The 144179-nt window shown below is 47.6% G+C and overlaps 1 protein-coding gene across 1 annotated transcript; it reads right to left on the minus strand.

The window, feature by feature from the left end:
• Positions 1-19705: 19705 nt before the first annotated feature.
• Positions 19706-119947, minus strand: LMX1B (LIM homeobox transcription factor 1 beta). The gene is made up of 8 exons (XM_068914765.1): positions 119726-119947; positions 119145-119331; positions 28037-28269; positions 24387-24565; positions 23336-23413; positions 22802-22868; positions 21782-21943; positions 19706-20013 (listed from the first exon to the last, which is right to left on the minus strand). The coding sequence occupies exons 1-8, from the start codon at positions 119862-119864 to the stop codon at positions 19856-19858; spliced, it is 1203 nt and encodes a 400-aa protein (XP_068770866.1). The 5' UTR covers positions 119865-119947; the 3' UTR covers positions 19706-19855.
• Positions 119948-144179: the final 24232 nt, after the last annotated feature.

Here is a 144179-nt window from a genome sequence, read left to right on the forward strand (position 1 = left end):
TGTTAACTACAGGAGAAACTGTAAACAAGCTAGACTTTGGAGCAGAGCAGAAGGAGCGGTGGGAAAGATCCAGAACCCCCCAAAAATCTATATATTCTGTCAGTGAGAATAGTCAACAAGTAGCACATGATGGACAGTGCTCGCAGGGATTTCTTGGAAGTCTATGCCCATTGGGAGCAAGATTGACTGTGGGCTTAGGCCGGGTTCTTCTATGGCTCTAGGTTCCTTAAAAAAGGATGTGATCTCTAATGAAAATTTACTTCCAGAGTATAGATGTACTGAGGGGGTATCTAAATACAAACCCTTTGGTACTCTGATGCTGAGAATTGTACTGAGAATGGTACTCTGAGGCAAGAATTACTATCTGAAATTACCTACAGGAAGCATTTGCCTGCATTTGTTTTTTCCAGGGCCAGTAAACGTGACAGAGCTGTTAGGCCAAGAAGCAGCTGATCTACAGGCTGCAAGCAAGGAGGAGAGCTGCTCAGTGATACCCCCTTGTCCCAGGAGATGTATCAAAGGTAAGCTTAACAACAGTGTGAGAAGAAAAGAGAAAGAGCCACTGAAGAGAGGCAAAGCGTCCTCAAGCTGGAAAGAGAGATACCAGAAGTCATCATAACAAGGTGAGCAAGTTCAGCCCAGCAGTGATTTCTCTAGTACCAGCTTGCCTCGCCAAATTTAGTTTGCTGTGTTGAACAAAACAATCCCTACAAATTCATCCATTGTTGTTCCTCCTGGGGCTACTTCAGTGAGTGAGTCTGGAGAGGATGGAGTGTGCCTGCTAGAGATGCAGCCTGCCTGCCGACACAGATATTCTTTCTTCTTCCTGCAGCAGGAAAGAAAGCACTTCCCCTGAATTCTTCCAAGCTTGGTGTCTGGAGAATGGGCTTCACACAAAAGTCAAGCCATGCAAGAACAGGACTTGCTGTCCAAAGCGCTGGAGGGAAGGCTGCACTGTGGAAGATGATCCTGCACTCCAGCAGCACCCTTAGAAATGGACCAAAGGGTCACTGGAAACATTACATATAACTTGAGAGCAGGATTTTCCTTTTACTGGCCACAGTGTTTGTACAAGAAAGACTTGCATGTCTGCCTGGGAAGAAAAGAATATTTGTGCCTCGTATATTGGAGAAATTGTTCAAGAACAGTTAATCCTTGTGAAAATCTTACCCTGAAACGCAGCCAAGAGCAGTGACTGTGGTTATCTGCCATGTCAATGCCAGTCTGCAAGCAATAGCATCTTGCCGTATAGCATGTGACTTGGGCATCTGACAAAAACAGTACGGGTTTTTCTTCCAAAGGGACACAGTGGATTTTAATACAGCCCTGTTCACCGGGTACTCTGGCCTTCCTGCCACCACAGGCATTTTCTTGTGTATGCTGCACAGCTGTGGAAGTGCTGCTTTCAGGATGTCCTACAGGTGGAGCACACACGGCAGTTTTTTTGAAGTATGCCGTATCTGGGAAACTGTTCTGCATTATATGCCTATATGCATATGCTGTGCATCTATTTTATCTCAAGTCAGGCAGCTTGCCCATCTCTTCATTGATCGCAGCGCATATCCTATATTTGTAAGCAACTGTATTCTGCATCATTCAAAGCCAGTTCTTCTCAGCATGCTGCTATCAGACAGGATGTGCTAGTAAACCGTGTACAGCTCAGTAATGATACTCATCACTTAACATAACCTCGCACTTCCCTTCATGTGTTATTGTTCATACTCATAGCAGCAATGAGAAGTCTGAAAGGTGAATAACATGGAGACCCAAGTCTACAGGGAAAGATTACTTGATTCTCGTGCAAAATTGGACAAGAAATACCATAAGTGTCTTCTGATTTCCACATATAAGACATTGTTCATGTCACAGTCATGCCAAGCTCAGGAAGATAAAATATGCAGTTTTATTTTTAACGTGGTGCTTGCATTTTCTCTCCCAAGCCGCCCATACAGTCCTTAAATATAAACTTATTTTCAACAAAAGAATCTTTTAAATCATTAAATATTTCCCTGCCCTTTCTATCTGATTGGAATAACCAGCTATGCTCTTTGGCAGCTTCTCTGAAAATAAATGCTATTCCCTGAACCGTAGTGCCTATAAATGCCTTCTCTGATGAGAGCCCTCCATGTGGTGGGAAGAGACTACTTCTTTGAAAGTTACTGCAGGACTTAGCCCCTTAAAAATTCTTAAGGTGACTATACTGAGATTATTTTTATCTAATTATTTTTACATTTAGCATACAATGACACTGTAAAGATTTGCATGTTACTGTGAGTTTGCTGTGCAGTATACTGAATGAATTGCTCATGGTTCCTGTTTCCAGGGCTGCTCCGTGCTGCCAGGCTCGTGTGGGGCTCTATGACTCGGCTTGGCTCCTGCTCTGGCTCTGAGGCTCCTGAGCTGCTTTTGGCTCCAGGACTGGAAAACCCTGTGCCGGCACAGGGGGCTCCCCCTCGCGCTCAGCTCCCACGGGCAATGTGGGTGCAATGCTCTGAAGCCACCTGGGACCGCACCCTGGAGCCCAAACATAAGCACAGGTACAAATGCCATGCAGGCGTCACGTTAGAGACCATCATTTCTGTATTAGTATGTCACTGGCAGGACCTTAATATCCAAATAAGTAGGGAGAAGTTGCCTCTCATTATCCAGTGGTAAGCTATATATATATCAAGCCTCCATTCTGCCCCAGATAAGGATCTAGATCAAACTTGGATTTGGCAAAATAAAAGATGGATATCTTTTATTTAGGAGGAAATAAAATGTAAGAAATACCTAGGCTGTCAGAGCGAGGCAAGGCAACTGCCTTTTATGTGGCTGTGAGACAGTAGAGAGGCTTAGCGATTTCAGAACAGATTTCTGGACGATACTCTAGTTCTGCAAGAATTTTGGGGAAAATTGTCCTTATTCAGACCTTCTTGATTTTTATTTCAGAAATAAAGTAATGATTACACAGAAATGTCTTCTCATATAAACTTTTATTTATTTTTTAATTATATTAGAATATTAATGTTAGTGTTGTACTCTCATTAGTAAAAGCTTTCATAACTTATTTATGTGCTTGGTTCAAAACTAATCATTTTTAGAATTTTTTTCCTATGCTTTGGAAACTTGGCTTTTCTTTCCAGTTTTCAGATTTTTCACTGGAATAAATATTCCATTTGCCTCCAGTGTTACAAGGTATAGTTTGGCAAAGCAAAAAAAAGATGATTTACTTTGATTAAGTCTGATCATTTTTACCTACTTAACTCAATCTGAGGAGGTTTGTTTTTCTTCCTGTGGTGTAATTGCTGCTTTTGGTATTGAAACACAAATATTCCAGACTTGTGGATACCACCTCCAGCTTTTGGAAGCTCCTGTCTGAGCTTGGAAGTTGAGACAACTGTTTCATTAGTAGTACTAGTAGAAGCAGCACAGTTTTCCTTACCCATGTGGAATAATTTCTTTTTGGCTGGGTAGTTTCACTGATGTAAACAGAGTAATGTAAGGAAAAGCAGTATCCAGTAAAAGTAAGGACTGAAGAATCTGGATGGGTTTGTCTTAGGGCATAACAATTTTAAACTGTTCTTCAGCCCTGGGCATCTGAAGGGGGGTTTTGAAGGCCTAGCTCTTCAGTGTGCCATTTTAAACATGTCAATGCTATTCTGTGTTTTGAGCAGATCAGAAAAAAAGTACAACATTTTAAATGGAAGCTGAAAATTACTGAAAGTGATAATAGGTTTGGTGTGCACATTTAAATAATAGTTTGAACATGTCAGTTAAGGTCCAGAAATTTACTTTGATGCCCTCAGGGGTGCGTCTTTGCAGTAGCACTGCATAGAGATAAGCGAGGTACCATGAGAATGAGCTTGTGCTGCTGTACCTACAGTAATTTGGGCTAATTAGGGCAGGTTATGCACCACCCTGATGCCAAAGAGAAAGCTGCACAGAAATTCAAAGGAACTAAACTGTCAGCCTCAGTAAATTCCTCATCCAAAAGACCTCACTTACCATCATCTATGGAAAAAAGCTACTTGCACAGGCAGGCCGTCCTGAAAGCATCCAGATCCCTGAAAAAATATTTAAGTACTGAAGAAAAGGAGATTTTTAGAACCTCTTGCCAAAACCCCCTCGTGATGCAGGCAGGGTAGGAAGGCTGCTGACAAGCCGGACTGTAGGAGAAATACTTCTCAGCGGACACACTGAGGGCCTTGCAAACCCTGGTGATAGCTGTCTTATCTGAAAGAGTTTCTCTCACAGAGCAGTCAGGTACTTGTTGTCTCTTCTGCCCATTACCCAAACCCAGCACTACCTGGACGATTAAAAGCTAAGATCTGCCCTTGGTTACGACACTTTCCACCAGCCCAGCCCAGCATACGCATAACTCTAATGTCCCCTGGGGCTGCCTGAATCATCACTGCAGTACCAGTATCTGACACTTTGCTTTGCAAAGCATTTGCTATTTAATGCTTGTCTCTGCTCCATTTCCCAGTTTGTCGAAATGACGAAACCCTGCACGATATCAGCCTGACATGGCTCCTTTCTCCGGTAGAGGATTCATTTGTTGCATTGACAAAGTTGCCAGGTATGTGGAAGGGGAAGGGCTCGGGCTGTGTTCACATGCTCCAGAGGCAGTTGAGAAACCTGAAAACACGGCACAGTCTGATGTAAACAAACAAGTTCTGCGTATTCTCCTTTCCCAAATATTCAGAAGTCTTAAAAGAGTTGGGTGTGTAATTGAAAGTAGCCAAAGGCAGCTTTATCCTGTGCTACCAGCACTTACGCAGCCGATCATCCAAAGTTTCACTTGGCAGGTTGACAGGGGTTATGCATTTTCACATGGGTGAACAGTTCTTTAACAAAGCATTGCAGACTGAATACACACAAAACCGTGTCGTCTTGTTGCACTGATTTTTATTTCAACAGGCTGGAAGAGACATTTTGTTTCTGTCTTTGCCCCAGCCCTATTGTCAAGCCCCTTGTCTGATACCAAGCTCTCCAGCACCATAAACCTGTTTTCTTTTACTGTTTGAATCTCATCTATGTTTTCTTTGAGAGGCAACAGAAACAATCTTTCCTGCATAAAATTCCTTGGAGTCTTTTCCACATTCTCTCTAAGCAATTCTGAAGCCATCATACTTGATGTCATAGGACCCCACCATCAGGAGGAGATCCTGAAGCAGCATTTTGAAGCCTGGAAGTCACTTTATCAGAAAATTTGGCACTTGAAGGGGATGTAATGGTTCTGAGAAATTGAGAACATTCCCCTGTACACCCAACCACGCTCAGAGCTAGTGCTCCAGGGAATAGTGCTGGTGCTGATGCCAGAATACCATGTCGGTTTCCTTGCATGCTAAGACCTGTACTTTTCTCTTATGGGCCAGAGAAGAAAATCATTCCATGAGAGAGAAGCTCAGTAGGCAACACATTACTGAACACACCACTGAAGAAGGCGGTAAGATGAAGCTTTTATAGTTCTACATTTGAGGGAACAGGGAAACTTGTCCTTTGCACCATGGAAATTCAATAGCTCTCTTCAAAAATTGTGAATTTCTCATCTTTGGAGAAAAGTTGTCACCTCTAACGGCTTTGTTCCAGACTAAAAATCAACTTTTTTTAAATTGAAGCATGACAAGATAAACAGAAAAACCCACAATACCAGGAGAAACTACATCTAGTTCACAATACAAAGATCTTTTACTTTTTCTACCACCATCGACATTTTGACTCGTGTATCTGCTATTTCCTTCCTACTCTGCATAATTTAGAAATATGTGAAAGTAGCAGAGTAGGTGAAGCTCCTGAGAGCTCCATCCTGGAGAAACCGTGTGAGGTGCTGAGCTCAGAGAGAAAGAGTAATTATCCTGGCTAGCTTCATAATGAGCTCTCATTTACCTCAAAAAAAAAAAGAGGGGGGAGGAAAGAAAGACAAGAAAAAGGCTCTTCACACAGTTGGTTTGTGTTACGCAGAAAAAAAGTACTTTTCTCAATCGTCACTCTCGTGAGAGACAGAAAAATCCACCTACAATACAAACCATATCACTTACCAAACCCACAGATGAATACATTTCTGGTTCCTTCTGTGGCAAGCTTTGACGTCGAGTGGCATTCCCAGCAAAGAGACAAATTTATTTATTCATTAATTTAATATATTCAATAAACCAACCAGCACACAGACTTATTCTTTACAAGTAATTAGAATGTATTACAAGCATACAAATGTGCCTAAGATTGAGAACTTGGGTTATAATCTAATGAAAATATTGTCGCTGAATTAATTTCCTATGTGGTGCCAGAGCCATGGAATAAAAAGCATATTGAAAGTCTTCAGAGACCTACTGTCAACAGCCTAGCACTACCTCTATTTGCAGTTGGAGAAGATTAGATTTCAAAAGCCTGTTCTTTTTCATGCATGTTCTAGTTGTCTTACAGGAATCTTCCAAGCTTGAAAGGCCTCTCAAAAGTTTGAGAGATTAAGAAGGTGAAGAAACAGGCAATTTCTGCTACAAATGTCATTAAAATGCATTAGGCTCACAGAAATGCAATTCAAATGCAGATTTTTCAGGAAGCTGAAGCGTTTGGTCCTCTCTGTGCCAAGCTGCATTCTATTAATTGTTGCAGATTGCATCATCGTGGCGATTGAAAAAATTATACTATCTCGCTACTAGTGGCTGTCTATGCATTCTCTTTTTTATCGGAACTGCAGCAGTACAATGTACCAGCTGCATAGGAAAGGTCATTGCTCTCTCAATCCTTCTAAAAATGACCACGTTTCATACTTGCCTAGCATTTTCATCTTCTTAGCATTTTGCAAGCTAATTAACTGATGATATATCAGTGAGAACAGGAATATTTTTAAGAATGGGACATGTAATTGCAATACTTAAAACATATAAAAATTTTTGGAGTGAACTGGGACACTAACAAGACTATGTTTGCCAGTGCTTTCAGAAGAATAATTGCAAACTGGAGGAAGAAGCACTCATGAGTTGCAGCAGTTGAGGCTCATCCTTTCTCTTGCCATTGGAAGTTGGACAGACAGACAGATGAACTACAGCTGGGATACTGGTTCTATCTTTCTGGTTCAATCCACTGATACCAAGGGTCAAGAGAGCCAAGTGGAAATAGCCCTGTTTGGGTACATGGATTTCAGATACAGGCTGTATCACAGGATGAAGCAATGTTTCTGATGTATCCCTGGATTTGCCAGCTTATTAGCTACCTGCCTTCAAACCTGCTTTTGTGTCTTTCTACCTAGTGTAGAGGTCTTGGCACTTCTCCCTCTTTAATAGTAAGGAACAAAGGAAATTGGATTATCCAGGTCTTTGTGATTCATTTTTTTAGATCACACGTACTTTGCCTGCCTCAGTAAGCAGTGGCTTTCCATTGCTGTGTCCTGCATGAGAGACTATTGCCACTGGGAGTATAATTATCTGGTTCCCGTACTCAGTCCTGAAGGAAAAGGTTTTAGCGTAGCACTAAGGCGTTAAGGCGAGATCAAGGGAAGGCGTGCAGGTCCCTGGGAGCGCTTCTGTGCAGCGCTTATCAGCAGCGCCTTATCGACGGCAATCTGACAACACAGGTGTGGGGAATGCGGCAGCTGGTGCGGATCGCTGCTAATCTGATCGGTAGTAACTCACGGTGCTGTGCTGGACACCAGCTACTTGTTACAGGTCGAACAAAGGCACAAATTAACAGTGCGGGTGACAAGGAAGGTGTGGAGGGGAGCCCAGGAGGGCCCTGCCTTCGCTCTCTGTAGGTGTGAGGCTAAGGGTGGTTGCTCAACACCCACAGACACCCTCCCCGTGGCGGGAGAGGGCACCGTGATTACAGCATGGGTGTTTGAAAGGAAAAGGCATTTCATAAGCCATGTTCCTCATTTTAATAATATAGACTGCTGCGTTGCAAAACAGCTTCCTTAGGAAAGCATTAAGTGCTCTGACCCACGGCCTTGTCTCCGGCAGCGCGCTCGCCGGCTGAGCCAGGATGGCGCCGCACGCCCTCGCGAGCGTGCCCCGGGATGTGCCCCGTCCCACCCGTGAGCAGGGCTGTCCCCAGGGCTGCGTGAGGGCAGCGCGTGTCTGCGAGGGTCAGCCTCAGCCTGGAGCCGGAGGAGCAGAGCAGAGGGGTCCTGCCCGGCACAGGGGCTGCGGTCCCGTGCAGGCCATGCCCCTCCGTGCCCAGTCTCAGCCAGCCCCCCTCTGCATGTCCTGAATCCTGCGGGGTCCCGCACGGCCCCTGGGCCGCATGGCGGGGGGACAGCGCGCGGGACGTGGGGAGCTGTGCTCATCCCTCAGGACGCTCTCCTGGCGCCTCGGCCGTCCCCCTCGTCCCTCAGGACGCTCTCCTGGCACCTCGGCCGTCCCCCTCGTCCCTCAGGACGCTCTCCTGGTGCCTCGGCCGTCCCCCCCGTCCCTCAGGACGCTCTCCTGGTGCCTCGGCCGTCCCCCCCCGTCCCTCAGGACGCTCTCCTGGCACCTCGGCCGTCCCCCTCATCCCTCAGGACGCTCTCCTGGCGCCTCGGCCGTCCCCCTCGTCCCTCAGGACGCTCTCCTGGTGCCTCGGCCGTCCCCCCCGTCCCTCAGGACGCTCTCCTGGCACCTCGGCCGTCCCCCTCGTCCCCCAGGACGCTCTCCTGGTGCCTCGGCCATCCCCTCGTCCCTCAGGACGCTCTCCTGGAGCCCCGGCCGTCCCCCTCGTCCCTCAGGACGCTCTCCTGGAGCCCCGGCCGTCCCCCTCGTCCCCCAGGACGCTCTCCTGGAGCCCCGGCCGTTCCCCTCGTCCCTCAGGACACTCTCCTGGTGCCTCGGCCGTCCCCCTCGTCCCTCAGGACACTCTCCTGGTGCCTCAGCCGTCCCCCCCGTCCCCCAGGACGCTCTCCTGGCACCTCGGCCGTCCTCCCCGTCCCCCAGGACGCTCTCCTGGAGCCCCGGCCGTCCCCCTCGTCCCCAAGGACGCTCTCCTGGAGCCCCGGCCGTTCCCCTCGTCCCTCAGGACACTCTCCTGGTGCCTCAGCCGTCCCCCTCGTCCCCCAGGACGCTCTTCTGGAGCCCCCGCCGTCCCTCTCGTCCCTCAGGACGCTCTCCTGGCGCCCCGGCCGTCCCCCTTGTCCCCCAGGACGCTCTCCTGGCACCCCGGCCGTCCTCCCCGTCCCCCAGGACGCTCTCCTGGTGCCTCGGCTGTCCCCCTCGTCCCCCAGGATGCTCTCCTGGCGCCCCAGCCGTCCCTCTCGTCCCTCACCGTCATGGCAGCATGTTTTCTTTTTTCTGTATCCTTGGTGGTTTCTCTCTGAACAAGCGTCTGTGTCACGGCCCACGCGCTGGGGCTGGGCACGCTGCTATGACAAGCCCACAGCCAGGGCTGAATCCGACCCGGTACAACCAGTGGGAAGGCCCAGGCCCAGGTAAGGAGTCATGCAAAGGAGATGGGTACAAGCAGAGCGTTTGTCAACTTAAGGTCTTCCGGGTAAACCAAGGACTTGCTTTCACTTCAGCCAATGAATTCTTATTTACTTCTCAAAATCTGAGAAAAAAACAATCCAAGAATGCAATAGTGGCTGTTGCATTTGTGACTACTACAAGCCAAAATCATTAGTGGGATTTCAAAGAGAATTGTTTTGTTTTCCCATCCTGTGTAAACAAAGAAATAGCATTCTTTAGGCTCTCTCTCATATCAGAAGTACCTGCTGGTTCAAGTGATAATTACTGTGTTCCTTCTTTGATGGAAAATAGCCCCAAAGCATCTTAACTGCAAAATTTGGTAGTAAGGTAGGAATGGTTTTCTGACAACATAAAAATATGTTTCATTCTCACTGAGTAAGTGTTTTGTACTTTAATATGAATGAATGAGAAGCAGGTATGCTATTTATTTAATAGCATTTAATGTGGGATCATTTTGTACAATGGGGGCCATATTCATAATGTTTCTCTTATGTTATTAAAAATAGTGATAAAGCACTAGACATTCATTAGTTACACCGTTTCCAAGTGCACGGAAAAATGAACAAATGTGTTTTCATTATAAGAGGTAATAATAATTAAGAGTGACAGCACCTTATCCTTAGGATCTGCCTCCCAGCAGCAGTTTGGCTGATAAAAAAACAGAAGTTAAGATAAGGCAGCAATTATTAAGACAAATCTTTTGAAGGGCTGTTTGAACTCCTGTGTCCAGCAGATAATCTGATTTTACAAGGTGCTCCGAGGGGGGTAGACTGCACGGGAAGCAGTACCCAGGTGCAGGCCTTTAGCCCTTTGCACCGGCATTTTTACCTCTAGCCATTTCCCTGGTCTCTTCTTCTTTTGTTTGCTACAGCTGTGGCGTATAAATCAGTCTTCATTCTGTCTCACTGACACCAAAGAGAAACACAACACAAACAATGCAGAACACCAAGCCCCAAATGTATTAATCATCATTTTTTTTTCTTTTTTGTTGATCCCTTTCACCTATCTTTTGGGGGAGATTCAGAAACTGCTATGGGCAACTCAGCAGTAATTCTTCCTTCATAAATATTAGATGCATGCAGAGCATGAATATTTGAGTAGCTAACTCTGACTTAGGTGAAACCAATTGCTAATGGCAATTCATTTTTCCTCAGTGACATTCCACCAATAATAAGCATGGAGGTATAGGATGATGCAAGTTGGAGCTGGATAGCAAATCAGAAAGAAGGCACCTGACTGGGAATAAAGAAGCTTTCTTGACCAGGCCTTTAGGTAGAACACTGAGATATATCTTCCCTTACTTTGGAGAGAGTTTGAACAGATAGATCAGTGCTCAGCATTTACATGGGTATCCTTAGGGATTAAATTAGCAAATATTAAAAAAAAAAAGTTAAATATGTAAGACTGTGATTTTTATTTTGTCATTGAGCTACCACCTCTTGCCATATTTTGCCCTGCATGACATTGCACACATTACGTGCAAATGGCAATGGGAACGACTGGGTAGTTTTCAAATGTCCTCCACCTGAGCCATACCACATCTCCGCTGGTAAGGCTGTGGCTTGCCATGGGCAGAGACAGGCTGGTTTGCCTCAGTGCAGTCCCAGTTCCCCTGCGCATTCCTCTTCCTTCAGTGACTTACAGCTTAAGTCAGATTGACCAGCTGCTCAGGGGAAAATGCTTTCATTTTGGTCCTCCATGAACTGTTTTTTTCAGGCTAGATGAACTCATCCTGCTGCATTACTGCTGCAAAAGAAATGCTGATACTATGACTGGTGGAGTATGGGGTGGGGGGTGGGGGGAATGAGGCTGCCCATTTTGGTGATACCAGGTTAGATGTGAAACTGCACCTTTTCATTTTTAGTAGAAATTGTAACTTTATGCCTGAGGCATAGGAAAGACATGTAATATCTCCAGCCCCAGGGAACAGCAACTAGTAATCAGATGTGACCAAATCAAACCTCAGCTGAAGTTTATGTTTACATTCCCCAGGAGACACCAGCATTTATCTACCATTTTACATTGGTCTCAAATTTGCTATTACTAGGTGAATACCTTACAATCCATGGGTAATATGTATATATGTTTGTCTGTTTTAGAATATGGCTCTCTTTGCACACATTTTGCCCCAAGAGAAGATCCCATTATATCTCTCTGGGATCATTACAACCTCCTCACTCTGTTTTCCTATATATAGTCTTAGGGGTTCTGTCATGTACATCCATATCTAGGCGTTGCTGATAGGGATTTTGAGTTCAATAGATTGTCCTGGCTTGCTATCCAGACTGAGAACAGTTGGTACCTTACAGGTAAACGCCCTGAAAGCACCTGAGTTGGCCTGTCTGTCCACCGCATGTGTGTGTCACTCGCAAGCCTTGCTTGGCAAAACAAGCAGGCGAACTAGTTCAACTTTGGTACAGGGCCTCGCTTCTCGTTCCAGATAGATCTGCTTTTATTCATTCATTGAAAAGACCATTGAGAATACTGAGAGCAGCTTTAGCAGGAGCCTGTAAAGCAGCATGTGAAGAGAGGATCATTTCTGAGGAATGCAAATACAAAAACGTACCTCTTTGGACACTCGTGTTGAAATTCTCTGGGACTGCTGGCTCTGCTCCTGCCATTCTTCCTGGCAAACCTCACTGACCGCACAGACTTTCTGATAGTACAACTTGGAGCTACCTGGGATGCCCAGGGGACCCACAGGTATGCAGTCCTTGGACGGGGCTGTAATGCTTGGTTGGTGCCTGTGCACTGCCTGTACGTACCAGAAACAACCAGCAGCAGAGAGGACTTTCTGAGTCCAAACATCAAGGATATTAGTACTCTGTTTTCCAGTGTGAACACTCCATGGCAGGAACCAGCCAGAGCAACACGTTTTTGTCTGCCAAGAAAGGTTAGGCGAGTGCTATTTGCGTTGGCTCTCTTTCCCCAGGCACAGCAAGCTTGAGGAGCGAAACCTGCTCAGGAGACGGGCCAAGAGTCCTGGGCAATATCGAGCTGGACTGTTGGGTTTTCCTCATTCCCCTGCAGCTCTGTGCCTCTCTTGTGTGCCTCCAAGTCAGCAATGCTGCTTGTTTTTCACTAAGGATACATGGCATTGGTTAGGATAACAAAAAAAAAATAACTACATGGCCACTTCTGTGTCACTTAAGTAGAGAAAAAGAGGTTAAAAACCTTGGTCCAGATTATCCAGCTGCCTAGTTTTTGAGCTGATTCACTTTCCATGCCTGCATTTGCTCTGCATTCCCTCCCTTTAAAGAATCTCACTCTCAGAAAATGTTCTTTTCTCAAAATTTCTGTTGATAAACTAGCAGATTTGGTCAGAAATTTCCATATGAGACATTTTAGCACTATCAAAAATCAGAACTTTCTGTGGAAAAACTCTGTATATGCTTTCTGTGGGTAAAAAACAGCTTTTAGCTGGACATCGTAAGTCCCAGTTTAAAAATAGTTTCAATGAAAAATTTTCAAGGGAGCCTATTAACAGCATCTGACTTGCCTTACAACAAAAGTGGCCAGATAAGATCATATCATGTCTCACAAGGCAAGTAGCCCATTGCTGCCTGTTGCCAGCAGTGAATGCTCAGGGAAAAGAGCACAGGTGCAGCGGTTACACCAAGCAATCCCACGACAGACCGCCAAACAGCAGGACAGGCGGAGGCTGCAGCTAGAGCGCAGTTGTTAACAGCAACAAATAGACCTTACCTCCACAAGCTTATCTGACTCTTGGACATCTCCACAGCAGACAACGGCAACGAATGCTGACGTCTTCTCCCGCAGCAGTTCATGCGGCCACAGAACTGCTGTTAATCCTCCAGACCTCTGCTAACCAACAGATGAAGCAGAGGGCCAGCGAGCTGCTTTGTTCATGGTGTGAGCTGTGTTACTGTCATGAGCAGACAGTTCCCCTTTTTCTTCTGGAGCTGCACCTGTGGCTGGGGCAGGGAGGGGTGCACCTAGGCTTGCCATGATCCCAGTACACTACCAGCCCTATTGCAGTGACTGTTCACATTCATGTTCTTGAGAATAAGCACTGGAAAGCTAGAAGCGGGCTAGCTGGGACGGGAGAGCTGTTGGTGAATGAGCAAGAGCTTGTTTCTGCTCCTTCTGGCACTGCCAGGAGCAAGCAGTGCCTCCCACACACACGTGCCTTGGTCCTGGCAGAGCTACAGCCGTACATGTAGTTTGGTGGTACCACCTTTAATTCTTACAGACCTCACCTATGCTGAGACAGGCTATTCCAAAGCGGCTGAGGGTCACCATGAGCTGTAAAAGACCGTCCCCACCCTACAGAGGAGGGCTCAATCTGTGGGGGCCAAGAAACAGTCTGAAAGGAGAGCTTGTCATCGCCTTTGCTGTATCTCCCCTTGGAAGAAAGGTGGGCAGCCACTGATAGCCTTGGCTACCTCTTCTGGTCGCTAAAAAAAATGAATGCTCGGCTCAGTTGTCAAGAGCCCCTGGATTTCCTGCCTGAGAAAACAGTGGTGCCATCCCCCAGCATGCAAGAGCATGCACTTTGTCTGTAAAAGCAGAGAAAGAACTGCACACTGAAAGAAGTTCCTGCTTTGTTTACAGGTTGCTTTTATTTACAAATATACTGAAGTGTAATCTCTCTCTCTTTTTTTTTTTCTTTTTCTATTTTTGGTGTCTGTGTGGGTGTGCGGGTGTGTGCGTGCGTGCATGTGTGTGTGCGTGTGTGTGCGTGTGTGTGCGTGTGCATGTGTGCGCGCGCGCGCGCGCGTGTGTGTGTGTGTGTGTGTGTGTGTGTGTGTGTGTGTTTCACGTACACTTGGGAAGAAGCATAATGTATGAGAATCTCATGTATCTTAGCTGCCAGGCAATGGTGGCAGGAAAAAAAAATGCAGTGAAATGAAATTTAAAAACACTAATAAATAATTTAACAATGACAAGTAATTAAATAAAAAAAAAAAATCCAATCTACATACATTATGGTGCTTTGTTACCAACACAGAGGGAAAGGGGCAGGAAAGCTACTGTGAGAGGCAGATGGTTAAGTATGAGAGAGCATATTCATGTTTTTACAAGTTAAACAAATTGTAACAGACAGCTACAAAATACTACATTTTGATAACATAAATACAGAATATATAAATATACATGTAATACAGCCATACACAGCTAAAAAATAGGGTGCTCACTTAAAAACAGAGTTCCCAATGCAAAATATCTGGCAGTCCCTTCACAGTTACTGCTAAAACAGAACAGTGTGCAGAACCACGAGGACCGGGGCCACTCCTTTAGGAAGGCAATAGTTGTCAGTTTATTCCGACAGGCCTCAAATGAGCAAGCGTGTGCAAATCCCACTGAAGTCAACAGAGTTTAGGTACTTGCTAAAAGTTAAGCAAGTGCTTGAGTACCCCTAAGAGGACCAAATACAAACCTGAAGCCCTAGTTAAATGGCGGTGGGTGTGCTGGCTGCCCGGTGCCACAGGGGCCGGGGGGAGGCTGTGCTAGAGGCAGACGTGCACAGCGCCTGCTGCTCATGCATGCAGGAGGGGTTTGGGCACGGGCTTGTGTACAGCTCGACCCTGAGCACGTGGGACTTTGAGTGGCTCCAGCTTCCACGGCTTTGATGTGCTTTAGTATGCTCCCCTCCCTTTCACTGCTGAGACAGAACTCTGGGTTTGAAAGGATCCTTCCCTTCCTCCTTAATTCTGTTGTCAATTTTCAGAGAGGTATTGGGCCAAACAGAATTATCGTGACATGGTGTAAAGGAGATGCTCTCGCAAACACCAGCTTGCCTGGCTAGCAGGAGGGCAGGGTTCCCTGGGGCACTGGGGAGCTGGCTTGGGATTTCCTCTGATCATTAGGAACCTGGAAGGGAGTCCTGAGCACAGTCGGCAGAGGTAAGTGGGTTCACATCTTCCCTGGAAGGTTTGCCAGCGCGGAGGACCTTCCCCATGCAATGACTGCACAGCGAGGTGGCCGAGTCGCTGCTGACAGAGCAGCAATGACCTCCTTAAAAGACTTGGAAACATTCATCAGACGTGCAGGGTGAGTCTGAAAATCCACTCAGCAGCCATCACGAGACTAACGCGGGCCATGTCTTGGGCATGGTTAGCAGCAACTGAGTCATGTGGTCTGCACGGCTTTGATGATAGTGGTTAAAGAAGAAAATTAGATCAAAAGTCCCAGGATGGTGTTTCAATCTTAGGGATGGCAACCAGCGTATTTTACTTACAGCAACATAATTATGGTCCACACTCTGTCTGTAAAACACTTTTACACCCACCACTGCCTGCTTAGAATATAGGCCTTAATCCATAGTGCTATGGTAAACATGGGGCTGAGAAGGGCAGTACATGGTGGGAGTCCTTCTCTTATCAGCCAGCCCTGCGATGGAAACATGCTACTGCCCAGCTGAGAGTAGCCAGCCTGTTCAGTGACCACTCCCCTCAGCAACTATTTCCAAATCCACAAAAATCTCTATGTGCATCCATTGCTTTTGCAAACAGATCTGCTAATTGCACAATAAAGACCTCTGAGGAAGCTGTTACTTAGCATATTCATTCTCAGCTCACAATCATCTTTTTTGAACATTATTGAGGAAACACTGAAACCCAATCAATCATCTTTTACTTAATTGCATCTTGTCACCACTTTAGCTTAACATGTATTCCTTGCTTAGACAAAACAAGATGATTGAAACACTGTGAAGAGCTCACTTGATGCATTTATATTAGAACGGGGTTAATTTCCTAGGGAAAATGATCACTGTAAGGTGCATGTAATAAACGGCTGTCACGACCTCTAGCCTCCGAGCTCCCATATGTGCAATCATTGTTTGTGGTTTCCGTGGAAGTGCCAGATGCTAAGAAATTTTGGCAAGAGTATATCAATTTGACTCAGTATAAGATATTACTGTGATATGGCCCATTAAACATTTTACTTTCACCTGATCGGTGACATTTCCCTTGACAATAGAAGAGTAAAGCAGAAATCAAAAAGGTCAGAGGTTGCTACATAATCTTTTACTGCAGGTCCCAGGTTAAAACCACAATGATCACACTCCAGTGGGATAATTCATTCCACAAAAAAAGTGACATTTATTTTACTTTAATGAACTTTGGCCTTTGCCAGATATAACGGGTCCGCTGGAAGTCATTGGCTATGCATTCCTTCCCTTGATCAGCAGCAACCCACAGTGGCATGGGAAATGTTGTTAAGCATGCCAGAGGGCTTGACTGTGTAGTGCACGTGGCACCAAAGTCAGTAGAATATGGGGGAACAAACAGCTAAGGCATCATCATACAACACACCAAGGGAAGAGGTGATGGTATGTACAAGTATGTTGTGATAGTTAAAAAAAAAAAAGAGGTGGCAAACAGCCAGCCAAAGGACAGCAAAAAATTATGGATACTTCAGCTACAAAATGGGGTATCTGATTCTTTCCTTAGAAATAGATTGCTTTTTCCATATCCAGCCTAGAAACAGAGGTAGAGTTGGGACAAGGCAGTTCTCCAAACTGTGGGTCACATAGTGCTCATAAAAGTCCCTGTATGCACTAAATATGTCATTTTGATCCTGTCAGCGATGAGGAAGGAGTCAGGGCTGTGACTGTAAACCTGGTATGTTTGAGATGGTGAAGATACTTTTCTATCACTCTAAAGTAGCACAAGAAAAGAAAGGAGGGGGACTAGATGAATCCCTTGAGATCGGTGGTTAGAAATGTTTATAATGTGCCATATGAAATGTGCGTGCCTTCTGCCCCGCATGCAGTACAGCTCACCTGAGTTCTTTATAGAGATTTGCTATCATGCAGAGGGAAAGGAAATTAATATTTATTTTGGAACATAAGAAAAGGGAAAAATAACTGGGGGGAATGGACAAGAAAAGAAAATTATTCCGATCGCAGAACATATCCAGGGGCTCACAGTCTTCAACTGGAAAAGCCACACCTCCGTCAAAAAGAAGGAGAATGGTCACTAACAAAAGCAGATGGGTGTAATGGACCCATATCCCCGAGTCATGGCTGCAGGGGCACGACAGCCTGCAATTCGGGCCACGTCCTCTAAGAGTTGGCAACCTGCTGGGAGGGGAGCATTATCTTGGCGTCTGCACAGGGACATCGGTTCCTTCATGCACGAAGGGCTCTGCATGAAGGAGAGAGCCCTTCTGTCACTGTGCAGCAGCAGGCAGGTTTTACCTTGAGGTCTGCATCTCTCTGGCCTGCACTGTACAGTCCTCTCTCCCTACTGCTTCCTCACCTTCACACACTCAAAACGCTCAGGCTTATCTTGCAGATGAAGTTTGCTTTTTTAAGAAATCTCTAAAAAGCTAGGTCCATATTTCCACACTGGAGAGGAACATGGTCTCATTTTTTTCCTTGGACTTATGATCTGATCCTGGCTGCCCACCCCTCCGGGACACAAACGAGGGCCTTTCTGCACCAGCCAAGGGGCATGCAACGGCTCTGGGAGCGCCACAGCAGGACCCAGCTCTCCTCAGGGAGCTCCAGCATTGCTGTGAGGCGCTCGCTGGAGCTGGGGAGAGGCTGAGCCCGCCCAGGCCCCGCTGCGGCGCTTGCCCCTCGGACATGTCCCGGAGCCTAGGAGCTGCTCGCTGCTGCAGAAGACTCTGAGCCCACTGTGTGGCTGCCGTAACGATGTCGGAGCTGGCTTCAGCCTGAAGGAGTCAGACTAACCAACGGTTTGAACTTGGTTTTGGCTATTATGGTCAATATATTAAAGGCATTTATTTAAGAAAGGGCCTATCCTGCCAATCTTTCCCCATGAGCTCTATTTTGAACACACCCTATAATTACTGATATTACCCTGGCAAATTTTCTCCGTGAAGTTTTCTCTACTAAGAGCCATGACCGTACTTGTCTGCCGCTCCACATTATAATTATCACCAGGCAATATTTATAACTACATTATTATTTTTATGATATTTTATGCCCTATGAAAACCTATATGACATGTTCTCAAACTTCAGCATCTGAGATGTTCAGCCTTCAGCTGGGACGGTCCCTTCAATTTATGGACTAACAATTTTTTTCTTCTTTCATTTGCACTACTAATAGGTTAGTTGGAGTATTTATCATAAATATAGGCATCCCATCAGTGTGAAACCTGCAGAACTTAAATTAGACTCCAGCTCAACAAATCTAAACCTCCCACTGTGATTTCTCGCTTACTTTTTTTTCTCAGTTGGTGCACATTTCAGGACTTCTGATGGCTGAGGCTAGAGCTGTATACCACAGATTCTTGCTGAGGCAAGATAATTAACTAAAGGAGTGCTTAATTATTCCAGACGGACAATGGAGCATAACACATTTATGCTTCATGCAAAACATAAATAAACAGAACAGAATGAACAACACATGTTTGCCAATCATAGTCTAGGCTTGAAATTTGGCACTGAAATACTTACAAACAAAAGTAAATATTTTATTCTCACACTTCAAAAATCAAATAAAACTTTGTCTTGTAAGCACCTTTAGTTTTAATTATTTGAGATCAATACTAACCTAAATGCCTCTGCCCCTAACATGCATCACCCCTCCAGGGTCATAGACCTTTCCTATTATGAAATCACTGGCTTTCTCCACAAATGTTACTGCTAACCAGTTTCCTCAGTATCATATGTGTAAGGGCTATAAACTAATGAGCAGATCTAGGTTATGTGGAAAAAGTGTAGAAAAGAAACAAACGCTGAACGTCACATTTACATTAAATTCTTACAGTTCAAATGGCAATTTGTCCACAACATAGTATGAATCATGCAGTAAGAACAGGGAGGAATCTCCAGTTTTTTTGATTTATTTGTCATATGGTCAACTGATGTCAGTATCAGTGGCTTTTAAAAAAAAACTTTAAACATCCAAAAGAAAGGACTAGAGAAAGGAGGAAAAGGTCTAGCTTTCTGTAAAATCCATTTTCTTTACAACGATGAGCTCAAACCAAACCAAAACAAGGCTGCTGAAGAGCAGGGTCTTCTATTCCTTCCATGCTTGTCTCTTGGTCTGGTGCAAGCTGGGTAATCAAGGGTAAGGGATTGGAGGATGCTTTTTTTGTTTTATATATACATATATATATATATATGTGTGTGTGGGTGGGTGTGTGTGGGTGGGTGGGTGGGTGTGGGCGCGTGTGTGTATACACACACACATACATATCTATGTAGTTATATATAATGTGCATACGTATACACACACACACACACACACACATGCATACACACACACACATACCTATATATATATATATATATGTATATATATATATATATACACACACACACATATATATATACACACACACACACACACACATAGTCTTCCTAAAAATGCTCTTTGCAGTCCAGAGGCAGCAGGAGTCACTGTGAAGGAAGAGCTGGGCAACATATGGCTGTAGAGTCTGCACTGGAAAAAGTCACTGGCTAAATATACGCCGACTGTTTGTTTTCTTTTATTTTCATGAGGCGAAATATGAGCTCTGCATAGAGTACAGCCTGTCAATGGGGTTTCCTACTCTAGCCTGCATGGAGTTAACTTCGGAAGAGGCAAGAAAACAGTCGCTCAAGCTAGTTAAAGAGGTATCACTGTCGATATCATGAAAAATGGAGTCGTTTCCTGCAAATGAAATGTATATGTTAAGCTGGATTCTGTGCAGCGAGAAGGACACAGTACACAGGGATGCTCATATGGTGCACACTGCAGCAAAAGGGAACAGTTTTGGTTTTGTTTTTACACTCTAACATAATTTCACACTAAGGGCCTGCTCTTTAAACAGACAGACCAGCAATCGATTCACAGAGACCCACTGGCAGCAATGCCACTTGCAAGTGTGGAAATCTGCCAGTATTTAATTTATACTCTAGTCACCAGCACAAAAAAAGAGTCTTGGCTGGCTGACACGAGCGAACAGCGGCAGGAGAAGGAACGGGTCCCTTGTGCTTTATGTGCCGGGATCCGGCGTTTCGGGGGGAACCGCGTGCCATCGAGGAATGCGAGAGCAGACTCCGAGCACCCGGAATGGGGAAAAGTGGTCTGAGAACCATAACAAATAATGGTCTTCATTTACACAAAAGGCAGTAAAAGACGGATCTAAATCCGATGGAGCCCAGGAGGAGGGCCAGCTTTCCCGGGCTCAAATGATTTATAGCTGTAAACATGTTTTTATTTCAGAAAATTCCACTCTTTTTGGGTCAGTTTGGAACAGCACCTTTTATTCCCCCTAGCAACTAAAATTTCAACTTATTTCAACTCTTAAGTTACCAGAAAGAGCTCTAGTTCAAGTACTATGAGCACTAAGAAACTGTCCTGCTGGTTCTTTTTTTATACATTCATTTCAAATGGCTTTGTGTCATATCCTGCATTGCTTTTGAAACACAGAACATGTCTCCAAAGGAGTTTTGCTTAGAAAGCCAAGCAAATTGTTAGCAACAAAATCACAAGCCATCTAATGCTCATTTGTGCTTCAGATTTACTCATGAAATATGCTTGAAGCTTCAGCTCCTCATAGGGTTTACCAAAATGCCTGGTGTGCATAGACCCAAGCCAGATTTCCTGTTGGCCTGCGCATGCCACACTCATGAAAGAGATGTATGCACGTAACTCTGCAGTGAAGCGCTGCTTGGTCCACAGAAAAGTCGGATGTAACAGGCCCTTGTGGACTACAGCAAGGCCAGTAATCACAGTCTGAGAAATCCTCTTAATTTAATTTAAATGCTACACTGCAATTGTCCAGAATGAATTATTAGGCATTTAATGTTTGTGATGCACTTAGGTGTACCTGTCCACTTCATGTTGTGTGATTGGGAAACTGTAAAAGTAAACTATCATCTTGATTTTGGGCAGAGTATAAAATCATGCAGGAGAAAGGTTCTGTGGTGACACATCTCCCAGTAGCTCAAGAACAGCTCTTTAACAAATCCATACATCCAATCTGAGGAATCTTAGAGGGATGGGTATTTATTTTGGAACCAACAGATTAGTCCTCTCTATTAGACCACTTTTCAAGGTACTTTTTCCCCAAAGCTTTTAGGAAAAAGGAAAAACTTGTGAGGGAGATGATAGAGAGAAATTGGTAGTGTTTATTTTTAGAAGTCTTGGACAGTAGTTTAAAAAGTGTAGCTGGAGCACTGATGTTGCTTGTTTTATCATTTATAAGAATTCAACTGTGAAATAGTTCTGGAGGGTGTCCAGAGCCTGGCATGAGCTCTCTTCTACCCACTTAGGTGTGTATGAAAACAGACACATGAAACTGACTGACTCAACATATTCCCTGGTACAAATCCCAGAAAAAAAAATTGTAAAAGTCACTCTACTGAGCCTTTGGTGTGTGAACCAGCATACGAATCTTGCTATTTCTGATGTGGCAGAATGATGCATGCCTTACCATAAGGGTTCATGTGGTCGCCTGGCATTTGTGGAGGGGTAAGACCCTGCTGAAATGGGTCTGTGCCATAACTGCTTTGATCCATTGCTACAATCTGCTGCTGTGGAGGTGCAAGCGGTGTGTAAGATGTCATCATCCCTTCCATTCGGTTGGACATTACTTCTGCAAAGCAAACAGCAGGGAACAGTCACTGCTTAGCAATGAAGAGGCTGCAGACAGCAGCATCAGCTGCACTTACTGACCCTGAGAGCAGAGTGAGTGCAACTAGGTGTGTCCTGTCATTCAGGGGAGCCCTCCAAACCCTTGTCTAAGAGCACAACCCGGAAGAGTAAGTTGAAATATTTGTGATTTCTGACTATACCATTTCTGGAGCTCACAGGGGCTGGACCATATCTTCCCAAAGTCTGTTTTCTGCCTGACATAAGCTCTTATACTCTCCAGCACCTGTCGGTGCCAGCCTAATACCGGCAATGCAGCAACAGTAGAGTAATTCCCTAAGTTGGTGTGCACGTTATTTCCAGCAAGCGACACATGCTTCCTCAACGGCAGCTCTGCAGGACACAGAGCAGCCCCATGTCCCACTCTCAGACCATGATCCCGAGGGCTAGGCCTGCTCTTGTGCTCTGGGTGAAGAGGATGATTTGAGGCTGCAAGGAGAACCTCAAAGGCACCCCCGCGGAGCAGAAGCACAAGCCCTGGCACCCTGGGCAGTTCCTCAGTACAGCTCCTCTGGACTATGTGTTTTCTCCAGGAAGGAGATAACAGCTTTTGTGTAAGGATCTTCAGGGACTGGCCACAGTTGTTGCATGCATGCAACAGGCAGAGGTGTGGGATAACCCCAGGTGGGACTTGGACACAGAACCTCCGTGTGTTTCCACTGATTACAGCACACGTTATCCACAGACTTGTGGATAGCATATGTGGCTGTACGTAGACACTGTGCACCCATATGGGAATGGCACTTCCAGAAACCTTGCAGATTCCTTTCCCCTTGCTTTGCCTCCATCGCAAGTGCCCTACCTTGCCCTAGTCGCTGAGAGTTTTGTTGCTCCTGCTGCTGCTGATGCCTTCGTGCTAGCTTTTTCATCTGAATAAAAGAGGAAGAACAGAAAAATCTCAAGGGTCTGAATGGAACAACTCCATTTCCTTACAAAACTCTCTGCAAACATCAAACCAGTTAATACAGACCATGTATATTCATGCACACACCACTGTGAGTTCAGTTTCATTCCTAAACTTAAACATTTGGGTTTCCAGTTCATATTTGCATGCAAAATCTACTCCCAACCTCATGCTGCTTTGAACACACTAACTTAATGTCTGTGTTTGAAAACAGCCCTCCTCATATGGATGTAGACAGCAGTGTGTGCAAAATATGCACAGGAGTGGAGCAAAAATGCATCAGATTTTCTGAAGGTTAGTCCCTGGGGTCTTGGAAGGTTAGTCCCTTGGGTCCCTTGGTAAGGGGTCTTCCCTTACGTCTAAAGGGAAAGAAAATTTCTGCAGTGGAGAACGGTTTGTGTTTTACCTTTCGGAACTTGACAAACAACCTACCTTTGCTCTTTGGTTTTGAAACCAGACCTGGACAACTCGCACACTGAGTCCTGTTTCAGCTGCTAGTGTTTCTCTGACCTACAGGAGGAAATGTTTAATGATGTAATTTCTTTTAAAAACCATCTAATAAGTTATGTTAAGAGGAAGATGTCTGTACTTACAATAAAATGTGCATGGGCAGAATTAATTTTAAAAATCCCTCAGATATTTTCAGAGATTGTGCAAGTTCCGCCTTTCATGTCACTATCAGTTTCCTAAGTACTGAATAAATAGTCTAAGCTGTGTAATGTAGATGTGTTAAATCATTTCATGATATTTATTTTATCCATAAAAACAGGTCTGTGTAAAATAAATGTGAATTTGCTAGGAACAATTTCTATATTTTTCTAATACAAATTCATACATTAAAAATGCAAAAAGGAACATTGCATTGTCCCAAGAACTATACTTTCTATATAGGCAGGTGAATTTCACTTTTTACAACAATGACAGCTTTCAGGATGCAACTCCATCTCTGTCCACTCAAACTTAGGAAACGGGCATCCAGTTTGCTTTACACAAAGATCTGATTTTCACCAGTGAAGCAACACATTACCCCCTTGCTTAGCTGCTTTAAGTGAGATTAACACCATGGTCAAGTTTCACAAAAAAAAAAAAGAGACTCATAAAAAATAAGACTTGTCCTTACTACTTCTGTTGTGGGAAGGACAAGAGCAGGAAATCGCCTGTTCACCTAGGCTGTAAAGGTCAATGGCTGCTTTATGTTTTATAAGAACCAACCAAACGTTCCTGTTTAGCAGGAACTGGCCATGGAGCTGGTACTATACACTGTGGGTGAACATCCCTGAACATAACATTCAGCAGCTCCCAAGCTACAAATTGCTCACGGCTGAGAGAGCGCCCAGGTAGGCATCGCCAAACACTGGCTGGGTTCTGGGGTTCCTCCCGGGCACCGGTGCTGGCCCAGACACGGGGCAGGGTCCTGCCTGGATCGGTGCCCTAACCAGGGCGGGTGTCAGAGCTGACTGCGGGTCCCCGCTGAAGCACCTACCTTCCTACAGGGCTTGGAAGACACTTCAAAGGAAGCTTTGAATGCTCGCCTCTGCTGCGTCGTGAGTATTGTCCTTGGTCGTTTAGGTCTCCTTGGGTCCTTCCCATCATCACTTCCTTTTCCTTGGGTTACTTGTCCTTTGGTGGGTTTAACATCACCATCCTCATCATCACTTTTAACTAGTGAAAAATAAATAGGATATTAAATGATACTTGTTCCACCAAGATAACAGGGTGTTTGAGGACGGCTCCATAGCTGCCAAACTAGTTGACAGATTCAACTACGATCCTACACCTGTTTGATTAAATTCACCCTCAGCAAGAGGAGATAGACTTGTGTATGCTGCCTAAATCGAATTCCAGGAAAGTACAAAAATGTGATTAATTTTTAATTGAGGGCATTGGGACAATGTGTCTATATGTGCACGCACAGATTTATCTTTCTTGGTAAATACATACAAATATGTATGTGCATGGGTAGAGTAAATAGATCATTTGTAGTTTCTACAGTTAGTTTTCTACAGTTAAGCTCTGAATAATCTTATAATTCAGTGATATTATTATATCTATATATATATATATTGATTATTATATTATTATTTCCTTGTACTTGGAAATCTCAGTCTCAGTGCCAAAGATTGACAAGTGAGTGCATATTTCATTCTGAAGAATAACTCTGCATCTCATTGCTCTTTATTTCACCAGACTACTGATTTTTCTTTCAGAAAACATTAATATACTATTCTGGAGAACTTTAATATTAAGAAATACACTGCAATCTTGATATACTCAAAGGTTACATTTGGGGAATTAACAAATTAGACTTTTAATTCATTTTAGGGTCTGATTATTATTCACCTAGCAATCTAATCACCTTTTACTTTAATAAGCATCTTTTGCATAATGCTTAAAGAGAAGTTCAGTCATTTTAATAACCACGACATTATTAACTTTCCAGCATGCCATTTCTAAGGAAAGGTTTGTGAGGATTAATATTGCTCATGTGAGAGTTACTTTTGTGTCCAGTGGATAAATATTTGATTGGAGAAGGAAGGACATATACTCAGCCAGAGCTATGTGAAATCATTTGTGCTCACATAGGCATTTGGGAGATCTGTGTTTTCACTCTATTAGACAACGGGGGACAAAGCATCCCATTTAATTTGTCAACTTGTTTTTCAGGTTTGGGTTTGGCTAAGATAGAGAATAATGAGAGGAAAAAAAAAAAGGATCTCCAGGACTAAGAAACTACTCCTTATGCCAACGGGAAATGAAACTGAAACCAAGGTTATTTTGTGCTGCTTTGGTAGCTTTATGCCCAGCTGATTACAAAACACAGGCAAAATCTGGTAGCGAAGGAGAGCATATTTGTGCCAAAAGCAGATCTCAATATTGGCAGTGGCCAATAGCAACTGCGAGTCCCTGCCATGGTGAGATCGCTCACTACGGGCAAAGGAAAGCAGGGTGGAGGACTTCCGTGTGCGTTGCTGCTGGGTGGCCACGTGCGAGGATGGGAACAGCCCAGCACGTGGGGCTCTTCAAGGGGGTTTGTCTGGCTGCAGACTGACTAAGGGCTGCTGGAGGCAGTGGTGGGTCCAGACTGACCAGGGGCTGCTGGAGGTGGTGATGGGCGCAGTCACCAGAGGCTGCTGAAGGTGGCAGTGAGGGGGAGAGTGCAACATGCTGAAGGGCAGACGGAAACGTTCATGCCCCAGACAAACTCACAAAGAGCCCAAACACTGTGAGATGAGGTTTGCAGAGCAAAGAGGTCTTGCAAATACAGTATGGCAATAAATAATATGCTGCTCCAAGAAAGGCGCGGGAGCTGCACGTCTTGCTGAGTCAGCAGTGACCTATGTCTTGCCGCGTTCTTGACATGAAAATGTAAATTTGAGCAAGGCGATGGACATAGCTCTCAGATTAGGGATTAAGGATAATTACCACACCTAGTTAAGCTGGGAATACTGTATTTTCCCATAAACCAGAGGTGAACATTCATGTCATTTGTACACTTAACGGAATGATAATTGTTGATTTTCTTAGACATTTTCTAGGGAAATACATGAGTGATTATGATGACTGGCAGCAATTTTTGTATACACTGTCTCCAGTCTTCGAGTCAGTTGGGCAGTACAAGGTCTCCAGACTCCACGGGTGCATATGGCAAAGGAACGAGGAATCCTGTGTCTTCTGAAACTGCAAGAGGTCGTGAGCCTGAAAAGCAGTCTTCTCTGTCCCCACAGCTACAAACTCTGGATTTGAGGCTGGAAAACCCAAACCCAGCATGTGAAATAACATTTGCCCTGTGTATAGCATGTGTTCCCTCCCAGCCCTGAACAGACAGCATGCAGTTTGCAAACCCTCTTTTAAAATTTCCCCCAGAAGTGGGCGGAAGGAAGGGGGTATTCTCCACGTCACCACACAGAATTCGAGGGACACACCAAGCAGCTGCTATCGCTTGTGAGGCTCCATCATCTTCTTCACGAGAGGACAAAAGCTCTGCTTATACAGGGTAGTGACTTTGTGCCTGAATTCCCAGACCACGTGGTGCATGCTCTTGCAATCATACTATTCAAGTCCTAGGTCCTGCTGAAGAGAGGTTGCATTCACACCGCCGATTAGCAGTAGCACATTTTAGTAAGATATCTAGTCCGTTATCCCCTGAGCTTGCACAGTACAAACTCCTTTAGTTTTCTCATCAGGAACAGTGCAGGACCTTCTGGGATACCCTTGGAGACCTGCAACAGGCCAGGGGACCAACCTTGCTTGCTTCATGCCTGTACTCTATGTAGCTCTCCTTGGGTCCATACCTAGGAGATCTCACAGGTGTATGCCAGGCTGGGCCTCAGATGCAAACCAACAGGCATGCAAGGGGCACGATCAGAAACCGGAGCCTTAGCAGCAAGGAGAAAGTCCGGGTGAAGTCAGGAGAGTTAAGCTTTGTACCTGGCTTGAAAGCATTAGAGAGAGTCTCCCCTAAACATCTCGTTCAAGATACTACTTTTAATTTTTCTTTTTGAGTGAGCCCCCTTGCCTGCCTGAACAGGAGTGGATGTGTGGACAGCCTTGCCCAGTGTCCCTGGTGGCTGCTGTGGCTTCCTCTGCACTGCACATGCCATTGCTGGAATGCAAAACCCATTTCGCCGTTTCTGCCAAATTCACACTTGCAGCTTTTCTTAAAGTTACATTTGTGATTGGCAGAGAGATATACATTTCAGTGTACTCTGGAAAATCATACTACTGCTTTGCCCATTTTCCTAGATCCCAGCTGAAAGCATAGCACCCCCGTTCTCAAAGGAAAAAAATACTTAAGTGGACGGAAGAATGCCTGTGGGAAACAACACACTTTGATCAGGCCCCAGGTAACCGAAATCACTCAGATTCACTTGCTATAATTTTATAGAAAAGCATAATCCTGACAGCTTGCAAAAGTTTTTGTTCTTTACTAAGACAGCAGCAAACTGAGGAAGGGAGTGAAGTTAGGAAAGAGACTGAAAGCAGGGATTTCAGCTGTGCCTGCTAAGAGCTGCAATTTGCACTGGTGGTGTGTGTATACAGATAGATGGATCTGCAAATAGATACACTTTCTATAAGAAAGCTCTGCAAAGCCTTACGGCTTTTCTAGTTGGAAGAGGTGTGGGAAAAGCTCACCTGAGTCCGAGTCGTCTGGGCTGACCGAGCTCAACAAATCTTTTTCTTTTTCATAGTCACTTTTGCAGAGCAACTGTCCTTCCTTAAGAACAAATTCGTCCCCTTTCCTCAGCTGTCGTTCGCAAACGCAGCAGCAGAAGCAGCTTAAGTGGTAAACACACTCCAGGGCTCTCATCACAAATTCTGTCGGGGCGATCTTCTCCATGCATCCACTGCACTTAGCAGCAAACAGCCTGCAAGAGAGAGAGTCAAAGCGAATGTCAGATCATCCACTGCACGTATTTAAATACAACAAACTGTTTAATTTAACTACCGATCAGCTTGCCACGCACGTTTGCGCACAGGGAGACTTGCACTCTGAGTCTTGGAAACATCCAGGGCATGCAATTCATTCAGATTTCCACCCCTTTTGGTCTAGGAGTCCCAAACCACCTCTGCCTTGACTGGATGAGAAATACTAAGATTTGTCTCTATCTTACTGCTTTGTTCCTCTTCAAAAGGAGAAAGAAAAAGGAGCTCTCAGAGTTTGGATAACGTTTTTCCAAAACAAATTCATTTTAATTGACATTTAAGAGGAAAGGCTGAGTCACAATTTTTTTTATGCACATGCTCTGATATTATCACTTAAAATCTGTTCTGAAGAGATTTCATGACTTTCCCTTCTCAGTACTGTCTGTCTCCAAGGAGGCACAGAAACAAGCAAGGAAACTCAGCGCTGTTGCTGAAGAGAAGATGACACACACATGCAATTGATAAAGAGAGGAGTAGAATAACATGGCTTTTCTTTGGATGTTGAGTTATTCCAGAACAACCTGTCTCTGAAGAGAGTACGGTGTATTTTAAATGGTGTGAAACATCCTTTGGCAGAGATAGGCAGTGATACAATCAGCTAAATTACCACTATAATCACAGGCTCTAGCATATACACTATATTCCAGACTAGTTCTTATTAAACGTTCATAAACCCCCTCTTTCATCCATCACTAATTTTCTAACATAAAGTTTGAATGATTTAGATTAATTTTATTTTGCTTTTCTAATGGCAACTGGGAATCTCCCTAAGTGAGATTTTAAGAGGAGTGCTGTTTCAAATAAAGATGAATAGCTACGTTATGTCCCTGCATCACATGGTGGGCTTGGTGATTTGAAATTCAGTGGCTTTTATGGCAATACATCAAAGCGCAAGGTGCATTAACATTTACATTTTTGCAACGAAATGAACCCAACTGCACTGCTGAGTTCACAGGGAAAAGGAGGCTGTGCCTTTTAGGATGGGGTGCTCTGACTTTTTCATCCTCAAAATTATCACCTTTTAGATAGAAGGCAAACATCATCTATTTGAGAAAGCACAGCCTGTGGCAGCCTGAGTCCTCCAAAGACTCCATTTTGTCTGAGCTGTGAAAATACAGCAAAATGGCAGTCACCTGCGCTTCTGCAAAACGATGGAGTCATGAAATGGGTAGGAGGAAAAGAAAACATTTAGGTTTGCATACTAAATTCAAAGAAAGGCTGAATGCCCAAGAACTTGTTTTTTTCTGTCTATATCTTTTGATCTAAAAAAGAGATTTACTCTATTAACCTTGCTGGCTTGGTGCATGTCTTTGCACCATCCCGGCTACAACATGACAGCCATGCATTGTACAAGCCTCCCAGAGCAGACTGAGCAGCTCTTTTTTGGGTACATAATGAATTAAGTCTATTAAACGGAAACTGAGGCCCTTGGGGACCTATGGCCACCACTGGTAAATAGGCCATTTTATTTCCAACTGTCTATTGGGTTTGTCTACAACTTTTTCTTGATGTTTTGCAAATTTTAACAGAAAGAAAAATATGATGTTTATACTTTGACTAGTAAAGCTCACAAAAAATATTACAATGCTTTAGCTAGCAAATTCCGATGCAGCAGATATTTTTTATGCATACATAATAACATATCTAACAGCAGTAAAACACAAAGGGGAAAAAAAGAGCAAACATTTTAACCGCTTTGAAATGTTGTTTCTATTTAACTGCTTAAACCTATTTGAATGAGTTTAATTAAGCTTGTATCTTTTGTCTAAAGAGTGTTGTTATGATGGAGCACACTTAAAGAAGCTGAAGATTAGCAAATCTGGTGTGAAGGCATCCGTCTCCCCTAACTGGCATCAGTTCATTTATACTACTGTGACAGTTAACCTGTGTACGCTTCAGTAAAACTCAATTGATGGCTATCAGGAGGGACAGGACGAGCCCTCCATGCGGCAGCAGCTCTGATGGGCTGCAGATGTAGCAGCCAGGCTGGGAAACACCGCTGCTGTTTCTGTTCCTGCAGCCTCCAGGTTCCTGGCTTCATCTGCATTTCAAATCAGTGCTGCTCTTCTGAAAAGCCCTAAAAAGAAACTTCGGAAAGTGACCGTGATCCTGCAGCTACTGGCACTGAGTTGTTTCTAAAAAATCTTCATGATGCTGCTGCGGTAATAATGATCAAAACGCTGTGGTTGTGCTGTTAATAAAAATAAGGCTGTGAATGATCAGTGTACTTCATACTGGGTTTTTCCACAGAAAGAGTTAAAGCAGGAGGCCTGTTCCACCAAACCTCTCCGCAGACAGAGCACAGAACCAAGCTCCCAGGCACCGAGAGCACAGGGCCCCTTTTCTCTTTGAAAAGGGGATCCAGCAGAGATGCTGGCTCCGAGAGGTTGTGCGTTAAGCCTGTCTGAACCAAACCCGCCCACATCGCACATCAGCTGAAGCAGCACCCAGCTTCACGTGAGGAGCAGCTGTGGGATCCCGGGGCAAAAGTGGTAGACGGGCAGGTCCCTCCAGCCTCACGGGAAGAGGAAGAGTTTTCCCTGGAAACAGTGCCGGAGCCAGGCTGGCAAGGGCTCGCTACAGATGTTTGCAAAGGGGGTGGCACACAGGCACTTCTGGGCCTCTGAAAAAAATGGGACTGATACTGCATTAACGGTGCATTGCATTAGGTAAGACCATAACTGTCTCCAGTTTTCTCCTAAGCAAAACCATCTAGAAGCAAACCACAAAATCTGCCATCAGCCAGAGGAAGTAAAAACACAAATGTAACGTGGATAAAGTAGGAAAGCATGTACCTCCCCTGCTTTCACATTTCTTCTAATTGGGACTAAGAACAATCTACTTACTTTCTCCTTATTCTTGTGCTATGGAGTGTATTGTTTACCTGAGTAGTACCTTCTATGCCATATTGCTTTATCAAGCTTTTTTTTTTCTCTTTTTCTTCAAAATAAAAGATGTCTAACATAAATAGAAAATATTACAAATTATTTATTGGCAACTGAATACAGCCAGAAGGATGGTGCTTTATAGTAACATTACCAAAGGCGGTCTTTAAGTTATAATGAATTATGTTGCCATCAAGGTAGTATTAACTCATTCAGATTAGCAGTTATATTTCTGTCTGACAATACTGCATCAACTTCATATTTTTAATTTGTCCTTTGTCAACATAATGAAATTCCATAATCTGCACTCAGATACTTCTCAGCATTATAACGTGCACTTACACCAACACACACACACAGATTGCACTGTGTAGGATTTAATTCTGAGGTTTTGAAATCTTCATTAAATTTATCTTACAAAGTGTTTATAGTTTCTTTTTCAGCTTCCAGAGAGTAACCCAGGGTTATGCACTTTTTTGCACAAGGCAATCTCACAACAGGAAACTAATCTTGACAAATGACCAGACTTTGATATCTGTGATCTAAAACACTGCTCATTAGACTGCTCATTTTATAAACGAATGGTAATAAACCTGTTGAGAAGTGTAGGATAGCAGGAATACTTTACAGATCACCCCTTTACAGGTTTCAGTCAAAGCAATAAATTTGAAGAGGAGCATGCAGATATTCTGTGCTGAGACAGAGACTCTGTCCCACACCAACCACATTTAAAAAAAATTTCTTTTGCTTTCTATACATTTTACAAATAATTTGCATAACTCTGCCTTTTTACCCCCATGGCTGATTATCTCCAGCTCTCTTAAGTTAATGTCAAACCTCAAAATCCTTGGACTTGTTAAAGTATGCAGAGAGTGGAAATCAAATGCCTTTATTAGAAGCCCCGGGAAATCTCTGACTCCTCAGCACAACGAAAACATTCCAAAGAAAACTGTTCAAAGAGGACAAAGGAGAAAAGCAGAACAAGAAAACCTTGTTTTGAATCAATGATTGCAAGAGTTTTATAAATAAATTCTGTTGCCTGGACAATTCTGAAAGACAACTCAATAGGTTTAGGGGTTTTTAAGTGTGTTTGCCTCTATGCCTGAAACACTTAGGGGATTCAGCTGAGCTAAAGCTTGGAACAATGGGCTGCTTTGTTCATTTGAGTATTTGCAATAATCACTGTGAAACAACTTTACAGTACTAGATGGTAAAAAATATTCACCACTTAAAAATGGGTGAACTTACCAAAGTATTTTGCATATATTTTAGGAGCAATGAAATCACTAAGACATGTGGTCCTGTCTTTAAACAGTAGATGAAAATGTTCACTAGCGGAAGAGGCCATAAAGATTTTATTTGTTAGGATATCCCTGTGAAGTCAGGCTGAATCAGTAATCCTTACAAACACAACCACAGTTACATGATCCATTGTGCCTTCCTGCATGGGCACAACCATCTGGTGTTTAATACGTACTACTGATTTATTATCGCTAGCGTAGTTATCTTGCTGTAAGTTTGACCCTGCTCTGCTCCTGAGAATCACTGTTCTGCTGTTTACTCTTATAATGTCCTGACAACCTGCCCTTTACCTTTCTGCTGCTCACCCAGGTCCTTCATTTCCTCCTGTTTGTAGGCAAATAGATTTTAATTGTTTTATTATAACTAATTTAATCTGTGCTGAGAGATCTTGATGTGCAGTGTGAAATTTGCTGTTCATATTAAGTGTGGTTCAAGAGGTTTGTTATACAGGACAGAGATATAAAAATAGACTAATTCAGGCTATTTGTTTATTTACTAGACTTCTGCAGTGAAACAGTAAATAGGAAGTTATTAAGCCATGTTTGATATACGCTAGAGGACAGATGCTGCTGTCTAACTATCGGAGATGTTAAATCATGTTCTTTTCTGTCCGGTTCTGACGTTCTGTGTTGCAAGAAACCATAGCAGATACCTGGCTTTTCTTTCTGTACTAAATACGCAAAGATGGTGGTCACAAGCTTTAGTAAATATTGTTGGTAGACTTTAGGTCTGGTACTTTTCTTTCTGGTACTAGCCTGTATGTGATATCCTTATCGTGCCTATATATCTATGGGGAGTTCGCTTGGCACTCACACTGTACGAAGTATGTTACAACTGAAGTAAAATATATTATGCTTTTCACACAACTGAGTTTTATTAAGAAAAGAAATCAAATTACTAACGAATGACATCTGTTACTTGTTCTTCAGGAGAAATTTTGATACTTCCCTGTTCTTTAGATGACATGGAATGGGGAAAACACTATGCAAGTTTTTTTTTTCCCAGTATAGGACTTTTACATTTTTGTAGTGTTTTACAGCTCATGGGTGCATGTAAAAAAGAAAAACTGTTGCTTGGTTATACTAAATTCTGAACATTCAAAACATCTCAAATGCAGCAAAGCGAAACAGAAATATTATAATTTTATGATTTGAAAAAAAGAAACCCTAAAATAAGAAACAATCCATTTTAAATATTTTCCCTGCAGAAAAAATAATTACATACTTTATTAAAGCCAATTTTATAGCTGAAACTTCAGCAAAAGACAGCTAATTCCCTTTCACAGAGTGGTAATAAAACATGCACAAAAATTAAAAGTTTCTAGAAAAAATGGAATATTTGGAGAGAAACTAAAACAAAGGAACCTCTTTCTACAATGAGAACTAAGGAAAATATTTATTAAGCCCTTCCCACAGGTACTGTAATAAGAATACCAGCTGCTGGCAAACACTTGCCCCAGGAGGCATGCTTCACGCTATGGAAGTGGACTCCTAGGTTAAGATGCAGCACAGCTTGACATCAAGACCCTTCTTTTTCCGCATGAACAATTTACCTGTAATTTCACGAGAAGCACTGCAGGGCCATGCAACGACAACCTCTTGGGCAGGGACAGTATGCTGCCACACGCGAAGGGAGCGCTTGCTGGTAGCTGGTGGGAAAGTCACCCTCGGCGTTAGGAGCGAGATGAGCATCACGTACCCACCTGGCTCAGCGAGCGAGGGCCGAGGCGGCGCAGCGGGACCACTGGCGACGGCCTCACCCGGCGGGCACGCGTGGCACAGCCACGGCCACAAAATACTGTCCAACATTTACGTGACTTCCTTCCCACCGGAATAAGAGAAAGAAGTCCCATTAGCCTCAAGAAGAGGAGGACTCGCACCCGCGGGGCGCAGGGAGGAGCTCGGTGCTCCCGCCGTCTCGGCACTGCAGAAACGTCAGGCCCAGCAAGTGTCCTGCCCTGTGGTATGTTTCTCTGTATGTATGGTTTCAACAAAGGAAAAAAAACTCCCTGTGAGCAGTGAGCGGATGTCTTCCCGGGCAGAGCTCAGGGTTGCATCCTGCTTCCCTGCCAGCCGCCCGTGCCGTCAGCGCTCACCCATCCCCTCGGTCCCAGACCGATGAAGGTCTTGCTAACGGATTCAGGATATGCATAAAGACACATATAACCCAAAGCTGCCATGCTAAGGTAACTTGCTGAAGTGGGGATGGAATGACCTAAAAAGTTATATCTTCCCTAACTATCAAGTAAAACATAAAATCTAAAGTGCAGAGGAGTTTCTTGCTTCGAGCAGAATGTGACAGAATGGATTCTTTTCTATGCTTAATTTTCAGCCCCTAATTGACCACTTTGTTCAACCGTCTTTCATCACTGCCGTGCAGTTCTATTTTATAGCATTTTTCCTTACAACACTTTGATGGAAAAATTTATGAAGAATCGAATTATTGCTGTTAGAAGGGAATTAAAACAATTTTTCATTTACAAAGTCACTGATATTGCTCTACTGTGCTCCACCTTTGGGAATCCAATTGCTCTTCCCAGCTACTCCCATTCCTCTTTATAGCACGGCAATTGCACTATACAGATTATGGCTGCAATTTTCTCCTAATCTGTTCTGGAGCATAGAAACTGTTATAGAACTTAAGGGCTCCAATTGAACTGATAAAGTTAGGACTGCAATTAGGAAGTTTAATGAATTAACAAAACATTATGATTTTGTTAAAATTATATTTTTAGGTACTGTAAACATTTGGGAAATAATGTTATTTTATCCATAAATTAAAATAAAAGGGAGGGAGAGGAACAAACTTCTACCATTGTGACTTTTGTATTGCATTAAATTATATCCATGTGCCATCAAAACATAACACATGATGGGCAGTTTGCACTTCTGCTCCTGGATCTCTGCTGAGCAAGTTTATTCCATTTCTGAAAACCAAATTTTTGCATTTTTCTTTCTTTGCATTTATAGCCAGTTATTTAAACATATTCAACTAAATCTATCTTTATTTTCTACCTCTACAACCTCTCTGATTGCAGGTGGATTAAGCGGCTAATACCCTGTGTAGAAGGGGGTGCCTTATTTCATGAATCAGATCGTCTGGGTGAGGATTGCCTTTCCTCAGTGTGTTGAATATTCACTAGTCTAATGAGAAATCTTATCTTTCTTGTTCACAAAGTGGCATCCTGAGTTTACAGTTTCCTTTGACTTTAAGTTGTCAACAACACAGTGAAACTCTTCTAATATAATTTTTATATGAAAATTCACCCTAAAGGCCCTATAAGCAGGGAAATCATACTGTTTGTGATTCACTGCTTTGGACTTCACTTTTAAAGGAAAAAAAATCATGTGTCAAAGCAATTCAAATGTAATGTCTAGGTTATTTCTTGGCTGGCAAGAATGACTTAGAGAAAGAATTTATACAGGGCCTTTCCTCTCAACTAAGAACATTAAGAAGAAGAAACATTATTTGCCAGTATAAAACAAAATAACTTCCTGTGCCTGCTGCAGTCATGCCGTACAAGAGCCTGTGCCCAAACCCATCAGCATAGCCAATTTAGCAACTGATTTGCAAGGAAAAGATACCTTAGTCCTGTGGTGTTAATGTCTTTACAGTAGGGGGTCTATTGCCAGCTTCTCCAAACTCATCAACACAATCTATTATTAATACCCAGAAAGGCTTTATAGTATCTTTATTGCACAAGGCAATGAAAGCTCTGTGGTGTAATCTGTTATCTATATTGCAAAAACATGTGAAATAAAACAAAACACAGACACTTCATAAACAAAATGTTTCATCTGTTACATCTCTCTATCTCTCCTATATATAAAGCAGTAGGGTGCAGGAAAAGCATTCAGAGAGATTTGCTGTAAGATGTGGGACTGACTTTTTAAATTTTATTTGTAATGCGACAAACTTTAAACTGAGAATGAGAATTTCTGCTGCTTTTCACAGAAATGAAAAAGTTTGGATCTTTGCGTAATTAGGCCACATTTAATTTGTGCAGCAAAGGGGTTTAGAAGCAAAATATGCCATCTAAAAGTCCCAAAGGTTAGATCCTAATGACACACCAGGAAGCACACGGTAAGCACACTGCTCAGCGGTGGGATCGCCAGCTGCAGTCGCAGCTCCTGCAGGGGCTCAGCCAGTTGTCTGGGCTCAGGTGGGACCAGGTATCCGTCAGGGCATTGCCGGGGTGAGAAATGAAGAATTTGTCCTCCAGTGAGCAGCAGCAAAAATAAGCACCCACTAGCATTTTCCTGAAGGCAATCACTTCTTTGAAAATCTTTCAAAACCAGTATTTGAGTGAAGAGCTGGATCTTTTCTTCTGTTACTGATCTAAAAGCCAATACTTCATAGGAGAAGCCCAGAATTGCCCTACACTCAGTCCATAGGAATAGACACCATTAGAAATATGGCTTAATAGTGAATAAGAAAATACATGTTTTAAAACCCAAGCTGATTTTGTTTTGAATAAACAGATTGTAGCAAAGCTGGAAGTGAGAAGGGGGGAAGAGACCAGAGTTTTCTGTAACATTTGAAGCGTATGTTTGCAGTACAGCCAGAATCAAAAAAAAAAAAAAATGCTAACACACTGGCCTGTGTCTTATTTCCCAAATGCCCTTTTATTTTCTTTGCCTGTTGAAAATAAATTGTTCTTTTGTAGCGTTTCTCTTTTCAGTCAGACTGTCAGCTATTATTTTTCTATTTCCTCTTTTTGTCACTTTGCATTATTTTTGGTGCTGTAATTCCCATTTGTTCCCACTCCTATCTTCCTGTCTCCCATTGTTCCATTTTTTAATCCCCAGTTTTACTCTTCTTCGGCTCTTTTTTGGCCCATTCTCAGTAGGGTTTGAGAGAATACCCAGGCGTGACTCCCTGCTATAGCAACCACACCTCCCCAGGAAAGCCACAACAATCTCCTCGGGACCAGGAAAGTCTTTCACAAGCTGGCAGCAAAAGTAAATCCTTCTTCAAGGAACAAGAAGGATTAGCAGAGAGCAGTGGGCTGCAGACTTAACCCTACCCCTCATTTCTTTAGAGCACCAGTCACTCAGAACCCCGCTGTGATGTACAATTAAACAGAACTAAAAAAAATCCTGAATGACACAAGAGCCGGATTGTGTAAAGGTTTAATTCCACTTTAATACCTTTCCAAGTTCAGAACTCAAAGATAGCAATTTAACCCAAGAATCCCCATCTGAGCATGAAAAGTTGTTGTTTGTCTTACAAAGGTCCCTGCTATATTCTGCTCTAAATCATGATCTATTAGCCTTACTTTTAACGGATGAAAACTTTTTTTCCCTCAATCATCTCACAAAGTTTCTCTTTACCGTCCTTCCCTACCAAAGTTCACTCTTCCTGTAAGACAGAAGGGTCTTACCAGGGGCAGAGAGTTTAGAGAGAAATCTGTGGGGAGTGCTAGACTTAGCAGGAAGAGGAACACTGACATGAATGAGAATAAGAGAAACTCAGGCAACTGAAGAAGTGTCCAGCAATGTCTAGGAATGACAATTTATTCTTGCAATGTGGAGTCAATGTTATTAGCACCAGATCAATTATATATTATTAATATTATGATGCAAAATACATAGCTCTTTCTAATATAGACTTCTTTAAAGACTCCAAACATCTGATTCATCCTTTTTATGTTAAAGACCAGACTAGACTATTTATCCTAGTGTGGACAAATACGATATTTGCTCTATAAATTGAAATCTTAGATTAACTGAGAAATGCCAAAATCTGCAAACTTCAGTAAGGCCAAATGTGGATGACAGAGTGTTACAGACTTAGCTATCAGCATCCACGTTTGCATTCAGGATTTGGTAAACTAAACTTATAAAGATTTATCAACAAGCAAGGCCCTATAGTGTGTCCAGACCCTCCTTTTGCCTGGAACATTAGCATAGGTTTTAAGTTATTTCAGCAGTTAAACGTATATCACAGAGGACACTTCCACATGTGTGAAAATGAAATCCCATTAGACACCAACAACATTATTAGGCATGCAAAGAGGATTATTCCTTTAAGCTCACAAGACTGAAAGGTTTGTCTAAACATTTTATTAACTTTTTCAGACTATTTTTAATTAAATGAAAACTTGTAAGTAGGTCAAAGCTGGAAAATACTACTTAATTTTTAGCTCTATATATGTGTATATATATTTTACATGCACACACACACACACACACACACACACACACACACACATAGAGAAAAAATAGAGATGCCTGTTGGAGAGAGAGAGTAGAAAATCCTCAGCAGATCATATCAATACATCATTTCTCACTTTGGATAAGAAAATTTGTAATGCTTGGAATTGTTATATAAAAGCACAGAAATATCCCATGGTATTCCTGATGGTTGCATAAATGTTTCCAAAAATTAGGTGCATTGTTTAATGTCTGGCTGAAAAAAATCCTGCTCTGACTATACTGCCCTTTCTTCAAAGTTCACAAAGCACTTTGTTTTTTACAGATGGAATAAGAATACTTGCTGAAAAAGAATGAAGTTTGCTCACCAATAATTCCGAGGTTTGTAAGAACATCTGCTAAAATAAATATGGGAGGAGAAGCTGTGTCAGTTTTTGCTTCAGATGAGTAAAATGAAGAACTCCCTTTCATACCAGCTGGAATAGGATTAGGCCCTTGTTCACAGATAAGAACACTTAAAAATGCCTGGCTCTACTGAGGGTTCTGTCCTAAATCTATTTTCTGCTGTTATATTTAAGAATCCCCACCGCGGACATTTAAAGTGTTGTCAGCAGTTCCTCAATTTGCTGTTGAAAGCAAAATGATTCCTTTTTGGATCTCACATCAACACAACATGTCACAATTCAGAAAACAGGCTGCATTGCAAATTTTGGACATGCCATAGGCAATGCTCCAACGCATGGCTCGTGTGTGCTACCTGCTAATTGTGGTGGGCAAGTCAGGTGGTCAAACGTAAGGGACATGGTTAATTTATGCATTTCTCTTGTTCTCATTTCACTCACAACAGGCATTAAAATATTTAACATTGCTGCTAGCACTGCACAAACCAGGCAGGAAATGTAGAAGCTTGGATGTACAAGTTAATGAAATATGGTTGGGTGAACATAAGCTCTTCATTTAGACAATAACAGTTACTGCTGCAGTTTCTTTGTACCCACTTTATGAAAGTCATAAACTCTCCAAAGAATGGCGTGAGCTATTTTACCCTGACGGTCTTTGACTCTCTCTCACTACCTGCTGGTGCAGTTAGAAAGTATGAACTGCCTTTGAACAGATTAGGACCAAGTTAAAGTGTGACAACATCTTAAGCTTTCTCCACATGTTGCCAATGATTTCCAACTAAAGATGTTACCCTCATCACTTCTGCCACAGTGATAAGAATCTATAGCCCACTCACTTGTGGAGATAAAAGCGGTTTAGCTGGAAGTATAAAGTGCTCTGACTTGCTAAGCTGAGTGGCTGGCTGTCCCGACCTAGCTGAATTTTTCCTCTACAAAGCACAAAATCCTTATCATTAGGGACTTAAGCTGCTTTTTATTTTGAGACAAAAAGAATACTGTTTATTAGCATCCAACTCAAACCAGCTGTAAACAGTTGCTTTGATGAAGAAGCAGCTACAACTCCAAGATGCCTGAAGGCACATACCCACTGAGTGTCAATCATTAAAGGAAGAATGTAAGGTGTATACAGGGTCAAAAGAAGGCCAAGGGACATTTAAAAGACCTCAGGGATCCTGGATAGCCCTGTTTTCCTTTTAGAACCAAAAGAAGTTTTTTTAAGCTATTCTGCTGTATGACCTTTGTCACAAGAGGCACTTCTGTGGGTAGGCTCAACCCTGAGCTTGCCCACAGAAGCACCAGAGTTGTAGCATTAAGTTTTTCTCCCTAATATGACTGTGGAAGCACCACAACGTACTTTGATTTGACAGAGCCTAAATGTCTCAAGAACGCTGCATATCGCTACATACTCCGGATCAGCACAAAAGAGTTTGACAGCAGAAGTCCTGCTGGTTTCTACAGATATTTGAGTCACAGACGAGCAGGGGGATTTGAGCAATTTTATTTTTTGTATTCAATCTTCTCACAATTTATTTCTTTCATCAAGAATCCCTTTACTGTCTGCAATTACTATTTAAGTTAGGGATGCCCCACCAGCTATTTTGGTGTGAGAAGAAGAAGATTGCTATGGAACTAAAGATGAAACAGCAGGAAGATAAAAATGAAAAAAAGAATTAAAAATGAATTTGAGAACCAACAATAGTTCCATCTTGAAACATGTCTCTACATTTATAAATGCTACTGTAATCAGATATTTGCCAGGAAAAAGCCCAAACCTGAGGCCAACAATCTCGACAGTGCCCGGACAATTCATGGATTCTGTCTGGAAAATAGGAGCTCTTGAATAGGGACTTGAAAGTGGTTCATGGCCCTCAGGAGAAAGCAAGAGAGTCCCATTTTTGTCATAAGGCTCACTCCTAAAGTGCCAGCTCTTTTCTGTGTCCTGGACTGGGCTATTCCATATACATTACTAGTGCAGTCAGAGTTAGATTGCAGTAGTAATGTATATGGAGTACAGTTTGCCTTGGCATGAGGGGAAGAAATTTGTTGGAAAAGGGGTAAGGGGAAGAGGACATGCTTCATCAGGTGGTTCCCTGAGGGTGTCTTCGAGAAGGTCCCTCACAAAAGCACTAGCTGAAGGAGGGCGTTTCCTATTTGAAACCACCAGTTTGAAAGATGTAGTCAATTGTAGAGACAGAGACGTTATGCGCTGCTGGGGTGGTGAAAGGACATGCTGTGAGGCAGGGCAGGTTCAGCAGCACACAGAGCAGGTAATAATTTGCAAGCTCTCAGCACGGACTTGCATGGACAGGCAGGACGGAGCGATGGGTCAGTGCACAATCTGGCCAGTCCTTGCAGTGCTCCAACTCGGCTGCTGCCCTGCCTGCAAAGAAAAACCTGCTCGCACCTGGAAAGCGAAGCCGCTGGTCATGAGAGCAGCACCTGCAGCACCCAGTAGCTGCCATTCAAGAAAAGCAAGTGACCTCTTCATTTACTGGGAAAAGAGTTTTTCAAATCCAGATCAAAAGAGTACATAAAGCTCCTGACGCAAACCTCCTCGGGTTTCCCTGAAGAATCTGAAGTTTGTGTGTATTTAGGGCCAGGTGGTTCAAACAGCTCCAGGGGTTGTTTAGTTGTCAAGTGCCTGTTCTCCACCCAAAGGTGACATTTTCAGAGCAGTCTTAATTCCAACTGGTTCTAATGTTTCTAAGTGACCTGAATGTGAAAAACAGCATCTTCCACCCAAGAATATCAAGAGGGAAGATCAGGTACCAACTATATTAGGCCCAAAAATAGTAAAAGATCTTCCTATCCCAAATGCCTAAACTTGAAACAGAAGAAGGAAATATTCTCATCTCCATTTGAAAGCTGATTTCGGAAACACAGAAAAGGAGCTTGAACCAAGTACTTAAGATTAGTTAAAAGCCTTACATCTACCTCAGTGGTTTGTATTAAGTTCCAATGCCCAGAACCCCAAAGGTTTTTAGCAGTCACAATCCTAATGATTTCAGCCTCTCTATAGCTTTGAAAATTCAGACTTAGGAGCCTTGCTGTAATTCACACTGGCATTGGTGACAGAGTCAAGAGCTGCATCAGCTCAGCCCAGCACAAGCCATGACACAGGACCAGCCTCTGCTCCATGCGTGGGGGTCCTTCCTGGGGAAACCTGAACGCTCATTACTGAACTTTCAGACACCCTCTCCGGGAGTCGTGTCCGTGGTGGCAATCACCAGTTGGCTGCACCGTGCACTTCTACAGGCATCAGGCCCCTGCGTGGACAGAGCCTTGTGGAGCTCCCTCAAGACCCCAACGCTTCCCGAGCTGCAGCGGCTGATGCAGTTGCTGCCCCCAGATGTCCCCCAGCCTCATCCCGCAGGCTGCCACCTCTGGAGCAGGGACAGCAGCAGGCATCTGACCCACAGCCACCCCAACACAACCTAAAATTAGTAGCATTTACCCTAAAATGCTGGTCTGAAACATGTGCCCATTGCTCCTGTGGGGTCGGCGCCTGGGGAGGGGACACAGGGCCTGGGTCCCACCACAGCCTTCACATAGCTGTCCAGGGTCAGCTAGGCAAATCACCGCCGGTGACTGGTGAACTGAGGTGGCATTAGATACTGAGGCTGACCTGAGGTCCCTTCTGTGGAAAACTCCCTTGAGACTCCCAAGGAACTTTTTACAACATTTAAGCAGAGACAGTTCTCTATCACCCCATCCCCAGACTGCATCTGAAGGCTGGTTTCGCATTTCGGGCTTAGCACCCCCAGCAACGTGACATGTAGCACGTGACAAGGCACATCCCCTTCAAGCAAGGAATAAAGGCAGAACTGAAGAAGAGGACAGACGAGGCAGAGGAAGAGCATAAGACAGCATCATGAGCAGTGGTGACATTTGGAGAGGGAAGTGCAGTGACAGATGGCCCCGAGGGCCTGGTCACCTGCAGGAGTCCCAACCTGGGTGCCCTCTGCTGCACGGACAAGACCAGCACAGCCAGTGCAAGGCCCCTGCTCAGGACTGTGCTTTGCGCCACAGCAGCACACAGCTGGGACAGACTTAGGGCTGTTGGTACCTTGGTTCGTCATCGCTGCAAAGCTGCATGAGCCCCTGACGTGGCTCCACTTGCAGCCCTGCTCGTCCTGCATGGGGGCTTGCAGTCTCCCACCACTCACGCTACTCCTTCGCCTAAGGGAACTGGGCTAACTCTTGCAACTGGCACGCATGCAAGAGACCCACGGCCCATGCCTGCACACATGCCAGCCTCACTGCTCCCATGGCCGAGGGGCACAGACGCCCCAGGCCTGTCCTGAGCTCCCTGGCCTGTCTTCTGTGGTGGAAGAAAAGTACAACACCTGCTCCATGGCATGCCAGAGAGGACAGGCTTTCTAAAAACTAAGTACATGGATGTAGATGCTCCATACATGAAGACCCTCTGGGAAAGCTTCTTGGGCTCCAGCTGTGCTGGCATGACATGACTGCAGTCAGTCGGGCACAGATCCTCGCAGCGGCTAAGCGCCAGTTCTGCGCAGCCCTTAAGGGCAGGCTAGAGTCAGCCGCAGGTCCTGTGGCTGCCTTTCCTCCCGATCCAGCCATCACTTCATGGAGGCTGACACCAGCACGCGGCCCAGGTGTCCTTCCCTCCCCATCGTGGCATAACAAGGGAGCTTTCCCAAAAGGAGCTGCAGTGGAAACGGTTTTGGTGCTGGAACGGCCACCCTGGCTGTTGTCTCTCAGAGTTTATGGTCCTTTAGAAAAGCAGAGTGGCTGTTTTGGTCCGAATTCAGATGCTGGGCAAGCCTGATTGCTGGGTGGGTCAAGGTGACCTGATCTCCTTCCTGCCACACGAGCTTGAATAGTTATATATTTTATATGAAAGCGTTAATACTGTAGTCAACACTGACGCCACCAGAGATGTTGCTCCTCCAGGCATGGCCTCAGCACCTCCTCCAACAGCTCAGAAGACGCACACCAGTGCAACTAGCTGCTCCGGCAGGTCCAGGTGCACCTCCCTGCCCACATCCTAGCAGATATCGCAGACAGATACCCGGTTTGGGGGAGTCAGCTCAAAATTGCCCATGGCCCACCAGTACTGGCTCTCCCGCTGCGGCTCTGCCCCGGCACCTCACCGGCCTCACATGCGGACACATCGCTATTCTTCTTCATGCTCCTACCCCTGCCCTGGCTTTGAGCTTTGTGCTATATCTCTGCTCCTCTCCGGTACACCTCAACTGCTTTAATTGTATATATTACTTTGGGTTACAGTTTGCATGACAGAAAAAAAGCAGTAGAAAGTTTGTGGGGCTGTTAGATTATACAACATATGAACAACACTTAAATACACAGTACGAAAAATGCATCTTCGCAATTTATTCTGTTAAGAAATTTTCCTGCATAAAGCCTCATAAAATCTTTTTAAAAAGAGCCAGTAGTTCATCTTTATTGTCACATTGATATCTTTATAAAACTTACTCTAGTGATCTATAGGAAAAGCAAACCAGACAGCTCTGTATTTATGGGCATATTTAACAAGCCTCTTATATTTAACAACTGCATTTAGCTGTGTTAACTGCAAGTTGCAGTAATAAAGGCTCTGCACACTTCGATGCTAAATTAAAAAAGTTCTGCTGTTCAATAATACATAGATGCTGTTTTTTTCATTACTCTTTAATATCATTTCCATTTAGTTTATAAATAATTGTAGCTGGCTAATGAAACGAAATAAAACCTGCCTGCAACCCATTCCCTAGAGCAAACTAAACTCCTCTTTTTAAAGCTTCTTAATCACCGCCCAGTTCTTACAAAATTAGCATAGTAATGGGCTTTAAATTGAGCCTCTTTGTTTTTTAATTAAGCTCCCAGCAGGTAAAAATAAAACAGATTATTGAAGAATATGCCAACACTAATAGCCTGAAACTCTTTTGACAATTAAAAAGATCCCATGTTAACCCTTTTGAGGAATCCTACATGCTAATTAATCACTCTGAGGCCCAAATCCATCAATATTCCATCTAGAAACCTTGTAAAGTTGAAATGGTGCAACTGATCTGTGTCGTACCTGTTACCATTTCAACAGAAAGGTGAGGCACGAGCTGTACGGCACCGGGACTGCTGCACAGGACAGCAATCACGGATCTGCAAGCGATAGCCTCACAGCACCTGAAGTAGCGGTTTCTTTGCCTAAAATACATGGGGAAACTACTGCAGAATCTGCACGCGGGAATGCCGTTGGATGATGCATGCTTTGATGTCATCAGCTAAATTCCAGCTGCTGGCAGGGTTTGCACAGGCAGGACAGAGGCTGGAAAATCATTGCTGCGGAGGTGGGCACGAGCCCACGGCTCGGTGTCACCCCGGCTGCTCCGCGCCAGCCCCGTGCGGAGCCGCGCTCCGACGCGGCAGCTCCGACGGGTCCCGCTGGCTCCCCTCCGGGAGGGCCTCCAGGTCCCGGCGTCGGGCACCGCCGCCCGGCACCCGCAGCGGTGCAGCCCCGGCGCTCCCCTGGGGTCCTGGCTCCCTGGCAGCCCTGCGGCGCCTGCACAAAGAGCCCCCTTTCATCCTTTTAGCTCCAGAGCTCACTGTTTGGTGATGCCTCCTTGGAGCCCCCACTGCATTTCGTACAAAAAAAAATTAACTGAATGCCAGAGTTAGCAGCCTTGGTCAGCGTTTCAGCCTCTGACACTTATTTGAAGTGTCTGCCTAGCAGCCTGAAAGCGTTGAGTATCCCAAACATGCCTGAAAGACAACTATTCTTTTTCGCTTAGCAACATCAAGCTGCCCAGAGGCAAAGGTAAATCTTAAGCAGAACAAGAGGGTTAGGAAAGAGTAACATTGAAGCCATGTCATGGACAGCAGTGATTCTCTGGGAAAATTTACTAGATAGTGCTGGCAGGCTGGAGACGAGCACAGAGTATCATTGGTTAGTTTTCTGTCAAATATTTGGAAAACATTGTTCGAGTCCCACACTTTATTTTCAGCATCTGATTCAAGAGGCAGAGCGTGAAGTCCTGGCTGCAATCTGCTTGCATCTAGCCAGGACCATTAATCGCTCACTTTCAGGAGTGCTGTGTCCATCCAGAAAAATGAAATAAACAACATGAAAAGGCCATTCATTTCCAAGAACGCTGATCACTCCGCATCCTTCAGAGACTAGCAATAAATGGTATTGAATTCTCTAGCATGCTCAGTAAAAAGCTGCCAAGTCTTAGGCAGCTGCAGTAACTACTGTCAGTCGCCGCTTTATATTTCACCTTATACTGCAGGGGTCAGTGACGGGATCAGGCACCAACAGAGAATGTGACGGGACTTAAGGCTGGACTCCAGCCATGAACACGTCCCACCTTCTTTCACTGAAACATTTGGGAATCTGGTGACATGTCCCTTAGGTTTTCATTTCCGAACATAAATGACGTTTCTTGTGTCTCAGTTTCAACTGAGAAAAGATAATTTGGAGAAAGGATACACGTTGCTCATGGTAGAATATAAATACATTAGGCAAAGACCATCATTTACCCTCTGGGCAGTGACCAACGTTACAGACTGTACTAGGTGTCTCTGGCCTGTACCCTGATACAAATAAATATCATCAGCAGAATCATTCAGACCAATGTAAATCCATCCCAAATGGATTGTCTTCCCTTGAAACACCCCATAGTAGATCAGGTATAATTTATATAGGAATCAGAGAAGCTGGACTGCAAGATGGTGAAGATGACTCCGTTAGTTTCTCAGATGGGCTCCTCCGTCCAACAGTCCCTTCTGGCACTGCTTCTGCTGGGCTTGAAGGAGAGACAGATTATGCCCGGAAATGACAATTCCCTCTGGGACTGCTTCAATTACGGTGACCTCTCCAGAAATATCTTTTCTTTAAAGCAGAAAGCTGCACTATTGAGAACAAGCTTGGGATGCTTTCAGCACATCTGGCTGAGCACAGCTGGAGAGGCAGTATTCAGTACGAACTTCTTTATCTTTGAGGTTTGTCAGCTCTTGGTGGGGCTCCAGGGGGCTGGAGAAGAGCATAGCAATGTGTGAACGAGGTGTTTTGCCTCAGAACAGACTTCAGAGAACACAAAATCAACTCCTATAATACCTCTGACCCATTTCATACCAAAAACTTCCCTGCAAACTGAGCTTAAATATTTTCTGCTCCTATTAGATTTATACTACAGATGCCAAGTCAAAAAGCATGCATACATTTTGCATTACGTACCTTGTGCCATGTCACATGAAGCAAGCTATTCTATGAAACTTTGCTAGTGTAACAGTTTTAAATGCATGCATTCACCATAGTGCATCCTGAGAACACGGAAATACAAAACCAGCTCAGCACAATAGCGCGCTGAAAAATACTTCTCCCCTTTTTGACAGTTTTTACCAGTCCTAGAGGCATTCCTTACTATATGAATAATCTCTCTCTCCCATCACGGAGTCAGGTAGAATGGAATAAACTTTTTCTTACATCTAACCCCAGATGGTTTTCAGCTATTGCTGCAGACGGAACTACAATGAACCTACCAACTCTTGCTCTGTGTGCACAGGCTGATATCTCCACCAGCGTCTGACCTTTTACAAATGTGATCCAAGGTGACCTTTTACTATTATTGCAGCAGTAAATGCAGTTTTTCAAGGAATTCTCACTAGAGCATGTTTTACATTAGCAGTTGGTATGCATCAGAAAATCCACCTTCTCTGCTGCGTAGGGTTTATTAATGCAGCTATCTCTATAGAGATGTACAATTTTATATAAACCTCATACGAAACCAGAATTATTATCTTCGAGCCCTGATCACGCAGCACCTTTCAGCGGGCAGTGCAGCTGTCCAAACAGTGCCTGCTGTACCTGGGCGGCAGATAGGTACTTGTTTACCCTCTTCCAGCAGAATACACAGAGGTAATTCTTCTGGATTTCATCGCTATCCCTTGTTTTATGCTTTATATTCAACCTCTCAGGAAATCAGAGAAAAGTATTATTTCCTAACAAAAATATCTGTCATCTGATCACTGCTGGCAGCTTCCACTTTTTCTTTTTTTCCAAGTGAGTGCTTTTGTTTAATGTCTCCTCAGCAGGAACATGTTTTATACTAGCAAAGCGTAATATGGTTTCTTTCAGATAAAGAATATCCAACCATTGCTTGTTGAAAGTTCACCCTATCCTTTGTCTCATAATGAAGCTGAACTTAATGGCTGCTCAATAGATAAAAATAAAAGGTTGTACATAGATTTTCTGTTTGCAGATTAGACACTCAACAGATCAAAATGTCAGTCCAGAACCAACTCTCCTGACCCAGGCAAGGGGCTCGCTAATAACTTGGAAGCCCATTCAGGAGCTACCAAATTCAAATAATAAAGACAACAGAATCCAAACATCATCATCTTCATAACAGATTTTCCAGAGTTCAGGTATTAGGAAAAATATATCTAAAAAAGATCATGATCAGAAATCAGATAGCAGCGCCGCAGACTTCACTTTTTCATCACGTTCTTCCTCTTGAACCTACTTGGTTCCATGTGTCCATACTAACACACATACTCAACAAGGGGGCATAGAATTTATTTCTTCACCATGCACATTTTTAATCGCTTCTAGACACCAGCTGTGAAGCCTTGTGGGATCCCAGAAATGCTAGTACCGCTTTGCTTTATTCCTGCTGCACGAACCACCCCAACGTAGGCTGCTGGTGACAAAAGCTACTTCACATGGCACGTGGAGACAATCGGATTTCCCAAGTTTTGGAGGGGGTTTGAAGACCCGTTCCCTGGGTATGTGCCTGCTGCAGCCTACAGGCACTGCTGCAAATAGCTAGCAGGTAAGAGCAACTGCAACTCATTTTCTCACCCAGAAATAAACTAAACTTGACAGCAGCAAGGACACAGACCGATCGGGGCTGGCTTCGAGCTGGCTGTATTTGCTCTTGCAGGTCTTTTCCAGCGTGAGCTCTGTGTGCAGTCCCTAGTCCCCCCTTGCCTGGACAGTGGTGGTTCTAATACTGCTCAGCTGGTGGGAGCCCGTACATCTCCTTTTCTGGCTTGGTGCTGGCCTGTGCACCATCTGTGCTTAACACAGGAGAGAAATAAAACTCAGAGAGACTAATAAAATTCTGGTAGGGATGACCCCAGCATTCCTAGTGTAAAAGGCACCTCTGCATAGCTACATAAAGCAGCAAAGGTAAGTCAGGGACCTGGGGCTGGCAGGAGACAGTCGTTGCACTGTTAGGGACTGAGGTGGGGCTACACAAGGAAACAGATATTGGTTCCTTGGAGATTATCTGTGTGAGGACCAGTGGGGCTGATGATTTCCTGCTCCCCAAGTGTTTACTTTACTGGAAGACAGGACAGCTGGTGACGGCACAGCTTCCTGCTACAAACGCCCAAACACATTGATGGAACCTCTCTCTAGCTCCTCATCTTCAATGTATTCTACAATAAAACATAGACATTTCCAAGGAACAGCCATGTGAAAAAGTGCAAATTCTTCTGGCCAGGAAGACATTGTCTCATAATTGTACACTATGAAAGCCTGTGTTTGCTGACGGAAGCAACAGCAGAATTTCATTGCTGACTAAATTTATCAGCTTTAATGAAATCCCTAGCTTTCATATGGGAAAATCCATACAATCAAAAGAATTTGGCAAGAAAATGTTAAAAACAAATGCTATCAGCCACTCTTCCCCATTCTTCGAGCCACACACCTAAATGAACATGACAGATCTGTTGAACCACTGAAGTTTCAATCTCATTTAGAAAACATACTCGCATTTCTATTTCCAAATTCTTTCAGAACATGCAACAGCTGTACTGGGGGAAAGACTGTGTGGGTTCAGTAGTTAGCAGCACAGCAGAAATCACCATTTTCCCAATGCAAGAGATGTTGAAAGACAAAGACTATGGGCAACAGTCACCTGTATAGCAGCTCCAGGACTGTTCAAGGAAAGTTCATATCCCTTGGTGAATAAATAGTGTGAACAGATTAACAGGTTGCCTTTCTGAATATGCTCTTATTGACAAGCATTATTGAATTTAAGAGAAGAATACCCTGAAAGCTAGCAACAAACCCATCAGCAATAAAATTGAATTGTTCAATACATACTGAGAAACCTAGTGATGATCATGGCAGAAAATAGACAGGATTGAATTTAAGAAGGGGAGCACCTGACTGCGATCTCATGAAGACGCAAACAGCTCAGTGCAGCTCAGCACATCTGCACTCTAAAGTTGGTGCATGCAAGATAACAGCCTGGCTTAAATTTCTATTGTTTGTAGGCTCATGAAAAATTAGTAAAAACTCCTGAAAAGTTCTGTCCCTGCGTTTGTTAAATCATGTTATAGTAGGATTAGTAGTATGAACGCAAAAAGATGCAGAACAATTGGAGTGGCTTCTGTGGAAACGAAGGGACGCAGAGGTCCATCCCAGGTAGCTGCTGGTGCTCTGCTTCTTGGCAGTACGCGCGTGCTCCGGAGTAGGAAGATGGCACCAATGCTCAATTGCACAGCTTCTACATACAGGACAACTAAAACTGGAACTATTTCTGCTATGCTATGATTACATTGCACAAGGCTAAAAGTGTGTCTTTTTACATTTCTGCTGCTCTATTCAGAAGAAATCTTACACTCCTTATTGCCACATCATACTTTCTCTTTCCACTACTGTCCCCTCTCCCTTTCCTTACCAGCTATGCTCCACCCCGTAAAACACTGTGACAGTAATGCAGTATTTGCCTCCAGTTCACTGCACACTCTTTACCTTAGCCTTTCCTGGCATTTCCATGCATACTGCAAGTTCTTTGTGGCAGCGATTTTCTGCTTTCCTGTGCTGTACAGAGCCTAGCACAACAAGCTAGGGAAGCCAGCAAACACTTGTAATAAACCTGACCAACTGTACTGATCTAATCAAGCAGTGAGCATCAGAAAGCAAGGCTAAGGAAACAATTGCTGCCTTTGTGTTTAGAAAAGCATCTGGAGCTCGTGGCAGGGATGGGCTGGCAGCTGTGCAAGGGCTTGCTCCGTGAGCTTCCTTGAGCAGAGGTGCCCACGCCGTATCTTCTGCTGGTCTGCAGCTGCGCCCTGCTGATGGTTATGCAAAGAGGGCAGTGCTAAGGCTCCTACATTTTTCTCTCTTGTTATATAATCTGACTTTGGGAATCAACTGCCAAACAGCAGAAACAGAATGGGATGAATCTCCACGGAATTGAGCACACAAGTTCAGAACCGTTACTGAGCCCTATGGTTCCTTCCGCTCAGAAGCACACTTCAGTATTTGACATTTCACAGAGTATATCGGTCAAAACTATCACCTAATTGCAGTAACGATCTCTCGGTTAAGAGTGAACTCCTGGCAAAGCTTCAAGTCCTAATCATTTCAACCGAGCCTAACCGCAAGAAAACAACCATCGTTAAAGCTGTCATTTCTTATAGTGTGACCATTACTGCCACCCCATGAAGCGTACAAACCACATCGTCTAAGTCCATCGCCTGGTTGACCCACATCAGCTCCTCAGAATTCCAGTGCTTTTTATAGGAATCACAAAATCACAAACTCTGGACAGATCTGTGCATGAGGCAGGCTTGTAGTTGGCAGCAACTCAGCACAGTTTTAACTTAGCAAATAATTTTGTAAAGGTGGAAAAGGTAATTAAATAAAAAGTAGCAAAATACACCTCTTGCTCTCAAGACCTTTTTCTTCAATGTTCCTCTCACTATATTTGAAGTAATATTTTCCATGTTAATTTTTGTCTGTCTTAAATTATCTGAAAGGAAGATAATGTCCTACGAATATTTTACTAGACTTTACGCAAATCAGAAAAGTTTGCACTTAACCATAAATTAGCTCTCACCCCGCTGGAGGACTGCTCATGCATCTCCCACCTCCTGGCACTGACCTTTGACGTGCCTCTCCAGTGGAAGAGCCGAACACGGTTCCTGTCCCGGCCCTGGACGGACAGAGTGCAAGATACGCCAAGGCTGTAAGAGCTGGCCGGGACAGCAGCCCTCCTTCTGCTGTTGGTGGAATTGTAATTATCTTTAAAAACCTTTCAATGCAAGGGACATACGGAAAATGGTATGAACACTATTTCTATGACCTCCTCATTCTAAAATGACAATTTTGATTCGGCTACTAGCACTGTGGCGGTTTACTTTAGTAATTCTGCCTGCTTGTCTCACAAAATAATAGGAAAATTTGTAATTAAAGTCAGATTGGAATGCTGAACTCCAAGTCTTCTGACCTACCTGTTCCTCCCCTGCTATTCATGAATGCGAAGTAGGGCACCTAAGTGCAAGTCTCTTTTGATCCAAAAGTGAAAGAAACAAGAAAATATTTTTTAGAGAACTTACTAAATGATTATTAGTTGCAGCACTGGGTTTATTTGCAAATACCAAACAATCCTGGGCTGGATGAATCTCCAAGCTCTTCTTTTTGTTACCCACCAGAACTAGAAGTATGATATGCTTAATATAAACCATATTTCTCAAACCTCTAAGTGGTTTAACAGAGCTGAAAAGCTTGTCATCCTTTAGAAAACAATTTTGTCATTTTTTGCTATCAAAATTCACAAGCTCTAATAAACAAACTGAAAAAGAAATTACAAATATGTTCTTGGTAACACATATATTCTGCCTTTAATATACATTTTCTGAAGCCCATGGCAGATTTTCTATACAGCACATTTACAGAGTAGCAAGATGTATTTGCTACAGGTATGTAACTTAAAACTGCTTGTAAGAAACATCCTAAACTTGTCCCTTGCTGTAAATGTGACATCTTTACAGCATATGCTTAGTAAATGAAAGCCCTGGGAAAAGGAGGAAAGTCAGGATACCTCCTATATAACTGATTGTAAATTCTTGGGCACCAGGTTTATATTCTTAATAACCTACTAGTTAGACTTAGTGTGTCTGTTCCATCTAAGTCAATTTAAATGAGGTGTACCAGATACAGTACATAAAGTGTTTCATACTTGTGGAGATATGTTTAACTATTGTTTCTTTAGGAAAATCTAATAGCTAGCTCCATTTAATCACTGTCAGATGTTCTACATGTTGCAAGTGGTAACTTCCTTGACACAAACTGCTTTTAATCAGGAATCTCTAACATATCTTGCATACATCTCAGGCTGACTTTTGACATATTAAAATGTTTTTACAGTATTTATTTTTTGGTCATGTTACCCTGGTTTACTTTTTGCTTTACTGGGTACTTTAAGAAAAACTCTGCAAGGTAACTTTTTCTTCTTCTGAAAAAGGCCATGTATTCCATGGGGTTTTATAAAAATTTAAAAACCAAAAAACAAAAGCAGCCCCCTTCCCTCCCCCCAGTGAAGCTAAAAGCTCTCGCTGCACTAACTTGGAGTCTGGCTCAATAAAGCCAATTTTGCCAAACCGGTGCAGAACCAGCCTCGGGTTCGGCGCAGCACTACCACGTTCCCCGATCGAAACGCTTGTTTGTAAACACCCGGACGGAGCACCGATAATAGGAGCCTTCAAACTATGTTCTTTAACTTTTCTGACTCTAAAAAGGCAATCAAAGCCACCCCCCGATGCGTGATTAAATATACGCAGGGGATAATCCTACCTCCGAAAAGCTGGAGAAAAGGTGGTGTCGAGACTGGTTTGAAGTGGCCTCCTTAATAGAAAAGGACGGTCCCTTTCTGTGTACATCATGATTTGCTTTGGGATTTCTGTTGTGCCCCGTAAGCCTACAGGATATTACAGCAGCTTTTGTGTCGCTGGTGACCCAGCTGTTCATTATTGAAAAATTCCACTGCTTGATGCGGAGGGCAGGAAGGCTGACCCCTCATCTTACGGACGTTACTGTCTTTCAAAAGATACAGGATTAAAGGGCTGGGCAAAATCTGGAGGAAAGCTATGTCTGGTTTTCTGTGTTTTCGTTGTCTTTCGCTATATTGGCCCAGAGAGGGATGTTTGTACAGGATTTAATTAGTTGGAATCAGGCTGAGATTATTGTTGAGACTATTTACTCAGCAAATCTCCAGTCTGAGCCAGAGCTCGAAATGAGTCTGAATAAGAAAATCGAGGAGCGCTGAGCCTTGCTGCTCATATTCTGGGACGAGCAGCGAGACGCGGCTGTGCAGGCCGGACCGCGCGGTGCTGAACGCCCGCCGTTCCCACTGGGATCAGCACCGCACGGGGGGGACAGTCATTATGGCACGTGATTGAACCTTGATCAGCTATAAATAGCAACTAAGAAGATCACAAAAGCCCCTGAGGTTTAAGCAGAACTCTGGCTGCATTGTCTTGGGGAGCGCGGCTCTAAAACCGGTGCAAGATGCAGCACAAAAGGCAATAAAAGGCACGTTGTTATCACTACTACTGTTGTGAGGACCCAGTCATTCTGTATAGATCAATTTTTCACAGCAAAAAAGGCTAAGAGGAGAATATCTTTCACATATTTCTTCTTTCTTTCTTTTTTTGTTTTAATTAACGCATTGAGATTTGGACACCAGCCTTTGGAGCCACCTACTTCGGTGGAAAAGAGTATATTGTATCTTCTAGCTACATGTAAGGTGGCTGGAGGTAGAAGTCAGAGCTGCAGGAACGGAGAAAGCCGGGGACACAGCTCTGCATTGGCCAGGAGTCCACGGCGCGTTCGCTGCTGGGTTTCCGGCACGGGGGAGGGCGCAATCCCGGCGGGATCCCTGGGGCTCCGTGCCCAAAACTCCTCGAGGCATGCCGAGGTCTCTGCGATGCAAGGCGGGATACCCACTCTTAGGAAAGGCTCGTAAAGGTCAACAAGCCGCAGCTCGTACCCTGCCGAACGCAACACGGGCGCTTCAGCTGCCGCGTGCAAGGACCAGGACACCAGCACACCTCCCGGGGCCCTCGGGGGCAGGAGCAGCCCTTCCGTTCGCCCGACGGCACCGCTGCTCCGCACGAGCGTTTGGGGGAGCCACCGCAGTGCGCTCGCTTATCAGAGTTTCTGGAGCTGTCTGCTGACGCTTCCTTGGAGAAGGACTCCTACCAAAGTTACAAATAGCTGTTTGCAGAAGTAGGTGGTCATTGTCCAGTGTATTAGAGGAGGCATTAAGATTGCCAGAGAGGAGAAAAATGTGCGGGGTCAGCTCCTCTTAATCAGGCACAATCCTCATCAAAAAATTACTCCCTATGATTTATTAGGCTTGAACTCTTGACGATGCCCGAGAGCTAGCTGCCAGGAGCTCATGTGCTGAACACTAAACAAGCCCAATGGTATTGCTGCAGCAACATCCCATCAAGAGACAAGGGTGCACAGAAACCAGAAGGTTTCTGCCACGTAGGAAGATTTTTAAGGTGAGATGGCTGTTGCTCCGGCAGCGCGGTTACTATGGCATTAACCTGGCCCTGCCGGAGAGGTGACGGGGAGCTCTCCGAGCACGTTGGCCTGCAGATGTTACCATTCACGAAACCACTTTCTGCAGGAGGGAGAAGCCCTTCCTGGAGGCGCAAGGCCCCTTGTTGCCTGGCTGCACCACTTCAGTCCAAATAATATTGTTTTAAAGTCACACTCACCAGACTAAAGAGGAACGGATACAGAGAAAGCAAACACACGAGCTCGAACGGATCCTCGCCAGTCAGACACCAGTGCCCGACCGTTTCAAAAGACAAAAGCGTGCTCCCTGACCCAGGTCTCACAGCAAAAGGCACCAAACACACAGAACATCTCCTCAACTACTGGAAAACTAAAATAGAGCCAAAGAGTAGAGAAAAGCTCAGCGCAGCTCTCGGATTCCAGCTATGACTTTTCACCAGTTTTGCGCAAACTCCTGGCACTGGCTCAAAAGTCTCTTTGTGAGCAAGCATGTTGTCAGCATTTCTCCTTTAAAGTCATATAACCTAAAGAAAAAGAATAAAGCCAGATCAAGATTTACGCTGCTTTTTTTTTTCCTGGTAAATTACTGATGTTGGCATATTCACCAGCGCCGCCAGCTGTGGGCACGCGAGCTCCACGGCAGAGGCTGACCGTGCTGGGGAGGCTGGCAGGACAGACCTCTCCAGAGCGGCAGTGCCGAGCCCGCGGCCCAGCAAGGCAGAGGCACCTTATCTGCTCCGCAGCGCCGGGAACTTCCCCAGACCTTGGCCAGCTGCTCTCAACGTGCCCGGCGGACCGCAGGCCTCGAGGAAGCTGCTGCCGCCTTTGCGTCGCTCGGCTAGGCGACCGGCTGGCGGAGGCCAGAGCCCCCGGCGCGCTCAGGCTCTCCTCGCCGAACAGCACACGGGATTTGAATAACAGTGAGGTGCAGAAAACAACGAACACAACAGTCTCTTCAATATTTCACTGGTGATGCTGTACGAAACGGCAAGTACGAGTTCTTCCCTGCGGGGGGGCAGCTGAAGGCGGTTTTGGGGCTGGAGCATGTTCGGGACCTGGGGTTTCCCTGCACGCCCGCGGACGCAGGCAGGGCATGGACACCAAGCAGCGCCCCACGGGAAACCACCGCTTCCTTCGCTGCTGACGTTAGCGAGACCCGGCCGACGGCAGCCGCGGACCGGGGCCCCGGCCAGCGGGCGAGCGTCCCCCCTCGCGACGCCTGCCCGGCCTCCCGCAGAGGCACGTCACCCGGCAGGGGCCGGCCCGGCCCCGGCAGCGCCCGCCCGCCCGGGGCCCGGGATCCCGGCACACGGCGCGGCGCCGGCGGCTCCCGCCCTGCAGCCCGGCACGCCGAGAGCATCCCCGGAGCGCCGCCGCGAGGAGCCCAGGAAAGCCGCCCCTGCTTTCCCCCCTCTTCTCTTTCTTTCCACAAAGAGCGTGGACGGCTGAAGCGCCCTGATCCGATGGCGCCCTGCACCTCCAGCATCACCGTCCGAGCTGCCGACGGCGTGATTTCCCCGTCGGCTCATCCTCCCGCAGAGAGCCACCAGGGCCAACGTTTTCGGTGATTTATAAAGAAAACTGCTTTCACAGACAGAACATGAAAGACACAAGCTCTAGATTACTACTAAGATTAGCATGCAAAAATGTATTTGAATTTCTGATCAGCAGGAGGCTTCAAAGGGACCAAGTGCAGATTAGCAGGTGTTACGTGAAAAAAGAGAGAGAGCTTTTGTGCTACAAAGTTGCGCTAGCAAAACAAATATGTCTTTCACTTTGAAGAGCTGGGGAGGAATTTGTGGCCATTGCCATGGAAACTCAACAGGCCTTACACTGCAAAGCCAGATTTTGGAGACAGAACCGCCGTTATGTCTGTATGCTGCCGAATACAGCGTGTCTCTATCAGAGGACTGGTAGGGAAAGCTAAATGACAATTGTGACATGATTACAAGACCTTTGTTCGATTCAGCCGAATTTCCATTATTTGAGAAAAGAGAGAGTGCCGCAGGCACTTGCTTTCAAAAACGGAGCCCCAGAAATTACATTAATTTGGAGATATGTTTTGAAGCTCCAGAGGACCCTGAATGTCATCAAAATCTAGCCAAGTTTTCTGGTCTGATACGACCTCACCTCAACATCCTGTATGGTCAGTCTTTGGCTATTTCTTTTAGATTATTTTTGCAGTTCTTTTTTTCAGTCATCTGATTTCCGCACGGAGACCGACGGGTGTCCGTGTAAGTGGCCAGGCCCTGGCCAGCTCACAGTGATTTCCAGATAAACCAGAGCAGCTCTTTGCGGAGCGGGGCAGAGCTGCTCCCGATACCCGCAGTGACCGTGCTCCAGCAGCCGCGAGCCCACGTCCTCATGCCCTCCAGGCTGCTGTTTCGCACCGGCGCTAACCGTCAACGCCGGTGACCGCCGCAGCCTCGCGGCACGCTCTGCGAGCGCCGGCCCTCGGGTACCAAACGCAATCAAAATATTCCCCTAAGGGACATGAGACACATCCTCCCTCTCGGGCAGGGAGACCGAGGGCAGAGGTGGCCAGAAGAAGACCCCTCTCAGGGGGGCAGAGGCAGCGCAGCCGGCTCGGCCATCGCAGAGCCGCTCGTGGGAGCTTCTCCCGAGCCCGCGGCGGCCGCCCACGGACCCGGCCGGGGCTGCAGGCGCTCCTTCATAAACTGCATGTGCCACAATTAACCGGTCAGTCCACCTCTAGGCTAAATCACCGCCATCTGCACACGTGAAACACTAATTAATTAACTGATGCCAAGATGCCGTGCTTAAAGGTCATGGTACCTGAGTTTTCCTCGCACTGCTCAGCCTTGCTTGCCGCGCCGGCAGCCCCGCTGGGCCACCGTGGGGTCCGAAGCGGGCAGCCTGCTCGCCAGCTGCCGGCGCCTCGGGCAAGACCAGGTCTGAAGGCCACGAGCTGCAGAGCCTCCCCAGGACAGAAGTGCAGCTAGGCGAGGTCCCCTAGCCACGTCTTCCGCGGCAGGACACCCCCTCCCAGCCGGAGCCGGGGGCAGGCTGCCGACTCCTCAGGGCCCTCTCGGGCCAGGGTCCTGCCGACCTCCAGGGAGGGCAGAGGTGGCTCTGGGGCCAGGGCCGGCACCGAGCCGGCACCCGGTGGACAGCGGCTCCGGCTCCCTTGAGGCCTCCGCGCGGCGCCAGGCACGGGACAGCTTGCCCCGGCGCCGAGGCAGGGAGGACAGCTCTCGGCCTCGGATTAGACAGACCGTTGTCCCTGTCGCCTCAGCGCGGCTGAGGTCTGCTGCGGAGAGCGGCCAAGAGCCCCCGGCGCTGGAGCCGGACTGCCTCCTTCCCGCCGGGGCGGACGGCCAAGCCCGCGCCCCCGCAGAGCGCGTCCTCGCTGTGCGCTGGAAACGAGCGTGCAGGAAGGTAACGGCCCAAGCTGCTGGTTTGTCACCAATTTGGGTTCCTCCACGGGAGGACACAAGAGACTCGACAGCGATACCATGAGCACAACTGCCCATCCGGCTGGTGAGAGCCGCGAGGGCTCAAAGCTCCTGCAAGTCACGTTTTCAAGCGCTTCACACGGGACACAAAATGAGACAAAAAGAGACAAAAGCTAGCAAAGACGGTACCTGTGTTTTAAGAGTTAGATGACATTATCTCCAGACGCTTCTCTGAAACATACTCAAACTTCTGCACAATCTTTCTAGTGAACATTCTATTTTACAGGTTCCCTGGGGACTTTCTAGTGTTTGAATTAAAGTACATTGAGGACAATAGCTATTGGTTTCCCTGTACTTACAATTAGCCTTTCTGGGAACCCTGGGCCACAGGGATCCTGGCACCGTTTTGGGAGTGAGACAGAGTTCAGGATGCTCTTGTTAAACTAAACTAGTTTCCTAGTTCTCAGACGAGTGTCGGATGCAGCCTTCTTAGACGCACCACTTTTCAGTTAGTTTTCTCCCTGTTGGAAAACTGAACTGCTGTTTAAAAAAAAACAAAAATTCTCTACTGGTGCTAGAGTAAGACTGAGCCTTATATAACCACCTTAAAGCACCCCACTGCCTTCAAGTAAGAATATATTCTGTAGAAGGTACAAGAAGCGGCACTGTCCAGACGTTAGATATCAACTACCAGGGAAAAGAAATGAGCATAACAATAGTCACTGGGAGCGTCTGAAACCCAATATACTTGCTAAAACATGTATTCCCTGCCTTAGATCTCATTTTTAACTTCCACAACTACTTGCATAAGAATACAGACTTCCTTTCCAGCTCAACTTACCTTAGCCTGCTTCATTCATATTTGCAAGTATGCATTTTGCCCCCAAGAAATCTGGCAAAAAACGAAAGTGCTGTCCTTCTCTACTTGTTGGATACTTATGAAAAGACTCACAGTATTCAAACCTAAGGAACTGGTTCCACAGAATTCCACTGAGACAAAACACAGAATTTGCTGCAGATATGGGCTGAATTTCAGTACCATTCGCATTCAGGTTACGGGGAGCAAAGACTAGTTTTTGAATCACTAACTAGTCACCTGCCCCTGCACAAAAAATAAGAGGCAAATAACACCTGCAAGTGAAAAAAGAAGCATGCTTTAAAATACAGTCCTTTAAAAATATTTCACATGGGCCATGCATTTTTAAATAAATGCGTCACATCCAGGTAATTCTGGGAAGTTAGGAAGGGAATATTGAGTTGTTTCTCCATGCCACGGGTTTCTGAAAGGCTACTCTTTCAAAGGTAACATACATGAGACGTACAAACACACGGTTTATCTAAATGAAGTAAAAGTGTCCCTATGTCCATAGCCTATTTACATTCCTGGTATAAAAATATTTAAATTTACATTTAATTCTAAGGTAGATATGACACAATAAAGACAATCAACTCAAAACAAATGCATATCATTTCAAAGCATGGGCTGGAAATGCCCAGCCAAGATCATTCTGAACAAATGAAGAAAGAGATTTTACGACACAGATCTGGAAATTGGGGGAATAACTTACAGTCAAATGCCAAGGTTTTACACTGTCAGTTATGTAAAACAGCATAAGACAAGGCAGCTGAATTTGTAACTCACAAAACCCAGACAAGTGTGGTCAATCTCCTGAAAGCATTAATTTATTATCAGAAATGTCACGCCTACACAAAAGCCTTATTGTTGATTCATTAGGTAATTTCCCTTGAAGACCAGCTGTTTCTAGCGTGGTGGGATGAATAATGAGGAAGACATTCAAAGCCGAGGGTGCGCAGGACAGGCACGAGGCGGCTCCAGCGCCAGCGGCGCCCCCCCGCCCCTGCCCCTGCCCCTGCCCCGGCTGGGCGCGGGGTGAAGGTCCGCGCTCCCGCTGGCCCCGCCGCCCTCCCAGGTGCCGGCTTCGCTCGGGGGCAGCTTGCTGCGCCGTGCCTCCCAGGGGGCCGGGGGCCGGGGGCCGCAGCCCCGGGCTCCTCGCCACCTCCCAGCCCCGCTGACGTGCCCGGGGGCGGACACCGTCCCCTCCCGCAGACTCCGTTTATTCCCAGGTGCTCGCGCGGATGCCTGGCCACCAGCGCCGCTTGCAAAGGACAGCCCCGACGGCTGCGCTCCAGGCGAGCTTTTATCCTATTTTCCAGAAGTGCCTCTTTGCTAACCTTAAGCCAAGTACTATCTAGATAATAATTATTAAACTATAATTTACTACAGCAGATTATCTGCTAGTCTGTGTGTGTGTGGTTTTTTTTTTTTTAATTTTACACAAACACATTATTCCTCCCTCAAACGATCCCTCTGAGGGCTACATCTCCATCACGTAAGTAACACTGCAATTAAAGTGAGTTAAATTCACCAATAAGCAGACAAGCACCATGTGCTGTATGGTTGGTGTTCATTATGTTCAGTACATTAATGCTAATAGTTTGTCCAGTCTTTTCATGCTACAGCCACCTAAACTGCCCTCACCAGAAAAAAAAAAAGGAAAACTTGTTTAAAGCCTGCCATTTGATCGGCCCTTTCAAGTGTGTCCTGAATGCAAAATTCAGGTGGAACTGATTCTTTGCTATTTGTGCGGAAACACAAATGTGTACCAAGCTGGAGCATCAGAGGCAGAAGCGCTAATGCAACACTGCCCAGAGCTGGAGCCGATTAGAGTCGCCTCTGCTTTTGTTGTGTTTCTAAAGGCTGCAGCAGGATGGAAGTCTGGACATTGACAGTCACCTCTATTGCAGATTCAATCAACACAACTGGTGAGCTGGTACTCGTGGGCTGACAGAAGGCATGAAATTTTCATTTAGATTTGAAAAAAATGGAAAACAATCCTCCCTATTTTGCCTAGTGATTGCTTAGGCTTTGAGATGAGGGAAGAATAATTCCAGGCTTAAGAGCCTGTCATTTGCAACAGTTCCTATTCCTGCTGTAATTCCCTTTAAGTTTCAATTATATTAACACTTTTAGTTGGAAGTGGCTTCATAAAAATCAAAAAAAAAAGTGAGCAAATATTCCTTAAATAATATTTTCTATAGTAAGATGCACCTACATGGCACTCAAGGTAATTTGATATTAGAACTGCTAATGGTACATCAAATATATTATTGTTTTTCAGTGAGAGCCTCATACAAAGCAAATAAATTAGTAAGTATCTTCTGCTGAAATCTTGCTTGATAGAGTGCTGCAGCTGAGATCAAAACCAAGACATTGTCCTTACCCACCTATGGGAAAAAGGGTATGTACTGAAAACTTGGAATCACAGCTAATTAGATCTGCAAACTTGTGAATTTTGTGTGCATTTTAACATTGCAGCATAGTCAAATGATTTCAGCATTTTCAGATATCATAATAGGTGTTCTCCTTTACCACAACCACGCTCTAGTAATTCTACTGCTTTTAAAAACTACATGCCTTTACGCTTCTATTTAAAAACAAGGCAAAAAAAAAAAAAAGTTAGCAGAAGAAATGATGCGTGAAGACACCTTTTTTTCCCTCCTAACATTAATCCTTGATGTGAGTGCCCCACTCCCGTGCTCCCAGTCCCAACCCATGAACGACAGGCCGTCGCTCTGGGCGTCCTGGCCAGGCTGGGGAAGCTTTCCTCCGCACTGGAAGTCTCCAAATATTTAGAGGGGTTTCCAATGGTCATGAAAATGTCTGAATTCACAGCCTGATCCCATAACAGAAGAATAAGTTTGAAGCCGCTCCTGCAGCTCCTGTCACAGGACGATCCTGGCGCAACTAGGATTAAATTGTGCACTTTTTTCTATCAGAGAAAGAACAGCACCCGGACACCTACAATCACTGAAAATCCACCCGTGGGAATCCACCTGCCCTGCAGAGAAGCTGCTCCCGCAGCCGGAGCGGCCATGCCGCTTCCTGGCGAGACTCCCTGCCAGGAATGACGGTGGGTCTTGCATGAAGATCAGCACACCCTGACAACAGCCAAGCGTTTAAAAAAACCTTTCCAGCTTTCAGTTGAAGAAATATTAAAACTAAAATCTCATACAAGGCAAACAGAAATACACCTTGCGACAAGGAGAAAGAAAAAAGCATTCTAGCGCCAAGGGAAATGTTTTTTCCCTGGCCGGGGGGCTGAGCGGTCCTGCTGAGACACAGCAGCCCCACTGACCGCCGCGAGACTCGGCGAAGCCTCGGGAGGAGGGAACCACGCGTCTCGTTTCTGGCCTATCAGATCTTCAAACCCAAACGTGAAAATGTGTTCAGCACCATTTCTGCACAAAGAAAATGTATAAACTGGGCCCTGCTACAGAGAACTCTGTCCGCAGAAGCATTTTCGCAATTAACAAAATCTTGTCCATGGTTTAGTTTCAAAATCCAATGATTGTTCTACATTTATCTTAAGCAAAGTGGCTGACAAATAACTGCAAAATAATGTGATAAAAACCATTTATAATGCCAGCTTATTCCAGGTCCTTCTCCCTAACTAGTTATGACAAGGTAATAATGCTGGTTATGCATTTGTCTGACTTTAAATTGGTTACTTATAGCCATGATGGATGAGGGGAAAGATCGCCTTATTTTGAAAAGCAGCTCTTGATTTCTGATCTCATTTTTGCAGATAATGAATTATATCTAATTAGTAGGTTCCAAATCTAATCAAGAGGTTGAGATGTTGACCCAGAGAAAGCGAAAGAGGGTGAGAAGGCCTGCTTTTGTATGTTTTTTTGTTTATCTTATATAAAGAATGCTTCATAAATACAGTCTTCAAGAGAGTTCTGACTACACTGGTAAAGATGGAACCAATTTTAAAATTCACTGTCTGTTTCAGTTAACAGTTTAATGAAACTCATCTCCACAGATGTATTCTTTCCATTGGGAATGTAAACTCCATATTCACCATTATGGTCTATTTATTTTATTTTTTAGGAAAAGTATGGAAAGTTATTGTTGTTGTAAGTGAATCAGGCTCTGAGTGAAAGACATTACTCCCAATGAAATGAAAAAATTCTGTGAGTTAAGAAAAATTTCCATCAGAATTCTTGAGAAATAAATTATTCTAAAAACCTCAAGGAGCCAGAGCAGGGAAAATAGTACAAGGGATAGATAAATAAATGTTTTCTCTATTTTACATGGCAGTAGCTGCTAAGCCAAACAAGCAGAAAAGCTACCTCTCTAATCACACGTTGCTATTACTTAAGTGCAATTTTTCCCACCACAGTAATCAGAGTAAAGCATCTGAGCACAAAATCCGCCCCAGGAACCAGTAAATTAGCTGGTCTTGTTTGTTATTCTTCGTCCTTAGCCCTAGACTCAAAACTGCTGTGTCCATACCTAAAAAGATTCAAAAGTATCCTTGCAATTTTAATAGATACAGTTAGAATGAATCATCTTCTTGTAATCTGCACAATCCGATGCGTCTCCCAGTGATTGCAGACCGCAGGAGATTTGACAACCGCTGTGATAACTCACATCTGAAGCCGATGCACCAGCATGTAGAAAGACCTTCTTTCCCAACTCCCCTCTCTTCTTTTCCCTGCATGATTACTTTTAAAATTTACATTAAGATCTCCTTTTACAGAAAAGTAGTGTGGGTTATCAAAATAAGATGTCTGCTTTAAAGATAAATAATAATCTTCTGAATTAGTAATGAGGATCTATGCCACACAGTTTATGCTCATAATAAAAGACAATATGTTTATATGAATTCTTGAGATGCTGTAACCAAAGAATTAATCCCTATTTGCAATTAAAGTCCTAAATAGTCCTAACATTCCTAAAATCTTCTTAAATATTCATAAAATACCTATCCATTTTGTCTAGCTAAAATTTGCACAACGTCCAAGTCTAGCAAGATAGTCCACAGAAGAGAGAGAATCCCGATCCCTGATTAGTGACTGGTGGGTCCATCCCTGTCCAAAGAGAGTGCCAGTGGATGCAATCACAGGACACTGACCCCTGTGAACACTCACGCATCTGCCCCCACGTCCACCACCGCCCCCCAGCCCGGCACGTTCAGCAGCGACGCCTGAGAGGGGGAAAGCTAACAAAGCCGGGGGCGGGGGGGATAGTTATTTTCCAGAAAGTATGATGGCATCAGGAACCCCCCAGGGTGTTCAGCTGCACTTGGTGCTTTGAACCAGGCTGGTGTACCAATGACTGGTGTCCACAGCAGCCACCTGCTCCGGAGAGCTGGTGCTTCAGCGTGGACCCAGCCGCTGGAGCAGCGGGCCCGTCTTGCCTGCTGCGCCATGCTCGGGCTGGCCAATCCCTCGGCCCGCGTCAAGGGTGCGCTCGCAGCAACGAGCCCAGCGTGGCAACAGCAGCTGAAGCTGTGCACCTACGGGCGGCCTAGGACACTTCCTGCTGTGCATCCCAGGGAAGCCTTGACTTTGCTCAGTCAAGACCTTCTCACTTCTCCAAGGGCCTTTCGCGGCATGGGTGAAGCTGTGGGAATAACTTCTGATTCAGTAAAACTAAACTTGTCCGTGGTGACGCAGAGATGCGCTCAGAGGCTTTGCAGTCTACCAGTGAGAGCGCGACTCCCACTTGTGCGTGGTGCCCCTGCGGGCACGCAGAAGGTCAGAGGACAAACTCCCAGCATGACCCATGCAAACTGCATGCACTGCTCCAAAAACTGCTGACTGCTCTTTGCTTCTCAGGAGGAAATAGAATCTTATGATTTATTGAAAGTGAAATAATCATCTTTCTTCTGGTATTTTCATCTGTCAGAGTACTACATGATTCTTGTTTCTTGTTTTGATCACAAATTGAGAGTCTTTTCTGTATTTGACACAAACCATTCACACCACTGCCCTTCCCAAGCATGCTCAGTCAACCCAAAACCTGGCCTCATGCAGGCAAACTCAACGCACAGAGGTGTTTAAAACCTGAAAGACTTCAGAGGAAGCACTGGGCTGAACAAACCAGAGTCACCCAGTGTCCTGCTGGTGCTTAAGTGAGAGCAGTTGCACAGTGCCTGTTCCAGATCTTACCAGGTTTTCCCAAAGATGTACTGTCTGAGGACTTTCCTAAGTCATCTTTAAGAGGAGATGCCTCTGCTGACAGACTGGGCAAATTACTTGAAAATTTCCTTCCCTTTGGACATTTCACATCCTTTGGGACTGTTTTGTCAGCTCAGGCTTCCCTAGCACTTCACCATAGATTTTTTTCCCCACTTTTACCATCAGTCTTACAGTATTTGGTGTTTCCTCCAAGTCTGATATTCTCATCAGTAGATTGCAGGAGGAGTAAGATTTGATTTGCTTTTCTCTGAAGTATGATTTTTAGCACATGGGCATGGAGAAGAACTTGAAAACACAACATACACTTCTACCTCAAAGGCTAGAGGGGAGAAAAAGTCACCATTAACTGCTTTTTTATGCTTTTTTGTTTAATCTCATGATTTCTAAGCCAATTTCCTGAAAGAAGGGAGACAAAGAAGAGGCTACCTTTTGATTAGTACACTACTGAAAGGGGCAGTACTATGTTTCTGGACAGTACGGTACCCTGAAAACTGCTGGTACTTCCCTTGAATTTGCCGAGTGCAAAAAGGGAGGGAAGAACAGGCTCTTTTTCCATATATTGGTAAGACAGCTGGGTCAGGAAGTCCCTGGGCTGTGTATTTACTGAAAGGAGGATATATACTTGGTTATGCTTGCTTCATTACATGCCTATCCTGCTCTTACACTCCTCCCCAGCCAACCTGCACTGGCCACTGTGTGGGTCAGGACACCCAACAGATGAACCTTCAGTCTGACCTGGAACAGCCTCGCTCATACTTTCCAGCTGAAGCAGAGTTAAAAGACCCACATTTTATTCCGGGCTCTGTCAGTTCTTTTAAACGATGTTAGGTGCTTCTCCTATATAATGGGTTTAAGGACTTCTCCAGGAGCTGTGTAGATATTTCAAGGCTTGCTGTGCTACTACTTGTCAAGTACTTTAGACCCTACGGTAGAAAGTGTGAGGAAGGAACGTCACTATAATTTATTAGCATGTCTTGTACTACAGTAGCAGCTAAGATGTCATTTACTGTAATTTCTTAACCAAGCAAACAGCTTAACAGAACTTTACAGTATCACGGATAAGGCAATAAGAGCTCTCCTGTTATGAACTTTAATTTTGCAAGATTTATAACTGGGCTGCAAAAACTATTGTTGGCTTAAATCCTCTTATACAAGGCCTGAGCATGGAAACTTTCTCAAGCATCTGAAAAATATGGCTAAAGATGGCTATAACAGAAGCTCTGTCAGGTTAAACTGGACATTTTGAAAAGCAAAAAAAAAAAAAAATTTTACTAAAGTTTCTGGCAGATAATGATCTTTTCAGCTCCCTCTTTTCTGCCTTTCACAGTTACTTTGAGAATTGCTAGATAAAATGAATATTGTCCCAAAAGAGGATTCAGACATCCTTCCAGCTCTGCTTCTAATACCAAGTTTATATTTTTCTGAAGAGTAACTTCTTTCTCGGTTTCTCTGCCTCCTTCTCCCATCAGACTGCGTTAAGCCCTGGTCAACGCTGCTTTGCAAGAAGAGCGGTTTCAGTCTCAAAGCCTCTGTCGGCAGCAGATTTCATCCGCACGTGCTCTAGGCAGGCTCTAAGCGAGACGCACGTGTGCGCGCTGTCCCAGCACTCGCTTTGTGGCCTGAAGCAAATCCCGAGAGAAGCGTCGGAGCCGTGGACACACAGATGCAGAAGCTGAGGCTATTCCCAGGGGACGTGGTGCCGTTCGTGGTTGGGTCGCTGCTGCATGGGCCATGCAGCGTCTGCACAGTCACTCGGGTGGCACCTCCCTGCACCACCTTACTGACACCATGCCTGGTTTTAAAACAGATTTTGCTGTTTCACTGAAATCTGCTCAGCTCTAAGCACGTCCCTTTACCGAAAGGGAAAGTCTGCTCCACCTTCTACTGTTCTGCGATTGGTGCCTGGCTTGGATTTGGACTGTTGTTTTACTAGATGGCACGGACGGGCTTGTAAAGTCATGCGGATAAGAGAAGAAGTGGGGTCTTTAGGCAGGGACGTGGAAGACTGAACTCCTTGACATCAAGTGGATAAATGAACGCGTGTAAACGGTAGTGGCTGACGTCACTGTGATGGGTTTTCAAGGAATTAAAACGAAGGAATGTCACTACAAAGGAATTCCAGTTACATTGCTAGGAGCACTCCGTTTTTTTATTTTAAATACAAATAGATATGTTTTAAAAAAAATCCGTCAACCTATTAATGCTATCTTTATCGGAATATTCATAAAACTTTACAAATAGCCCAATATTTAACTCCTGGAATCAAACGACCTTCCAAGGGCTCCCAGGTATTAGCTGTGCACAGCTCACCCCGTCGCCGGGCCCTGCAAACGTTCACGGTGCAGCACCCGTCGATGGAGAGCAGCATTCGCTTGCCAGGCAGACTAGTGAAATGACGGATTCGTACAAATGTGTCTTTCATCTAAAGAGGTGAAGTGACCAGTTCCAACTATGCCTGTTTCTCAGGCAATACCAGTTTTAAGGAGCTCATTTTTAAAGCCAGACAACTCTGTTTTTGTGTATTTATCCACTTATTTATGCGTTTCCAAAGATCACCACAATATTTAATCTGTTATTAAACTCCATGTGTCAGGCACTAATGGCCTGTAATTATCTTTGAAACTGGATTTGATGTTTCAAAGTTACATAGCGCAGACAAGCGTCTTAATGATAAATGTCAGTGTCAAGACTGTTGTTAGGATTTCACCATGAGAAACATCTTTCTGCTCCTGCAGTTTACTTAGAAAACACACCTGCCATGGAGAGCATATGAAAACAAATCAACAGCAAGTGCCATTTAAAAACCAAACCCAACTCCAAACATCCCAAACCTATATGTAAACTTAAAAACGCCCAAGAATAACGCAGAAGCGTTGTTAATAATGCTCATGTTGGACTGCACTGGCCTACATGAAGCATTACAGCTTTTTCTTTTTCAAAAAATAATTTACAACATAATCCCACAAAATTAGCATAAAATCTAATGCTCATGAGTGGTGTTTCCTTTGTTCCCCTCGAGTTTGGCCAAAACAGCATGTTCTGTGTCATTCTTTTTGTGAACAAATGGCTGAGAGCTATCGTTGCCAATTCCCCATTATTTCCCTTTGCCCTCACTCATTCTGTCTTCACAGAGAACAGAAACCCCCCTAGCAGCAGGAACACACCGTCATTAATTCAGTTACCCAGGGAATTTCACACCTTTGCCAGGCCCTTTACGGTTCTCATTTTAGTGCAACCTAATCTCAAATGGATGCAGAAAGCTGTGAAGAAGGGCAGCTCAAGCTGAAGGCAGCAATTAAATGATAATTAGGGCTTTACTTCATCTGGTGATTGATAGAGGCTTACTGGGCCCAAACTGCATCTTGTCATATACTAATAGGCTAGACAAGATACTCCACTCGAGTCTGAAGGATTTTGTCTTATCTCAAGAGAGATAATCTACTCAACAAGTAATCTCTTGCCTGTGGTAAAGTGACGCTGTATTTACAGGGCCAGTATGCTTTATGGTTCAGCTCCGAATGTGCCCTAGGACTTCCTCAGGAGCGGCGTACGGCGGTTGGGGTTTTCTTTTGCATTTTCAGGCTTTCGGGCATCTCTTCCAGCCCAACACCAAGAGTGACCCAGTTGCTTCGTTTCCAGTTTTCACCCTCTCAGCTAAGCCCAATCCCCTCCCAGCACAGACGCTCGCAAAAGTCATCACCTTAGCATCTCAGAAATGAAAAGCTCTTGCACTGTTTTTAACCACTTGCTGTTCCTGAGTCCTAATTAACTGCATCAAAAAGATAAAATCCAGCACCAGAACCGCGCAAATGCAATCTGGGCAGCCACTGGCAGAAGCACCAGTCGGGAAGCAGGAGCTAACCCACCCGAGCTGGCGCTGCAGCTCCCTGCGTTTCTAAGCTCGTGTACTCGTCAGTGTCATTTGGGCCTTCGTAGACCCAATTACTTATTATAAACAATTCCGTTTATCTTTATCAGAATCATTATCTAAATTGGCTACATGACACATACTGTTTTCCTAACTGCACCCCTGGGAAAATCTGCTATAAAATCTGTGATTTTGTACTTTGTAATTATCCCTCTATGGGCTATAAAACATTACACTTGTGTTTAAAATAGGTATAGCTAGCGTTTTCCACTGCTCAAAACGGAACCCTTACTCCGCCTCAGAAAATAAGATGCAGCAAGACGCTTGGCGCAGTCAGCACGCACTTTCTGCTGCAGCCATGTTGCGGCTGCTGATCGGATTCCAGGCGCAAAGCACTTCTCGTGATGTGCTCCATTTTCACTAGAGCGTTTTGAGCTCTTGTTTGATGCTGCTTTTTCTCTGTGTAAAGCAAAGATGACCTAAGATAGTGTCAAGTGAAACACGGCCTTAGCTGGCATTTTAGTCTAGAAATGATGAGGTGTCAACAATAACAGCTAACAGGATCGTACTCCCAGTGTCATTAATTTTCTCTTTTCAGTATCCTCCACATTTCCTGTTGTAAAAATGCTGGCCAAATCTTCCCTGTTGCTGACTTTTGTTTTCCTTACTGTTTTGAGAAATTCCTCCTTCCTCAGGATTTCTAAATCCATTTCACACAGTGCCAAGCCAGCAGCTCTCCCCATGATTAAAACAAAACACTTTAGTTCTAAAGAGCAGAGACCTAACCTCCCATCTCGCACAACATGAGGCGTCCCTGGCCTCCCTTTTGAGCTGATTCTGCTTGCTTGGCGTACTTTCAGAAGTTCAGTAACTAGCAGCGGAGGGGTCATGTTTGCCCTCAAGTTGCTGCTTTTCATGCTTGACATGTTTTTCTACTGTCCGGTCCCTTAGCTGCAGCAGGGTCACGGGGATGGAGAAAAGGGTGGGGGTTACAGAAAGGGTATTGTATTACACAAACCCCAAAAGGCTTCGGTTACAGAATGTATATTGTCCATGCCTATTGGGCTTGTGGAGAAGTATCAAGTTCACCACATTCTCATTTGGGGACTTTGATCCTTTCTGTTAAAGAGAAGCTGCTTAGAATTACGCTGCAGAGCAAAGAAATGAATCAGTTGTACTCACTCACCCAGCACTAAGGAATGCCAATATTTCTGTTAGCCAGCCCAATCCTAGGGAGATTTACCCAGCTGCAGAGAGGCTAGAAGGGGCTTAAGTCTATCAACACAACCACAGGCTTCCCCTGCTCTTCAGAGAGGTCCAAGCACCTTTTATGTTGCCTGGCTTTCAATGATGTGGAGCCCCTCTACACTACTCTGGAAATGTAAATAATGTCATTCTGGGCTTGAATATTTTTATGCTCCTTTGGAACCTCCTTTCCATAGCTAAAGCAGCAACAGGAACTGTAACAACACATCTTAGAGGTCTCCCCTCCCTCGTCTCTTATTTCTCTGCGTTATCCATGACCAAGCAGGTATTCATGCTCGCGTACTTTATCAGACAGATAAATATATCTGTAGGATCACCGTAGCAGTTGTTTCTACCACTCTAACTTTCCCATCCTGCTGAAAAGGGCTGGCATGTCTCTGAGAGCTTTTATTATCCCATATAAAGTATCACATCCCTTAACTGTCTTTTCTTATAGGAGTTCCTATATTTGCTGCCTGGAATATAGTTAAAGAATGCATTTTTGAATGTGCATTTTTTTTTCACATTTACATTCATAGTGCCTTACTCAGTAATCTTCATAAAAATAATTTTTATGGCTTGATGAGCTGTGATGTGCATCTAGCATATTCTTTCTCATTGCTATATTAAGAAGAATTTATACACAAATCTTGCTTGTTTGTAGCTTATCAAAGAGTAGAGATACTCAAAGCCAGCAGGTATTGACAGTTCCATATTTAAGCTTTTATCATGAGCACAGCACCCAGTCATAATTTAGCCTGGGCCCTCAGAAGCTGCCATAAAGCAAATAGTAGGAATGACTGAAACCAGCTCTCCTTTTGCTGTGTAACCTGTATTTTACCACGTAATGACTGCCAGGCTGACTCCCAGTTAGTGTGGTACTGCAGGTCAGCTCCTAATCCAAAGGCCAGTTTTTTGCCAACACAACATAAAACTACATAACGTAGCACAAAATAAAGTGTTTTACCAAATCAGCTGCAGCAGCTCAGGTGACTCGCTTGGTGCTGGCTGACCGGCCAGGAGACACCCGCACACAGTGCACGCCGACGCAGCAGCCGTCGAGGACCCTCCGCCCCCGGTGCGTCCCCTTCGGCAGCAGCCGAGGGGGACGGAAGAGCACCGACGGTCCCACGGTCTTTTCTGTGGGCTGCCCTGACCAGGAGACCAGATCGAGCTTTGCTAGGCAGCTACAGCCCCCCGATGCACCGGTCTGTTCCGCGTTTTTTCCTGCTGCAAAGCACCTGGTGCTGGAGAGAGCCCAGGGGAAGGGCCACCGCACGAGCTAACAGCTCTGCTGAGCCGCGGCAGTTTGGGGAGAAGTGCTGCTCCCGCCAACGGGGTCAAAGCGACCCGGAAGGTATAATGAAGCGTTAGCTGATTTTTCAAGGGGCTCTGTTTTGTTGCGTTAACAATTTTCTACAGCACTAAGCAGTTTCATGGTACATAGTATTGTGTTGCCTGAAATGGTGCACAGACTGCTTTCAGCCCACACTTGCCGGACAATGTGCATTTTTAAACATCAAAAGCAAAAGAGGCAAAGAGCATATTAACAAAACACCAGTGACCCAATATAAGCTTTCTAGGGCAACAGGGCAGGACCAGGAGGACCTGCCCAGTACTGCAGCCCCAGCAGAAGCCCTCAGCAAGCTCCTGAGAAAGAGCCCACATCTTTGTTGGTCACTTGCTATGTCCTATCTAACCTGTATCCCCTCCTTGCTTCCTTCCTCTCCCTCCTTTCTTTTCTTTCTTCCTTCTTCCCTTCCTCCCTCCCTTTTTTCTTAAAAAAAATCTTCTCTCCTTCCTATTCTTTTTACAATGAAGCTTGTCTGGAGATAATAACAATCAGCACACTGATTCCAGAGCAGTTTAAATAACTTTGGGGTCAATAACAATCTTTTTATACAAGATATGTAATATACATATTCCAATGACTATTTTCTATTTAATTTAGATCTCCACTTTTCCCTCCCAGTTACACAAGAGAAACTGAAGATTGTTGGCCTGTCTGCAGTGAGAGGGGCTGTACATTAAGTGTCCTAGGATGGCCACGCTAATTTTCTCCAAAGCGAGGAAATGGGGAAAAAGCCATATGTAAGGAGAACACATCAGAAAGAGGCTAGATGATACACAAGCTGCATGCCATAAGCAGTACTCTTGGCTTCCAAGAAACAAATCGTGCCGTATCAGTCATCGCATTTTAAGAGTCCTGTAATCAGAGTAGCAAGTGACATGTTACAGTAAATAGGACACATCCGGCCTCTGCTACATAGGGACCCTGCTGCGCCTCTTTGAGGTCATGGTCACGGAGGAGAATTTGCAAGTATCTGTAGCTTGAAGGGACACCAGGAGAACCAGGTGGCTCTAGGAGGCTTTATTCTTCAAGATCTCTTCTTCTGCAACCACACATTTGTAATAACAACAACATCACCTTTTGTTGCTGTTTGAGTCCCAGTGGTGGAGCCAGGTTGGAATCAAGGTCTTTGCAGAACATTTTATGGAGTTCTTCCTTGACAACCTCCTTTTCATTTACTATTATAATCCTAAAATCACAGCCAGCTCACACTGGGAGAGTAAAAGAGCAAAAGACTGTAAAGACAGTCTGAAAAAATGAAAGCTTTCATTTATTATGGGGTGTTCTGTCCCAGTTAAATTTTCATGAATATCATTCGAAATTACGATAGCACACTGGTCACTGGAATACTTCTCCTTAACTATTAAATTAGATTTCATAGCTCAAACTACAGGTGGTTTCCAAAGCAAACCCCCAGAATAAAGCCCAGCACCTTCCACACACGCCACTGAGGGACCTGGCCCGTGACCCCTACCGTGGTGCGGAGAGCGCCCGGGAGGAGCCGTGCTGGCACCAGCCAGAGCTCCATGCCCTGGCCGGGCCCGAGCACTGCTGCTCCATTCAGCGTGCTTCCTACCCAAGGGCTTGGCTAACCCCCCACGTGCGCTTTCTTGGGCCTCAGCGCCCACCCTGGAAACCCCTGGCCACAGCGCGGAGGAAGCCAAGGAGCTCACGCAGCGGCTGGGTGCCGTTAGAGCCCGCTCGTGCCCTGCGATCCAAACCACGCCGCTGAAAGCGACTAGGAGGCTCCGACTGAACATCAGCTAGGCTGGATGTGGTTTCTGGGCTCTCCTGTCCCAGATATTTATTCAAACCTGCACTTCACTTAATAGAAATGCTGTTGCTTTTTCTCTCAATTTCTCCCTAAGCTGTAGACTCTCTACACACCTAAAGAGAACAAGTTCTCCATTTCTTGCTGGCTTGTAGAAAACAACTTAACTGTAAATCAAATTAACCAAAACCAAGCTTCCATTGCAGAGCATCAGAAGGCTGTATTTATTGCTAATGCACATAAATTCTTCCTGAAAGGACATTTTTAATAGGCAGTCTACCCTTCCCAGCAAGATAAAGTTTGAATACAAGAACTCGCTAAAAGGAATAAAAAGTGCATATATGAATGAAGAGCTGTTCGCTGGAAACAGCCACAGATAAAAATCCCTGGAAATGTCATCATGCACTGTTTGTAGATACAGCTGTACCCATATCTCTAAATTACAAATGATAATGAGGTGTAAAGATTTTATCAGATACCTAGCCTCCTTGAAAGGCTTTTGTGTGCTGGCCGGTGTTGTCTCATATTAGGTGGCAGGAATTTTGTTTTCTTTTCTAAGTGGAACATCAGATTACACAGGTCTTATTTCACTGCTGATTGCAGTCGTCCACTTAACATCTTGACAGATATTCCAGAGTGGAGCAAGGCTGGTGGCGCTGCCGGTGAGGCGCACATTCATCTATCATCTGCTAACAGATCACTTGGAGGGTTTGGCCTTATGTCATTAGCTTGCCTCACTCCAGAACTTGGTGGCTTTCTTAACTCCTGCTAACTGGGTTTCTCGACAATTTGGTGACAGAATGTTAACTTTAGCTCCTACAAGCAAAAATATCAGCTGAAAACCTTGTGACTGGCTTTCTCATAGGCCAGAGCTTGAAAAACATGGTGGTTTTCTGATGTACTTGCTGGAGAGGTACAGCTGTTTGACGTTTTGGCCTACTTCCATCCAGCAAGGACTGCCACTGTACAGTCTGCATGCTGCAGAGTGCTCTTCAAATGCTGCAAGCTGTTTATTTTTCCAAAGCAGCATGACTAACGCTGCAGTGTTGTGATTGCCTATTGCAGGGCCTCCATGCAGCACTGCTGGAGAGCTACCGCGGCCTTAACGCAGAAGAACATGGGCTCCGAGTTAACGAGGACAGAGCCCCGGATCCTGTTTTCGAGAGCCAGCCTAGCTGATCTTACAGGGTAAGAAGGGCTACTTTGGGGTCTGACCCTCTGCAGACAAACCATGGGAACTGGCTTAGGCGTGTGAATAACTGGGACTAAATGCAAAAATCTTTTTTTTTTTTTTAAGGTAAGTTTTTTCTTTTCCTAGGTAAAGTTTCTTTGGTGGATTTAGTGGAGAGTCATGCTAGCGGTTACCAATACAATCGCATTCGTTCCCGTTTCAGAATGGGGCGCAGCAGGCATGTCGCACCACTGAGCCTGGGAGTGGCACTGAGGACCTGTAGGGAGATACGAATCTCTTCCAGAAAGCAAACCCACCCTCAAACCCTGCACAGCTACTGAGGATTTTTGCAAAACAAAGCCGATTGTTCCACTGTTCCACATCCATTCATTAGCACTTCTGGCACCGCACTCAGTTTCCTTTATGACTTCTTATTTTTGTCAGCTTTGCTACTTGGTTACATTAAATGAGGAACTCTTGAACCTCTTTAATCTTCTTAAACTCATAAACCACAAAGCATGCTCTATTTCTGGCAGCCTGTAAGATTTATTGCACTAACTGGCCTGGTGTTTGCACCTCTGCTGAAAGACAGAAGCAAACTCTTCAGCAGTCAAGACGCAGAATCTTTGCTGGCCACCGCGTCACTGCAGAGTCTGAATTTCACTGGACGTAGAAGGAAAATAAGGTCTCTTTCTAACCGGGTCGTCTGTAAAACAGTCCCTCAGAAGAAACAGCGAACACAGAAACGTGAAGCTACCTGTGTATGTGAAATAGTTACTGTCCTGCCTGCCTTCATGTACTGCTCAGTGGAAGAATACATTTGCTTCTGTTTGGAAAACACTCACTAAAATCATTAAAAGCTATGGATGAAACCCTATAAAACAGATTTGTGTTTCCTTGTCTCAGCGTACTCTACTAATGAAGGGCATATACTTCTTAATGTAAATAGATCACACTTACACAACACTATTCTAAATAAATCTGGGGCTAATGTAGTTTATGAGATACACTGAGGAGGTTAAATTGTTTCTGACTAGGTGGTTAATTAAAGGATTTATTTTGCAATTGCAGAGGACCCATAACTCACGAGTTACTGCACAATAAAAGCGTTGTAGATGTGTAAAATAACACCATGATTAACTCCCCCAAGCCACCGAGCCCCATGCAGTTCTGATGTTCCCCTTGTTTGTGCCAACAGCCAAAATTCAAGAATTTCTACCAAAATGTTGCAAAAAAATTAAAAGATCCATCTGATCAAGTGGCTCAGGGCTTCTGCCAGCTATATCTGAAGAAGAAAATATACGGAGGGTTAATTATCAAGTAAAAGTGGTCTGGAAGAGAAAAGAGAGAAAGTCTGATAAGACTTTTTTATAGATGGTTCTTATTCTGTTTCTCTGTCAAAAGACTCCCGAGGATCTACGAGTTCCACAGTGAAGCCTACATGAGAAGACATATTGTGTTTGCATTTGGTTTGGCAAGGTCTAGCATTTGTTTTGCCATTTCCTCAAAGTAATCTTAATGCTTAATGGAAAGTGACAAAGAGGAAACGTGAAAAAAATAGAACATGGATTTCCTTTTAGTTAAAACTCAGATTGTTTTGGTCCTTATTAAAAAAATGATTTTCCTATATATTTAGCCATCTAAAATCCATGCCATCCGGCTACCAGCATTAATGATGTTAGGGTGAATTATAAAGAGAAATCAAATTTTCCATAGCATTTGAACGCCATTAAAATGCCAAACAATAAACTACCAGACTGCAAATTAGATCAGTGGAAATATCAAACACATTGCGGTATAAAATCCATAATTGCATTTAGCGCTTTGGCTCCCAGGGGACAGGCTGCTAAAGATCATCACCGTGCCACATATGAGAAGCTATTGACAGAACGATAAAAATCGACAGGCAAACCAAATAAACACTGCAGGCTTCATTAAATATTCAGCAACTGAAATTTGACTATCATGCGCCTTTCCCCCCACTAGATGCGCCGCGCTGCGGCGCGGGGAGTTTGCCCGTGACAGCGGGGCGCGCGGCCGTGCCTGCAGGCGGGCGCCGCAGCGCGGAGGCAGGACGCGGTCAGTGCCCGCTGGCTCCCGGCCATCAATAAACGCTGCCGCACAGACAGCGCAATCGTTCTCCCGCATACGTTATTAGCCTTGGCTCCGGGGATATCCGGCTCCGAAGGCTGCAATTAGAGAAAGTGTAATTTCTGCAAAAGTTTAACAATTTTCCTCTGAGGATGCAAGCATCCTGTCCCCCAACTGGATGCGGTTTTAAGGAGCGCGTGCTGAACACCCCGCATCCCCGCTACTGGAGCGAGGCGCCGCAGCCGCCGCGCGACCTCGCGCACCGAGAGGGGACGGGGCCGGCTGCCGTGAACCAGCCGACGCTCGCAGGCGACGCGTGTTTGAGGGGCTGCAGCGCCTGCTGACCGCGAGAAGGGCTCTGACGCGCGGGCCGGGGCGCCCAGCGCATCGCGACGCTCCCCTTCTGCACGGCTCCGGCTCAGGGAAAGAGTCCTTTGCTCTGGCTTATACAGCCCAGAAGCCTGACACAAGAGGATGAGCGTCCCTGCAGAAGACAGGGTGGTGCCAACTTTGAATTTTGTTAACCACTTATTTCTTGCCACTCTCTGGATTACCTGCTGTCAGGACAGGCGGTAAATGGGGACGCAGGGGAGCCCGTTACAGGCCGAGGGCGCATCTCTAGCTCCTGTGCCAGGCAGAGTGCTCGCGGAAGAAAAATCCAAGCAAAGAAACTACGTGCTGAGGAGCCCTGGCTCCTGCAAACAGGACTTGCTGTTAAGGGACCAGACCTGGCAAAAAGGATGAGAGACTGAGACTTTAGACAGAGTTTAGGTATTTCTGCCCCCCTCTTTTTTTTAAAACAGTATGCGGGCATATTTCTTAAATTTATAATGAACATTACAAATCCCAGAAATGATTCCAGATATCCTGTCTAGATACCCTTCAGCCTGCTTGTATGATCATGTGTGTAGATTGTCACACTTACTGCTACAATAGGAGAAACCACCACGAAAAGTCTGCACGTTTCCTCTCTCTGTTCCTACAGGCCTCGAGTTTGAAATTAGAGCAAATAAAATGTATAATGCATGCTCTGGAAGCACCCAATAGGGTTATAAGCAGCCATTCGCTCTTCATGGAGAAAAAGTTTATGTAAATGACTGATGACAGTGTTATTGTGTGAGGAATATCAATGGAGTAATTACAGTTACATAGCTTGCTGCTGCACTGCTGCTCTAAGCCTGTGTTAATTTTTCACACCACTCCCTTGGGAAAGATCTGAGTGTGCTCCTAAGAGCAGAGCTAATAATCGGAGCTCTGAGCCACTGCCGCTGAAACTAGCCCCAAGGTCTTTCTGAGCAGACTGCTAAACACTGACTGTCTCCCCAGAGAGAAGAGAACAGAGATAAAATGATTAAAAACTGCCAAATTGGACTGGCAATCACTTGGCTATACTGTCAGCCCAAGACAAGACAAATCTCAGTTATTTTTTCTTTTGTGAGCTGGAGAACTAGGCTGCACAAAGCAGGGTGGCTGCAAACAGAGCAGCAGGCTGCCTGCATTTCGGGTCTTTGCAAGCGCCGTCTCAACGTCTGCCGACACAAATGCCACATCAGTGGCTGTGTTTAACACCAAAATCAGAGGATCTGAGAAAACCAATTTCTATTTAGGCCTGCTAGGACCCTTATTATTATGAGTCAATTCCACTTGTTTGATCACAGAAATAATTTTAGGACTCATCAAATCACAGACTCAATAACTATGTCTTATTCTATACGAACACTCCTAAAATTTTTGATGTAAGATGTAGTCTGGTCAGTCCTATACGGTGAAAGGCAGCACAAGGATTAAGTAACAGATCACATCTAAAACTTTGTCCAAAATACGGCATTGAAAAGGTACTTTTAAGAAGTCAGCTGAGAGATATTCACTGCAGGTGTGCGAGCACCTTGAGGACATCCCAAGCCACATCTGATAATCAGTAAAGCAAGGTACCACTACCTACTGGGTTGGAAGAAATACCCCAAATCAAAACAGAAAAGTGTGCTGCAATTAGCCTACCAGCTAGCAAACGGCAGCCGACAGGAAAGCCAGTGTGCAGTGTTGCCATAAACCACTGCAAAAAAAGTGCACATCAGCATTTCCTGGTGAGGGGACGCAGAAGTACAACAGCCCGAGATGGCCATGGACTTCCCCATCGACCTGATGCACAGCTTTGTCCCCTCGTGCAGGCTGCGTCTCCTGTGCATGTCCTACCGACTCAGTGCTGACACGGCTCCATCCCCGTAAAGAGACAAAGGGTGTCAGCTATAGATCTTGCCTACCTTCCAATGACAATGGTTTTACCTTGAATCAATTATGCAAAATCATGGGTGCAAGAGTCAACATTCGCTTAACTGCTTACCCAAGTCCTTTACTGGAGTCTAACCATAGAGTGGCTCATGCATAAAAATAGGAGGAAAAAAATGATCCCATTACAGAGCTGGGGCTCCCTGACCCCATCTATCTACCTCGAGAAAGGGAGATGACACAGAATGCTTTTTCCTTTTCTCCCACTGTAAATTTTTCAAACATTTGCTTGTGATTAAAAATACTTCTAGCCCATTCCCTCTTGAAGTAAGAGGAAGAAATGTGGCAAGATTGAACCCCGGCAGCTGGAGGGCCTAAAGTGGGGCTACGCAAGGCAACTTGCTCTAAGAAATCCTACAAGGTTTCCCAGTTTGCAGCAGAACATCCATTGCTGCATCTACTCCCCCAACCTTGTTTGCAGGACAGCTACTGGAAGCTTTCGCTGCAGGGCATAATCTCACCTCTGACTCCTCCTGCATAGGTTTGTACCAGTCTCCCCTGCACAGGGCTGCCTGGCGCTGCCTGCACCCGCACCATCGGGGACGATGAATTGCACCCTTCCTGCGATACCTGCCAACGCCATAAAACCCTGCCCAGGAATTGTGCACAAAACCAGCTTCCTTGCATAAGCAATGGGCGAGAGAGAACAGGTTCGGTGTTTCTGATCCTAACAGAGATCTGGCTTTTGGAAATGGGATACTTCTGAACGCATGTACGCAAAGCGGAGAGTTAAGGAGGGAGGGAAACAAAGCAGCCCCAATGCTAGAATCATTTTACTTTGTCTCCATCTCAAGACAGTCCTGTTTTAACAGGTCTGCTCTCAGCTCTGCATCTCGCATGGAGCGGGCAGAATCGGGTTAGTACCTGAGCTGAGGTGGAAAGCAGCCCAGAGAGGACCAAGCTGGGAGGGCTGCCCAGAGGCGAGGCCACAGGGACAGCTGGGGACCATGGCCCAAAATGCCTCCGCCTGGGACATGCTGGCCGGACTCCCGCAGTGGGGACATGGCCCACTGTGCTCCCAGGGGCAGCCTCTTCCGCAGGAGGACCCTGGATTGCTGAACTAAAACCACATCTAAGGCAGAATATGCTACAGTGATTTAATAAGCTTTAATTTATTTCTCTGATGTCTCATTTTTAGCTGACTCTTTTTGGTCTGTCTTGGTGCCTCGTGTGACATGTTCTGCAGCTTAAGACCCTGCAGGACCACCCCAGCTTTATCAGGCTGTGCTGAAAAGCACCATCCACCCTTAAACCCTATGGCTTTTGCTTTTCATCAGAACGTGAAAACCACAATCCTTTCCACCTATTTCAAAATTGATCTCGCACTAAGAAACAGCAGAATCATGACAGAGCTCCACAAAGTCCCATTTATTCCCTCCCAATTATCTACCAGTTAAAACTAACATTTCCTCCCTGTAAAAGGATGTTGTCAGAGTAAGCCTCTAACCAAAATTCAGGAATGATACGGCCATATCTACAATCCCTTTCCACTCAGTGAGGCACTCAGACATACTTGCACCCATGTCACCCAGTTAAAGGGGTCTAAATGGGCGATACCTGCATCCTGGGAAGCTTTAAATGACTACAGCCCTCTCCCACGACAATCGTGGGAATGGGAACGCGCCAGGCTGCTACAGCTCAGGTGCAGCAGGTCTGGCCTGCGTGGCTGTGACAGCTTTGCTGGACAGCCCCACCACATCTATGTAGTCATCTTTCCAGATGACTGACCTTCTGCAGCGAAAATATGGGTTCTGCTTACTGTACTACTTTTGCCATTTCAAGCCTTAAAAAGAAATCCAGAGTTTTAATTTTCACACACTAAACATATAGAATCTATGGGCACACACAAGACACTTATCACACACTTATAGAACATTCTTATGAGCAGAGAGAGATATTGTAAACAGAAAAACAACTTTTGACTTCAGCTGCTATAGGTCCAGATGCTTTCTCTGTTCTGCAACACTCCAGACACATATGATTAAAAAGAACATACCAGGTATTACAACTATTAAACTGTTAGATACAATTTACAATGGCAATAACCCACTTGTCGTAGGTCTTTGCTAAAGTTAACCAGAGGTTTGTCAGGTATTTAACAGCCTGTGGAATGAACTGGTTTGTGACTCGCTGCACAAAAGTTTGCTCAGTCATTTCTCACAGTTGTAAACTTTTCTTCTAACTTGGTTTGCTCAACCTAAGAAAAACACGAGGCTAACTGGTATGGGGCTTTCTATTTTTGCTCCATTTTATATAGCCATCCCACTTCATTCACGTTCAGAGAAGCTTGGACCCGATTACGGCTCTGTTCCTGCACAGCTGGGGGCGGCAGCCCTCCCGGTGCAGGGAGGATCGCAGCAGAGCGGTGCCGGGGAGCCGAGCGCCCGCAGCGCCCCGGACTCGGGCCGGGAGAACACGGCCCCAGAGCCTCCGGGGCTGCTCCGGTGGGACCGGCTGGAGACAGGCACGAGCACCTACCCCTCTTCTTGTTTTGGGGGAAATCATGTCGTGCTTGGAAGAGATATGAAACAGGAGAGCTGCCAGCGTGTGAATAATGAGGTTGGAAGGATTTTCCTTGAGGGTTACGGGACTTGGGCTCCTCTGCTCGTCAGGGGCAAGACGTCTGCACAGATGTCTGTCCATCCCTCCAAATCTGAGCAGTTTAAACACGAGAGAGCACGCACGAGCGACCACGGCATTACTCCACCGTCCGGGCGTCACCAACGCGCCCCGGCCGGCGAGACACAGCACTGCGAGGAACCGGCAAGAGGCGAAGACGGCAACGCAACGCCGGAGCGAGCGTTTCCGACCACGAGTCCCCAGCTCAGCCTGCTGCCTCCCAGCTCTGGCTAAATTCACGCAGAATTCAGCCCCGACCTTCCCTGGCGTTTTAGGCCAACAGCGGAACCGCCGGTGACCGACGCCACCAGACGAGCAGAACGGTTTACAAAACACCGCAGCTTTCTGAACGTATTTCTGGAGTGCTGGCAAGGTCGGGCCAGCGGCGCGGGCACGGCGTCTGGCTCACGGCTCGCAGCCGCCACCACCATCCCGCAGCCCCTCTCCTGCTCCGCCTTGCTCTTCCGGTGGCAAAACTGCTGTCAGGGCATGAGCTTTTTATTTCATTTTTGCGCTCCGGTTCCCAGGGGAACAAACAGGGAGGTGCAGATTTTTTCACGCTAACGAAATAGGAGCACAACAGCCCTCCGAAGCGTGCAGGCCAGAGCCCAGGGGCAGCGCTAAAAACCTCTCCCACAGGAAAAACAGAGACAAGGCTGTCTTTGAAAGTGGGCGTCTTCTACACTAACCACGGCGCTGTCAGGCAGCCACAGCTGTCCACCACATGAGCCGCTCAACCGGGGCCGTGCCCACAAGGCAGCGTGCCGGGCGCTCTCCCGCGGCATCGCTGCTCCGCGCGGGGGACCGGCCAGCCGCCCCGCTCGCCCTCCCCGGCCCGCGCCGAGCTGCAGGAGGACCTGCCTCCCTCTCTCTGCGCTTCCAGCTTTGCTTATTTGTGCTTCTTTTGGACTTTTCTGTACGCAACACCTTATCGGCCCACACCACCCACACCTGCCTGCAGCGTAAGTCTCCAGGCGCGAACCTGCGCGGTCCCGTGCTTTCACAGCATATGCAGAACAGCCTGGGTCTTGCAGAAAGAAATTGCCATTATTAAAATGAGTTTAGTAAACAATAATCATCGGAATAGTTAATAAGCACAGCCCTTCTGTGTTAAGTAGGAAATTAGATCCACTGCCCCATTACTGTTTTGAGTGAGAAAGCAATGATGCCTTTAATTATGCATAGTCTGCTTTATTTGAACTGTGTTGGCTGTTGTGAGGCAAATAATCAATGTAAACGCCTCCCGAGGTCGCTCCCGAGGCAGACGTGAAATGAACTAAGTGAGCAGAGCAGTGCGCATAATCATATCAAGCAAATCCCCAGGTACTAGCCCTAGAATCACACATACATATGATTTATACACTCTCAACAACTCAACACTGACACCCCGAGCCATTCTAACAGCAGAGCTTGCATATTGCTTTAAATTCTTTTCTCCACATGACAAGTCAAATTTTTGAAGTTGGAATGAATTCTGTGCATCTCTAAAATGATTATAACCTACACTGAACTCAGTGGGAGTCTTGCTTGATTATAGATCACAGAATTCAACCCATTTTTTAAAAATAGTTCCTATTCTATGGTTTTTCAACAGAACTCCCAGAAGCAGTTCTTCAGACTAAAGATGATCTTCAGTAGAAGTCCAGCATGAAAAAGTAGTTTAGAATCAAATCATACTTTAATGAGAGATGCAAGAAGCAGTCTGGAGGTATTTTCTTTTAATTTCTGTATCGCTATAGTATTTACCCAATAAACTTTGATCTGAATCTGTTTGCAAAGCTATCCAGTGCTTTGGTTTTTTTTCAAATTTTGAGTCCAAATAAACAAAAATAAATACTCATACTTAATCAGTATGAATTGACAGCATGTGTGTTAAAGCTAAAAGGAGAGAATATTACATCTGAACAAGGCTTTGTCAGGTTTTTTAAAGTCGGTTAGTAACTCGGTTACAACAGCACTGTCACAGCTCACCTTTATATGTACAATAGCTGCAGGAAGACTTCATCAAGAAGCTTTTTTTTTTTAAATGACAATTTGTTTTGTGATTTGAAGGCTTAACTTAGCTGCTACAGCTTCTAGGAAAAATTGCAGTGTGCAAAATCCAGTCCTGGAATAACTTCAATGAAGTTTCCTCCAGCTTTGTGAGGAAGGAATTTGCTCCAGAATTCCTCAAAAACTTGACCTCTCCTTTCCAGCAGCTCAGTCGCTCTTCTGCGGGAGGCACCGGGAGAGCCGACACCGCCGCTGGCCTTGCCAGCCAGCAGTAAGGGGCAAGTAGCCAAGACATTCGTGTGACTTAAGTTGTGGGGCTACCAGACAAGCTACGTGCAGCAAGAAAAACACTCTGTATTTAAAAGGCATCTGAAACAGAGACAAGGAGATCCCTGTCCTCCCCCCGAGCAAGGCTGCCCCGCGGCACCGCAGTCCCAGGGTCTGCCGGAGGCTCCGTGCCCCCGCGCCCTGCCGCTACTGCACCGCCGTGAGCACGCACCCACCCGCCCGCCGACAGAGAGAGAGAGTCAGCTATGGATCAGGGAGGGACAAATCCTGACTGATTTACATCCATGTGAACCTAATTGCTTCAGTTTGCACCCTGTAAATCATACATGCCAGTGAAATAATCCTGCCACTCCCTTGCACACAGCCCAGGTCTATGATGGATTTGGCAACAAGACTCAGGTATCACAAGTCCCGGGTCAACACATCCATCATTCATTGGAGATGGCACACAAGTCCTGCACAAAGCCATTTTTCATAGCAGCTTGCTGCAGGAATTCTTTTGGTTAACCCCGAGGAGCTCGTTCTCTCCCAACCCATCTGCTGCAGCTGTGAAACCAGGATGCTGCACCTGTGACATTACCTTCATTGCCATGGAGACAGGCAATGTCCTCAGCTAGACCCAGGGCCTTCTTAAAATGCAAATTTCTGTAAAGCAGAAAGTACCTGTGAACATTGCTCTGAACGCACACAGATTGAACATGCATGACCGACCAAAGCTGGGTCTCACAGCTGTGTCCATGTTTTTTCTGAACAGAAATGGCCATTTTAGAGAAAATCTGGCCAGTTCAATCTGCTGTGGCATGATGGATCACAGCATACGGGAGAGGTCTTTGCAATACCATGGCACAAGACACTCGCTATCGCAGCAGTTATCTACTGCTGATACTGCCTATCTCTGAGGGGTCTGTGCTTCGCTGACCAGCAGGTGGGCAGAGAAAAGAGGCTTCTGCCCTGTTGCTTTTTTTTCTTTGGTGACAACTGCATTCCCCAACAGTTTAGAGATTATGCTGAACTACAAAGCTTGTGTAAATTTGTTTTGAGAAAAAAAGTTCCTAAGCTCCTAAAAGTGCCATGCAAGACTTCCTGCTCTGAAATGCACAGTAGGAAGGGTTTTTTGCTCACAACTGAATTACCATTGTTTGTTCTGCAGAGTTTTCTGAAATCCAGTCACTGCTAGTGAAGATACCATAACACAAAGAAGTGCCTTAGTACATGTCTTGGGTGCTTGTACATGGACATCTGCTCTCCACTACATAAGATTTCTGCAGGTCCTTCATCCATCTGTTAAAAGGAGTTTGATCTTCCACAGAGACATGCACTGGCGTGAACTTCACCCTAAGGAGTTAAATCAGCTTTTGCTATGGAAACTCTCATGATAAAAATAGATCCTCCTGCTCTAAAGGATTTGTACAGTGCATGATTTAAAGGGGTTTATTGAACTATTCTGTGCAGTTTTTTGTTGCACAGCAAAAATATTTGTTAAAAATTTCTTTCTTTCACCAAGATTCATTTGAATAGGCTCTGCTGTACTGGCCACATTAAGGGAAAACACTAGCGTCTCCTTTTCATACTGAAAAGGCAAGCTTGTATTTAGCGTTTTTGCTAAAAATAAAAGTTGCCTGTACTAAGAGCATATGGCGATCTATAATTACTATATGGAATCCCGCAACCTATCCCAAAGCACGTTACCATAAATCTTTAACAGTAAATAAGTCTGAATAGAGGTATCCGGGATCATGAAGAAGAGGTATTTCATGCGACTTCAGACTTTTCAGTTCTACAAGCCAAACAGCTAGCTCCAAATCGTGCCAAGAAATCCAACAATAGCCGGTGGGCTATTATCTGTGTTCTTTGCTGGATTAGACTATTCAATGCTCTTGAAATTTAAGCGCTGTAAACCTGATGCTAAAAAAATACTTTTATCACCGTGATTTCTGTGAGTCGGGCAGACTGAGCTGGGCATCAGGGAGTTTATTTTAAGATTATTTGAATGTAGAAATGCTACTGTGTTAATTGATGCTTAAGGCAGCTGTTCTGGTCACCTGAAAATAAATTGCAAGTTCAAAGGCACACCAAGTCACCACAGGCTTGGCAGGCCTGGAAAAAAGTGACTGGTGGCAGGTCAGAGTAACAGGGTGAGGGCACACGGCAGCAGCCACATCAGTGGTGACGTCACCACCTGCCCGGGCAGCGCCAGGCACCGAGGACACGATCCTTCTGAAGAGGAGGTATTGTTTCCAATTCCGATTTCTCAGTTTACCTCTACATAAAACATAGATTGTGGACAAGTATTTTTCAGGAGCTTAATGATGCGTGAGCACCAGCGGAGCAGTGCATCTCCTCACATGCAAGGTTCTGGCTCCTTTGCTGGGAGAGCTGTAACAGTGGGCTTTGTCAGCACGAGCAACCACAAAATGCGGAGATGCTCCAGGAGCTCTGAATAGGCTCCTCTGCCCCAGACACAGCTGGAACGACCTGATACTCCTGCACCCCTGAAATAACATGAGCCAAGCAAAGGAGACCACCAGGCTGTGGTGGACCCGACGGCCAACCCACAGGCAGCGTGCCACAGCCCTCACCTGCGGGTCCGCGCTGCCCCACCGCGCAGCGGGTGTCTCCATGCGCTCATGGTCAGGCAGGACAGGGGATCGCACAGCAACACACACATATGCATGCAAGCACATGTGCGCATGCTCATGTTTTCCAGTCTCTTAAAGAAAATAAAGAATTGCACAAACATCACGCATATTTTAAGCTGATACACTGGGGGATTTTCAGACCAAAAATGCCTTAACCAGAAAACTTTGTATTTTCCTTGCTCTCAAAAACTCAGAAGAATTCATATACAAACGATGACAAATACTTCATTCAAAGAGCCAGTGACTCCCCGAGCAGAGGGAAGAGGGCCAGCGCGAGCAGTTAGAGCGGCTGCATGCAGCTAGCCCCTCTGCTTTGAGACCACAGGAATTGTTTATCACTGAGACTCTCCCAGGCTAATTGAAACCAGCCCTGACTTTTGAACCTGCAAGCACTAAAGAAACTTTAAGTGTTTTCTCCTACTGAGATTTGGCCTATGGGGACTGCTCATTGCTCACCCCTCAGTCATTTTCGGTTCATTTTATTTCCACCTTGAATGAATCCTTAGTCTAAAAGATGCTTTAGCAATTCTCTGGTAAAACACTGTATTTACAGGACAATGACATTTTGAGACTGTTGCTCATGTTGCATTCTTCTAAGGATATTGATACTAAATAAGTGTCAATCTATACTTCAACAACCCATATTGTAAGAACTTTCAAGGAGTATCTTGGTTTACGCTTGTAAAACGTTAACTTAGTGACATTAGCAATGAACAGCACGCTCTCACCCTGGATTTTCACAAGCTGTTAGAAACAGGAATTTGTACAAGCAATTAGAAAGAGAGGCTAGCTCAGCCTTGAGCTAGTTTAACATTTACAAAAACTAACCTGCAAAACATTATGGTCTACAGTCAGACTTCCCCAGTGGTCCATGCTGTACTAGACAGGTATGCTGGCTTGCCCTACACATCAGTACGGAATGATTTTTTTCAATACACATCATTTGGATGCTGTGACAGGACACCAAGAGATAATATCTATCTACAACAGAATAGGCTGGAAAAACATGGCAACCATAACAGACTGCTGCCAACATACAACTCAGAGCCTCATGCTGATGGGGCAGCCGATACAGGTCACATCGCCAGGGCCTGGCAGCCTGACACCCCAAGCTCTCTTCTAGCTCCCCAAATCCCCCCAGGACACTGCTCAGTAGATCACAGATTAAGTCAGGACAAGCAGGCAGGCAGCAGCACATTTATCTTCTCTGCAAACATCAGTTCCAGGAGAGATTCCACTGATAAGACAAGTTCATTCAAATTCATTCATCTGAGAACAGAAACCTGAGCCAAAACTAACACACATTTTATGCTTATTTACAGACCACCAGAGACTAAATGATTCACCAAGAAACTCACAGGTATCTTCTCTGTGATGGTAGTGAAATGCCAGAGACTCCTTGTCCTGGGAGGTTTCTCTGCGCACCGGCTTGAAGCCCAGCTCTGTCCTAGGGCTCTCATCCCTCTCTGGTCCTGCCCACGCTGTCAGTCATGCTCTGGACCAGCCATCAGCCACATAGCAGTAAGGAAGACACTACAAGCCTATCACTGCCCAGACAGATGATCCATCTCATTATAGGAATAGCCAGATAACTACTAGCTTGCAGGCCATAAGAAACGGTCACAGCTTGATCACAAAAAAATCTTATCTGTGTTCCCAGAGTTCAGCACATTCATCTGGGCAGAAGCTCTTGCCATCCTGAGGAGCAGTCCTGTTCCAACCTTACCACCCAGCACACCATGCAGAAACTCCCTCCTCCTCCACAGAGGAGTTTGTGGAGGGCGGGCCTCCATTTTCAAACTTCTGGAGAGCACCATGTGATGCTACTAACGAGGAGCTATGGCCCTCACCTGTGCCTCATGGGAGACGAGGCACGGGGGCTCAGGGAAAAGTGATTAAATGGTTTGGAAGTTTATCTTAAGGATGTTCCCAAGATGCAGTGATAATGCTTTTCCACTGCTAGATCCCGTGCCTATGGTCCCTGCAAAGATCAGCTCCTTCCCCAGCATCTTCTGTATATATCTGCAGCCAAGAGCTGTCTCTGTCAGAGTATAAGGAATACACTCTATGGTTTGAAAAAAGAGGCTTTTATCTTCATATGGTGCTGTCTCCAGAACCCAGTGTTTTGATACTGTCAGCGTACGGACAGGTAGCCATCAGATCAAGCCACACATGAATAAGATAGTGGTGAAGTTCATGAACAAAAGAGAGGGAAGAAGAAAGAACTTGTTCAGTGAGCCTGTGCAACGAACCCCCCCTAGGAAGAAAGGATTGACCTAAACTTATTTTTTTCTACTTCAAAAGCAACACACTTTTTCTCAGCCTTGCCTCTTCTGAGCACGTAGCCCTGTCCAGTCGCAGAACCTCACCAAAGGGCCCAGACTGCCATGCCTCTCCCTGCAGGAAAGACATGGTAAGGCAAACTGCATGTGACTGGTGCTAGTCTGAGCGCTTACACACGGCCAGATGTTTGGGTCTGGAGTCTACAAAAGCTAAGACATCTAACTATGAAGATCAGGTGGGTGAGGGGACCGTGTACCTTCGAGCCCATGTGTCTGAAGCCTCAGAGGCCCTAGTGGTGAGTGCTGGAGAGGGAGCTGTGCTGCAGAGAGCACTGCCTTGCAGTGCAGCAGGGCTCACTGAAGGGGGGCGCACCAGCCTCGCTGCATGGATGCACAGACATGGCTGAGCTGGTGCAAGTGCATGTCCCCCCTCACAGGCACACGCATGGAGACAGTGAGGCCAACGGCTGTCCCCATCACTTCAACAGGACCTCTCCCAGCAGGCCACCAGCAATACTACTGTGCTCCATCTTCAGCAACAGCTTCCAGGAGCTCTGCAGGCCACAGCACCAATACTTTCTGCACATGCCAATACTTCCAAACTGTGGGCACTCCCTCTAGAGGGGATGCAGGAATGCTTGGGGGCTTTGGATTAGCTCCTGGAGCAGGAAGAGCCATGTCAGCATGGCACTGTGCCCAGACTGAGAAAGGAGGGGGTGTAGGAGTTAAGTTCATCTGGAAGCGGGACAGGGGGTAAAACAGCTTGGGAAATGCTGACAGAGGCTGGTCGACACCCAGCCTATCCTAAGGAGCCTCAGGAAAGCCTCCTCACTTGGTATCAGGTGGGATCAGCCTGGCAGGCTCATGCATGCATGCCGGTTGCTTCCCCGGGACTGAAGCACCAGCAGCACATCCAGTTGCCCCACACGTGGGAATGGTCCTTAGATGAGCATTGATGCAATGGAGAGTCACCCTCGCTTGCACAAGGCCAGCCTGCTTCATCACCTCTTCACAGCAGGAAGGGAAACGCTTTACGCTACGCTGGTATTCACACTCCACTGTGTACATCTGTGCCCAAGCACGTGGATGCATGTATATGCCAGCTTACGATACGCAGCAAACTAAAGGTTCCTCTGCCAAGAGGAGGTTGCCTTGGTACCCAGAGCCAGAGGTTACACCCATCCTGAGAAGTGGAAGGTGGAAGCTGTGAATGCTCACGCTGTTCCGCTCTGCTCTGGGCTGCTGCACACAGCTGAGATGCCCAGCACAAAATATGCAGAGCAGCATTGCTGATGGAGCCTGAGGACATCCTTGCATCTGCTGAAGGTTGCACAGGACACCACTGCTGCCTTTGTGGGACAAACACTAGTGTGTGTTATTCTGTGACAGTGCAGAAAGTAGCTAGGACTCAACTGCGTGGTGCTGAAGGGAGACCTTCACCTCTTGGCAGCAAACAAGAGGCTAGGGGGGCCACAAGTTCTGGGCCAAGGAGGTGGAAGACATCAGTCCAGTTCTCTTGGCGGTGTGCAGGCACTCGCACCCACGCTGCTCGCCACCCAGGGAATGCCCTCTGCGGCGGGCCGCGAGGTGTCGGGGCAGGGCCCATCCCCACCCTCCGGCAGGTGCACTGCACCATGCGGAGAAGGTGCCACCGGGCGAGAGTCCGAGCGCGGTCTGTGCGCCCCGACGGGACGAGCAGCGCGGGCGCCCGCCCGGGGGGGCGGCGGGTGCCACCCCACCGCGCCGCCGGCAGGGGAGGACACCCCGCGCCCGGGCGAGCACCCTCCTCGCCCGGCTGCTGCGCAGGGTGGGAGAAGCGCAGCCGCCGCCTGCCCCGGCAGCGCTTTCAGAGACGGCTTTGGCTGCCGCCGCGTTTTGTGCGAAACCCGAGCTTGCCGGCGCGCGGGGTGCGCTCGCGGCTTCCCAACCGCGGCGAGCCCGCGGGACGGCGGCAGAGGCCCCGGCCCCGGCTCCAGCCCCCGGCTCCAGCCCCGGCCCCGGCTCCAGCCCCAGCCCCGGCTCCAGCCCCGGCTCCAGCCCCGGCCCCGGCTCCGGCCCCCGGCTCCAGCCCCGGCCCCGGCTCCAGCCCCGGCCCCGGCCCCCGGCTCCAGCCCCGGCCCCGGCTCCAGCCCCGGCCCCAGCTCCGGCTCCAGCCCCGGCCCCCGGCTCCAGCCCCGGCTCCAGCCCCGGCCCCGGCCCCCGGCTCCAGCCCCGGCCCCGGCTCCAGCCCCGGCTCCAGCCCCGGCCCCGGCTCCAGCCCCGGCTCCAGCCCCGGCCCCGGCTCCAGCTCCGGCTCCAGCTCCGGCCCCGGCTCCAGCCCCGGCTCCAGCCCCGGCCCCGGCTCCAGCTCCGGCTCCAGCCCCGGCTCCAGCCCCGGCCCCGGCTCCAGCCCCGGCTCCAGCCCCCGGCTCCAGCCCCGGCCCCGGCCCCGGCTCCAGCCCCGGCCCCTGGCTCCAGCCCCGGCTCCAGCTCCGGCTCCAGCTCCGGCTCCAGCCCCGGCTCCAGCCCCGGCCCCGGCTCCAGCTCCGGCTCCAGCCCCCGGCTCCAGCCCCCGGCTCCAGCCCCCGGCTCCAGGCCCCGGCTCCAGCCCCGGCCCCGGCTCCAGCTCCGGCTCCAGCCCCCGGCTCCAGCCCCCGGCTCCAGGCCCCGGCTCCAGGCCCCGGCTCCAGCCCCGGCTCCAGGCCCCGGCTCCAGCCCCCGGCTCCAGCCCCGGCTCCAGCCCCCGGCTCCAGCCCCCGGCTCCAGCCCCGGCTCCAGCCCCGGCTCCAGCCCCCGGCCCCAGCCCCGGCTCCAGCCCCGGCTCCAGCCCCGGCCCCAGCCCCGGCTCCAGCCCCGGCTCCAGCCCCGGCCCCGGCTCCAGCCCCCGGCTCCAGCCCCGGCCCCGGCTCCAGCCCCCGGCTCCAGCCCCGGCCCCGGCTCCAGCCCCAGCTCCAGCCCCCGGCTCCAGCCCCGGCTCCAGCCCCGGCCCCGGCTCCAGCCCCGGCTCCAGCCCCGGCCCCGGCTCCAGCCCCCGGCTCCAGCCCCGGCCCCCCGCACCGGCGGACGCCGCAGCGCCGGCCGCCCCACGCAGACCGCCGCGTCGCGCTCGGCTTGGCTGCGGCTCCGGCCGGAGCAGCCGCCTCGCCCGGGGCCCCGGCCGAGCCCAGGCGGGACCCCCCCGCCGCAGCACCAAGCGGAGCGAGGCGCTGCGCCGCCCGGACGCCCCCCGCCTGCTCAGGACGAGGCGCCTCCGGCGTGCGAGGAGCGCGGCGGCTCGCCCGGCCCGGCCCGGTTCGGCTCGGCCCGGCTCGGCCCGGCCCCGCCGCCGCCGCCGCCGCTCCGTCCGCCGGGCGCGCAGCCCCCGCGCTGCGCTGCTCCCCGCGGCCCCCGGCTGCCGCCCTTGCAGCCCTCTTGCACTTCTTCAGCGAGCCAAGCAAATCCCCCCCCGCCCCGCCTCCAAAATGGAAACGCAACCCCGCTTTCTATTAGTTTAGAACAGCTAAACACTTCAATTATAGCTATTAAAAGCTGCTCGGTGTTTATACCTAAGAGCATCATCTCTATCGGGGCCTTAAAGAGTTCACACTCATCCGGCAGCCGTTTTCTGGAAGGTCTGTGCTAGACGAAGTTGCATAAACTTTATACAGGTTTTGCCTTCAGTGAAAGTATGGTAGATTTACGCCGATGTGTGACAAAAAATTGGCTAAAAAATGTGAAATTATGAATCTAACCTCTACAAAGTCCCAGCATAACACAAACCAAATTCAAACACTAGACACAAAATATTTTCTTTTGAAAATTCTTGCCTTTTTTTAAAGCTCGAATTCATTCCAGTCCGTGTGACTCTAGCTGGCAGCCAGCTTAGTACTGCTCCCTACTGTCAGTACTAAAACAAACAGAAATTTACAGCCTTTTCTCCTTTCAGAATTGTCACAGAGCAAATTACTCCAAACAAATAATACATCTGCTGATTTACACCCTTCCTGCAGGTCACAGGGTTGTCAGTTTATTCATTACGGGTAATCATAGCACATGTCCCTCTTTGTAACCTCTCTTCCTTATAAGACTTTTCTATATCCTTTTCTTGCACATTTTCTGTATTCTAACCCCAACATTTGTACTATGTTTATTAACTAGCATAAGTCACAGCATGCTGCATCCATACCTTGCTCTGGACAACTTCTGTTCCTAACCATCATGGCATTACTGAATACACACTGTAAAATTCGTCCTGAAGAACAAACAGGAATAAATGTATTTGGTTTGTTTTTCACAAACATTTGTACAAATAAAGCTTAATTGCCAGGTCTGTCAGAGATGAGATGCAAAACCATAAACAACAGCTTTAAAATAAAAAAAAACCAAGGAAAATGTTCCTCACCCTCCTCTACTCAGAACAAACAGCGAATGTGACCCACCCACGGCGGGTGCTGAACAATGTCACTGACTGCCTCTGCTCACTTGCTTTCTTGAGTAGCAAGTCCTTTACTTTTCTGGAAGAATAAGGAAAGTGAGAGAAAGAGAGAGAGAGAAAACGGCAGCAAAGGTGATGCACTGTAGTGCAACGGCCAAAGAATTATGTTCACAACTTCCTGCTGAAAATCTCAACAATATGAGAAGACACATAGCTTTTTTTCAGAGGGGAATATTCACTTTTTTCTCACTTCTTGGTACTGCAACTGGCTGAAGGTGGCACTGTCCTGAAGGTGCAGTCACCTCTGTATATCAGGTAATACTACAACGATATAGCTTTTTGGTGGGAAACATAGGATTGAGATTTTTTTTCCACGGCAATGGTGTTTCAATAGTGTCCCAGAAGCCAGTTACCTACCTGGTTATCCTGGCAGGAATGCCATCATACACAAAACAGAAGATGGCACTTACTCTGAACAGAAACTGACCCCTAATTCATAGTCTTGTTTTTAATGGGGTACTAGTTCATAAAAGATTCTGCAGATCCACCTAAAGCTCCTTCCTCTCTGAATTTCCTCATAATGCAATTCACTGAAGTTTCAGGATGGCCTTCATTACAGCATGTGCTGAGGCTTCAAATGTGAAGCAACATTTTGAAAGGCAGCATCCGTCTCCGCAGGCAGGAAAACCCTTTTGTTACGATATTGAACTGTTGCACGTATTAAGAGGTTCACTTCGAGCAGTAAACTCTTGATCTTCCCTAGAAAGTCTCTACTTTCACTTATCAGCCTGACATCTCACAGTGGGGCCACCTGAGCAGACCACGGGGCTGGCTCCAGGGCTCGCAGACTGGAACCAGACCTCGGAGGGAGCACAGGCGGACGGAGGTGGCCAGCTCCCTGGGACCCTCCAGCACAGTTCAAAGTGACATGTTTCAAACAGTCCTTCCCTCCGTACCCCATCGCCTTCAAAGCACACACAGCTTTATTGCCTGGAGCATGTAAAGTATTCATCCAGGGATGCACGGCAGTTGCTCTTAGCTGAGGACGGCGTGCAGCTTGGCAGATACATTAGCATCCTGTGCTCTCCTCCGATTTTTTTAAAAGCAGTTTAGAGCTTATTCTGTTACTCTGGTCCATTCTTTGATTTTTACCACCCCTTTTCTGCCACATCCTTGCAGGTCCCGTGTTAGAGCTCACACACAAGTAATTTTAAGCAGAAATACAGCAACACAGAAATTAAAAAAGGAAAGAAAAGCTCCCCAGCAATTGGACTCTGAAGTATAAGACAAAACTTCTCTGAACTAGAAAATGAGTTAACACATAATTAGGGGGTTTCCCAAAGAGACTGAATAATTTATGGAAAGTTACTGACATGTTCCTGACATGTTTAGTCCAGTTACGCCTTTGTACAATATTAGACTGTGACATCACAGCATTAGAAGACAATGTTTTCAAAAGAAAAATTGGTTATTGTGAAGCCAACAGAGTAGAAGCTCCAGAAACTGCTAAACTTAGAGCATTTTCCTAAATCATTATTTTATAAAAGGAAAAGGAAAACATTCCTGGCTGTGTGCAATGTGTGCTGAAGTCACAGGATCCCACTTGTAACAACTTTCCTTCCCCTTGTCACAGCTGAAATTAACTGCACTCACAAGGAGGCAAATGAACAGAACCAGAGCGCTCTGCCAAAGTCATTTAGCAATTTGTTACCAAAATTATTCACTGAGCAAAGACCTACTTCACCAATGGTCAAAGGGAGCAATTCTAAATCTGATACACAAGTTTTCTAAATTGATCAATGGATTAATGGAGTGCATATTTTGCAGAGAGCTGTAAGAAAACAACTGTCCTTAAACAAAGAGAGGGTGCTTCTGCTGTGTGAAGATACAGACACTGTTTATCTAATGGTTGGAAAGTTTACAAGAAAACAGCAAACTTCGTGCTGTGGTTGTTGAACTGAAGTAGGACTTTACTAGAACCAGGTTTTTTCGGTAATTTTGCGGTTGTAACAACTATTTTCTTTACATACTGCTATAGAAAAGGGACTCTTTTTAACTTAATTGAAGACACTATCAAGAGTAAATATACTGAGGCTTTTAATAAAAACAGTATGAGGAGAACATTCAAAGCTAAATAATCAGAAGCAATTTGTGTTCATGAGCAGAATGATGTGTCATTTTTTTCCCTTCCAACACTCTATACTGGATCAGTTTTGAGACTGTGGCAAACTTTAAACCTATCTTAAAATAATGAACAGCAGTGAGGGTTGAAGATAGTTTGAAAAATACGCTGGAAAGAGAAAACATATGCCACAGAGTGTGGTGCAAAAGTCATATTTCATGCATGACTTTAGAGAATGTTAATAAGGATTAGAACCATACTTCACCAGAATAACAATCAGTCAAGGAAGTGTAATTAATTTTTCTTTAGATCTCTGTTAGACAAAAATACAGGAGAGAGAGCATTGTTGCCTATAGATTTCACTCTTGCTAAGAAATAGGCCTTAAATGCACGTCATAATTGTACACTATAACTGGAGTTATAGAGCGGTACATGACTCATTTGCTTTAGAGTTGTTGGTTTTATAATATATGAATCCAAAAATATTTTAAACTTCAATTTTTTGCTTTGGCCAATAAATATGATTAAGATAATACATCCAAAAACATATGTAAGCTGTGTATGTGGGACATATGGAAAGCAGATGTGTTCTTAATTTACATATGACCTAAAAAAATCAGCTGATTACCAGAGATGGTACTTTGTGAAGCTGTTTTCGGCTGAGAAGTATTGCTGCTAGCTCAGCACCATTTTAAAGTAGGCAGTTTGCTTCTCTTGTGCCTGAAACTCCAAACGCAACGCTGCAGAGAGACTACCCTGGAACAGAGTCGTTTGGCTTCACGTAGATCAGCCCAGAAGTGGAAAACTAAGATCATTTGTTTCTAAATACAATTGTTATTGAAAACTTTTCTTCAATATTTTAAGTGTATGTTCCAGCATAGATTTACAAAGCTCGAGCTGCGCCCTTGCGAATGCTCTTTCAGCCGTAACGCCAGTAAAGCTCAGTTTCCATTATAAGCCCAACGCTGAACTCCAGAATCAAAAGGCAAAGTTACACCAGTCTCACTGCTGAGAAACCCTGCTGAGGTGGCAGGCATTTCTTTTCCAAAATCAAAACAGATCAGGCAAGAGTTTTCTTAATTATAACCCCTCAAGATAGAGGTTCTCTAGAGATCATGTTCTGGTTTCTCTTTTTTTTTTTTTAACTATAACTGATAAGAAAGCAGTAACTTAACACTGCATATAAAAGGCAATGAAAAGCTTAGCTAACAAGGCTCCTTTGGCAGAATATACCACGAAGGAGCAAAATAAGCATATTAGTCAGCGTAACGTCATAGGTCGTCAAAGCTGGGCTGCAAAGTGGGTCACCATAGAAACAGGGGATTCCTAAAGCTTTTAAAAGGAAAAAATACTTTTCTAGCCTTTGGCTGAGAAAAGGTGGTTCAAATCACAGGGGAGACTGTCAGAGGGACAAGATAGCTGTTCCAAAACATACGGCTAATTGAACAAAACATTTGTAAATAAAGACACAATTTTTTAAGGCAGACATTTGTCACAGTTAGGAAATTCTAACTCTCCTGCCAGGCTCCAGCTGGCAGCATCCCCTGGAAGGGCTCCAGCCCGTGGCCCCGGGCGCCGATGCCAACACGTAAAGCGGCTGCCGCCCGGCTCGGCTCTCCTCGGGGCCAGCGGCAGGCAGCGGTCGCTGGCCAGCTCGGTGACACATCTCCTTGGTCACCACCATCTGGCGCGTGCTGCAGGCCTGGGCAGCGAAGACCTTGTTTGGCCCCTGCATTCCCCCAAGCCAAGAGACACTTTTTTTTCTAAAGCAAACAATTTTGCAAAATTCTTTATGCTCTCTCCTCCCTGCTGGCATGTAATTCGGGGATTCGGAGTGCTGCAGAGGGAGCCAGTAAAGCTGGCCCACAGCCTGTCCCACTGCTCGCCTGGCCACTGGCAGGCAGTGCAGGGACCGTCCTTCACGACGTGGTGGAAACCCACCTGAGAAAGTGTGTCCACGCCAGCCCAGCACCCGGTGGAGGTGCCAGCCAGAGCCCCAAGTGGCACCTGGCCATGGGGATCTCCCCTGGCAAAGACCTCGGCCCGCACCCGAGACACGGGGCTGCACCATGATAACTTGGGCATTAAGCTTTAAGCCAGATACAGCCGGGGTTGTTTTCCCAAGCTGGATGCAGCAGCCTAGGCCACTTTCCTGTTGCTCCATGTGCATCCATGCCCGTGATGCGGTACGCCTCCCTCCCGGCACAGCCCAGTGTCCAGGCCACACCAGTCGCCAGCCCCTCACCACGACACCGGGAGATGCTTCACCACCGGCTGCAACAGGTCCAAGTCCACAGATCGGGGCAGGTCTCAGAGCTCCTGACCACGGGATCTGGGCTGCCCCGTCAGTTGCTCCTCATCCCTCCTGAGCGCAGGGACACGAGGAAGTGCTGCTTCGCATGGACACGCTGGGGAGAGAGGGCCAGGGTGGCAAGCGGCGGATAGCACAGACAAACTGCTGAATTAGGATCCTGAGCGGTTCCTCCTCCTTCTTCCCTCCCCCAGTATTTTCCTTTCTGCATCCCAGATTCTGTCCTCTTCCCAGGAAATCCCTGTTTATATCGGATGAGGCAACGGGACATGCAGTTATTGCTGGATTCTTGTCCAAAACCACTGTTGTACTGGCTGTGCTCCTGCTGCAGGCAGTGCTCCGCCACGGGCTGCCGTCGGCTCGCGGCACGCAGCAGAGCTCTGCCACCGCCGTCGCGGCAGGAGGACCCGGACCGGGCACCCGGACCGACCTGCTGGCGCCCGCAGTGCACATCTTACGGCAGACCCACCAGGGAGAAGTCAAAATCTCACCCTACTTTGCAAATCTAGATAAATCCTAAAAACTTAATCCTGTGAGATGCAGCACCACCATATCAAGGAAAAGAAAGAAAGAAACATAGAGAAGAAGCTAGCCTGTAGGCTATTGGGGGCATTTTCTCATCCTCATCAGAGACCTCATGATCTGAAACATCTGCATTGTCTTACGCTGGCCATCCAGCCCCACTGTCCCTCTGAACTCCAAATGTTTCCCTTCTCCGCTGCTCGATGCCTCCCTGGGTCACAGGCCCTCGCACACAAATCATCTCGGCCTTTGGAGGGGGCTGAGAGAAAGGCAGGGAGGCTCTGAAATTCAATCCCCCGAAGTTTTTTCTTTCTTTTTTTTCCCCTTCGGTGCAAACAAAAGTTATTTTTCTTTTGATGAGTGTGCGTTAGCATCAGCTGCTGCTAACGCAGAGCGTCGCCAGCTCCTGCGGGAGGACCGCAGCTTCCCCGTTCGCTGACCCGCGGGTTCGGAGCGGGGCCGGACGCGCCGCTGGAGAAAGGCTCAAGGCAGGTCCCCAGTATACGGCTAGGTTGCCTGTGAGTGATGCAGAACATGTTGCACTGCCTGGCTCCTAATAAAACAGACCTGTTAGTTCATACTATATGATACCCTGCCTGGGAACCTATTTGTAACTGAGTTATTGCCTTTTACACACAAATAGGAGCAGTGAAGAGCCCCTAAGTTTCAAAACGTTAAACACATGAGATTAACAGGCTCCCAGATTGTTTTCAGACGTCATTTTCTCTGAAATATTTGCAGCCTCTATGTTAAAATGCTGTCCTGTTCTTGCATTTAAGCTAGGATTTCTTTGAAAGTCTGATGTTTTAACGGCTATTTATAGTTTTCCAAACCCTGGTCCCCAATCACAGTCTGACATCACATTGTCTGCCACCGTTCAGCTATTAGTTAACTGATCTTAAAAGTTTGCAGACACTTTAGAGACACTCCTTCACCAGCCTCGTGGATCATCTCAACATGTAAACCAGTTTTTACTTCACTATATCCAGTCCTGTCCTTACTGTAGAGACTGTCACCAAAGCGAACATAATTTTGAGACTGAGATTCAAGCAGAACTGTGTGTTTAAAGAAAACGTGCCCTGCTAAAGGAAAGCGCTGTTACCTCCTAGACTCGTCCACTGCCTTGGTTTTGTTAAAGTACCACAGCGTGTATTTTCACTTGTTTACACTGCATGACTGCCGCCACTGACATTCGAGGTGGAACAAATAAATCCCGGTGAGCGGCAGCTAACGCGTCTGCGTACAGCAGAGACGGGAATTTTCCCATACCGAGTCCCGGCGCAGCCCAGGTCGGCGGGAGCCCTGGGAAACCGTGTCCCAGGGACGAGCGCGCCGGCAGGCCCCAGCCTGCAGCAACCCCGGGCACGTCGCTTCGAAAAGGACTTTGATTTCTGCTGCAGGAAGGTGCCGTGGGAGACGCAAACATCTTCCGTGCGCTAGATGTGTGCTCCAACCGGGGAGTGAGCGCAAGGTCGCCAGGAGACTGGGTGGGGGGACAGGGAGGGGAAAGGGGAATTCCTGGAAGATAATTTCTTAAAACATTTAATTAGCACTGACTTCTAACATTAAAATTACTTAAAAAAAAAAAAAGAAAAGTGCATAAAGATGAAAAATACAGAGGAGCCGGACACACCTTCTAAAACTAGGACTGCTGAGTAGTGCTGATTAAGCCGGCTTGTAGAAAATTAGTTTAAGGAAGTTGTAGACAATATCTCTACGAATAATGCCAGCCTGGATGAAAGGAAAAAAAAATCTTAAAATTTTCCCCTTCCCTTGCTTTTGATTACATCTTGACAAAATATTTAACATGAGAAAAAAATAATTAGTCTATCTCCCAGAATGCAGCATTCTTTTACAATTGCCCAGACTTCTGTTTCAAAAATTGGAGCAACCAGTATGAACTTCACAAATCCACTGAGGAGGCAACTCTTCAAATACCTGTGGTTTCCCACATTTTCCAAGAAAAATAAAAAGATTTATAGTTTCTCATGTTAAATCTGAGAGGCTAAACTTTGAGAGACATACTTGCCCACCTGCTGCATGTGTATTAGTTCTAGCTGAAGAGAAGTCAATAAAAATGGAGAAAGAAGAATTTGCAGAGCTGGTTAAAGTAATAAGATTTGTTTCAGAGCATCTGATCTTTAGACTAACAGACTTCCAAACAGTTGGACAAGTAAATAAAGCACCGCAGGGAACCGCTAGTTGAAATAGGTTACCGCAGGGATACGCACAAAGGAATTCCTGCAACTAAGAGAGGGCTGGAGCTATGAAACTATAATACCAACTATTGGGATGAATGGTTGACTTCTACAACACTTAAGAGCAAATTCTATAGGTATCCAGTCTTTGAGGACTACATAAAGTTCTGTTCTGAGCTTCGGAAAATATTAAACTCATTAATAATTACCACTGAACAACAACAATATTTTGCACTTCATGGTGTTCCTGTGCTTCTGAAAAGATTATTTGTTTTTAGTTCTACTTTCTCCATTTTATGGATGGAAGGTTTGAAAAAGCCTAGTGATATATCTCACTACATAGTGTAATATACAGGAAGCAAAAGGAAATACCGCTTTAAAAATCTTATTTTCTTCAGCGAAATAAAACAAAAATTAAAACAGAAGCAGCTAACCTACGAATCCTTCTATCCCCTCCCTGGGACGTCTCTGCACCACATATACAACTTGCTCTGGATGGAAGTTAGGGCAGCAAACGCAAGTTATTTACAGCAGTGCAGGATACAGTACATGAAAATATATAAAAATCACAGCTTCCAGCAATCAGGAGTGGGGATGTGCATACAGTAGGCAGCAGCTTTCTGCTCTAGCAGAGCAAAGCGCGGACCGCAAACAAAGCGGGAGATGTCCCATGTTCATCCAGCTACCAGGGGGTGGAGGTGACACTGTTGTAAGGTGCCATCTGATCAGGACTTCTTTTCTGTGCTTGACATGAATAAGGGGATTAGGATGGCAAGTTTCCGTGAGCTCACTCCATCGGACAAAAGGCCCCGAGGTTTAGTGTCACACTGCCTGATAAAAGTACAGGAGGCTGTCAATCAGGGCTCCTAGGTACTTGTGTCGGTGACATAATCTTATTAGTAGATAAACCAGTGAAATCCTTTTCATGATGAAAAGTTACATTTAATTGCTCCTTTGCTTTTCTTTTCTTTCTCTTGTTCATTTGTCCATTTAACTTTGTTAATGTTAGCTATTTCTGCAGCATAACGGCACAAAGGTGCAGACCATCTAAACTACGCCTATGTTCATAACGAATAAACGACTTTAAGGATGCAGAAGGATGATTGCGTCTGTGCAGAAAATCGTCACTTGTGATCTGTTAAACAGAGGGTCAAAAGAGTTACTGAATTAATTAGCAGGAGTTCTCATGCACAAGGATAAAGTTAAACGTTATGTCAGTTGTTTAAATGCATAAGTAAGCTGACAAAAAGACTAAAACGTTGCCCAGCTCAGTCTCTGTGCAACAAACAAAAGGGGGATTTTTAACATCCTGTTAAGGGAGCAAATCCATATTAGCCCTAGAAATGTGATTGTTTCACTTTCAGCTAATTTCAGGTTTGTTTCTTTTCTGTTTCACAAAACGGCTGCCAGCGCTGGCAGCATGAATCGCTGCACGCTGCCGCGGAGCGAACCGAGAGAAACCTCGACGGGGCCGGAGGTGGGAGCCGGCGGCCCTGCAGCGCCTGCTTCCGCTGCGGCGCCCAGGGACGCGGGGCGGCTCCCGGCTCCGTCGCGGATCCGGCTGGGCCATGACGGCCGGGCGACCGCGGGCGCCCTCGGGAGCGCGCACGGCCCCCACGCCTGGGGAGGCTTGGGAAGCAAGGAGCGAGGGTGGCACAAAACTGTTCTCTGGGGACGTGTCCGGAGACCCTGGATACGCTGTGCTAAGCACAAGAGCGACCCTGCACCGGGTGTCCCGGGGCATCCTCCAGCGGGATGCTGTGCCCGTGGGCACAGGGTGCCGCGGTGAGCGCCCCGCACACGCGCACTGCACACGTGCACGCATGCACACGTGCACCACACACGTGCACCGCGCATGCGTCCAGCCGGAGTATGTGCACACGCGTCCGTGCGGAGCAGCAGCACGGCCTCGGCCAGGCCACCGGGCGAGCGGGACTGGTGCCCGGCCCTGCAGCAGCTCGGTCTCTGTGCACCGTCCTCCGCTAACTCTCAAGCCTGATACTTAAATTGCCATGGATAAGCCAGGGGCGATGGCTACACTCGCAGCCGTCGGCACCAGGGCAGTAAATGCCCCAAAACGCCTGCGGCGCTGCGGAGGGCTCTGTCCGGGCGGGATCAGCCGTCGCAGAGCGGCTGCACCGCTGGGTCTGGCTCCAATGCCCCAGCAATGCCAGAAACAGCAGAATGGCAGGAAGCTGTGAAAAGTTTTAAAGCTATTTTCCTCAATGTTTTCAACGTGGGAAAGAAAGTTTGGATTCGATCTTTTTTTCAACAGGGCAGATCCAACCAAGGCTAAATTTAAGGTCAAGAAATCTGTCCTGCAAAAATCAGAACGGACATAAAGATTAGCCAAGTCTCTGTCATTAGCCGTAGAGGAGAGCTGTTCAGGGGACAGTGACTGAGATTGTCCCAGAAAATGCCCCAGGGAAGTGAATTAGCATCTGTCCCGCAATTTCGTTACCCCAAGGCCCCCAGCGCTTCTGCTAGCTCCGTATGTAACTTTACCTTGTAAATAGCTACTGAAGAGACTTGCTAAGGTGAGTAAAATTAACCACCTTGTTAATGCAGGATCGCAGCCCAAGCTAGTAGCTATGCATCTCAAAATATATATATTTTTAAATCATCATATAAGTGTTACAATTAATAAGTTACAAACGTATGTTCTCAGTAAACTACTAGTGCCATTTAGTGGCATGGAGCTCCACTAAAGCAAGTTTTACATCAAGCACCTGAGTGCGCACATTAGCCAAATAACTGAGCTCCATAAATGTGAAATGTTTAAAGAAAAAATTAATTCCATTCATTTTGCACATACTGTTCCATATTTTCCAAGGGCCTGTCTGACTGGAACAAACTATCCGTTTAAAATAAGCTGAAATGTTTTGAGAAATTAAACGTGTAACTCTTTCCCTAAACTCAAAACTTTCTTAGAGAAAACAAATCCTATAAAGTTCTTTAAGATAAACACGTTTTCATTTAAGGACTAACAAAAAATTATGACAAATGTCCTAATCTGCTTATTTAGCAGAAATTTGGATAAAATATCATAGCAGAGGAGGAGCAGAGTGGTGGTAGTAGAAAAAAAGCAGCTGAAATATATGACTTCAGATCGGTTAAATCATCGGTAGCTGGTAATTTAGCGAAAGGACAACGGCTGGAGTACCAGGCTGCCGATCGCATATCCCGAACACTCCACAGAGGCTTTAGCAGCAGAAATCTAACCAGCTTCCAGAAGACAATTTCAAAACATTTTAAGTTACTCTATAGACCTTATTTTTCCTATTTCTTTTCAAGAAAAAAATCCAGTTAATTTACCTGAGTTACTATATTCTCTCAAAACAGCACACTCTATATTTACAAATCCTTTCTTATACTTTCAAATATTTAATCACACGGGAGGAATATTCCATATCTGCAGGTTCTGTGTCAGACTCTAGAGACTCCAATTACCAAATTGAGAAAACCAGTCAAAAAGATTTGTGTACAGGTTACTTGCTGCAAACCCAAATTTCCACTGAATTTCTTCTGAAATCAACACAAGACGTGGAACAAAATCAGACCCAAGCTCAGCTCTTTAAGACAGCTGTACTAGTCATCGCCATCTGCCATGTTGCACTTACCAGGCTAAACCACGAAACAGAACTGTTATAAACCAATGGTTAAAAGATTTCAAAACAGCAATGCGAAAAGAACAATGGGTGAGCTAAATACGAAAATTTATTTTTACTGATCAAACTTACTCAAATCCAAGAAGCCATTAGGAAGTGCTGTCAACTACCGCTTGAAATCTAAGAAAGTAGCCATTCAAAGCACAGTAGGCCCTTATAAACAGTTAATCCACGCAGCTGCAGTAGTTAAAGCAAACACACTACCCTTCACTGCCCCATCAATTACACCTTCCCAGAAAAAATTACACAAACTTTGTAGGATTTTTCAGAGAGAAGATGGATTCTTTTGGAGACTTGAGGTCAAGACTGGGCTGTTTAAAGTATATTATTAACAAATAAACATTTATTGCAAAAAAACCCTATAGGCCTTTGGGGAGGAAAACAGTGTTATTTTTGGCATCAAATGACACAAGCCATTTATGACATGAATGGCTATCACCAACAGACTGATGAAATGGCAAATGTCCCCCACTTAACTTCCCCTGGCTTCCTGAATAAACTTTTTCAAACACTTTTTTCCTTCTGAAATGGCAATAAACTCCATGTAATTTTGGTTTTCTCTCTGTTCTAGTTATTTCAAGATCCGTAGCTGGAAAGGGTTGAAGGTACTTCCAGATGGAAGCTGAAGACTCCCCAAAGACCAGTAGGGCGATGAAAATCACATTGTTGGGATCCGGGGCTATGTACTGCCCTTGTTTGTATGTATTCTTGCTTGAGTGACAACGCGCAATTGGCTTTCAAAGGGCTGGGTGAAAAAGCTGAGGTTTAATTGTGGCATCCAACAAATTGAATGTTATAGCTCTTGTCATTGAATGTATCCGCTGTGCACTCAGACAGACTTGTGCCAAAATATGAGCTGAATTTTTAAGTTAAAAAAAAAAAAAAAGCCACAAGTGGAGCAGGCTGCAATTATGCTAGACAACCAATATTCGCAGGACATGTATGAAACGAAGACAGCTCGCTTGCCGCGGGCTCATTTCAGAGCCTTCCCGCACGACAAGCACTGGCGCAGGACCCCCGTGGGCCACCGCGCTGGCCACCCGCATGCCACGGACCAACCGGCTCCGACCTGGTGCAGGACCACCATGGGCTGCCGCGCTGGCCACCCACCCACCGTGGACCACCTGGCTCCGACCTGGTGCGGGACCCCCATGGGCCGCCGCGCTGGCCACCTGCGCACCATGGACCACCCGGCTCTGACCTGGCGCAGGACCACCATGGGCTGCCGCGCTGGCCGCCCACGCACCGTGGACCACCCGGCTCCGACCTGTTGTGGGACCCCCATGGGCTGCCGCGCTGGCTGCCCACGCACTGCGGACCACCTGGCTCTGACCTGTTGTGGGACCCCCATGGGCTGCCGCGCTGGCCACCTGCGCACTGTGGACCACCCAGCTCCGACCTGGTGCAGGACTCCGTGCACCATGGACCACTTGGCTCCGAGCTGGTGCGGGACGCCGTGCACCATGGACCACCCGGCTCTGACCTGGTGCAGGACCCCGCCCACCGTGGACCACTCGGCTCCGACCTGGTGCAGGACCCCGCGCACCATGGACCACTCGGCTCCGACCTGGTGCAGGACCCCGCGCACCATGGACCACCCGGCTCCGACCTGGTACAGGACCCCGCGCACCATGGACCACTCGGCTCCGAGCTGGTGCGGGACGCCGTGCACCATGGACCACCCGGCTCCGACCTGGTGCGGGACCCCGCGCACCATGGACCACCCGGCTCCGACCTGGTGCAGGACCCCGCGCACCATGGACCACCCGGCTCCGACCTGGTGCAGGACTCCGTGCACCATGGACCACTCGGCTCCGAGCTGGTGCGGGACGCCGTGCACCATGGACCACCCGGCTCCGAGCCGGCGCGGGATGGGAACGCCCGGGAACGATAGCCAGGCAGGGAGGCTGCCGAGCTGGGCACGGCTCTTCTCCGTGTAATTGCCCTGGAACGGCTGGGGATTCTCCCACACACAATTAATGCAGGCGCCATCAAGGCTAATTTACTCCACGCCCACAAAGGCACGCTGGGGAGCCGGCCCCGGGCGCGGGCAGCGAGGCCGCGGCTGCCGGCCAGGGCGCCCGCCAGCAGCTGGCCCGGCAGAGGGGCAGAGCCGCAGGGCTGCCCCGCGCGGGGCGTTCCTGCAAAGCCGCAGCGGCCCTCCCACCCCAACCCCGCGGGGCCGCGGCAGCAAGAGCTGCAGGGTCGTTCGTCGCGTTCCCTCCCTAGGGAAGTACCTGTTACCTGTAACGCTTTCTCGTCCCGCGCGCTGAATCCCTGCTCGCTGCAGCTGCGACCACAAAGGCTGGCAGGCTGAAAGCAACGACACCGAGCAGCAACGCCGCCGTCGCCACGCTTCACGCTCGCCTGTTCCCTCAAGTAGTCGTACTTCATCTGTAATTTTGCAACATTTCATATATTGTGCTAAATAATAACCTGGTGCTACATTTCATATATTGTGCTAAATAATACCACAAATACTCTCATTGTTCTCTCCCGTTTTTAAAAAAAACCCAGAGCATCGCTGTTCTTTTTACAAACAGCGACAAACCAAAACGCACATGCACGATATCGCGGTTCTGCTGCAGGTATCAGTGCTCACGCCGGCGCCAGAACAAGCCCAAGCAGCACGTGGCTACCGCAGCGCTGCTGCCACCCCTCCACGGTGTTCAGAGGGAGAACGCGTGGACAGCTTTCCTTGCAGGCCAGGAAAACGCTGACAAATGCAGTGATGAAGTAAACAATTTCTTATGTATGTGTGCAAATAAAGGCAAGAAAGTGTCCAGAGTTTACAAAGCTTCTGCACGGTTGGTTTAGAAGAAAGTGAATCCTACAGTGAGTAAAACCATCCCCAGGGGCAAAGCGATGCCCAGGAACACGAGAGCTCTTCCCTTACGGCCCTCCGGGAGAAACGCGCCAGCAGAAGAGGCGGCGAGGCCGTTGGCGGCTGCTCCCCGCCGGCCCGCGCGAGATGCGGCCGGGCCCGGCGTCCTGCCGTGTCCCCGCTCCTCGAACGCGACGCCCGCTGCCCGTTGCTGCCGCGCTGCACGCGGCCCCCGGGCGCCTGCGGCCCCGGCACAAACCATGGTGTTTCTGCGCTTCTGCCCTCGCAGCGGCACACGCAAATTCTCCTTGCAGGATAGTTTGAGGGGCTTTCTTCTTCTTTGCCTGGCTTTCGTTCACTGCCTCTCACTGAGCCTTCCTTAATCACTTTCTATTACTGCTACAAAGTAGAGAGTTTAAGAACCAAAATCCGAAAGATCATTAAAAATATGAAAAGGCATATATTCTCCTCAGCGCTGCATCATCCTGTTTGCATTACTTTGACATGTAATAAAATTAATAACAATAGAATCACTCCAGAATTTTTTCTTCTAAGATTTCAAGAGATCTACACACAATACACAAAAACTTGTACGCTGGGACTTCAGACACACTGGCTTTGCGCTGACTGCTGCACGGGAGAAGGTTTTGCTCACCGTTTCTTCCCTTCTTTCTTTTTTCTCTTCTTTCCTCACTCTGGACTCTAATTACTAAGTATCAGAAGCTGACTGTGAAGGAGTAAAAATAAAGTATTTGCATTGCCCCAGTGCAGTCATACGCACAGAGAACCCAAGTGGCTTGCAAAGGACCACAGAGCCGTCGGTGGAGTGAGGAGCACGTGCTCGTTTGCTTCAGAAGGTTTAATGAAGGAAGAGGATTTCCAAAGCCTGACTGCAGGCACTAGCGTTCACGTAGGGCCCCATCACGCTTTCCTCATCGACTCCAGTGTGACTGGGAACTGACCCTCGGGGTCAGGCTCCACATGCAAAACTTTACTGTCATCAGATGAAGCCCATGTCAAGATCCAACTGAGGAGACAACTCAACGTGCTAAACTGCAACTTGCATTTAGGGTGGTTTAGCCTGTGAAGAGCCCTATCCTGGCAAGCCGCAGCGAACAGCTCCACCGAGCTCTCTCTAGACATTTGCTATCATGTAAGCAAATTGACCTTGCACGACACTGCAAGCCACAGCATGCCAGGGAAATTGGCTTCAATGGCATTACTCATGGGAGCCGCGTGAGCCAGGATTTGCCGGCTCAGGCCCTAACTGGGGCCAATGAAGTGGCGGCGGCGCGGCTCTGCACGGGGAGGGTTTCCTGCGCGGATGACTGCTATATAAGGAATGTGCTGCTCACCTCGGGGAGAGCTCGCCGCACGCTAGTCGGCTGAAGATTGCTCTCTAAAGTTATTAAAGGTAGCCCTGACTCAAGCCTGCACATACGTACGAAGCTCCACGGAGCTCAGTCTGCAAACCGAGACTGCTAATGCACCGGGGGTGGCAGGGAGGGAATCACCTCTTGTTTTCCTGGAAAGTCAGGGTTACCTCCTAGTGACCGGGCAGACCCATCCGAGCAGGCAACCCGCGTGACCACATCCCACATGAGCGCCGTGAGCACCAGCCCCGCCGCTCCACGCCAGCCCCACTCACCCACCAGGGCTGGGAACAGCCACCCTGCTGCTCCCGAGCCCCCGAAACCCCGAAAGCATGACGGGGATGGAGCAGGTGACCCAGACCCCCGGCTGCCGGCAGGACAAACTGGGTGGAAACGGGCTGCAGCGGCGGGACCCTGGGCAGCCGGAGCCGGAGCAGGAGCCGTCCCTCCCTGCAACGCTGCTCCCTGCGCACCAGCCTCCCCCGGCTCCCCGCGGCGTCTCCTCCGCGTCCCTGAGCACGAGGAAACCTCATTACCAGGTTCACCGAGGCGGGAAGGTTGGCCTGTGCCTGGCCACAAGATCTACTGCAGAAATGAGGGCACCAGACAAATAATGAAGTAAGTCAAGAGCTGTTGGGCTAGAGATTGCTTAACATAGACCATTAACGCACAGAAATGTCTGCAGAACAACCTGAATATTTAAGGCTAGGGCTGGGGCTGCTCTGTCATGAACAGCTGCACTTTAGCATAAGAAAGCGTTCCCCAAACTGAAGGTAGGTTGCCTTTTCTGTGGCTGTTGCAGTTGTTTTTTGGATTTTTTCTCTTTTGTGATTCACTCAGTTTCATGATTTCCTGCACTGCTGTACTGTGATTTGCTAACAGACCTGCTTCCTTGTGATACAGAATTAAATATTTGCCTCACTTCACATGCATTATCTAAAGAAAACTCAGCAAACATATAAACCCCCACTAAATTGGATTAAAATTGTGACATAAGAGAGAAAGTTAGAAGCCACAGAAGCTGCTTCCAATCCCCAGGGGAGCTGCAGGAATAGACTGTATCAGGTGATAAACAAATGCTAGCTGTAGGCAAGCTGCTTGTGTCAAAGGATAGGATCCCACAGGTAGAAAACAACTGTTCTGTGGAGTGGATGCTAACGAGAAGGGTAACCTTTCTCGCTAATGAGTGTTGGCAGGAATGGCGCGGCAGCTCCCGGGACCAGTGCTGCGCGGGGCCGGCGGCGCCCTGCTCCCCCGGAGCCAGCCCGGGAGCGATGCTCGGCTGGTCGCACCATCCTGGCTGTTCTTGCCTGGGATCACACATGCGTTTCACACAAAACGTGCTTTCTCGCTAACGTACGACGACAGCAATGATGTTTCACTCAGTCTGAGAGCACAATCAATAGAGGTACTAAGAAACGCTTTAAAAGAATATTAATCATTTCTTTCTACAAATGCAATTTGCTTGCTTGCCATTGTAAAAATAACCTATCCTAAAAGTTACAATTACAAAAAATACTATCGATCTAGACTCTTATTTCAAGACCTTTACTCATTTGTTTGGTTTTGTTTTTTGTTTTTGTGATCAGTGAATGCTGATTCAGGTTACACTAAGGAATACACATATGAAAGTAAACGTCTAACAGCTACCAGGAGGACTTGGTCCTCAGCATGTGCACATAAATTCCATTAGTTCTTACTGGGAGAGCGCATGTGCGCTCTTGTACAATATAAATAATACACTGATTGCAGTAAAATCAAGAGCCAAATTCTATCCTTTGATGAGCAAGGATGGCTCTCATTGAAGTCAATAGGAATTGCATGTTCACAAGTTCATGTCAACATTTGCAGAGGATGATTTTGTGCATATTGAAAAACAGAATGCTTTGGAGCAAAGTAAATGACCTCCATGACAAGTGTTCTCTGTAAATGTGTTGGCTTGTTCTAGAAGTGTCAGAGTACAAACCCTTAAAAAAGTCCTAAGAAATATGTTATTCCTTTTTTGTTATGTTGATATTAAAGTGTATTTAATCAATCCGTGCAGTAACAGTTCTGCCATAGCTGTACTGAAGGTCACTGTACAATTTCAAGACCAACAAAATACCAAACTGGAATTAATCATATTAACAATTCCTTTACTGCAATTCAATCCTGCAAACGTCTACTTGTTCAGTTGCCCACGGCAAATAGTTTTTGAAAGGTGAGTAAAATGCCCTAAGTTCTGTGTGAGCATCGCAATAAGCAGCATGCAGGTAGGTTTTAGCTGGCTGGCAGATTCCCATCTCAGTCCTGAAAAGCTGTTGAAACAGATCCTAGGTTCCCCTGGTAATACTGATCTGAATGTTTTATCTTCTAAAGACACTGTATCCTTAATGTTGCATACATTCATTTTAAGCGTTTTGCTTCTACATAATCTGCGTTAAAATTGCATAATTTGCCACACATGGTGCTTTCCCCTACTAAGGTGTATTGACAGCATATTTAACATCCAATACATGGCAAGGGTGTAACCCATATAGTCTGTGTATGTGTCGTTCACATAAAGGGAGAAAATACTTGTTACCATTAATTTGCTCAGTAACAAACTGAATTGGCCTGTGTTGCAAAATGGCTGTTTGGAGAACTGCTTGTTCACCTCCAGGAACAGAAGCCCCCGTGGCTCCCCATGGCTCTCACAATAATGACTTGCCCTTACTTTTCATAACACTCTCTGATGCCAATGGCTGGCTCTGATCTCAGTGACTGCATTAGTCATAGTGATTGGACAAGTTTGTCAAGATATGTTCAAAGCAATTTCAGACATACCAAAAAGTAAAACAATATTTCATGTGTGGAATATCAGTCTAGCCAAAGCAAGTCCAGGAACTTAAAGTAAATGTAAGGTTAGTAATTAATAAAAAAAAAAAAGTCAAAGATCTGCCTCAATTTTATCTTGAATTTAAAGAAGCATCTAGAAACAGTGAATAATTTACCTGAACAAGGCAAGCAAGATTTAGTTCTATACTAGCATGCAGGTTATAAACACCAAAGAGCATTCTATCTAAAACCAAAAGTCAACTCGCTCTAGGTTTAAAGTACTGTCAATTTTTCTCTCCTATGCTCTGAATGCTTGAACTCAGAATCGTAACTTTACTTTCAACACGCATCTTAATTGGATATGAAGATATTAATATAATTTTTTACATAATTACAAGTGGAGAAAAGTGGTGTTTTCTCTTTACCTCAGTGTTACTTGTGTTGTTACAGCTCCTGCTGTTGAAAAATAATCTTGTTTCCCTGTTACATTTTCTAAAATACTTTAATTCAAAAAACCTTCTGCTTTCTAGAAAATTTGACTACAATTTTATCAAATAAAGATCAGTTTTGGTTAATAGCTTTAGATACAGCATACCACAATTATATGGTTTGCAAGGTCTATATTCAATAATCATTCCCTTCCCACTTGATATATTTATTCCAATTCAGTTAAAGAAAGGAAATTTCCGTTCTTAATTGCACCCATCTAAATCCAAAGTAACTCTCCTGATTTCAGAATCAGGCTGCCAACTAATTTAGCTGTCTAGGTTCATGTCACATTGTTACATATAACTAATCTGATTCTTTGTTTCAGAATGAAAGTGGGGGTTTCATATTTTGTAATGCATAAGAAACTGTCATTTCATTATGAGTCAATCTTTGCCTCATGAGTAATGCAATCACCCCCAAATCATGCCAAAAAAACCTTTCTACCACACTAAACCGTCCAAGAGTAATACTTGGTTTGTTTACCTTTACTGGAGATTACTGTACAATTCACTTCAGAGTTTATTTATTTGCTTGCTTTCTTACCTCATTTGAGCAATAACATGACATATCATACAAAAGAAAAAAAAATAGGCAAAAAAGAAGTGTTTACCCCAGTTGTTCCGCAAATACGTCTTTTGACCTGATACACCCGTAACGGAGCTGCATCATTATGTTCTTATTCTGTTATTCACTGGAGTTTAAAATTCATAGACTTTTTGTGAGTTTGCATTTTATGCAACTCGTGAAATGGTCAAAGTCAGCCCAAGCAATAGAAGATCACTTTCTAATAATATCATGAAATATTGCTATTATATTTACATACCACATTCTTATAAAATTGCCATGAAAATTGAACCGCACGAGGATTGTGCAAACCAGACGCAAAACGCACTTGCCTACTCTTCAGCCTAATAATGACAAGAAAAAAATAAAGTATTTTACTAATCCTCTCTTTCCCCCCAAATTACTCCACTGAGCACGTCAGCAGAAGTCTACGAGTTTCTTTGTGCATGTGTATTGGGGTAGCAGGGGTGTGTGGGGGCGTGTGTCTGGGTGTGTGTTCGTGCGCCTAAAATGCACATATATATACTCATTTCATAATGCAGGACAGCAAGTGTGTTTGTTTTTAAGTATGTATTTCATTACATCGATGGAAGGCCCCGTCCTCTTTTCTTGTGCACTCAAACCTCCCACTGGCTTGCGCAGTGAGTATGTAGGGAGCTCAAGCTCACGCCTAATAATTCACAATATCTGCTGTATTCTTCATTCTAGTAGGAGATATTAAATAAATTGAAGTAAATTCTTGCTACAAGAAGTACAGTAGTGAAGAAAAGCAGATTTAGTACAAATTGTAGTTTTGTGAATTTTGTCTGGGGTGAAAAGTAAAAATCTTCATTTCATTTTGAGTCACAGCTGCTTTATATAAATAATATTTCCTTTTCTCCTGAACGTTTCTTCCCAGCTATCTGACTAAATTATGGCAGCCTCGAATTATTACTAAATATCCCCCAATTTTCAAGCTCACAGTGGTAGTAAGCATTTTAAGATGTATCACGCTTTACAAGCTGCTTCACATAAAAAGCCAGCAAGAGGGGTACATATTTACAACTGAATTACATTAATAATAACACACTTAGTCCAGGTAGATACATTAGAATTCATCCATTTTATCATAATACGTTACTGATAGCAGAAAAAAATGTGATCTATGCTTTTGAACTGGTTCAAAAGTTTAGGCCAAGAAATAATAAACATGGTTTCCCAACAGAATACAAACTGTTCTGTTCTTTATATATAATTTCAGTGAATAATATTTTCACAGCATATTTCATATTTATTGGCTATTCTTTCTAAGGTTGGTAATTAAGAATTATAAATTATCCTCATATTAATATAAATTGCCTATTGTCTACATTGCACAAAGGTCCTCCCTATCATTTTCTGTCACGGATTAGTGTAAATTATATTTTACTATTGCAATTATTTTGTCCAACAAGGTTACCACGAATCTTGCAGAAAATCAAAAGGTTTCCTCAAATTCTTGAAACATTTTCCAGTTTAGGTCCCTGCTCGTGTTCGCTGAGGCTAACTTCCTAGCCAAACTCGGGCTGTGCTGACTCTGCCGGTCCCGCGCGTTGCAGCGCTCGTGCAGCTATCTCCTCCGCAACCGTCCCTACGTGCTGCGGGGAGACGGATTCCTGCTGACACGGTGGGGACCTGAGGGGGTTCTGCCTGATCGCTGGCTACTCTGCTGACGTCATCTGCAGAAATAACAGTTACATTTCCTTAAGACTCCTGCTTTCGGAATTGTTTCGGGGTGCTGTTAAAGCCTGATCTTGCAAAGAAATTTTTAATCGGGCTGCTGTGTCTGATAATGCAGCGCTGTTTGGATTTTCAGCAAAAATGCCAGCGTATTTCAGACACTTTAAAAAGCATTTTTAGCAGATGACATAACTTTAATCATTACTCCATGTCCTGGGCATGTGCTTATGCTACTCCTCATCTCTGAGTTTCAGGCAGTTTTTATGCCATTTCCTAATGACACATTCACAAGGACTAGCGCCAGTCTAGCACAGGAGGCAAATGAAATGGAGCAGGGCACCATTCCACTGCAAAATTTTACCCGGTTCAGATGATGAACAATCGTACTGATAGGCTTAACAATAAGACTGATGCTCCTCAGTTAAAAAAAAAATTCAAAACTGAAAACAAACAGAAGCTTCCTGTTAGTAAGGAGTTACGGTCTGTTCTGCATGTAGCAGAATTGGAGCGCTCAAGTCGCCTCTTGTACCACGATTTCTGCCTACATTCCTCAGCCTGCTCTCACGGCAGAAATGGTCTCTCTCCCTGCAAAAAAGATATTCACCAAAATTATGCACATTTACTAATGGGAAGCTTTTGTTTTGTTTTGAGTATAAAACCTAATTGAACTGAGACACTGCAGGCTCAATATTTTACTGCTGCGAAAGAATTTCCAAAATCTGAAGAGGCTAAAATTTTCAAATAGCAACAAGGCTTCACAGCATTTCTTTTGCTTTGTGTTAGGTACACGCTGCTCCTTGCTGATTTCATGTAAAAAATAAGTTCAATCACTGACAAGAAAAGGCTCAAAGATCAGGAACAGTATAAACAAATACCAGAAATACATGGAAACTTACTGTTCATAGCATACAATAATGATGCATATCTTGAAGCTTTTAACAAAAAATCTAAATATTTCTCTTTCTTACCCTAAGAAAAACTTAAAATCAATAAATGAAAAATTATGAAATATTAACTGTGACTCTTCGTTATCTTATTCCTTGAATAAATGATCTCTTTTATAGCCTTTATTTTGAAAGCTACAATAAGAATTTGGATCTTTCTACAAATTATACGCATTTCTTATACATGAAACATGTAACCTGAAACAGTTATCATTCATAGCATACATTTTTTAAATATTAGCAAGAACTAGGGCAAATGGTTGTGTAACACTGACTAGTCAGATAAAAACAAAGCAGAAAAGCACAATCGCAAAAAAAAAAGAGAATATACAAATGGGAAAGAAAGGTAGTATTTGTAATTACTAATGTTCTATGCCAGGAAGCACTGTTTAGAGTGGTACAATAAATAAATTCATTTAAGCAAATAACCTGAACATAACTACCACAAAACCCCTATTTCTGATAAGCATCCATTCAAAAGGTTTCCGTTTGTCAGAAAGAAAACTTCTTTTAAAGAAGAAAGTGCAAGTGTAAGGTGCCAAATGTGCACCAATCCTGCAATGTGGCAAAGCCCTCATTAAAGTCAGAGACTCTGTCTGAGTTAGGCTTGCAAGATTCAGCCTTTCTGATGCTGTTGTACTACACAACTGTTTTTTCCTTTAAAATCTTGCAATCAAATATACATGCAACCCTCAATAGCTACAATTTTAGCAAAATAAATTCTTTGCATTAAGTCAAAAGATCAGTATGTTCCTGCACAAAGATTTGTTGAATTGCCTTGTACAACAAGAGTCTAAAAAACATGCACAGCATAGATGCTGGTCCCACTGATGTAGTGATGATATTTTTGTGATAAATTACATTTATCAGGCACCTCTGATTACTTCAAACTGAGCTTGGGCCACTAATCCATCTCCCCCAGGATTTATTCTAACATTCCAAGCATAGGAGTAGCTTCAAACAGCCAACATTTTTACAAAAAAAAAAAATAGAAAAATGTTTTCACCCTTCCCCCTAATGTGAAATGCCCTCATTCGAGGATGGGCAGTAATCATTCCTGACCCAGTGAAAGGTTTAAGGTCTGATATCTGACCCATCAGAAGCTTGCTTTCATTAGAAAGACGAGACATCAGTTTTCCAAAGATATACACACAGTGCTTGATTATAGTCCTGGGAGTTCTGGAGAAATCTGACCTTTAAATTACATTACTACATACAGAAAAATCTATTTAAAGTAAATTTCAGTAACCAAGATATTTAAGTAATATTTTGAAATCTCTTTCTGCTTTTTTTTTCCCAGCGATCTGGACCCACGATAACTAAAAAGCACCTAATTTTACTGATACTGGTCTTCATTCTGTACTGATACTGTTCCATCTAAGAATTTCAAAGCACACGTACTTAGCATTTGGCATTTTACATCACGGCATGTTACAGAGTGGGATGATGGTTGTACTAGCATGCCGGAAAAGACTTGCATAACTTGGTCATGGCTTCCTTCTCCCTCCACACTCTTACTGATAAAACTGATCCCCTGCATTGTATACGCATGCAAAGCTATTTTATACTTTAGCTGGCATAAAGGAATATTTCGCCAAGTCTACAACACAGCAAACAGGGAAAGAACACAAACAACGTCAGCTCAGTTTCACGTTTTCTCCTTCAGGTTAATAAAATTTCAGAGAAAACAAATTTTGATTTACCGTGCCTCCCCTCCCCTTTCCATGAGCTACTTCTGCTGTCAGTCCTTAGGGGCACACACAGCAGGTTACCATGTAATGTCACACTAGGTGCTGGGATTCAACAAAGGCTAACATGTTGATATCTTTTTATTGCTAGTCAGCCTGGTTACCCCATTTCCCCCCTATACAATTGGACACATTTGATAATACGTTAAGTTCTGAAGAGGTTACATTTCTATTCTGAGTCAGAAAAGTATTTTTTTTCCACAAAGCAATAGGCTATGATCTTGCCTTTTAAGACAGAACAGGGCTTCCTTTATTTTACAGAGACTAAAGAGACCCCTTAGGTGGTACATCTAGTTATAAAAATGCAAATATTTACAATTACAAATAATGGGTTTTAGGTATCCTAAAGACTATTCTAAATCCTTTCATAATTAACAAAAATATCCTGATAAGAAAAACATTTAAGGCAATATTACCTATTTAAGCAGAAGTTTCATTTGCCTACAACTATAACTACTAAAGGGGGATTTATTTTATGTAGAAGTAAAATATGAAGTATGTGAAAACGCTCCATACACTGTAGTATGTGAGAAAATACAAATACTGTTAAAATCTCGGCCCCCACAACGGCAGGATCACAGCAACCCAGGGAAGACGTACTCACATTTATTTTCATGTGAAATACCCAGGCCCGTGGAAGATTCCTTAATAGCATGCTGGTCAGGGCTGTAGTATGAAATAACACGTTTTGTTGTAATTCCTAAACAGGGGGACATTTATCTAGGCCACTTATACAAGAGTTATAACCCTAACAATATTTATACTCAGCATGTCATGTTAGCATTTACTACCAGTTTCCATGGAGATGGATTTTCATGCTGTAGCTATGAAATGCACATTGTTGCCACTAAGCCACTTCAGGCCTTTCTGGAAGCCTGCTGAATGCCTGACAAAAGTTGATGCAAACCAATAGTTGTTGTTCTTTGTTTGTTGCCAGACTTCTAGCAGAGCCATATTATGTCCTAGTGATTGAAGTGCCCATGTTCGCCCCCCTCCCGGCACAAAAAGGATCCTCAATTTCGGTGACAAGCATGAAGTGGGCTTCTGCAGGGGAGGACAAACACCACGCAGGGCAGGAGCTCTGTCTCCGCACAAGGACACGGCGCAGCGGGGGGCTGCTTTCCCGACAAAGCCTGACATTTTAGGGATAAAGCGTAAATAAAATAAAGCGCGGGGAGCGCCCGGGCCCAGGAGGGAAAGAGTTAGCGCCGGGCTCCGCAGCCGGCGCCGGGCCCCTTCGGCTGGGCCCCGCGGGCACGGCCGCGGCTGCCTGCGCGACCTCCGCGCCCGCCGGGCCGGGCCGGGCCGGGCCGGGCCGCGCTGGGCCGCGCTGTGCGGGCACGGCCGGGCGGTCCCGAGCGCGGCGCCCGCGGGGGCAGCCTGCGCGGGCGCGCACCGACGGCGGCCCGGCCCCGCCGAGCCCGCACGGCGCTCCCGACCCCACCGCTCCGCGCTGCTCCGCTCCGCTCCGCGCGGCCGGCCGCCCGCAGCACCGCGGGCGCGGAGGGGGCGCGGGCAGCCGCGCGAAGGGCCGCCTGTCCCCGCGGCAGGTCAGCCCGGGCGCGGCCGGGCCGGTTCCCTCGGCGCTGCCTCCGCTCCGCTCCGCTCCGCACCGCCCCGGGGCCGAGCTCGGCCGTGCCTGCACCGCCGCCGCCCCCCTCCGACGGCGCGGCGGGACCTCGGCCCCGGCGCCCGAGCGCGGCGGGCAGCTCGCCGTGCTGGAAGGACGCTGCGACCCTCCACGCTCCTTCGCCCCCGCGCCCTGCGGCGTTAACCCGGGCCGGCCGCTCAGCCCGGTGCTGCGGTCCCTGCCGCCGCGGCGGCCCCGGGCCCTCAGCGCGGGTGTTTCCCCACCTTCCCGCGAGGCTTTGGGCATTTGCACTTTCGCAGCCGGCAGCTGCCAAAACCGCCCCGCTCAGAACCGCGCTCCGAGCCTCGCAGCGCGTCGCCGAGCCGAGCCGAGCCGAGCCGCGCGGACAGGGCTGCCCCGCTGCCGGCGGCGCCGGGCCGGGCGGCGCGGAGCGGCGCGGAGCGCGGCTGAGCGGGGCAGCGGCGGGGCCGGGCGGGCCGAGCGGAGCCGGCGGCGCACGGAGGTGCTCTTACTGTTGGTAGTCCTGTTTGCAGTACAGCTTTCGGTCCCGGAAGTAGCAGCTGGTGGTGAGGGCTTGTTGACACACCGCGCACTGCAAACACTCTTCGTGCCAGGACGACTCGTTCACTCTCATCAGAAAGCGATCCGAGATGGGCCGCTGGCAGCCTTCGCACACGGCCTGGTGCTGACAGTCCGAGCCTGGGAACGGCAAAGAGCGCGGTGAGCGGCGGCGAGGGGCCCGCCGCCTCCCCCGGCCGGCCCGGCCCGCTCCCGGCCCCGCTCCCGGCCCGCTCCCGGCTCCGCTCCCCGGCCCCGCCGGGACCGCGCCGCGCAGCGCCCCGAGCCGGCACCGCGGCGGCGGCGCCGGGGCCCCGCGTTTCCGCGGGACGAGTTTTACGGTCATTCCCACGTCGGCGCCCCGCAAACGTCACTTAGCAAAGTCCCGCGTCCGCCCGGCTGCGCGGGGCGAGGACGCAGCCCCCGCGCAGGCTGCCGCGGGCCCCGTCCGGGAGAGCCGCCCGCGCACCGAGCGCAGCCAGCGGGGCACAAAGCTTTGCTTTTTGGCATAGCCGAGAAACGAGCAGCAACTCACCCAGTAACACTCCTAACGTGGCCGGACCCGAGCGCAGAGGGTGATCTTCCATTTTAATACCGTCCAGCATCTTTGAGCAGTCCGACTGGCCCCGCGTAAAGCACCTTTCCAAGGACTCGGGACCTGTTGCAATATCCATGGGGCAGGCGGCGGCGCTGCCCGGCGGCTCCCGCGGCGCCGGGGACGGGCTGCCGGGCGGCGGGGCTCGCTCAGCCCCGCGCCTGGCCCAGCTCTGGGACACTCTGCTGCTGGGAGGAGGGAGTCGCTTTTATTTTTATCTGGGAGACATGAGGAGCGTTTCCTGCCTGAACTTCCAGAGACGGGGGGCAGAGGAAGGAGCCGGCGCCGCTGCCCATGGGGGCAGTCCGTGCTACACAGGCGCGCACATGCTGCGCACACGGCGCAGGACAGCCCGCGTTGTCACCTGCTCGCCGAGGAGCGCCGGCGCCCCACGCCCTGCGCGCGGGGCCCTCCCGGGGCCGGGCCGGGCCGGGCCGGGCCGGGCCGGGCGGAGCGGCGGGCCGGGCCGGGCCGGGCAGGGCGGCGGGGCTTCCCGGCGCTCCGCAGCCGCTGTGCCATGCGGCGTCCCGAGGAGCCGCGCCGTTTAGAGCAGGGGCCGCGGCGGAGGAACACACCCCCCGGCGCCTCACCCCTCCTCAAACTTGCTGACATTTGAACTCCATTGGTGCGCGCCGTATCGCTGCGCCGCGGTGATCCGTCTCCTCGACGTCAAATAGTGCCCTGGCCCCGGCGGGCCCCCGCAGCCCCCGGAGCGCGGCGGCGCCCGCGGCAAGGCGCGGAGCGGGGCGACCCCGGCCCCGGCCCCGACCCCGACCCCGGCCGCTCCGCTCCGCGCCGCCCCGATCCGCGCTGCCCGGGCAGGGCGAGGGGCGCGGGGCCGGCGGGGCCAGGCGGCGCGGCGCGGTGCGGTGCGGAGCGGCGCGCAGCCCCCATCCGCTGCCCGTCGCGGAGCCCCGATCCGCAGCCGCCCCGCGCCGCGGCCAGGCCGGGGCGGCGGCGGCCCTGGCCCGACGGCGGCTCCTGGCTCCCGCCCCGGGGTACGTAGCTGCGCCGCTTCCCCCGCCGCGCTCGCGGCCCGCCGGCCCGGGCGCGGGCAGGTGGCGGCCGGGCCCGCGCCTGCGGAGCCCCCGCGGCGCTCGCCTTTGTGCCGCGCACGACGGCGCGGCCGCCGGCACCTGGCGCGGCCGCCGAGGGGGCGCCGGCCGCCCGCGCTGCCGGACCCGGGGCGCTGCGGGCCCGGCCGGCGGCGGCCTGCGCGCCCACGGGCCCCGCGCGGGAGCGGCCCCGAGGGCGCGTCCGGCGGCTCCGCGCTTCCCGCGGGGTCGCCGCCCCGGCGGCGGGGAGCGACCGAGCCGCGGGCCGCGGAGCTCCGCGCGGCTGCCCGCGGGCGCTCGGTGCACACCGCCGCGGACCCTTTACGTGCTTTCTAAACACCGTTTAACGCGAACGGTTGCAGAGAGGTTTAGAAGTGTTGTACGGTTCCGTAGTCCTAAGTGCAAATGTATTTGAACATGTAGATGCTCCGTGTGTGTGTCTGTGTGCGCGCGCGTGTGTGTGTGTATATGCGCAAAATGCATGTGCAGAAATATACATATTTGAATATGTGGCGCTCTTCTATCTCCTTGTTGGGAAACAAAACAAAACAAAAACGCGCCATACCCATCGATCTCCACATGCTCGAGCCAGAACGCCTCAAATCCCGTGTTTCAGTCTTTCCTTTCGTTTTTCTTTTCTTGCCAATACCGTTCAAAATCTAAATCTAGAGAAATAAAAATCTGCAAAGGATTCGATGCGGCGTTTCTTAATGTGACCCATGATATCCTATGACCCTGCCGAAGGAAGGAGTTTATTTTGTAATGCTCCCAAAATATGGATACTTAATAGGCAGGACAAGTGTTAACTTGAATTACTTAATGCTACTTTTTCTGGGTCTTAAGATAAAGCTTTTTTTAAATGCTCTTTTCATACGGAAACATCTCTGAAAGAAATAAGAAATTCACGATTATGTTTTAGTTAAATACTTTGCAAAGGGTTTTCAGTGATAGAGCTTATTCATTTTTTGTTCTGGACCGTATAATACTGATATCCTTTGTAGCTAATACTGAAAAAAAATATATGATTATTTAATTCTGAGATCAAGATAAAAGCTGCTTAAATTTCGGAGTTCAATCAGTGGAGAAAAAGCTTCTCGTTTGCATTAATTTTTTATGTTCCCTTCCTATTTTCGTGTAAGGATTCGGTATACTCCATCACACAAGACTTCCGTCAAATTATCTTCTACGATTGTGAGGAAAATTAGATCTCCTCTTTCCTTGCTGAAATAGTTTTCGTAACTTCTCATTAAAAAAAAAAAAAGGCAATATTGTGCGGCGGGACAGTTGAGAGAGAAACGAGAACCCTCCCAAACTCGTACCCACAGCAATAGTTCAATCTTTGTTCGTGGGCTTTTACTCACAAGTATCACACCAAAGATTTGTTGCTTCTTGCCATGTGTGTGTATGAACAGTACACTGGATAATTATTTTCCCTGCCTGTTACCCCGAGAACAATTCGATGAGGTGTTATAGTCGGTTTATAAAGGGCTTTTAACGAAAAATAAAATACAATTGAAACACCCACGCGCAAAACCATCACAGAAATAAAACCGAAGCAAGACTAACGAAACCCCACCTCCCCGTGGCTTGGTTTTAATTCTGTATTTATTTGCAAGACAAGTCTTTTCGTTTTGACGTGTTTTGTTTTAATTTTGAGAGTTGAGCAAGAAATGCAGCCATTCAAAATTCTGCATATTCTAACCGAGGCAAGGACAAACGAAGTAGTGGAACAAATAATACACGTTTGAATCTGCCTAAGGAGCCTTCACGGCTGGTGAAGTTGTGCTTGTGTGTTCGCATAAATCCTCTTGCTGAGGCTGAAGGAGTGCCTGTGCACGGGAGAGGCGCCCGGTCCGTTGTCCGAGTCGGTGTGTCCGGCTCGCTGTGCGTGCGTCGTGTGCCAGGAGCTCCGGGGAGCGCGGCGGGGGCTCGGCTGTGAGACCTCCTCCTCCGTGGGTTTGTAGCCGTGTGCGTGGCAGAATCGCTCCACTCCGTGTGTGTGTATGTGTGTATGTGTGCCCTCAGGACAGCGAGGGGCCCCGATCTGCTCGAAGGAGAGAACAGAGAGAAAAGGGAGGAACTCCCCGCTTTCTGCGCGTAAGTCTCTGTTCTGGGTGTACGGGTGTGTGCATCCCCGACTGTGTGCATGCGTGTGCAACCTTGTCTCTGCTCGTATGGGAGCATTCCCGGTTGGGTGCATGCATGCAGCCCTTACTGTGTGCAGTGTGTGTAGTCTCCTCGAGGTACATACGTGCAATATGTGCAGCCTGTGTTCCCCTGAATTCAGTGTGTGCACGCCCGCGGGGTGCAGTGTATGTGACGCCTCGGTGCTGTATCTGCAGCCCCGCGGGGTGCAGTGTGTCCTCCCCTGGATGCGGTGCGTGCATCCCTGCCATGGGTGGTGCGTGCAGCTCCGCGTGTGCACAGCGTGCACCCGCGCTGGGTGCCGCATATGCTCCCCTGGGTGTAGGGCGTGCAGCCTCGGGTGCGCAGTGGCTGGATCCCTGCGGGGAGCGGTGCATGCTCCCCCGGCTGCAATGTGCGCAGACCCGCTGGGTGCGGTGTTTGCTCCCCTGGGCGCAGTGCGTGGAGCCCGGTTGGACAGTGTGCGCTCCCCTGGATGCAACGCGTGCTCCCCTGGAGGTGGGTGCGCTCCCCGGCATGCACATGCGTGCTCCCCTGGATGCATGTGCACTCCCTGGATGCAGTGCGTGCTCCCCTGCATGCATATGCGTGCTCCCCTGGATGCATGTGTGCTCCCCGAGATGCAGTGTGTTCTCCCCTGGATGCAGTGTGTGCTCTCCTGGATGCATGTGCGCTCCCCGGGATGCAGTGTGTTCTCCCCTGGATGCAGTGCGTGCTCTCCTGGATGCATGTGCGCTCCCCGAGATGCAGTGTGTTCTCCCCTGGATGCAGTGCGTGCTCTCCTGGATGCATGTGCGCTCCCCGGGATGCAGTGTGCGCTCTCCTGGACGCATGTGCGCTCCCCGGGATGCATGTGCGCTCCCCGGGATGCATGTGCGCTCCCCGGGATGCAGTGCGTGCTCCCCGGGATGCAGTGCGTGCTCCCCGGGATGCAGTGCGCGCAGCCCCGCTGGGTGCGGAGCCCGCTCCGCAGGGTGCAGGCGCGCGGCCCCGGCGGTGCCCGGCGGCGGTGCCCGCGCTGCCCCCGCTGCTGCGCGGCCCGGCGCGGCCCGGCGCGGCCTCGGGCGCAGCCTGCCCCCTGCCGGCGCGCGGCGGCACGGCCGGGGAGCGGCGGGCGCGCCGGGGCCGCGCCGGGAGCGGCCGGGGTCAGGCGGGGCGAGCAGCGCCCGCGGGCCGGGGACCCTCGGCCGAGCCGGGGCCTGGGGCCGGCTGGCGCCGCGGCTCCGGAGGGCAGCGGGGCCGGGGCGGCGGGGGGGCTGTCCCGCGGGGAGCCGGCCGCGCCGCCCGCCCCTCGCCCGGGCCGGGGGAGCCTCCCGCCGCTCCGCGCACGCCGACTCGGGCGCCGCGGCCGCCTGCTCCCGGCCCTCGTCCGCGCCTGCGGCGTCCGGGCCGCGGGGGCGCGCGGGGAGCGCCGCGCAGCCGCGCCCGCGCCCTGGCGCGCAGCTGTCGGGGCCACCGGCTCAGTTTGTCCCGTTTTTGCTCCATTCACAGCTCGACTCTGCGACTCGGCTTCTCCGCGGAGGCCGCGGCCGTTCCCGTTCGCCAGGGGCCGAGGCGAAACTAGAGCTGCTCGGTAACCAGCCCGCGACGGCCGCGGGCGCGGCCCCGTCCGGCCCCGGGCCCGGCTCTGAGCGCCGCCATCCGCCCCCGGGGGAGACCGGGGCCCCCGGTCTGGGGCCGGACGCAGCGACGGCCACCGAGACCGAGGCCTCGCTGCGCTGCAGCAGACCCGCGCAGCCCGGCCTTGCGCTGCGCTGCGCTGCGCTGTGCGCGGCAGCTCCCTCCGCGAGGCTGCTCCTGCAGCCCCGCACTCTTGGGCCGAGCGCCCCGCGGCACCGCCCGCCCGTCGGTGCCATCCCCCGGCCGGTCCCCGCTGCAGCCGCACCACGCCGGTGGTGGCCGCAGCGCCCGGCGGGCCGGGTCGGGCCGGGCCGGGCCGACGTGCGGGAGCGGCTCCCCGCCGCGGCCGCGGAGCTGCTGTCGGGTGCGCTCGGCGATGAATGATTCAGCCCGCGCCCTCCCTCCCTCGGAAGGACAAATGTAAGCGAGCTGCAAAGTGTAGTTACTAATAACAATAACAATGAATTATTGGGCTGTTGTTCAGTAGCGCAAACAAGCGATGGCTGCGAAGCGCGCGGTGCCTCCCGCGCCTCGCGGCCGCCCCTCGCCGCGGCCCCCAGGCCGGCCGGGCTGGGCCGCGGCGGGCGGCAGCGGCGCAGGTGGCCGCAGCGCGGAGCCGGGCCGGGCCGGGCCGGGCAGCAGCCCCGCGCAGGGGCCGGTCGCAGCGCAGCGACGCCGCGGAGGCGCCCGGGCGGCGCGGCCCGTCGGTGGGTGGCCCGGGCCGCGCGGGCGCTGCGGGGCCTCCGCGCTCGGTGCCGGCGCGGCCCGGGCGCGGCCCGGGAGCCCCGGGAACCCCCGCGCTGTCGCGGGGGGAGCGGTCCGGCAGACCGCGGTCGGAGGCCTTGCCGCGTGGAAGGCGGCGAGCACCGAACTGGTATTTTAATTAAGCAGGGTCTCTTTGATATAGGCGGCCTGATGCTATCTCTGCGCGCTGTTCCCTTCACGGCAGCTTTTGGGTAGGAAAATTGCTGAGAAAGCTGGATCACATGGACTGTCTGAGCTGCTCAGAGCAGCGCCAGAAAGCCCCGGGGAAGGCAGCGGGGTGCGTGTGTGAATGTGCGCGGCGCGCTGGGAGTTCCAGCTCTGCTGTGGTGCGGTGCGCACTGTGTATATTTTCGGGGGGCCTGGAGGAACTAGAGTCAATTTACCATGATTAAAGGCACAAGCAAGGAGGCGCCACACATTTGCATGAGCCTTCATCTTTTTTAAGTGGATTTTTGAGGGCAGAGCGGCTGACAGACTTGGACTCCGCGTCCCCTCTCCGCCAGCGGAGCGCCCCGCCGCGCAGTGCCGCGGAGCGGTCTCCAACCCCTCACCCCGTCCGAGAGGCGAGGCAGCCGCGGACGGCCCCCGGCGCCGGACCCCCGCCGGGGCTGTGCTGGCCCGGAGCGGTGCCGCTCCGCGGCCGCGGCCCTCGCTGCCGGCGCAGGCACGGCCCCGCGGAGGCGCTGAGTCAGGCCCCGCGCGCCGGGATCGGCGCAGCGCGGCGACAGGCGCGGTCCGCGCCGTCCTCCCGCGCCCGGCGAGGGCAGCGCCGCGCCCGCGGTCGGCGCTGCGCCGGCGGGGCGCACCCGGCGCCCCTTGGCCGCGGCCCCGCTGCTCCGCGAAGCCGCCCTGCGCGCCGCGGCGAGTTCCGCGGCTCCGCTCTCCGCTGTCGCGCGCAGCCCCGCGGGCCCCGGGCGCCGCCGATGCGGCTCTCCGCAACTCGCCTTCGCAGCCGGCACAGGTTTAGCCCTTCCAGGCCCCCTGCGTCCCCGCTCCGCTTCCCCTCCGAGCCCCTGGAGTCCAGGCCCCTTCCTCGGGCACGGTGCGTATTTTGACCTTCCCCGCCTCGACCCGACGGCCCCGCGGGGAGCCGCCGTGCCTGGCCCGGCGGAGCGGGCAGGGGCCCTCGCCCCGCTACCGGCTCCCCTCGCCAGTCAAACTGCCCTCCTGGTGCTGTGCGCAAGGCGCTGTACGCACGGGTCGGGCGAGAGCAGAGCGGGCAGGGCCACGGCCACGGACAGGCCCACGGGCCCGGCGGCGCCCCGCGCCGCCGAGGGGAGGCCGGGCCGGTGGCGCTGCCGCGGACCGCCGGGCTGGCAGCAGCGTGGCGCGCACATGTGTCCCCGGCGGCGGCCCCGGTGCCAGGTGCAGGGCTGGGGGCAGAGTTTACCGCCAGGCTCTGATGGCTCCGCGGGTTTCCCAGCCCGGTGGGGGCGGGAGTCCTTTTCCCAGTTCAGGGCAAATACCTTCATTTCACTGGGAAATTTAACCTCTCCTCGGAGTTGGATCCATTATACGGGTTTAATATCCGCTCTTTTACAGCTCAGTGTTGTAAAGGCAGCAGCCAGGTCTGTGAACTCTGACATGTGCACCCGCGGGGGGGTGGGGGCGCGGACCTGCCGGCGCAGGGCGAGCCTGCGAGCGCAGCCTTTCATCTGCGGGGCCGCGGCACCGGGCCCCGCCAGCCGGCAGCGGGGGGCCGCGGCTGCTCCCCCCACCCGTGCTGCGGGGCTGGGCCCGACGTGCCCGAGCTCCCCGCTCGCCCCCTCGGGGCACCCGGCCCGGCCCCGGGGCTGCCGCTGCCCGCGCAGGGCCGGGAGGTGCTGGCGCGGCCGGAGCCCCGGGCGCCCCCGCGAGCCGCGCTGCGCAGCGCTGCGAGAGCTACCGGAGCTGTCTTTCCTGAAGGCTTTCCCCGCTCGGAGGCTTGCGCCCAGCCGCGGCCCGGTCATTTGCAGGGTAGCCGCCTGCACAGAGCCGAAAGCCGGGATCCCGCTCCAGAGAGCCGATCCTCCTGCGCGGGCCGCAGTTACCGGGCGCTCGGCGAGGCGGTCCGTCGCAGAGACGGAAGGGACAAGGTGGCACTGAATCTTCCACTTTTCTCCCGCAATCGGCAGGTGTGTGGGGCCAGCCCGGGAGGGGGCACCGGGCCAGCGCTGACCGCGGGCCGCGCCGGGGCGGCCGCGCTCCCAGCACGTCGCGGCCGGGCCCCCGGGCCGCGTGAGCCGGGCAGGTGCGACCGGCGGCCGCGGGGAGGTCCGGCCCGGTCCGGTCCGGCGGGCACGGGGAGCGCTCGGCGCCGCCAAGAGCCCGCTCTGCCGAGGCGGGCGGCCGCGCCGAGGCTCCGGGTAGGAGCTCGGCACCGTCGGGGGCAGCCGCCGCGCACCGCGGCTCCCAGCGCCGTCCCCGGCCCATCTGCGCCGCGGGAGGCGGCGCTGCGGGTTCCCGTCGGTCTCGGCCGCCGCCGGAGCGCGTGTGCGTCCGCCGACGGCTGCGCGGCCGGGCGCGCAGAGGAACTCCCTCTGGAAGGCAGGACGGAGCCGCCCGCGCCTCTGCTTTGCGCCCGCGCTGCGGCATCATTTCTGTTGATTTAATCGAGGAAGCACAATAAAGCTCTATTTGCAGGAATAAAGCCTCCAAAGTCGAGAAATCGCGTCCTCCCCAGGCTGGGCAGCTGCTCGTTTGAGACCGGCGTCGGCCCCGCCGCTACCCCGGGCGCTCGCAGCGCGCTCAGAAACCCGCCGCGGCCTCGGCGGAGCGGGCGCGGGCAGCACGGCGCCGGGCGCACCGACAGCGGCCCCTGCGGGACCCTCCTCCCGTCCGGGCCGGGCCGGGCCCGGCAGCGGGGACCGCGGACCGGGGGCGCCGCGCAGCCGCCCGGCGGCCCTGGTGGATGCGGTCCGGAGCCCCGCGGGCGAGCAGGGCTTTGTGCCCGGCCTGGCGGGAGCCGGCGCCACCCTGCGCAGCATCTCTCCGCCCGGGATCCCAAGGCGACCGGGCCGGGCCCGTCCAGCCCCCTCGCAGCCGGGCCGGGGCCTCTCCCGTCCCGTCCGGGGCGCAGCGAGCACCCAGCTCCCCAGAGGGCAGAGGCCCCGACGGCAGCGCCTGGCCCGGGAGCTGCTCGGAGACCCGCGACGTGGCGGCCCCGAGGGCGGCGGAACAGCGCCGGGCTGCCCTGCAGCCCCCGTGCTTTGCCGGGATCGCCGGCCCCAGCTAACGCCTCGTTAAGGGCTGCTCGCTAAAGTTTGTTCCCGCTGCCAGAGTTGTACCGAAATCGGCGGGACTCCCCTTTAACGCGGTCTCAACTGACACCCTCGCAGTTTGCGTGCTCCGTCTGTTGCTCCATAAAGGGAGAAATGAAAAATAAAGACAGTTTTGGAGAAGAAAGGGAGAGGGCTTTGCATGCAAAACAGTAAAACCTTTTACCTAAGATATTAATAGCAACAAGAAAATATAGTCGGTAGGTAATTGTGTTATGCTCTGCTTGGATTCTATCCTCTGCGGCTCTCCTTAACTGCCTTTCTAAATAGGAAATAATCACGTAAAACAAGAAAATATCAGAAAATGTACAAATAAAGAAAAAACTGTGAACCTCGCCCGTCTGAGTGCTCCCTTGAAGAGCAGAGCCGAGTGCTCCTTTCTGGTTTGTATTAGTGATTATTGCACTGTCATTAAAGAATGCAGGAGTGGAAGCATTTCCTTCAGGACTCTAGGCACACACTGTACAGCAAGCAGGAAGCAAAATGCTAAAGTGTGCATGCAGCACAGAACGCAAAATAATCCAAAAACAAAAACAGAGTATCCCCAAAGCAAGAGGAGAACCTGTGTGGGGAGGACTCGTTGTTCCCCATTTCACTGTGCAGTTCCTGAGCTCCTCTGGAGTCCTCCTGCCTCTCAGTTTAGACCCTTTTTGCTTACAGGCTTCTGTTTCCAAACTCAGTAACACACACAGCCTGTCCGGCAATTTGTCATGAAGAGTGGTTGTGTGATGTAATTCCACTACATGACATGTTCTCACCTGATGCCAGCTGATCACTCTAAAGATGCACACGAAGCTGCAGGCTCTTCTGGCAGCATTTTCTTGTCGTGTCTCTCTCCCCTGCATGTCTGTGTTTTCATCTGACATGCTGGATGCTGGCAAGACATGACTTGGAGCAGCCCTTGGAGGTCTTTATGAGGAGTAAGGGCTTTGATCGCAGAGTAGCAGGACTACTCTTTATTGAAACCGACTGTCCTTGCCATATTCCTCAATTGTCTATCCATAATTCTGTCCCACTCTAGGCAACCACGAGGCATGGGAGAACGTGGTTATTTTTCCTTCTATTATCAATAAGCTCAAAGCTTACTACCCCTCGTTATCTCAGAACGTAAGCCCATATAAGCTCAGCTGTGGCAGCTGATTAAAGAGCAATCCCTTCTAAAGGTGTTTTCCTTAAAGAAATCCTCTGATCCCAGAGCTCAAAGGTTATCAGGAACAATAAACACTTTCACCTTTAGCCTCATTTAGACAATGACAGATGAGCCAATTTGACACTCCTTCCTGCGCTACAGATTTGCTCCTCTAATTTTTTAAAATCATTCTTATTTTCGGTCAGAATGAAGGAATGCCTGGGACCTGCATCACTTTTGACAGAGTTGTGCCCAATTTCAACTCCGTTGTACCCTTTGGGGTCTTGGAGTTCCGCATTTGGAAAACTGAGAAGAGTCAGAGCAGTGATAGAGCTGGTATGACCACTTCTAGCCTAAGTTTCATTTTTGCTGTTCCTTAGACATGAGTGTTCCCCTGGAAGTTTCTTGTATATTTTTAAAACTCAATGTTTGTATAACACTTGGGAAAAGATCTATAAAAGAGCCAGGTCATTTGATAAATGTGTTTCAGAGCAGTCATGTTTACCACAAATTTGGAGCATCTTTTCAACCTAGGTCAAACAGACAAAAAAAAGCAGAGAATTGAAAGAGTAGATCAGGAGACTGGTTTTCAGTGGGATCTCTGCAGGCATGAATGCATTTTGTTGCTGTCTGGGTCACCTGAACTCTTGGGTGAAAACATTTTTTTTGCCCAAGTGATGGTATATCACTTCCTCACTTTATCATTTGAAGCGATGGGTTTCATAGCATCAGTTCCAATCTGTCCAATCACCTGCTCCCACACAATGAGAGTTAAACTCTTGTGCGATCTATAGCATTATTTAAGCAATGCCTAATTTAAAAAAAGCAGTCATGAGAAGCTCATCATATAAACTAGTAGGTTTAGACATCTACATTTATGATTTTGGATACAACATTATCACGAGTGTAATTGGGTTGTTATACTAACGCAGAAAATCTGTTCCACAAACATAAGTGAGCATTGTGCCTTTAAAAGACCTCAGTGCAGGAAAACACTCCACTGCTGCACAGCGTTTCAGCCTGTGCTGAACATGACAGGCTTGAAAAGAAAAAAAAAAGGAAGAAAAGAGCCTTCCTTCTCACTCCCTTGTGCTGCTTTTGTGGGCTCTTCCAATCCCAGCTATGCATTTTTTCCAGCAGAGGCTCCTGATCTGTAGCAGCCTCCAAGAGCTGGTGCCGAGACTGCCCCAAAGTGCAGTGCTGGGGAGGCTACCCTTTCCTGGAGCACAAGCCTTGCTCCGAGCGCGTTTCCTCATTACTGACTGCAAAGATGGTCTTTTGGAACAGATACCTAAGTCAGATTCTCAAATATCAACAGCACTCGAGTGTCTGAGCCGTATTTTATTAGTGTCAAGGAACAAACCCATTGTTCATAAAAATGGGAGCAAAACCAAGTATGTTGATGTGTTATGCTTTATATATATACACACATATATATGAAAGATTACCAGATTACTCAGGAGGCTAATACAGTATGTTAAAGGGACTCTCATGTCCTGTTTTCCACAGCTGTGAAAGTTGGTGAAGTGATAGATTTAGAGGTTACACACGTTTAGACTCTTTATCACATGGAAGAGTTTCACAGCAGAGTACAAGGAAAGCACCAAACATCAATTAGTTGATCTCAAACTAGAGTTACACAGTAGCATGCAATGCTTTTTTCCTTAATATTCCTTCTCTTATGCTTTGTGTGGAAAGCAGAAATTGCAATCAAAGACACTGAGAAAAAAACGTGGCTAATTAGTAAAAGATGATACTACGAAGAGATTAAAAGGCTGCTGTTAAAATTAGGAAGGGACAGTTGTGGAGCCTGTAAGAACTTTCACTTTCAAGTTCTATTTACCAAAGAGAAGACATAAGTGTTGCACGACATTAGTATTTTGTAGTTAAATCCTGAAGCAATCCCTGTTGCCAGATTAGCCACTGCTCACTAAAGCAACTGCTTTTGTTTTTTTAGCATCCATGGATCCATCAGCAGAGGATAGACATGACAACTTGGGGGACAGATTCAATGACACTGGGGACTCCCAGTACTTCTGGCAGGCACGAAGCCTGTGTGCTGTGGGCATGGCTGGGCTGGCTCCTGGGCAAGAGGGGAGGGTAACAAAGGTAGTCTGAAACACTCTGAATTTAAGCACCAGAAAAAGGCCAGAGAGGCAGATGACAGGATCTATGAAGGGCAAAACATGGGTAAAGATGAAGAGGAATTTTCAGGGTAATGTTTTATTTTCTTCTGGCAGGTGAAAGACAGGCAAAGCAGTTGTTATTGATGACTGAACAGAGCTCTCAGCACTGAGATACACAGCTAAAAACATCATCTGTCCACCAGCAAGACTGTATACTTCTAAAATATAATTACCTTGGAAAAACTAGCATTTTCATTTCAATTACAATTGTTCTATGAGAGACAGATGTGAACTGTTAAAATGTTTATAACGTGGTTTAACAGTAAAAAAACAAATATTAATGAAATGTGTTCCCCTGATGGGATTTGATTGGCATGCTGCATTAATCACAGGCCTTTCACCTCCAAAACTGCTGTTCTAATCCTGCCAGTGCCCAGGGAAAACAATTTAAAAGTTGTTTATATGTTTTAAAATGATATAGGCATCTTTTAAGAAGTCTGAATTACAGTATTGGTTCCAGTACAGTAAAATATTTTAAAAGGGAGCATCTGCCAACACATACACTCTAGGCACCATCCTGCATTCCCAATACACCTAGAATATCTGCAGAGACCACTATGCACAAATAACACCTGACAGATCCTTCCTTTGCAGTGAAAATTAAAATAGGAACCAAATTTCTCTAGCCTTACTCACCCAAGACCTGTAGATTATCTTTCTTTACCAGCAGGTGGAGACAAGAAATCTGGAGTCCTCACTACATTAGAAAAAGTTAAAAAAAATCAGTGAAGGGCAATTCATTTCAGTATCACTAAGCCCAGGTGTTCAAAATCCACAATTTAGCTTAAAATATCACAAAAGTGGCTTAAAACCATGTGATTCTAAGCCAGACTTTATTTTTATTCCTAGTTGCTGGAGTAGAAGGTAACTTCTGGTTACAGTTATAAGCTTTTTTTTGGCAATCAGAAGGATCAAGAACATTCTTAACCTCAAAAGTAAAGCATTAATTCAAGATGCATATGCTAACCAGGGAGAAGCTCAGCTTTCCTCTGCTGAGCACCTCACATAGAGTTAGCACTACCAAAGGAGGAGATAGGCAAACACCTCCTGACAACAGAGCCAGAGCAAGCACTCACACTCACAGATCAGGTGCTGGCTGCACCAGCCAGGGTGCTCCTGCCCCCAGCAGACACACTGCACCCACTCAGCCACAGGCACCTCACACCCAGGGACACTGGCTCCTACTGGCTCCTGCTCCCTCCTGCACCCATACAAGCACCCACCACTGGCAGAGCACAGGAGAGGACAGCCAAAGCAGACTCCACTGCACAAAGCACTTTGACCCTTTCCATGAGCAGGAAATATGAAACAGAGGGAAAGCCATTTACTTAGAGCACAGAGACCCAAAGTGAAAAGAAGGCACTTCTAGCTTTCTTTAGCTTCCCCCAAGCAAACATTAAGGTACCTCACCTAAAATAAAACAGTAGAATGAACATGCACTACTCATTAATAATGGGGGGAAAAGCAGTTAAAACCAACCTTAAATCCTGCAACACCCCCTCCACAACACCTCAACCCTCTCCCCACCCCATCTGTGAAATGGTTCTTATATAACAAAGACCAAAACAGGTGACATGGAGCAAGCACAGGGCCTATGATTAGAGCTGCTGCAGAGAAAGCCAATGTGGGACTTGAAGAGATTGGCATAACCTGAGGGTTGATTTGGTTTAAGGAAAATAACCTGTGTGCAGAGAATAAGGAATTATGTGTTTTTTTCTGTAATAGAAACACTAACATTTAAAACACCATAACATAGTAAGTAACTTAGCCCTTGTGTTAAAATGTAAGTGGGAAGAACAAAAAATAAAATAGGATAACATTTTGAACCATAAAACTTCTTTTAGTCTATTCTATGTGGTCTGTGGCAGGGCATTTTATGTGATTTGGATGTATCTCCACTAGTACATTAAAGTTTATTGGCCTTGAAATAATGAATGCATCACTGATGATAGGAGACTTGGTGTTATACTGTCAATGCATATTTTATTTGATCTCTGCCTTAAATGCACTTCAGACCTTTGGACTCCATACAGAGTTGGACTTTAGCCTTTTCCTGTAATTATTTGGTGTCTTGTTAACATTTTATGAGCATGTCTGTTTAAATAAACTTATTTGATGTGCATTTATTTTGGCTGTAGCCTGCTGCATAGGGTGGATGTGCTCTTCTCTTTGTCTTTTAAAACTAATCAAAATACAACTGAACAATGGGACTACAAGAGGAATACATTTAAATATACAGTTTATTTCAGAGGACAACAATACAGTTGAAATCAAATGGACCCAGCAACATTATTTAAAAACATTTCATATTTATTAGTTATGAGTAGACCGTTTGGATAATTACAACTGTAAAGCACTGGTATTTTTGCTAGTTGCATTGACTGAATGTTATTTTTCAGCACTACGGGCATAATTTGTTTGCAATGATGGACTGTGAAAAAGCCTGGGGTTTTAGAGGGCTTTTTAAAACTGCCCTTCTGCTCTGTTATTATTTGCCTACTTTTAGAGAAATAGCATATCTTCAGAATTTCTTGTCTATTGGCATGAAAAGTTATTTATTCCGAATCACAGCATCAGCCTCAGCTAGGAACTGGCTCAGTCCAGTCTCAGGAACGGACATGAGCGCAGCAGAATCAGCCTCTTTTCTCGGGGACCTGCACTGAAGCAGTTCGTGCTCAGCGCATTGCAGGGGATCTGCAGGGAGAAAGAACTTCTGCTTTCTGCCCTTCCACCTCCAGAATGTGTGCAACTGAAGGGCCAAATCTATCCACCCGAAGTTCCTTTTAATGATTCATTTAACTGTACAGATCATGCACTCTGCATACCTCCTGGAAACATCTGCTTCATCTTTTCAGACCTGTCAGTACCTTTGATCATGCACTAATGATATAAAAGTGTGCTGTGTGAAAATTATGACATAACTGCCAACCTTTGTCCTCAAACTTCCCAGCTTGTGAGTGATGCTGGTCTTGTCACGTTTGCTACAGACTCCGGAAGGGAGGAAGGCAGGTAAAAGCAGAGGAAGCTTGCAATAACGTTGGGCTACTCTCTCTCTGTTCCTTTTATGCATGTGTTCCTGGGAAGGTTTTAAATACCTGATCCTGAAAATAAAATAAATACATAAACAATAAAGAACTGTACTAAATAGCATTTTGCCTTTCTTGGTCACCTTGCACCACAGGACACCCAAAAGGGCTTAAAATAGGCGAAGGTATTTTCACTGACCGCTAGAATGCACCGGCTTCCAAAATAAACAGCAGCTGCATATAGTAACATTCAGCAAGAGCTAAAAATAATTGAAGATATTAAACAAAGAAATATTCTCAGTTTATTGGAATCTCAGGGAGGATTTAGCACCATCTCCTTTGTCCGAGCGAGCGGCCGGACAATGCCGGGCTGCGGGGACCGCACCTCCGTCGTAACCAGCCCCGCTGAGGGCTGAGCGCCGACCTCTGGGAAGCCACCAATTAATTTCGTAAATATCCTGCAAATTAAACACAGACTTTTGTGAGAATTTATGTTTTTTTCCCCCGGCACAAGTTTTCCATTTCTACCAGCAAGTAAAGTTTTCTTCTACAAACATGGAGATGTTTTGGTTCAAGGAAAATTGTACATTTTCTAACAAATGCCTTGGGCAAAATGTTACCATTTCAGTATCTTTCTCAATGAAACAGGTTGACTGTCAGTGTGGCCTTTCATTGAGGGATAGCAGGTACGGATGCACAGTTTGCTCAGGCAGTGTGAAGAGAGGAAGTTTCCTCTGTTTTTTGAGCCGTTGTAACACAGACCAACCACTACCGGCTCCAAGTCTTCACTTTTCCAAAAGTTACTGTTTGCCACTGGGTGTAGCGCTGTCAGAGCGACACATAGCTATTCCCTATACTACTTTCAAAGCTTCAGGAACTAAATGAGGAATTTTTCCTAATCAGGTCAAATCAAGAGCTAAACCTGCACCTTGGGAGAAATGCACACATGTCCTTTCTTTTCTCCCTTAGCTCCATCTACTGATATCACAGCAGATTGCACATAGTTGCAGAGCTGTGCCACACATACCAGACATGCTATGTCTTCCACCAATATTAATTTCAAGGTTATTTCTTCAAGAGGTTAGAAAAAAAGCTGCTGTCAAGAGACAGACAAGTGCTTGTGCATGTTTACCCCGCGGGGTTTTTACATCACACGTGTGAAGTGAATCACAGGGTATGATAAACCAGAGGAAAGTTAGCTTCCTATCGGCAAAAGCATTTTGGAGCCAATTCAGTATCCCCCCATGAGACCACACATCAGAATTGTGTTTATTTAGGGAGCTAATTGAAACGGAGCCTGTAAGGAGGAGCTCAAGATCAGAGGCAAGATGCAGTTAAGATCTGCGAGAGGGCGGTGTTTGTGAGTAGAAATAGCAAAGAATGTATTTGAGGACAAATCTAGTAGCCCTTGCCCAGGCAAAATTTCCACTGCGCTGAATGGGCTGAAGTCACCCGGTGGTTTGCCAGAGAAAGGCTTGTTAGCTCAAGCCCCTGGGTAATTTTTCTACGATGTGCATGTAGGTCTGTTTTCACGAGTGCTGGCGCTCTGTCTTCCTCCCGGTTCTTCTGAGCCAATTCTCTGTTTTACTAAGAACCTAATTTATGAGCCAAGATACAGCCCACTCTCCAGTGGCAACCTGTCAAAGGAGTGATACAATTTTACATTTTGTCTAGCGATATTGCTTAATTATCATTATTCTGTAAGACATTCTAAGTTTTTTTTTTTTTTGGCTGAGGGGAAAAAAAGAACGTCAGAGGGGATAAAGTCTGTCCTCGTTTACGAGGACAATGAACAAGCATTTTGGGGCAGAATGCTGAAAGGCTTATTCAGCAAAAAGATTTAAAGCTAAGCTTTTAAAAATTCATTCGGTTGTCTTAAAACTGTAAGATCAAGAAAATAATAATTGAGTTTGCCTCCTGCACTCAGAGCACTAGCAGTCTTTTTTTTTTTTTTTTTTTTACTTTTTTGCTGTAACCATGAGGACTAGAATCTCACTTTTTAAAGTAAGCAATAAGAGTCTCATATGGCTCCCAGAACTGGGGCTTTAAATGCAGTGTTGAATCCCATGACACCTGCGATAAAACCCCAGTCCTGTACATGGGGTCATATTCACTCATTTAAGAAAAGGCTGAATAAAAGTAGAGTGCAATCGCAAACAGTTGTACTTTTGCCTTTTATTTTCACTTTGGAGATAGCACTTTGAGAGCTTAGGTTTTGCAGAACCCAGTTAGAAAAACGTAGTTGCTATGGGGCAAACAGCTTCAATGAGCCGCAGACACTGTCGACCTTTCCCCTCCACTGTGGTCCCCTTCTCAGGGCATAGAGCATATGCTCCAAGGTGAAACTTGCTCTGCTTATGTTAAACTGATAGCATAAATAGCAAAGTCTTTTCCCTTTTGGTTTAAATGAATCCTTGCCACTTAAGTTCATGTTTATTTTTATAATATGGACTCTATGTCGTTTATTGCTCCCAAAGGGCCTCCAAATACGATGATGGTTATGAGTGAACCTGGGAATATGACTTCTGAATTACTTGTGATTTATCCTGCTTCTGATGCACATAATAACACAGCTCTTCCAAAGCCTGCTTAAGGCTTTTAATTATTAATTTCTGTACTTTGTGTGGCATCATGTGACAGTAATTGCTGCTGTGGGTGGGTGTTACTGTATCTGTGCTTTCTGCTAACAGGATTATCTTTGGAAATTTTATATTTCAGGCTAACTGCTGAAAAGCTTTGGAATGGCTTGAACCTGTCCCCAACACTGAAACAAATGTCATTTAAAACTGGGCCCTTTGCAGCATCAACATGGGCTTTAACCACAGCAAAGTCTGAACTCACTCAGAGGAGTGCACAGCTCTAAGGGAAAGACGAGATCGCCAGGAACTGTGAAAATGCATAGCGGGAGCAAGAAGGGTGATCAGACCTCCTCCCAGCACAGATGCAAAAGGGATGTGAGGATGTGAGCGAGGATGTGCGACAGCATGCAGCTTGGTGGAGCAAGCCTGTTGCTCGGGCAAGGAGGCTGCACTGACCCTTACAACAGCTCTGGGATTTCAGGCAGTTAATACCAGTAGTACTGGGACACGGATTCATATTCAGAGATTCCTGTTTAGTAACAGCTATAGCTCAGCCTTGGCAATAGAAGATGACGATTTTTTGATTTCACCGACCTGAAGGCCTCATGCTTTAGCTGCAAGGCCAGAATTGTCTCTAGTCCCTGGCCGTCTGCGAGGATCGTTATCACAAACTTCCCTCCTTTACCTCCTTACCCAGCACTGCAGCAGGACACCCTGGCGCGTGTTCGTGCTGGAGCTGCCGGGCTCATGTTGCCAGATCACAGCCTCGGTGTGGTTCAACCTGCTCGCCAGAGGCTGGTCCCTGACTGCCAGGCTGGTCCCTGACTGCCCAGCCTGCAGCTTCGCCCCTGCAGCGCTTCCCCCGCGCCACGCTCACGGCAAGGCTGGCGGTGACTGTCCTCTCCCACCACTGTCCCACCATCGTCCCGGACTCGCCGTGCCCACGCTGTGTGCAGGGCTGGGCCCTTCTGCAGAGGCACTGCAGAACCGGGTCCGTGCAGAGGACCCTGAGCAGCGGCCAGGGAGAAGCCCTCCCCCCCTTCCTCCTGAGTTACTAAATCTGTTTAAACTAGGGGAGAGGGGTGAGGAAGTGAGACCTTTTGGAGAAGCCACATAGATGTTTGTTTTCCTTGGGGGTTTATATCAACATTGGTCTTGACATTTTGCCTCTTATTATGTGTGGCTCTTTAAAGGGTGAAATAATATTTTCTTTTGCTTGAGAAAAGGACAAAGTTCAGACAAAGCGCTCAACCCAGAATGATTTTCTTCTTTCCCAACAGTTTACACATTGTCTACGCCGCGGCTCTGTGTAACGCACCACTCTGCAAACACGAGGAGCCTGGCGGGAGGCACCGCCGCTCCGACCCACGCGGGCCGCGGGAGCTGCGTCCTGGCACCCGGCTGCGCCGCCGCCGGCTCCGCGGGCAGCGGGCAAACGCGCTGGGTGCGCTTCCGAGGGAGTGATTTTAACAGTTCCCGTAACTGGTAAAACGGTCTTTGAAGTTTGAGAGCGCAGTCTCTCTCTGCCAGTCTGGCTCTCCCTCTGCAGCCCAGGCTGTGGGTTTGTGCGCTGACGGCTGGTGAAGTCCCTGCTCAGAGCAGCCGGGGCACCGGGTCGCCCACTGCCCGGCGCGCGCTGTCGCTCCGGTTTGCAGCTGCGGCCTGGCGCTCGCGGGGCTGGAAGAGGAGCTGCAACGGGGCAGGAAGGGCCAGGCGAGACATCGCTGCCTTCGAGCAGGAGCTGTAGGACCGGGAGGAAGGGAACCTCAGCCCAGTGCTGATGTTCAATTAGGGTCAATCTAACTGTTTTTAACGGGGCAAACCGTACTGCTAGCTCATGTGAGTCTTCACCTGCATCAGGAGCAAAAGCTTAGTGGAAGTGCAGGTGCTCCTCGCTTTCGGAGCTCCTCCCTTTCGGTGCTCCCTGTTTTCGGTGCTCCCCGCTTTTGGTGCTCCTCACTTTCGGTGCTCCCCGGCACAGTTTCTCCTCACAAAGAAAAGCGAGACATCTGAGTAGGAAACCCCAGTGAAATGCCTTCACAATTGCAGAGGCTCAAACACGACTAAGAAGAAAGTCAGGTGGGCGACACGAGAGAGATGTATACATATATGGGGAGAGAAGACCAAGAAGTTGGCAGACCCTTGGCTTCGAGACGTCGGGGAGCTGCCCCCCTGCAGCCACCACGGCCGCTCATGTGCCCTGCTGCGGCTCCGGGCTCCCGCGGCGCCGGTCCGGCCACGAGGCGGCTCCAGGATGCAGCTGCTCCCTCCACGCTGGACCACGGCGAAGATGAGGAGCCGGGGGACGGCCGTGAGTGTCGGAGGGAGCGCCCAGCAGAAAGGCGCAAATGTGCAAGGCAGGAGGAAGGCCGCTGCTGGGGAAACGCTCCGCAAAATTATTAACGCAAAGACCAATTTCCTTCGTTAGCCTGTAAGCACGGACGTCAGAGCTGCAACCTGACGGAGCTTCGCCGGATGCGCTATCGCAAAGCAGAGGCCTCCTGGCGCTGTCAGCAACGTGACTGGAGCATCTTCTGGCCGGCACCAGTGGACCTGGGGCCAAGTGGACCCAGCACAGCGGCGAGAAGCTTCTCACCCACGTCCAGGCGGATCAGGTGGAACCGGTTCCTGGTGAGGGGCCGTGGGAACCACAGCGGGCCGGTAGGACAGGAGGGACAGCGAGATGCGACAGGGAGAGCAGACCAGCACATCTTCTGGTGAGACCAGGTGATGGAAGGAGTGGAGAGGGGACCAAAGCAGAAGAAACCCCCTCCTTACCATCGCTCCCTCCAAGCATGGACCACCGCAGCAGGTGTACCCATCTGGGCACACTGACTCTGTACGACTGAAACCCGGAGAAGGCCTTCTGCCTGCACTTTCCCAGGTGTTCAGTGGCACTGCATGTGCTAATTCTACCTGAAGCTCAGAGGTGCTGATGCTTGGGGAAACAAAATATTTTCTAACTTGAAAAGCTTTGGTTGTTTCTTATTAGTGTGAAATTGCTGCTCGTTTCTGAATTAGGTAAGGCTAGCCACTTCTCCTGCCCTTTGCAGACAAGTTTTATTTTGTGAAAGTTGCTGGAATTTGGGTTTGGTTACTTTCATTATAAAGCTAAAAAAAAATTTTAATTGTTATGCACTAATTGCTATAGATATGGAGCACTGTATTATAAATACCTTACATTACCCATTTGCAGAACTATTTTACACCAATATTTCACTCTAACTTAGCAAATCTGCATAGTATGAAATCAAGTGAAAACAGACCCAAATAATTATCTGCAAACCTCTGGTAGTAAAACAGGATTTTTCTGTAACTCATGCATTTCTATTTCAGACATATTTTTTTTATTCAATGTTCTCTTTAGGAATGTGTTTCACAGAGAGACAGTCCTTAAGCAGCACAAGCCAGTAAAGCATGTATCGACAAAAAGCGAACAAATGTTTTATAAGGTGACACGAGCTCTGCGGGCGCCAGGGAGGGCTCGCTTCGCCTCGCGCTCGCTGCGATGCAGCTTTCGCCGCGACTGCCAGGCTCGGGAGCGCTAGCGCCGCCGCGAAGCAGCTGCTCAAGGGCGGCAGGACACGCCGCGGACCTCCGCCCCCCGGGTGATCACAAGTCCCCAGTTGTTTGGGGATGCTGGAGTTGGTGCTCACCAGTCAGGTTAACAAGCCGGCTGAAACTTCTGTCTTCCCGTACGTGAACGGCGGGGAAATCGTCTCACTGCTCCGTTTCGGGAGACGCCGGCGGTCACCTGCTGGGCAAGGGGCGCCGGCGTGGGCGCTGCGCCTGGCCCGGGCTCCCGGCACGGCTCTGCTCGTCGCGGCCGCGGCCTCCGCGGAGCCTCTCGCCCCGGCAAGCGTCCCTGGCCGCAGGCGACTAGAGCGCCAGCGTCAGGAGCAACCAGCCGTCTGCTGCGTGAAGGCTGGTGCCTCTCTGAGTCCAGCAGCTTATGGTAAACATGGTGCATGGTGTCCGGGCAGGATTTGCCCTCGCCTGTCTTTCTAACAGCTGTCAAACGCGTTTGATTTTTTCTCAAGCTTTGAGCGTAGCAGGAGTTTAGCCAATAAATACAACTGATGATGATTTTCACTTCAGTTTCAAGCATCTGCCATTCATAACGAAGCCTGATTAAAAATGTAAGAAGATTATTTTTAGTTTTAGAATGTGGCAGAGCCTGACCGTAAAACATGGTGTAAGTAAGTCATGAATAATTAATTAAAAAAGAATTCAAGGTATATCGAGCACCATAAAGCGAGCGAGTGAATCCCTGCCATGGCACTGCCCGTGCTGTGACGTGTCCTGCTGCAGACGTGCCTTCTGCGAGATGCCCAGCGCTTCCTTTTCCAGTGCAATTTCTACATTTTTTTTGTCACTCTGGCACCGAGTTGCAAATTAATGACTCTCCACCCCATGAATAACTACAGCCTGGTTTTGGAGCCCGCGAACCCCTTGGAAAGCAGTGGGGGAAATGCCGGAGCAGCTCTCCGGGTGGTGGCAGGAGCAGACAGGGTTGCTGGAAATTCAGGTTTTCTTCTCTCTGTACAGCCCGGTGGCACCTTCGCGCCTGTGCTGGAGAGCAGTGTCCCCTCTGGGCAGAACTGGCCCAAGGAGGTTTGCAGGACGGGGACCGTGCAATGTCCTGCTGTCACAGAGGGCGTGTGAAAAAGTAGCTTTGTAAAGAAACTGCACGGTAGACAGGACGCTGTTGAACTGAGCCCGGGTTTCGTTCTTGGTCACTAACACGTCGGTGCTAGAGTTTGTGGAAACTCTCACAGTCAGATGCAAGAGACGGCAGGAAAAGGAGGGAGACGATATAGCCGCGATCCCTTGCTCTGGTGGCTGCTATCATGACTGTCATGCTATTCATGCCTGACTATTTGCTATACAAAAATACAAATAATGAGGATTTGTTGTTTTAGGGGTTCATTTACTTTTACTAACTTTATAAAACAACCTCCAGCCTCTAGGATGAAATTGAAATTGACAGGGCTGAATTGTCTGATAATAAATTTATCAAGATGTTAATGATCATCAGCTTCTCCATGTACTACTTGGCAAAATCGCTACAGGTCTTCCTATTAGCTGGAACTGCTACCCATTTAGGGCTTGCTTTGAAATTTTATCTTTCCATCTTGTTTTCTGTTTCCTCCTTTTTTTTCTTTTTGCAGAGACCTCATCTGTTTGCCAGCATCCTCTGATCAACATCTCTCATGTGTTTCCTATTAAGGGTATGATGTGTCTAGCCATTTTACTTCTCCTGCCCTTTTAAGTGGTGTCAGTCTTTTTGCTTTGCTACTAGTTGCCTTTTATCTCCGCAGTCTCCAATTCTCAGCGCACATCATTACCTAACTCCTGAACTATCTTTTTCTTACTCGCTATGACAAATCTCAGAGGCCTGTGGCAAGCCCTTGCCAGGATGTGGTGTTAACAACAGCTGGCTGGCCATCAGGAGAGGTGGCATTCCATAAATAATGATAAACTCCACGCTTTAGAGACCGCGGTTGTGGACGTGGGCTTTCCTTGGTGGCATCTGACACTGCCCTTCTGCCCCCCGGGCGCTGGGGCTGCTCCATCGCCCTGCGGACAGCTGGGGAGCCCAGGACACGGCTGCCGGCTGCTGCCGGCACCTCCAGCAAGCCAAAGACCTTGCTCAAAAAGGAAAAATATCAAACGTTACCCTGTATTGGTCAGGGCATTTCCTATGGCTCTGCAAGCTCTCTCTGAGTATGACAATTTGTGTGAGGTATCTATTTTGCATATTTTGTGTCCTTTCATGATTATTGTTTTTCTTCCAGGCTCTTCCCTTTCTGGCTATTTCCCTGCACAATGCACTGCAGAGGTCCACTTTCTACCCAAGTTATTTGCCTGTATTTCATGCTGCAAGTAATTCAAACATGGCTGTTGCTAACGATCTGCAGACAGAGCAGCACCATAGCCTCGCTTTGTAACCAGCTACGACAGCATTATCCTACGCCATTTCGCAGAAGCTTCCCAGTATACACACAAACCTTGGGCTCCGGGGCCTCCACCACCTCCGACGGCAGCGGTTCTCCTCGCTGGCTGCCGTGGCCCCTCTCCGGGCGTTCGGCTGCAGGGACCGCCCGGGTGGGCGACGGCCGGCGGCGGTGAGGGATGCTGCCTGGCACCCGCCAGGACGGAGCTATTAGAGGTCTCCTTCGCGGGCACTGGCCATGCGTCACGCTGCCGGCTGTCCTGCACGTCCACAGGACAGGCTTACTGGACAAAGCTGGGGCTGGCACCCCCCATTCTCCCAGGAGTGCTGGACGTGCCAACGTGGGGATCCAGCTGGTCTCGCTGGCACCATGCAGCCCTGAAGCAGCACGCGGCACCTCTCCTTGGGCTGCTGGTGAAGCGAGGGTGTCACCTCCTGGCGGGTGGCAGGCGCTGGCAGGCGGCTCAGCATCGCCACCCTGAGCGAACACAGCGCCTTGTCCAGCGCCTTTCGCTGCAGACGCTTGCAGGACACGCAGCATGCATGCGTCGGCCCGTGCCGCAGTGCCGATGGCCACCACCACCTCCTTGCCTCGGGAGCCTTTGCAGAAAAGCACGCTTGAAGCACTTGTTTTTTCCACCAAACTCTTCCCTCAAACACATGCAGGACTGCTCGG

Source organism: Struthio camelus, chromosome 20 (genome assembly GCF_040807025.1).
Source record: "Struthio camelus isolate bStrCam1 chromosome 20, bStrCam1.hap1, whole genome shotgun sequence".
NCBI classification, from domain to species: Eukaryota; Metazoa; Chordata; class Aves; order Struthioniformes; family Struthionidae; genus Struthio; species Struthio camelus.

Bases quoted from the DNA above. Each gene is read 5' to 3' on its own strand.
- LMX1B (XM_068914765.1), bottom strand. From the start codon at position 119,864: ATGGATATTGCAACAGGTCCCGAGTCCTTGGAAAGGTGCTTTACGCGG. The intron at 28,270-119,144 runs GTAAGAGCACCT...TCTCTCTTGCAG, and splicing joins TGCAAACAGGACTACCAACA to GCTGTTTGCTGCTAAGTGCA. The intron at 21,944-22,801 runs GTAGGGCACTTG...TTTGCTTTGCAG, and splicing joins CTCTCAGCGACTAGGGCAAG to AAGTAATGTCCAACCGAATG.